Source organism: Physella acuta, unplaced genomic scaffold, assembly GCF_028476545.2.
Source record: "Physella acuta isolate Inbredline_101_S28 unplaced genomic scaffold, ASM2847654v3 ptg000641l, whole genome shotgun sequence".
NCBI classification, from domain to species: domain Eukaryota; kingdom Metazoa; phylum Mollusca; class Gastropoda; family Physidae; genus Physella; species Physella acuta.
This window is the reverse complement of record NW_026732160.1, coordinates 1-117862: the sequence shown is the minus strand read 5'-3', so window position 1 is coordinate 117862 and position 117862 is coordinate 1. Positions and strand designations below refer to the sequence as shown.

Below are 117862 nucleotides of genomic sequence, written 5' to 3'. Positions count from 1 at the left end.
AATAGAAAGACAATTTCATTTTTAAAATACGAATTAGAATAGAGGTGTAAAGCTGTTGTGTGAGATCATGGGGGGGGGGTATACATGTATTGTGAAGATGCGTAACTGGGTCGGTATATTGATGATATTGGGACGATGCATAACTGGGAGTGGTATATTGTGACCATGTATACCGCGGGTGGCATATTGTGACGATGTATAACTGAGGGATTATGGTAATTATTGACAGGGGCGGAACTACAGTGCCGCCAGACCCCGCAATGCGGGGGGGGGGGGCACGCCATTTAGGGGCCCGCAGTTGACCATAATGAAAAATTTTATAGTTAAAAAATAATTAATTTTCTTGCATTTTTGACTTGATGGTTGTTTTGTAAAACAGCTGCGGTTGGATTATCTTTATTCTATAGACACCACCAGACGCTCTTGTATATTCTTTTTCCCTTTGTTTTGAAACCACTGTGAAAGCCGAGTCCTCTTTTTTTTTTCTTTTTTTTTTTTTTTTTTTTTTTTGCGGGGTGGCCCTTTTTTTCTAGTTCCGCCACTGATTATTGATAAGAATAAGGCAACGTCGGCTGGGCATAGTGCTGACCTTACTATCCATTCAAATGCCGAGGTCACAGAAACGTGAGCTCTACTTCACTTTCGCTATAGACCGTCAGATTTGGAAGGGGAACTTTACTTTTTATCATAGAAACTACAGACCATTCCTTTTACAATGATATATTTTATATAAAACATCAATTTGTGGTTCTTAAACAAAAATAGTTATTGAATAATACCTAAAACATGCAAGTAATGAAAAAATATTACGTACACCTAATTACTAATTAAAGTGGATTTCCATAATATTGGCTTGGTCGTAAGTAAGATTTTCTAATAAAAGATCTAGCTTGGCCTAATAGTTCATCCAATTATCATTCTTAACTCAAAAGTATTAATTAAGATACGCATTTTTCTCCTTGCCCTACAAAGCACAATCGACTCATTCTTAACTAATTCACTAGGCATACACTTGACACTAACATCCAAGGCTATCAGAAAATAGTAAATTGACGGAAATAACCGATGCTTACCGAACGCTGGAGTCGGCAGCGCGCTAATGCTTAAAATAGTCAGCTACCCAAACCTGTTTGACAAGATGAGTGTCGCTTTGGTGGTGCGCAGGTATTCTGCTATTATTATTTACCTGCTTGCGATATTCAATGGCATAGCAAAACCCACAGATCTGGTATTTTTAGAATGCAATAGTTTTCGAATGGGTTGGGCTGTGCTATCGTATCTTGTTATTTTGTGATATAGCCTGGGTCTTGTCTTTCTTCACTCTGACCGGTGTGGATTAAAAAGGGGGGGTATTGGAAGCACCCAAAAAAGTGAGTAGACATAACATTTCACTTGGTCCAAAAAAGTGTATTTGATTAAGGTTTACAATAGTAGAATCTAAATCTAGATATCTAGCTATTATACATACTACAAATAGAATGGTTTGTTAGAGATTTAGCACGGTAATTATGAAATTATTCAGGTTCATAACATGGTAGAGCTTGGCCTCCTAGATCTACTTATTATAATAATAATAATTAATAATTATTATCTTTTAATGTTTGTAGAGCTACATTTTGTTAGCTATATTGATTCTCTAGATCCAGGCCATTCTAGACCTACCTACTATAACTATTAAAATAGAAAAGATCTACCCATATATTAAAACCTAGTATTAATATTAACACATTTACTAATATAATATATTAATTTTAATTAATAAATTTGACAAAGAATTAAAGAAATTAATAGGGCAACCAAGATTTTAAAAAACTATTACAAGAAAGAAAAAACAATTTTAAGAATTTACTTGCAGCTTAACAGTAAACTAAACTAAACAGCATCGATATGGGATTCAATAGTTAAGTTTGAGTTTATAATTATTACTAGGCTTGTTACGTTGCTACCAGATATATTGTAATAGTGAACCAAGACCAAAACCCTTTAAAAAGCAAGTCTGTGAGTCTTAATTGATAATTATGATACTGTAACAACAGCTGTCCTGGGTTTAAAATGTGTGTTTTTGTTTCAGATGTGGCTGCTTCAGACGTTGTGCCTGGCTTTCATTTGCCTGACAGGTGTGGCAAGTCAAAGTCAAACATGTCCAACTACATTTACAACATCAGAATGTTATTTTAATGGGGCAGCAACCAAACAACCAGCATATTCTAACCCTAACCAGTTCTTTATTGTTGGTGGTCTTTTTGATGTACACAACAAAGGGGATGGGGATAGCACTGATCTATGTTCTACTGCACTGTCTGATACAGGGATCTTTAATGCTCTGGTGAGATTTTTATTTGGCAGTTTACTTTATGGCTTTCAAACATTTTTAGGACCCAACATATTCAGAGCAAGACATATCTTCTTTGATTACCATTTTTGATTAGCATACACTAAATGGTCACACTGTTGTCAGTTTGACTCATTCAATATCTAATTTTAATCTTTTCTAGGAAATGTTTTCTTAAGGACTAACATGTTTTATATTTTTTACAGGCTTTTTTCTGGGCTATTGATAGATATAGTGCCCAGATTATTGATACCAACCGTAGCAGTGTAGGTGCTGTGGCGTTTGACAACTGTATGAGACCAGAGTTGGTAGGTAGATTCATTGACTGTTAGAGAATTTTTGTTACATCTAGCTATCTGTTCCTGAAAAAAAGATTCTGTGTAAAGCAAATAAATATTTAAAATATGTTTTTTTTTTTAATTTATTGTGATTGAAGTTAATGTGTTCCTTTAGTTTGCTTATTAGAATGGTTTTATTTTTTAAACTTCAATAAAAATGTATGTCTAAATAAGGAATATTGATAACTTAATTTCAGACTATAGAGCACATTCTGAGTTACTCACAATGTGACATACACATACAAAACTTACCTGCAAGCAATTTGGTGGCGTTTGTGGGTCCTTACACTAATGAGGATGCAACAAGGGCAGGCAGCATTGCTGGTGATCTGAAGATTACTCTTGTTAGTCCTACAGCTAATGCTCTGGGTGAGAATTTCTGGTACAACATGTGTGTGAAATAATATATGGTCATTCCCACTGATAAGTACAAGTGTTCATATCTACTTAAATATTTTCACAGATCAAAATATCAGCAAGCAGAAAACTTTACTGAGGTTGAGCCCATCATTTCTAAATGATCTGAAGGCAATAGTTGAATTTCTGAAACTAGTGAAGTCTGGATATGTCATCATCATCTATGCTGGTAGTGACAGCTTTTGGAAGGCAGCTTTTGATGAACTAAAGAATCAAATGGATCAAAGCATTTGCATCCAATACACTGCAGATTTTAAATCTATGCCAGTAAGTAGGCCTACTAAAATACTTGTCTTTGTAGTCTCTTGAAATAAAGAAAGATGATGTAAATTAAAAAACAAAAATGTGGAGAATTTGTCCCAGAAAAGATGTGTAAAACAGAAAAAAACAGGCCACAAAAACAATGTTTTTATGAGCAAACCTTGAAAGTTTATCAATTTAGAATTCAAGATTTAAAGAAAATATCCATTTATAGCATGGTCTTGCAAAAGAAAAAAAGAATCCGAAGGCAGCTGAAGTTGAGTTCGCGTTCCTTTTATCTTGGTACATCAAGAAATTGTGTTGACAGCATACTGCCCAGCTGCATTTACTTTCCGTTTCGTGAGTCAGGTACCAATCAGAGCTGGGTGGACTCAGAGAAGTCCTACAGACCCTGATTCTGAGAGAGTATATCAACAGTTTAAAATTTTGAAACTGATGTTGTATATTCTTGAAACTCTAAATTTCTAGTGGGTTCTGTTGATTTGTAACTTTAAACATAATTTATTAAGGGTAGGCAATATAAATTCCCAAAATTTATAAAGTTGTAATATTGATTATGAAAATGCTAACTCATTTACTTTCTCAGCTAATTTAAGAATTAGTGTGTTCAGATATAAATAATCAAAACTGTTCAACAGATAAATGATTTATTGGATGCCCTGAAATCGAGAATAAAAGCAAAGTATATTGTCCCACTCATGTCCAAAGCAGACCTGGATACACTGTTTAACAATATAAATCTTAGAACAGAAATTGCTGATAAGTTTAACTATATACTAACATCTGCAATTGGACAAGACAGGTGAGTTGATTTTTTGGTTCAGCTTACTTTATCTAAATATATACAAAAACTTGCACGTATAAGCACTATTAATTATTTTTTCTAGTTACGTTATTATGAGTGACCCTCACTTTTATTCAGGATACAATGTTCATTTAACATGTTGAGCATTTTTCTTACTGTGCTTCTAATAAATAATCCATGTTTCTTTTCATCAGCAACTTTCTTACATTATATGGTAAAACAACCAATAACACAGTTGTTATAGATCAAGTCGACAAAATGCCAATATCATCACAAGACTGGAGTGCTTTCACAACATATTTGACCTCAGTGCAAAACAATATTACACTTGCTAAGTACATTCCAGCTGATTGGTTAACATCATTTAGCAGCAAGTAAGAGTAATTTTAATTTTAACTATCTGATTTGTTGTACTATACGACAACGGCAGAAAATTATCCTCCATCATTGAAATTTTTCTTCACTTACCCACTGCTTGGTTAAATGCTAGTCTATTATTATTTTCTACTGCTTTAATTCAATTTTCCGCCTATGCTAATCCACTCCTAGATCAATTTTTTGTTTCATTTGTTAATTGATTTCTTTAAAGGTTACCATCTGACTGGCAAAGAGCACCAACACCTTTAATACACAGCATTGTTAAAACATTGACAAGTGTATATAGTGTAATTAAGGTATACAAACATTGCTTATATGCTTATATAACTCAGCTGCATTATTCTTACCTACAACTTTGGTGTTACACATTTCCTAATGTAAATGTGATGCTACTTATCTATATACTACTAAAACTCAACTTTGTTTATAGAATGAACGTGTATATGTCTATATTGCTAGATCAGAAGATGTACAATATGTGTAAAATTTTGAAATACGTAAATATGTAGAAGAATAAAAATAATTATTTTTAAAATGTATGTAAACAAAAATTTCTTTTAGGACTTTTATAAAATGATTGATGCATTCACTTTAAAAAAACACATTTAATTATGCAAACGAAATATAGTGACTAATTTCAACAAGAAAAAAGTACCTAGCTTTTTGTCAGAGGGTGCTGAGCTTCTAAGTAAAAAAGCCATCGAAGAGAGACAAATAATTGTTCCGTATGGCCTGAGCGAGAGGTCAGGTCTAAGAAGAGGGATTGTTTTTGGGGTGAGAAACCATTATAGGATGGGTGTAGTGTGAAATTGGTTTGTGTCAGACCTTTTTTCCCAACGGGTAACTGGGTCATCTAGTGTCATCTATAACTAGTGGGCTAATTAGCATTAAAACTAGTGAATAGCAATTATTTTCTGCCTAAATTAGATTTTTAAAAACCAGGAATACCATAGAAGACTTGAAATTTTTCATTATATTAAATATTGAAATTTTTTTGGTCATGTTTAAGTTGAAATTGGAAGAAGTATTAGCCATCAGAATTCATGTTTTAACAAGCTGAAATTGTTTAAATTTATATGCTATATTTCACATTTTGTACAGGGCATTGACAAAATAATGAGAGATGGCTGTGCCTCAGGGGCGAATTACCAATTTTGTGATCGATTCCGCAATCAACCAAACAGCAAACAAGACTACCTATACAGTGGCATCTTAGACTCTTCTCAATCTTTTATAGGAAACCAGTACAAATATTCATTGTTCTATGTTGGCAATTCAATTGGAAGTTTTAAAGATGTGAGCGCTTGGTATAGTTTTAGCAAGTTTGATATTTACTTTTAAAAAATTGAAACATTACATGTTTAGTCTTTATAAATTACACTTATGAAAAAATCCCATCCATCACTGTTTTTAAGTTGACTGTTTGGTTTTAATTATACATACTGCATGTAAATTTTTAAGAGGATACTAGTTTCAAAAACAAAAGGGCCTTCTGTTATCAGTATGCCCTATCTTGATGCTGGATTTAATCTTGTTTTAGATTCCTAGTCTAGACTTTCTGTAAATAAAAACTTTCTTTTCTAAATGTTTAGATTGGAACAGTCACTGTCAGCAGCTCTAGTTTAACAGTCAAATTTGATGTCAATGTGATGGATGTAAACCAGTATGGTTATCAGTTTAGCGAGCCAGTTTGTCCTATATCTGGCCAGTGCTGTGAACCTCCTACAACTGTTGCCCCTACCACAATCAGCATGACCACACAACAACCAGTTATCTCTAGTACTGGTTCACTGTCAACTGTGTAGGTTGATTTGTACTTTCACTTTCGGTACTAACTTTTGTATAAAGAGACCTAACAAAATATACTTGTTTTATGATTTTAAGAGAAATTATACAAGCCTTAAAAACAAAATGAAAATTTAAAACTATGTTAAAATCTATATATAAATAGTTAAAGGACTAATTTATGTACTTTAAAAAATTAACATAATCTTAATAGAATTGCATCTTTAACCATTAATGTCCCATTCATTCTACCAAAACTCCACCCATGACGGCCCAATGTAAGGAGCATAACTCTGTATGATCAAGTGAATAGTTTCACAAAATATTTGTTTTTGTCTAAATGAAATTGAAAATTAAGATAAAAAGTACTGCTTAATGTTGGGAATAAACCTGGCTTTCCAACAGTATTAAATAGAATATATTATATTCGGTAAAAGTACAGTATAAAAATAAAAAATGTCTGAGAAAATTCAAAACAGGTCATTTTCGGTAGTCAACTTTATTTATTTTTGTCGTAACAACTATGCATCGAATTTAACAGTTAAATATCAATTTGGTTATGTTTAACATATATAATTCATAAAATACATGCCTAGATACGTTTAGAGGCATTAATTTTTTTTATTTTTAATATTAAATCTACTAAAAATACGACAGATGAGTCGAAAATTTCGAGATAGAAAGAAACTATTATTTTTTATCTTTCAAAAGCGCCATTGAAATTACAAGACCGGAAAAGGATGCTGAAACCATCCGACTTCCTGTTTAGTTAAAAATTTGGATTTGTAGGCCAAATTTTAATGAAACAAATTTAATTTTTTTATGCTTATTGTAAGCGGGCGGCAGCGGGCGTTACGGGACATTAACGGTGTCGGGCGGCAGCGGGCGTTACGGGACATTAATGGTTAAACACGATATGTAACTATCATGCTCAATTCTGTTATCTGAACATGGCCAGTGCGGGGAATACATTTAATATAAAAAATATCTTAGTTTTCGTGTATCTTGAGTTAATCTCAGTCATAAAATCATTCCCTTAATCAGCATTGTGTAGTGTTTTTCTTTATTTTTGTCTACTCCAGATATAATTTAAAAATTTTGGCCCATTTTGTTTATATGTAACATCACACATTTTCGTAAGCCTTGGTATCAAAATATAACAATTTTAAATTTTTTAAAATCAGTATTTTACTATTTTGATTGTTAAACCTCTTCAATTTCAGTCCCGTACAATATCCACTAGGCCAAGTCATTACTGGTGCCTATCAAAATGTATATCGTGCCAATGAAGAATATGGCACTCGCTTTGACCTTGGTCACAAATGGATCATTGCACTTGGTGTTCTTGCAGGTAATTTTATGTCTCCGTGTTCTTTTATTTGTATGAAGATAAATCACTTTTAAAAGCCTTTCTCCAGTATCATTGTTTCCATATTAGAAAATCATGTTACAAACAATATGTTTTCTAAGTTAAAATAAATGTAAGCCTTTCATCTATATATATTAAAAATCACATCTTACTCGACATCTTTAAAATAAATTTTACCTAGAACATTCTAGACTAAAAGTTAATTGATCTAATTTTCTTGTAATATTTAAATGTAAATTCCTTTTTATCTCACTTCCTGTTTGCTTGTTGTGTATCCTTGCAGGGCTGGGTATTCTATGTGTCATTATCTTTGAGATCTACATCCTGTACAAGCTACTTGGAACTCGCATGGGAAAGCAGTGGCGCACCATGTGGCTGGGACAACTGCTGCTGTTTGGAATCTTCCTCTGCTACCTAGTCCTGTTTGCTTATCTCCCTATTCCAACCAAGGTTTGTCAGAAACATCATTTTCTTCTTATAAAATAATTCCCTTGGCAGTGTCATGTAGTCCTTGAACTCTGAGGACTAGACAAGTCCCCAAAGAGTATCAAATAATACTGAATCTTGTCAAATTGATTTGTGATGTTGTGGCCAGTTGTAGCTTGTTATTATAAAAGTTTCTTTTATATTTTTTTCCCCACTAGCTAGGCCCTGCTGGGGAACCCCATTTCACACCACTGTCCCTTAAATTATTTTGTAAAACATTTTAAAATAATTTCAAATTTTTTTTTCATTCAGGCAACTTGTGGCATCACTAGATTTGGAGTTGGTGTCTCCTATGCTTTTTGCTTTGCTGTTCTGCTTGTCAAGTTGATGGTCATCTTGACATCAAAAACTTCAGAGGTTTTGTTTACTGGAGAACTGGAATCTCCTAACTACCTGAAGGGGATTTACCAATTTCTTCTTTTCATTTTTGCTGTTGGTGTCCAGGTATAGTTTTTTGTTATTTAAAAAAAAAGAATCACTTAGTCTTCAGTATTTTTGTTTAAAAATTGAGAATTGCTAACTAATATCATTTAGTCCATCAAACTAGTCATGTTGCTTTATTTATTCATATATTATGTATTCATACAAATTATTTACATTTATGATACTCAATGTATTCTCTTTTATCAAAATGCTGTTTAACACTAAATCTTAATGTTTTTGTATATTTTAATTCTGTTACTACTGTTGAATTTAATGATTTGATTAAAAAGGAATGATGATAAAATAAATGCAGTGATTCTAAGTTGTAGTTTTAATTTAATGTTCAACAGGCAAATAAGATTAAACTTATGAAAGAATTCATGAGAGCTATTTGTTTTAAATTATCATGGGAGCTATTTAGTGCAAAGTTGGTTTAAAATGTGATTTATAATGTGAAATATAATTGTTTCAGATTGTCATAGACATACAGTGGCTTACAATTGTTTCAGAATGTCATAGATATTCAGTGATTTATAATTGTTTCAGATTGTCAAAGATATACAGTGATTTATAATTTTTCAGATTATCATAGATATACAGTGATTTATAATTGTTTCAGATTGTCATAGATATACAGTGATTTATAATTGTTTCAGATTGTCATAGATATTCAGTGGCTCATCATAGTCCCACCTGAGGCTGTCAAGGTAACGACAAACAATGGAGACAAGGTGTGGGTATGCAACCATTACACCTGGGAGGTGGGAAATTCACAGGAGGACGTGAGCAAGTTTACACGCACCAACTTTGAGAACCACCTGATGTCTCTGATCTACATCATGGTCATGATCCTCATCACCACCATACTGTCCCTCAGAGCTCACGGCATCATCACCAACCACAGGGAGAGCATCTTCATTGGATTAGCGGCTGGATTTAGGTAGGTTTTATCTCACAATATTTTAGTCTAGATTTCTGTTTTGCTTAGCCTTGTTAGATTTTTCTCTCTGATCATACTTTTGTCTGTTTCTATCCAATGTAATTTGGTATACAGCTGATATAAAATAATAGATTGTATATAGTGTTGGCTGCCATGGCAAACCTAAAAGTTCAGAGTTGAGAAAACTCTTTCCCATGTTTCATCATTCAATGTACTCCCGGTTGCATTGTAGGAAGCCAAGTTTGTCTGGATTTTTACAGGCAGATGAGGAATTTAACCCAATACTTTATTTCGCCTGCTGACATCTAATTTCAACAAAATTTATGGTTTCATATTTCTTTAAATTTAGCATTCCCATTTGGTTGGCTTGGGGTCTGATTGGAGGCCTAAATAAGAATCATGCATACTCTGAAGAATTTGGTGACGGATGTGTTGCTTTTGGCCTTCTTATCACAGCCAGCCTTATTCTCTTTGTCATGTTTTTGCCAAAGGTAATGAAAATCAGTATCAAGCAAAGTGTAGAATACAACTTGAATATTTACACATATTTTAAGTTATACAATACATTGTAAATATTGCTAATGAAATGCCTTGAATTATTTCAAAGGTTCGTCAATTGGTGAACATGGGTGTGGAGGGTATTTACCTGGAAGATGACCGTGAAACTATCTACGGTGGCTCAGTTATCATTCCACCGTCCTACAAAAGCAAAGGACCTTCTTCTGTTATATTTGTCAATAACCAGGGAATTTACTCCGAGCCAGTGATCATTGGAAATGGTGATCCTAGTAAGGCTGGGGGTCTGTGTTCAAACTTTCTACTTTCTCATTTCTTTTGCTGTGCTTCAGACAACATATAGAGGGTTGAATAACGCAAGTATTTTTAGGCGTTTGCTTTTTTTTTAAAAAACTTATGTATACAAGAATCTAGACTTTGTTTTTATCTTAAATATTACATTTTGATAAGCTGTTAATAGCTACAATGCTTACATTGATATATTCCATTAATTGCTCTAAAAAAAGATAAACGTGCATACAGTATAATAATTTGCTTATCTGTTTTGCTTTTTCTGACATTGAAATCTAAACCTGTTAATAAAGGTTATCATATAATTATTATTGATAAAAAAAAGACTTAATTTACAACATTTTTACATCTCATTAATAAAATTCGATTATTTTTTATTTTAGCAGTAAGGATAATTTTATGTAGCGAAAATGTATTGGCTATACATTTTTTTAATTGCTTAAATATATCCTCTGCTTTTTCTATTTACATTTTCAGTTTACACAATTACACAATTATATATATATATATATATATATATATATATATATATATATAGGCCCTATATATATATATATATATATATATATATATATATATATATATATATATATATATGCATATATATATATGCATATATATATATGCATATATATATATGCATATATATATATGCATATATATATATGCATATATATATATATATATATATATATATATATATATATATATATGCATATATATTATATATATATATATATATATATATATATATATATATATGCATATGTATAAATTTTAAATATAATTTGTTAAAAAAAATGACAAGCTACATTCTGTACAAGTAAGGTTTGTAGATCTTTTCTTGTCTCTTACAGTGGGATAAATTGTGTGCTAAGGTATAAAGAATGCATTTTTTCCCCTTTGTAGTGGCTACCCACTTAAAACACCCTGGAAGTAGCCTGTACAGTGCACCCCCTACATACCTGAAGAAAGCTGAATCTGCTTACGGAGGAAGTACGCGAGTGCTGCGTATGACAGATGACCTTAAAGGACGCCATCCACAGAAGCGTCCACAATCTGAAATAGCCTTTGGTTCTTCTGGCAGACCAAGATCAAACAAAGGGACACTACCAAGTAAGTTCTAAGGGCTGATGAGCAGTTTTCTTCAATTTTAAAATGACAATGTAGCATAAGGTAGACATTTTACAACTACATAAAATTTAATTTTAAAATATATGAAAAAATTAAAAGTTGTAAATACTTTACATGGCACATTTATCTATTGTTTTCTTCATTGTATTTTCTCAGGGTCAAGATCTCACACCAATCTTGGAGCTTTATAAAAGATTTCAAACTTGCCTTATTAATGGAGCTCTGAGTTTAAAGATACAATTTTTTTCCCATTGAATTAATTGTTGGAATATTTCTAGCTCATTGAATATACATGAAATTGTTCCAGGTAAAGTGTTTAAATTATATTTTTTGTATCGTTTTAAAATCCCAACCAGAGAGGTGTGGGTTATGGTGATAGTTATGAATAGCCATACAAATTTAGAAATATTCTTCTAGTGAATAGAATGTAATGATTGTTTTAAACTGGATTGAAGAAATTCTGATGCAAGATCAATTCTAATAAATTGCCATGTTGAAAATTACTTCAATTATTTTAAGAAGTGGTTTAAGGCTCAAATTTTGATTACATTAATTATATTTATTTCTATTTATTTTAAAACACTATTTTAAAATATGCTATAAAACAAAAATTTCACACTCTTTAAGTAAATAAGATTATACATTTTATTAGTACATAGTGAAAGTTAATGTCCTATTTACATAAATTAATGATTGTTTTGTTTGACATATTTGCTGATGTTCAATGATAAATGTAGATTCCCGATGCTAACTTTTTAAAACATAAGCTTCATATATTGAGCAAAATTGTATTCCCTTTTATTTGCAAGTTTTTTTGTTTTGAATGTATCTTTCTCATATACATATTTTGATATGTACATACTTTTATATTAAATCATCAGCACTGTTTGTAACATTACAGGTGTTATAGAGTCTAATGTCACCCTCACTTTAAGATTTCAAAAATATTCTTTTAGTTAATAAACTAAAAATATTTTAAAAATAAAAGTATCTTATAAAAGCAGTTAATATTAGTGTAGGGAAAATAACGTCCTTATTTAGTAAATATGTTAGAATTTTTTTACCTAGATCTCAAACAACTGATTGTTCTTAAGTTTGTTACATTAGTTTTTTTATGATTTGGATTGATGAAATTTTTCTTGAATAAATTATTAATAGAATTCTAGCAATATGAGTGAACTTGTGTAGAATGTTCCTGTAATTGTGTGATGAGATTTGTATTGGTCACACACCTCCATGATTGAACTTTTGCTGATGAGAAATCTGTGTTACTTCATCTGTTTTTATTTATCCAATTCAAGCTGTGTTTATGAAATTATTCAAGTAAAATTGACTATATCTTCGTGTGCATTAAAATATTTTAAAAAGTATATATAAACCCTACCTACATTTTAAAAAATTAAATTATCTTTGGTCATGTTAAGTAAGTAAGCTTGTCGCTCTCCTGGGATATGCTGACAAGAGCTTTCAGGCATATGTCCATGGCTAGTCTCTCCTACTTTCCCCAGGTGTACCCACTCTTCTTGTCATTTTACCAAAACTAAATCATATAGTGGGGTTCAGGTGGAAAAATTTCTGATTTGTTATTTGGACAAAAAGTAATGGGTGAAATCAATATGTTTGTGTTGTAAATCATGAATAGCATGTTTGTATGTAAAGCATGGGAGTGATACATCTGATTGTATGCAGGCAGTTAAAAAAAGATAAATCTCATTTTCAGGATTTTATCTTGTATACATGCACACACCCAGCTCATTTTGTGCTCACACTATGTAAAAATAGGTTCTTGCCCACTCTGTAGCAAGTATAGTGCATGTAGTGATCTCATTTGACCATAAAATTGGATTAGACTTAAGTAAACTACACCATAAAAATGATGGAAAATTCTGACACACTTTTACCTAACTAAACTGGTGATACAAATTCGGTTTTATTTTGTGATATGTAGATCTTTAGCCCTCTGTTATGTAAACATACGATGGTGTTTGGTAATTTTTTGCTGACATGAATGTCACTTTGCAACTAGATCCATAGTTTTGGTTGATCTTGTATTTTGGAATCCAAATAGTTGTCAGAAAATGGATAATTGTATTAATAATCTTTGTTAGGTTTAAAACGATAATTTTTAGTTTTAATTTACCTGTTGATGTATATTTATATCATGGTTGTCACAACTTTTACTGCTACATAATCTCAATATTGGTTTTCATTCATGTTTTATTTATCAGTATACTTGTGGACTTAAAAAAAAAATCAATGCTTAAGGTTATAGCATTTTAGTTAATGCTCTTTTTTCACCTACATTTACTAACAAGTGTATCTGTTATCTCAATGTATAAAGTTACATAACCTTATTTTGTATACAATTTTACATTGTAGTGTTTTGTTCTTCAGTCTACTCTGAAAGCTGTCATTTCAATTATAAGAAGGAATTATTAAACATATATTTTATACTTGTATGTATCATTTTGTTTTTTGGAAGCTAGCCTAGTATAAATATGAAAGGGCCAATATTATATTATTTGTGATGTTTTTCAATGCAAAGCAATTAAATGCAATTTTTAAAAGGACAAGTTAGTTCTATAGTAAAAAAAACTCCTGACAACACTACTACTTACAAATAAATAAAACTATAAAAATGCAACCTACTCCCCCCCCCCCCATAAATATAAAAATAAAGTACCCTTTCAAAACTTTAGTGACCTCAGCATATGGAGGGATAGCGTAGCACTATGCCCAGCCACCTGCCTTATTGTTTATCAGCTACCCTTTTAGAGCTAGGTGGACTCAAGAATGTCTTACAAACTTGATCCCAGGATCTGAATTCTAGACTTTTGGGTTAGCGGTCTAACACCCCATATGTATGGATCAGGCTAAAAATTCAATTTAATAATTATGTATACAGTGCATTTCTTACTGCAAACTAAAAATTTTTAGAACACAGACTAAAAATGGTAGAACACAACCAATGAAATCTTTTCTTCCAATAATCATGAAAGACATTTATTCAATGATAAAAAAATACTGAAAGTCCTAGTAAATGCATTGAAACAATGTGGTATTTCACTCAGTCAATTCGCTGCCTGGTCAGTTATAAATATAATGGCACTTACAATTTATACAACACAATATACAAAAAAAAGACAGTCGCATCTTGATTAATAATAAAATAAGCCCTAAAATCTTTTTCTACTAGTATAATTTGTGACTAGACAAAGATAGCTAGTTCTATATTACTGCATCAATTGTAATGAAAATATATTTATGACAACTTGTCCCATAGTTTTGGAAACAAGGGGGAAAGGTGTGGGAGCTGGTGTTGGGACTGAATTAGCAATGTTAAATTCTAAGAATATTGATTATTACCAAAAATTCAAATAAAAAGAGAAAATCTTTATTGTGGGTAAAGAAGGGAAAAAATCATAACCCTACACAGCACTACTTAATGGTTCTGTGAAAAGTATTTCTTTTTTAAGAGTATTCAAACAATTCAATAAAAAAAATTATTGAAAGCACACATGTAAACAGTTAATTTAAAAAAATACTTGTGGTTGTTTTCTAGATGACTAAAACTGAGCATCAAATTTCTAAGAAAAATCTTGTAGCCCTCTCATTAGCAAACTGAGATAATTCACTCCAACAAATCGTAAAAAAAAAAGTTATTCCGGATTCACCAAGTACTAATGTATGAAAATGTGTCCAGCACTTGTTTCAACAGTGCAAGAAAAGTTATTCAGAATTCACCAAGTACTAATAAAAGAAAACAATCACTTCACTCCAGATTCATCTAAAACAAGTTCTTCTAAACTGTCTTGTGGTAAGAAAATGTTATCCTTGTGGTCCATTGTAACAATATAGCTGCCAGCCATTGCTGCAGATATATCCAGACATTCTTCTCCATCTTTTGTGTTCTGCGACATGTTAGCATCTGGAGAAAATTATGATTTCCCTTTTTTACTAAATTATCAAATACAATTGTTCATGTTTATCTACTGACACCATCAGATATTCTGTAAACATTTGGTACAGGTGATAATGAGTTGAGGCAGTTCACTTACCTCAAATCTGGATTCTTAATGTTTACAAAATAAAACTTACCAAAAGACTACTTTAAAAACTGTTGACTAGGGCAAATAAAGAATAACAATCTATATATTTTAACTTTTTAATACAAGTGAAGTAAAATGGCTAAATATCTTTAGACTCACAAAAAAAAAGAAAAGTTAAATCTTACCTTTAATATCTTCTATCTTTGTCTCTGATCCCGACTCGCTCTCACTCTGTGAGGCACACCTTGTGGCCATAAACATGCCCAGCGTTTTATACAGATCTGGAGTGGTCAACACAACAGGTGAGCTGGGGCCTCCGCTGGAATTACTCGATGATGGAAGCTCTGCTACTGTTGACACAAAAATAGCTTATTAGTAATCTAGCAGGGAATGAAAGAAAGTTCATATATATATATATCTGATTATGGGACTGCATGGTTGAATAGGAGAGCATACTATGGGCATAGTGTTGACTACTCATGGACCGTCAATTTAGAAAGGAAACTTTACTAATTCAATTACTCAGAAAATGTTTCTTTCATGTCTGGGGTGTTGAATTTGACTTTGAAGTGGAAGAGCTCAAAACACTGGGATAATATGTTTATTTAATAAAAGTTTGATAACAAAGTCAAGACAGAATGCAACTGTATGAGAGGAATGAGGTCTTAAAATTCAGTCAATTGTATTCTCACATCTGGTATTGTGAATTTATTTGGACCTACCTCTACCAGGGGAACACAAACTGAGAACAGTCTTGGAACTCAGTGATGCTAGTGCTATTGTCACATCAGGTACTGTGAATTTACTTGGACTTACCTCTACCAGGGGAACACAAACTGAGAACAGTCTTGGAACTAAGTGATGCTAGTGCTATTGTCACATCAGGTACTGTGAATTTACTTGGACTTACCTCTACCAGGGGAACACAAACTGAGAACAGTCTTGGAACTCAGTGATGCTAGTGCTATTGTCACATCAGGTACTGTGAATTTACTTGGACTTACCTCTACCAGGGGAACACAAACTGAGAACAGTCTTGGAACTAAGTGATGCTAGTGCTATTGTCACATCAGGTACTGTGAATTTATTTGGACCTACCTCTACCAGGGGAACACAAACTGAGAACAGTCTTGGAACTCAGTGATGCTAGTGCTATTGTCACATCAGGTACTGTGAATTTATTGGTTGTGACACGACCCAGGAAGTCATCCACTTGATGGAAGGTCAAGTTGTTGTGCAGGGTCTCCAGAGGATGCAGCAGAGGGACATTGTTAAATCCTTCCAAGGCTATAAAAGTGTATAAAAAAAACAAGCCAGCTTTAATGACAAGCTAAAGCACAACATTGAAATTGAAATTTTTTAAAAGTAACACATCTAAAACAATATTCCAAAACAAAATTCCCCAATAAAGTAAAAACAAAGTTCCCATCATTAAATAATAAAATGGTTAGCCTGTAAACAGAAAAAAATAAAAATACCATAAACACAGATAACACTTACAAAATGCTATTGGATCAAATTATTTAGTGGACTAAATAAAATATATTTTTTTACTTCTTCAATAGGACCTCAATGATAAACAGAACATACATACATACATAAAACTATTTCGGGAAGAGAATTTCTAGTAGTTTCATTGTAGCCTTTAATAATTGAAACCTTTAAAGGTGTTTTAATTGGATGATTATTTAAATTACACGGTGGGAAAAATTATCACGTAGTATTAAAATAGGGGAATTATTTAAAAAAAAATATATTCATTAATTCAACTTAAAAAGGAGTGAGCAGTAATCAAAGATGTCTATCTACTGAAGAATTAATTCTGTGATACCAGATATTTGTCAATGCTGCCTTCAATAAATACATAGATTTTTATTTGAATGACAGTGATAGCCAGTATTTTGTGCAGATTAATAAAAAGCCAAAGCAGTCAAAATGAAAAGGATAAAATTAAGAACAGCAAAACAATATAAAAGCAAAGAAGCCAAAGGAAAAGAAATTGCTTAAAAAAATATGTGGGTGTAAACTAAAAGAGGTGTTTTCTTATTTTGGTTATTAACTTCTTTAAATTTTATTTTGTTTTTAAATATAAATTTTCAAAATTTATAGCTACATAAACCTACATGATTCAATGCTGATGGTACAAAATATTTTAGTTAAAAATGTTACCAAACCCAATATCAATCTAAGAATATGCGACAGTCAAGCATCCCATTTTTTTTCCAATGAAGATTAATTTATCATTACTTTTGCATTTTCCTTTTAAAATAATATGCTGTGGGAAAATTCTGTTCCCATGGCAACTAAGTTTTTTCTAATAATGAAAAATTTGTTTTTGATAACACTTTGTTGATTAAATTTTTTAAATAAAGATACTATTTTTTAAATCTAAAAAATTAATCAGAATGTACAAAACAAAGGCATACAATTGGAGGACTTGAATTTTTTTTAAAAATATTTTTTAATAAATTTCATTGTTATTTAAGAATTGGGACAAAAATGTTATCTGGCAATGAAATAAAATGCAACCAAAAAATTTCAAGCAGCAAGTTTACAAAACAATTATTTTTTTTTCTAAAAAAAAAGGTGCCAATAATCTAAATCTACATTCTATAGGGATCAAACTATATTTCTTATTTGTAAAAAAAAAAGAAAAAGGCAAATTAAATTATTTAACCATGCACACACAAAAAGTCTGGCTGACCTTCAAAGTTTGGGAGCATAAGAAAACATTTTCAAAAAAATGTTATAACCCTGGGATGTTTAAGAGAAAAGACACATGTCCAGAAATATAGGGTGTATTTAACGGGGATAGAGACACTTCAAATATCAATGATGGTGATCAAGATAGACAAAGAACAGAGCTGTCGAGATAGTGTTAATACTTGGTGCTTCTAAACCATTCCAATTAGATCATCCAAAAGAGAATTAATCAAATGGCCATAATAGTAACAGAAATGTAAACAAAAAATTTTTTTTTTTTTCGCTGGATGCTTTAATATTCATAATGTTTTAATAAAAATAAAACATTTTGTTGTAATATTATTTGGACCTATTTTTTTAAAAAAAACTCGATTGAATAACATTTATGAAAGGTTGTTCAGTAAATAGACAAATGAAAAGAAAAACTTGTTTATATATTTTTTTGAGGGGAAGGTAATTACACTGAAATGAACAAAGATGGATAAAAATATTTGGTGTATGTGCCCTAACTCAAAATATTTAAGTACTGCAGTATGGATGTGTTGCCACATCTTATTGCAAGTACATTTCTCAATATTTGAGAAAATAAATTATTTTCTAGCCAGAAATAAAAACAACTTTTAAACAGATTTTTCAAAAGAATAAATTTTAAAATACTCATGCTTTCATAAAATTGCATCAAGCAGGTACAAGTTGTGGGAATAAAAAAATGATGAGCCATGATCACAGGACCCAGCTACTTTTACTTCAAGTTTTCGTGTGTTTTTTTTTAAATAATTTTTTTATTACAATTGGTAACATTAGGCGATAGTTAAAAACAAACAATTATACTATTTCATAACTTTTAACTGTCCACAATTTGTGGTTGAAAATCTGAGTATATAAGGAAACAGCTGTCCAGTGCAGAAGGTGAAACACTTAAATAAAACTAACAGTGCACTAAAGTAGTCACATGAATTTAAAAAAAAATTATCAAAGATTGTAAAACAACTTTTTTGTAAACAAAATCTATTTAAAAAAAAAATCTATGTAAAATGTTACAGCTTAATTAGAAACACAAAGTGCTACAGTCTTGTGTTCCCTTGTAACATATGATGTATTGCGCAGATACAAATATTCCTGATATTTTGAGATAGCTGTTGTTGTGGGGTGTGTGACATTCTGTTTCAGCATTTGAAACTAAGTAAGAAAACTCAAAATATTTTTTCAGTATTTGAACAACCGAACAAGTGTAGGGCCATTATAAAAGTAAGCTAAAATAACTATACTTTTTTTCCAGCCCTTTTTTAAAAAAAATCTGATTTGTCTGATGACAATTTTTTACTTACGAAGAATCATATTTATCAAAGCATTACATTAAGTTTTACTAAACTCATAAAACAAAAAGATACTTGTTTTAATATACTAAAAAAGGTATCTTTTCACCAACTGCACATAAAATCAACTTTAAAAAAATTCTCAGAGAAAAATAAAATTTCTTAAATTAGTAATAACACAAAGTAAATTAAAAAAATATCACTTGGCTGTATATTTCCCGTGTTAAAAAAAATGTATAAATTTATTGAATTATCCCTGTTTAAAAATCCCGAAGCAAGAGAATGCTGATTGGATTATTCCTGCAAAAAAAATGTGCTGAGCAGCCTGTTATAGTTGGGTCCTTGAAACCATGAAAATATGAAGGGTTGGACAACAACCAGACACCAGTAGAGGCCTGGGTGATAGAGCATGATCACTACCTACCCATCTCTCCGTGCACGCCAAGACGAGAAAAGTCTGGAGAGCTGGCGGAGCCAATCAGGCTGAGCCCCCCCAATGGGAGTGGACCACCTGAGAGAGGACAGAAGCAAACAAACTTGCGGACTTGCAACAGGGGCAAAAGATTTAACTCCCCTGTTCTGTATTTGTTTTACATTTTTTTTTTACCTGTTACTTGTTTTTGGGAATTTAAAATTCAGCACACCATAAGAAAAATTATTACCATATCAAATTTTTCAAAATGAAATTTTTTTATTTATTTTTTAAAATTATTCAAGTTAGGCGTCCAATCTTTTTAAAACAAAAAGTAACAATGAATTATCCAAGTTTATTTCTGTTTATCTACAGTAGATGACTTCATTAAAAAAAAAATCCAATGAATATTGTTGTTCATTAAAAATGATCTGAACAAAGAGAAATTTATGAAAAAATACAAACATGTTTTGATGTAAATTATTTAATACTTTTGTTTGTGGTGCATGCTGAATAAAAAAATAATACATGCAACACTTAATGTCCTCATTCACTTGAACTAGGCAGGACAATATATTATTAGTTATTTCTTAACCTCGCAGACAGATATTGAAATATCCTTCTCGATATTGTGCTATTTAAAAATTTACTTACACAGAATAACAAGAGTTAAAAAAATGTTTATTATATTTTGCATGTTTTTAAAAATTAAAGTATAATGATTCTAAAAGCATGGTTAGTTCTAGTCTAAGAATTTATCTACTTAAAATTTTGGCAGTTTTTGTTTTTTATTATATTAGATTTTATTACAGAGATAATGTTAGCAGTTCAGTTCCTTTTAGATTTATTTGGCATACACAACTATTGTAATCATTAGACTGTTGAAGATATGACTTCCTATTATGATTGTGTAAAACCTGCATACGATCATAAAAAAATGTTACAGTTACGACAAAAACAACACAAATCAGCTACTCAAGTCTCCTTTGATCAAAATCTCCCTACTTTGGTATACAATACATTTTTTTTTACAACACTAGACAATAACTATAAAAACTAGATTCGGAAGTTAAAATGAATAACCCGGAGTACCAAAAATAAAAAGGTCAAAATAAATTTGTTTAAATTATAGGGTTGAGATTTTAAGCAATTAATGTTGTTACTATGGCATTTCAATAAAATTCGCATCACATTAAAAAAAAATCATTAATTGGTCTTAAAAAAAATCACAAAGCAAAAATCAGATAGTAAATCTTTATGAATAAAATTGTAAGTATGAATAAATTGATATTAACTAAGTGAATAGGGTGTGTAATTATTAAGGGTGTGTAATTAATCCTGTAATTATTTAATATCAGCTTACTAAATTTTTTTCTAGATGTTCAGCAGCTAACCCAATAAACTGTGGTTTTAAATTATATAAAGTTTCAACAGGTAGTCTAGTTAAGTGGGTATACGTGTGTCTGTCTCTAAATGTAACAAAAAATAACAGACAGACATGTCAACATGCACTGATCACTGATCCAACTATCTATTCTAGATCGCAAGAGATTGTCAGTCTCAACTTATTTTAAGGGGGACGGGGACATCAACTAAATCAGTTGTCCTCTAACTGTATGCATGACGCATGCAGTTTTTAAAATAAATTTATACTTTATTTACTAAATCATTATGTTTTCTGAGTAAGTGTCGGAAAAAAATCAATAAGTGCCTTTTAGCATTTAATCAATACCAAATTTAGCTGATTTTTCTGCTACTTGTTTTTTTTTAAATATAAAGTTTCAGCAATAATAAATGTCAAAGCTTATTAATAGCTGTATTCCTAACAGTTTCAAATTTCAAAAACCCAACCTGAAGCTAAAATTATTGTTCTTGAACCTAAGTAAACAATTGTATGCCAACAAGACTTTTAAAAATAGAACCAAATTAAAATAAATTAACAAAAACAAAATGTTTCTAGAAAACAAAATATTTCTAGGAAAAAAAAAATTAACGGTTTTGAAAAATGTATAAGAATTGAACTTGAAATAAATAAAAAAGCATTCAGAAAAATGAAGCACAGAAATCAGTCAGACATCTCACCACATTTTTCACACTGCCATCTCTCCCACCAACCTTGGTTAAACACAAAAAATTGTTCCTTTAACATTAAGTTCTGCTCGTGATTTGAATTCCTTGTTTTTTGTGTGCACAAAACCCACAAACAATAGCATATCATTGTCTGAAAGTCTTTACCTAAAGGAATATTAGGTGTCATATTCGAATGACATGTAATATGGACTTGGAATTAAATAAATAACACTAAATGCTTTCTATAATGTTTTAAAAATCTGCCTCAACTTTTTTTAATAACAGCTAAAGCGAATTAAAACTAAGACAAGCAAAAAATATTTTTTTAAAAAAGATTACAGAAATAAAACTTGAAGATAGTCAATGCTACAATCAAAAGAAACATAAAGTTGACACTGAAGAGGACATCTACAACAAAGAAGAGTTCAGTCCCTGCTTAATGTCATGCTGGTTTACTTCATATTTTTGTTTATGTATAGGCCTACATAGATAATTTTAGTCATTCAATGTAGACACATTAAAAATAATGAAGTCAGGCATGCATATAACTAGGAAAAATTTAATATTTAGTCTCATTTGGAAAAAAAAATAAAGCTACTAAAAGCAACCACTGACACTAAGGATGGACAACTCTTTAGTATGCTACAATATTAAACTGATACACTGAAAATTTCAATACATTTTAATATCTTAATATTTAACATAGTAAAATATCCCTATTAATAATTTGAATAATTAAACAAATTGTGTACCTTAAAAAAAAAAACTTACTGTTATTACCCCTCCCATTTCAAAGACAAATTTCCAAACATTTATTTCAAATAATTATCTAATAACCTGGTGCTTACTGTGATCAATTTCAAGCATAAATATAAAAAGCATTAATTAAATATTAATGCATATGTAAACTGATGTAATTATGTACATACCCTACCCCTGTTAAACTTTTTAGTTAAAAATTTAGTTAGAACTACAAATAAACTAAAATCTTTACTTCTAGACATAACAACTGTAAAATATTAAAAAGACTTACCTCGTGGTGCCTGGTTGTAGAAGAAGAAATGTGAGAGAGGCTTCACAACAACGTCACTACCAAGTGGCAGATGGATTGTGCGATAATTTCTTTGATAAGCTGAAGGTGAATGAAAAATTATCAAACAGTTATTCTAGCATCATACAATGTGCAACAATAAAATTCCAGTGCGTATACATGTAAATTAATATATGTAAATTTACATATATATGATTATATGTTTATATACATCATATTTTTAGTGTGTGTGTGTGTGTTATTTATCTAACGACACTTAAAATTTTCTGAAAAGCTGTAAATGATTTAAAAATACAAATTTTGGGTTGACCATTATTTTGTTAAAAAATAAATAAAAATAAAAAGCCAAGCTGAAATAAATGAACCTCTGTATACACTTTATTTGTGGGGTGACAAAAAAATTAGCATACATGAAAAAGCTGCCCAAAAGTCGTGCACAGAAAGCCACCAGTTGTGTACAGGAAACTGGGAAAAACTTAATCGTATCTATGTAAACATACAGTATTTGGCTTATATTTACATACACAGATAAAACAATAAACAGATTACTGTTTATAAAAAAATATGAATATTCAAATAAAAACAGGACATTGTTACAATTTAAATAAAGTAGCAACGTTGACTTTTACATGATTTTGCTCACATTGTGATATTCATTTACTGTGTTAAAAATAGGTTTTTGTGATTAAAAGACAATATTTTCCCCTATATGTTTGTTGCTTATATATGTATACAAGGAGCTTTTTGTGCACACAATTTGTATGCGCTTTACATTTTATTCTTAAATTAGTCAAGTTCCAATCATGTCAAAATTAAGACGTATGTATATTTAGTAATTAGAAAATATATACAGCTTTTGAGACAAAATGTTTTTATTATTAGTTGGTTTAACATAAATACATATGGTTTCATATGTCCAATTCTATGGCACATATGAAACCAGAAAAATATTTTCTGCCCGGGTTCCTCAGATTTAAAACAAAAGTGTAAGTAGTTAGGATAAGAGTTCTGTAACTATTTTTTTTAATTCCTTGTAAAACAAAGCTGAAAAATGAGGTTAAGATATTAGCAATTGAATCAATTAAAATTAGAACATAGCCAATGAATTTGGTAACTAATAGTTTTAAATTTAGTTATTTCATGATTACTCCTTAATTTGCATACATTTCCCAAAAAGTGTGGCAGCCTGCCAATCAAAATTGTTAAAAGAAACAACTGATAATTAGTGAATAATAGAGATATAATGCAATTTTAAGATCTATATAATATCTACGATATTCAAAAGAAAAAAAATTCAACATGCATTTATGAGATTACATTACACATAAATGTCAAAATCAATTTCATATCCCACTTGAAAACATAATCTGATGTCATCAATCCTTGTTGTATGATTAAGTAGGCAGACATTGGAAATGAGAAGGGTGTAGTTTGTTTAGAAAAAAACAACTTGTGTCTAAGCTATATTACTTATTTACAATTATTTCTATTGTTTAATTACATAAACATACATACATTCATATACAGGGTGTTTCTTGCCTTATACCTAGGAAAATGTGTCCCTGGAAAAAAGACCAAGCCTTTCTAGTTTACTAACAAGTTTTGAGGTCATTTTCAAGGCCTACTGTTATAACTGTTTTAATTTTACAACTAAACTTATCTGTATGAAATAATGGATGTGATTTTTTATTTCATTTTAACACTAACCAATGTAACATCTCCCAGCCATGAAAATAACATTGAAAGAGAACAATAGACACTGACATGCCATAGCGGTGTCCCCATCCCCCCTGAAAATATATACAATTACACAAGTTCGCCCTCCCCCCCTCTCCTGGAGAAAACAAAAGTCTGAAAGAAACACTTGTAGTGAGTACTTTAGTTGACTTCAAGTTAAAAGAGGATCAATCTGAATTTTGTAGAAGTATGTTGATGGCATAAAAGGACTTATTATAACAATGATTAGCAGTCATATTTTGTCTTAAGGACAAAAGCTGTCTTTAATTCAATAAAATAATGATGTCTTATTTGAATATATTTATTTACATAGTTATAGGTTCTCTCTATATTTATTACTAAAAATTACAAGGCAGATTATTATTATTACTTGTGTGACGTATTAATAATGGACATCAGAAGCAAATTAGACATCGCAACTTTTAATATAAATAATTAGTCCTTGAAAGACAGCAGCCTTTGGAGACATAACAAATCATTATATAAAACAATATCAAACAAAGAAAAATGTTAACTAGGGATATGAAACAATCTGGTTAAATATTTGGTACAAAACCACTTACATGATACAAGTACACCCTGGGTCAGTTCTCTTGTATTAGATCTATATTGTTTAAATAGTAGGTTAATTACAGTTGTAACAGAAAACCAAATGTTAGTTTCAACTTTTACAACAACATGGTCCTGCTACTCCATTGGGTCACACACTTATAGTGAAGGAGTTGATGCTGTTCTACAAAGGGACAGGTTGGAGGAAGTGTTAAAGAAATGTTTGTAGCTTACTTTTTGTATTTCTTAAGGGCAAACATTATTTTAAAAAAAGGCATGTTAATTATTCAGAGAACTGTTATTTAGAGGAGGGAGGGTGGAACTTAATGACTTAATTTTAAGTGGGGATGGGAGGGGGAAGGTCAGTTCAGCCTTTTCACAAACTTCTAATCATAAAAATAAGGGTGGGGGGAGGGGGGGGGGCTATTGAACTTTATGGCTCACCAGCTACTACCTCATCTTCTGAGATACAATTTCAATTAGTGAGAGTATAAACAAACTTTTAAAATCAGCCTGCAAGAAATTTAAACCTCTCAGATCCAAATAAAATCAGCATCCCTGCCCCTTTAAATTGATTGCACTAAATCCAATAATACATCTTAAGAGCAAAAAAAATATATAAACAAGCTTCGTGCAGCAAATAGATCAGCATCTCTGAAAAAAATATCAATGACCCTGTTTCACTGATAAAACATAGAGTTTCTGGTGAAGGAAAGTAGCTATGTTGAGATTCATGCCCAAAGCTCTAACACTAAGCCTTATTTTCTCCAGCTAGGCCTGAAATAAGAAAGTCACTAAAAATATAAATGAAAGCAGTCCTGTGTTTGATATAAAGTTTGACAGGACTACTCAATGCCTTCATAAGATCTAAGAAGAGTATAAGTTATCCTGATTATACATTAGCTACGCGACTAATTATATAATGGGTGAAAACATGTTATTAACAGCTAATTTTATTTCCGGTAAATTAGAGGATTTAGACGTCTGATTAAATGGGTTAGGTAGAAGTTCCATATGTTCCTACACAAAAAAAGTATATGTTGAAACTTTACCACCAAGGTGTGCACGTATGTTTTCAAGAAAATGGAATCGTCTTCTGTCATTTCTGGCACCTTGTTTAACAAATTCCAAAAAAAGAAAGTAATTGAATAGACATTCATTTTAATACTTAGAGTTAGGGTTAGAATAATCAAAACCTTTTCACCAAAATTAGAAAAACATTTGCATATGTTAAATAATTAAAAAACAAATTTCAGTCGTGTTTTTGTTTTCTGATGAAAACCTTAGGGTTGAAACATCTTTTTTTAAACCTCATGATTTTTTCCATTTGTGAATTTAGATTATCCAGTGCAGTACAGATTTCACACCATCAACTTCCTGTTTTGTTCCCAGTACAAAAATTGATGCTCACTCCTAAGTACTGTCCAAAACTGGACGTACATACTTTATAGTGCTGAGTGTTGTTTTTGACAACCAAGATTATTATTTATATACTAAACTGTGCTAGCACAGCTAATATTTTTACGTCTATGTGCTGTGTTGACACACAGCTAACATTTTTACGGCTATGTGCTGTGTATATTGACAACCAAGATTACAAACTAAACTCTGCTAATATTTTTACAGACTATGTTTTGAGTATTTTGACAACCAAGATTACAAGTTGCTGATACTGAACAATGCTTCACAACAACAATAAGAACTGGTGACATCTACTTGAAAACTAGTAGACACACAAAGTATCAGCTAGTAGAATAATGGTCAATGGTAAAGAATGGTAAATTATGAAAATTGTTTCATTGTTTCAACTTTTAAATGTTATTTCATCCTTCATGGATCAAACTCAACAAATGTTACTGCATTCTACATAACAAATTCATTTTTTGTTTTTTATTTTCTCTAGTGTAACTCTCCTGTATATAAAAACTCATTTGTTTCCTATAATTATGATTTTGGAACCCTACATGATACATTTGTACAAATATAATTTACAGCACAACATCAAAATTCAGACGATTGATATAGTCTACAAATGTAGAGTAAATCTTTATTATTCTCTCATCAAACTGCTTTTATTTTGAAAGCTGTAAATAATTTTTAAAAATTTTGAATGTTTAAAATTTTAAACACTTTAATCTTTGTCTTACATCTAAACCTAGAGACATTTTTTCTCCTGTATAGGTGAACGGGTAAGCAAAAGTAGTGCTATAGATGTATAAAACATAAAAAAGTATAAGAAGAAATAAAAGCAGAGCAAAGTAATCTAGAATAGATAAAAAAAAAACAAAGGCAATATGTGTAGCGGAGCGGTAAAATCTTACTTGACGTCCTGAAGACAGGGAACTCTGGGAGGCTGTCTTCCTTCATTTCGCGTGGGTCTAGAGATTGGTTTTAAATCTATTACAGATGATATCTAGTGTGTAGACAATGTCTGTCTTCATACAGTGAGTGTGTTTTGAGATTGGTTTGAAATCTATTACTCATGAAATCTATTGTTTAGACAGATTGGTTTGAAATCTATTACTCATGAAATCTATTGTTTAGACAGTGTCTGTCTTCATACAATGAGTGCTTTGAGATTGATTTTAAATCTATTACTAAGAAATTTATTGTTTAGACAGTGTCTATTTACATTGAGTCTTAATGATCTAATAACAAATCCTTTGTTCTGGCATTCTCATCATTATACACCGACGAGGGAATTGATTTATGAAATCTATTATCATCAAAACTATTATTTAGATCATGTCTGTTTACATTGAGAAAGTAGAGATTGATTTTAAATCTATTTCTGTCTGTCTAATGACACTGCGTGAGTAGTGATTAATTTTAAAACTTGTTTCTTGTGTAATTTGTTGTTAAGTCAATGTCTGCCTTCTTCAATGCTGAGAAATAGATTTCTATCTACAGCAGGATGATCCTGGTTCTAGAACTGCCTGGTTCTAGAACTGTCACTGTAACTCAATTACCTTACCAACAAAACTGGCATCATTTCAAATGCTCAAGCTGTTAATTAGGCAACCAAACAAAAAGGCAAAAAAAAAAAAACGTTAAAGAAATGATTAAAGTGAGAAAATTGTTGGCATCGACCTGATCATCAAAAGGTTAACAAAGATATGCAAGTGTAATAGTAGAGCAGGTTTAGCTGTGCAGTTGCCTCCCCTTCACACAGACAGACTTACCATCCATATCCTGGTCCCGAAGCTTGGTCACAGCATCACAGCTGTCCTCCAGGCTTCGACTGCGCTTGTCCTCATTGCCGTTTTTAGAATCTGCACATAAAAAGTGTGAATTATTAGACCTAAGCTAATGGTATTATACAACCTAGATCTGTTCATAAAAAGTGTGAATTATTAGATCTAAGCTAATGGTATTATACTACCTAGGCCTGTACATCTGAACTGATACAGAGTGAGTTTAATAATAGTCACTATGATAAGTATATGAAGTAAAAGGTGAACGGATAGATGCGCAAATGAAAACTGCGCACATAAGCGTGCAAGGGGATTTTTGTTTTCTAAAATGTAACCTTTATAGACACTAGCAAAGAATGACTAAGTTATGTACCCATCAGAGTTGGGTGGACTCAGGGACAGTCTACTGACTTGAAAACGGATTTGAACTCGAGACTTACGGGTTAGCAGTCCAGCTCTCTACCGCTAGACCACTTTGTCCCATAAAGAAAGACTATGTTTACATTATTGCATAATAAACGCTTCTACACCAAATATGACAAAATTAAAATGTATTAATATAATTGGTTTGCGCTTTTTGCACAGTTTTTGTTTGCACATTTTGCTGGGAAGCGAAGTAAAAACACATATATATATATATATATATATATATTTAATTTTTTACATAAGAGAATTTAAAAAAAAATAAGTGAACAAACCTGTTGAAGGAATAACATTGATCTGTATGGGATCCGTTTTTTTAAAAGAGAGTTTTGTCAAGGAATCCTTCTCTTCCTCTAGCATTTCTTTTTCATATTTACTTTCTTGCCTTCGCAGCACCATGACAACAGACTTGGGCAGACTGAAGCTTTGGTCATCAGCTGAGTCTGGGCTGGTTTCTGCTTGCTTGCTGATCGGGTACGACTTGTGTCTTGTAAGCTCCTCCTTGATTGGGTAGGACTTGTGTTGTGAGAGATCGTCTTTGATTGGATAGGACTTGACTTGTGTCAGCTCAAAATCTTTTTTATTTTCCTTCGCCACCTGTGTAATTGTAAGCTATAATTAAATTTACAATCTCTTGACAGTGAATTAACCCTTTTGAACACAACAGTCCATGGGGGCAGGTGAAGTAGAGTTTGTTTCTGTGACCTCTGCGTATGAAAAGATAATGCATCAGTGCTATGCACAACAGCCTTTACTTTGCCTAACGTGAGTCAGGTACCCATCAGAGCTGAGTGGACTCAGGGACATCCTATGGGCTCAAGCCTGGGATCCAAACTTGAGACTTGCAGGTTAACAGTTGTAGGCTCTACCATTCAACTGCACAGTCCCGCAAAAAGTTAAATGATGGGATCCAAACTTGAGACTTGCAGGTTAACAGTTGTAGGCTCTACCATTCAACTGTACAATCCCGCAAAAAGTTAAATGAAAATATTGTTACATTCTTGTCTATATCTGCATAACTACACTGAACAAACTATAACACTTTTAAAATCTCAGTTAATTTTTAAATTAATAGCGGAAATTTTTTTTTTAATTAATATCTAATGAACATTAACGCTCCTAAAGGGACTTGACTGGCCAATAAAAAAAAAAATTGGTGAGATCATCTTAACCTCAACTGGATGAACTCAATCAGGTGTTACCTCATCTCTCCATCCCCACTAATGTTAATGAAAATTAGTCAAATTTATTTTCCTCTCACCTCCACATTTCTCTTCTCATCCTTAGTGTTTATTTTGACGGCCACCCTGTCGTTGTCATCATCGTCATCCCCCCAGTCCCACTCTGGAGTGTTGGGATCTGGTGAGTGGGGCTGGAACTTGAACTTTGGTTTTTGTTTGTTACAGACGGTCGTCTGAAATGAAATCAACAGATTCTTCTAGGTAAAGATTTTTTAAAATATTTCAGAGTAACTATTTATATGAGTAGGCAATCTAAAATCAAATCAACTAACTCTTCTAAGTCAATATTACAAAAAAAATATTCCTGAGAAACTATAAGAGTGGGTTGTCTAAAATCAAATCAACCAACTCTTCTGTCAATATTAGAAACATTTTTTCTAAGAAAATACATATAAGAGTGGGTTGTCAAAAATCAAATAAATAAATTCTTCTAATACAAAACAATATTTCTGATAAACTATCTATAAGATTAGATTTTTATAATTTATAAGTTATTGTTTCATATTATTTGTAAGTAGGAAAAAAATAAGTATAAATAACAAGTAACAAAATGTTTCTATTTTCTCTTACATCAGACTGGCTCTCCTTATTGTGAACAGCTTGCTGGGCGTGAGCAAAGAGGTCAGCCTCCACCAGGTCACCCAGGTCCTCATGCTGGACGTTGTCCGGCACTGACGAGCACTGTCTCAGGCAGGGGGTCACATCCAGGGTCTGGGAGGTTTCAATAATTGTCGACTCCTCCAGGGTCTCTGGGATGTTAGTGGGCGTGGTGGAGTCCTGGGGAGAAGATGTGAGACCTCATTGAGAAACATATCTGCAAACTTGGCCATGTTCAACAGCACAGTTCTGTAACTCCAACAGCAACTTTTTTACTACCCCAATCCCAATAATAATCATAATCTTAATAATCATCTCATCATCTTTTTCCCGCTTGTGCCCAAGACACATAGGACAGATGAAGTAGAGTTTATGTTTCAATTACTTCGGCATATGAGCAGAGTTTCTTCCAGGCATCCCCCCCCCCCCCCCCGAAGAAAGTCTACCACCCCCTGAACAAAATGGAATTTATATAGAAACTACATATTTTTAACAATGTCCGACCCCCGAAAATTTTAGTCACACCCCCCCCCCCCCCCCCATAGAAAAAGTCTGGAAGAAACACTGCGTATGAAGGATAGTATGTTCACCAAAATGACTAGCCGCGCTCTTTACTATAGCTTAAATATAGGCGAGGATTTAAAATACCAAGAAGTAATAAAGATGCTGTGTTGATGTACAATGTGCCATAGCAACTTACACTAAAGTTGTCACGATTTGACTTGGGCCTGAAACCCATGCCTTTGGGCTCTGATGCCATTTCATCACATGACGTGTAGGCGCCGGGACTGAAGTGGAGCTCAATGTGAAACCTGTCATCTGATCGTTCATCCTGAAGTCATGTGATTTAAACATTGTTGTTAAAAATGTGTATGATTGCTTTTAGTACAATAATCACAAGTTTACAATATTAGCAAAAGGACATTAAGAATAAAAACATATACAACTATATAACGTCAGAGTGGTATACATTTTAGGAACAATACGTGGCTGTTAATTGAATTTATTACAACTTGTTGATTATTGTGGCTCCAATCAAAATTTACATTACAACAACCTAAATTCTAAAGAAGTGCAACACAGCTTACAATGATTTCACATTATTTTATAAAATTTAAAACTTATTTTCCACATAATATATAATTGACATAATTAATCAAGTACCTTGTCTTTCCTACTTGTTAAAGAAACTTCTGTCATTTTAGATTAGCTTATAACAAAACAATTGGCTTTTGCTTACAACAAAACAATTGGCTTTTGCTTACAACAAAACTATTGGCTTTTGCTTACAACTAGACTACTGGCTTTTGCTTACAACCAAAAATGGCCTTCACCTTAGCAGGGTCCTCAAACATCATGAGCACTATCTGGGACATGTAGTTCAGCTCAGCGCACGCACCAATGAAATCCATTGATCTTTTCCATTGCTCATCTTTGTCTTCCTGAAAACACATATTTTCCTAAAGAATACACACACACCTCAACAATTTTAAATAAATAAATGAGAGCAGATAAAACTTAATTTAATGATGGAATATTGACTTTACTAAACAAAAGATAACTGATTATCAAAATTTAAACTCTGTAGAAAGGAGACTTACATCCAAGAAATCTCCATAGCGCAGCATGTTCATGAACGAGTGTATGTGACTTTCACTTGTAAAATAAAGACGTGTGCGAACAAATCTCTCTGGAGAGGCAACACCATTTGAATATCTATAAATCAAGAGAGAAAAAATTGAAAAATATGTAAAGAGTCAGAGAATTTAGAACTGAATTTTAAATTAATTTGAAATCAAAGTTTAATTTAGAATTTTGAAAGTTTACTGAAGTTAAATTTAAAAATTGTGTAAATACTGAAAAAAAGATTTATAAATATATATATTGATTGTATCTGGGAAGACAAACATGCAATGTCCACTAATTGAAAAATATTATGTGTAACTGAATATACTGAATATACATGCATCTTAATACATTTTAAACAATATTGAATGGTGAACATGGAGAGATGCAAATGGGCAAAGGGAGAGCACTATAAATCAAATTTGTGGGGCATTGAACACAGCAACATTAAAACACCCTTATTTTTTCAGATCTGTAAAACTAATTTCAACCAATCATCTAACAGTTAATCTGTAGCAAAACACATGACTTGTCTACACGTAAGTTGATGTTGCTTCAATGCAGCACAAATAATTAACAAACATAGAAAAAATCTGGTTAGCTTCAAGAAATGAACATAAGAGGTTCCAAGTTTGATGGGCATTGGCAAACTGAGAACTCTCTTAGCTTAAAAAAATATTATCAGACACAAAAAAAAAAAAAGTTTCACCATCAATTTAAAAAAAAAATGAGCGAAAACAAATTCCTGAAACTGTCTACCTAGCTGGAAAAAACCCAACCAAAATGATTAAAGAGTGAACAACATACCATTAATAAAACAATCAATTCAATATACACATTTCATCAGAGGATTCTGGACAAAAAAAAACATGTAACCTATTGTAAAAGTTTCAAGTTTTTTTAAAAACATGACAAGAAACTTAAAATAAGAATTAGTAGCAGGAACTAAACCAATGAAACAATTTATATTATTTCCCTAATGCTAGTTTTTATTACATTTATTTTAATGTTTTTACCTTTTATTACATTCATATATCTTTTTTAAAAGCACCTGATTTTTTAAAAAGTTTAAATGATTGAAATTTTTTTTGTTTTAAACATATGTCCAGATTTTACCAAGAGGCTGATAAATGACTGTATAATGAACTAACTGTTGTGATGTTTTTAATATAAAATCTGAATCATTGACTAGGTTAGGTAAGCCAGGGGTTACAGAATGTAGTTGCCACCATCTGTTTCAGTCACTGTCTACATTTATTTAGTATCCTCTACAAAATACTTTCATTATTAGGAGAAACTACAAAATACTTTCATTGTTAGGAGAAACTCTACAAAATAGTTTCATTATAAGGAGAAACTCTACAAAATAGTTTCATTATTAGGAGAAACTCTACAAAATACTTTCATTATAAGGAGAAAACTTATTAAGTAACTGTCTGAAGATACAACACGATGCTTGAAATAAAATTGACACTAATGTTTTTAAATCAGATGTATACACACACACACACACCAGATATAGCTATTTCATCCTTCTGCAAACAAATAAACATGCACACAGACATACATTTTATAAGTATGAGTTAAAACCTTGTTTAATAACCTGTTTCAAACAACGGATTACTCTTGTAAATAAACTATACATGTATACGTACAAATAATTAATTAATAACTTGGCAGTGTAGATAGAAATTTTTTTGTTGAATCTCAACAGCAAACTTAAAAGAGTGCAGAAGAAATATGAGTTCTTTTTATCAGACTAGCGTGAAATCTTGACATCACATAGATACAAAGTGGGTTCTTACAAAGCAAACTCAAATCACGAGAGTGTAAAAATAAATTGGCTTTGCTATCTCTTTCAAAAATGAGGTCATATCTAAACAAGAAAATCCTGGTCCTGCGCTACAACAAACAAAAAGAAGAAACTCAGTGTTGATACTAACTGGTCTCTAGACTACCTGAACATGTTAAACAAACTGATACTAATCTTCCATTTCAAACCTTCGCTACTAATATCTTTAGTTGTTATTTATATTTGTTGACAGTTATTGTAGCACAAATCACACGCCATATGCAATATCATAGAAATTATATAAAATTATACATCTAGATTTGAATTTGTTATTATGTATTAAAAAAACAACTGAGGAACTGTAAATATATGGTGGCAACTGATGAATTCAATGTGCAAGTTGATGATGACTGGATTTCTAATCACCTATTTAAAATGTCGATATCGTTTGTTTCGTGCAGAATGAACTGAATATGCCTGAAACAAAAAGGAACGTTTTGTCAAAGCAGTGCTAATGACCAAAGCAGAGGCAACATGCACATTTTATCAAGCTTATCAAGGAACTGCAAAAATATTTTAGTTTTGGTTCCGATTACATTTTTAAAGATTCCGTTCATAAGTCAGCAATTTATTGAAAAAACAAAATTGCTTGAATGTGCCATCTACTTTAGACATTATGTGCTCATAATTTTTCTTTCATACAAACAAAGCCTGAAACATTTTAAAGGAAACAAAGCTTTACACAACAATATTGGATTTTTAAAAATTATTATTAAAGTTGCATCAATGTTGACAAAATGGCATGTTAGCGCTCTATCTATGTGTGTTATGAATGCTACTATTCCCTTAATAATACATTCTCTATCTTTCTTATGCTAACACCTTTGTAAACACCATGTTTTTTTTTATTATCAATTTTACACCGAAAAAAAACAATTTTTTTTTCTCTATATAACTAGATATTGAGTTTGAGCAAATGTTGTTTCCTAGAGATATTAACTTTATTTATCTAAAAGTTAACTCAAGCTTGCAGATCCTTTACGTAGGATTGGGTTGAAATTAATGAGAAGTTAAAAATACTCCAAAAGTGTTCAAGTTTTTGACCCTCTAATATAGTTTGAGTCATTTTGCACCTATTGCTGGCTGTTAATTATTTTGTTAGTATTAAAGCACTGATTATGTTGATTTCAATGGCGAAAAACCATTCCAGGGCTATAAGGGGTTATACTGTAGACCATCTGAAATATAAGTCTTAGAAAAATCTTCATTTTTAATTTAAAAATTTAAAAACATTAACTATGTTACTTATATAAAAGACATTATAATTACATTGGATTAAGTTATAACAAAAATACCCACCTTAGGTGTTAAACTCATTAAAAAAAGCTAATATTTTAAAATTGATATCCTATGTCCCTTTATGTTTTTGGCTTCACCTAAAAAAATCTGAGGTGCAAAACTACTCAAACCACACAGGAGAGTCATTGAAATAACCTCTAACACCACAGACAAGTAGTGATAAACTTTAGAGTGTGGACAATTTTGTATTCTCTAACAACAGGACAAGTAGTGACTGACTTCATAATGCAGACAATTAGGCTGGTAGAGAAGTACAAGTCAGAAATGTACTTAGTATTATAATATCTTGGGGGGGGGGGGGGGGGGGGGGGGGGGGGGGGGGGTGGGGGGGGGGTGGAGAGAAACAGTATTGGGAGATAAAAGTTTAAAAAAATTATATAATTTGTAAATGCAGAGTTTGAAAATAATTTTATTTAAATAGAGGGCAAATGTTTTTGAACCAAAATAATCCATTGCATGGCATTATGAATTTTTAATTTTAAGTTCATTACTTCTGAGATTTTCATAGAAGCATTTATATTTGATGCATGTTTCTTTTTTCTTTAAAAAGCTGCTTAGTTTCTAAATTATTACAAACATTGCCTACAGCAATATTATAAACAGGAGATCCAAATAATGCAGATTTTTGTGGTTGCATCACAAAGAATTTTTTTAAATTTGTAAAATTCTTAAGCCCATTATGAGACTACCAGTACGATGAAATCAAGCCCATTGTAAACTTTTGCTTTCAAGAGGCCAAAAGAGATGAGATCTACCAGGCTAAGGTGTTTGCATCCTCGACAGTTTTTTACGAATGAGCAAGACACAGGGAAGATGAAGAAAACCCAAACTAACTGCTATATAAAACATGTTACACATATCTTTTAGAAACACATCTCATTCAGTTTAATAATATTATAATACAGAGAAGAAAAAAAAATTTGTATAAAGTTTTATAAAAACTTTAAACCCCTTAGCTCTGGTAGATCAATTTCAAAAAAAATTTCAACAAAAAATGTATAAGCTGTTGTTTCAGTCTACTTCAAACGAGTCAGATAAAATACTTTCTATTCACAAAACACCTGAGAAAAATTATAACCAGTAAATATTTTGAAAATTAATATTTGTGTAACAATGCTTGAAGCAAAGTGACCACACAAAACAAAAAAAAAGTGTTTGTTTTCTGAATAAAAATGTCACACAAAAAAAAAGACAAAACTTTACAAAATTTACTTCCAAATCAACAAAATAGTTTCTTTTGTCAAAACATACGTGGATCTGAAGTCCCTCATCCCTGGTTTTTTGCCCAATTACTTTAATAAGTAAAAAAAGTTAATATGAAATTTTGTAAAGTTTGTCAAAAACAAAACAAGAATAACAGAACACAGTGACTACACAACAGGCCATACTTTGAGTCTAGTCGTGTGGTGCTGTCCTCTGTGCTTGGCTCATTAATACACTGGAGCAAATCACAGCGAATCTTGCGCAACAACGGGGTGCAGTAGCTCTGCCCAATGTGGAGTCTTTCTTCTTTGGTAATGCCATATTCCTTTGACAAATAGACAGTTTGTAAGAAAAAGCCTTTGTTGTATTCACAGTTACTAATTCCCATACACACTCCCATATACACATTCCCATGAACCCTGATAAATACTGCTGTATGTGAAATAACAATTGTTAAAATTTACCTGTGGAATGATTATGTCTGCTAAAGCTTTTGAACACATAAATAGTTCTTGCGCTCTCTTGAATTGAAGAGTTTTCTGGTTGTGCTGCAGGTCATATTTGATACAATCATAAATGTCAGGAATCTTGCTGATGTCAAAGCGGCCATTCTTTAGCCTGAAGTCTTTCTCTAGTTTAGCCCATCTTCTGATAAGAAGCTCCCAAGACTCTCCATTAAACAAAGCAAGATCTGAATCATAATGGGATAAACAGAAACATCAAAATTAAGGGCAGATCTTCAAGAATCCAGGGAGTGACAGGGGGAACTAAATCACTTTCTGACCTTGTCACACAATAAAGGTCACAATGACAGGGGGAACTAAATCACTTTCTGACCTTGGCACACAATAAAGGTCACAATGACAGTTGATAACTAAATCACATTCTGACCTGTGCACACAAAAAAGGTCACAATGACAGTGGATAACTAAATCACTTTATGACCTGTGCACACAATAAAGGTCACACAATAAAGGTCAAAATGACAGTGGATAACTAAATCACATTCTGACTTGTGCACACAATAAAGGTCACAATGACAATGGATAACTAAATCACATTCTGACCTGTGCACATAATAAAGGTCACACAATAAAGGTCACAATGACAGTGGATAACTAAATCACATTCTGACATGTGCACACAATTAAGGTCACAATGACAATGGATAACTAAATCACATTCTGACCTGTGCACACAATAAAGGTCAAAATGACAGTGGATAACTAAATCACATTCTGACTTGTGCACACAATAAAGGTCACAATGATAGGGGAACTAAATCACAGTCTGACCTGAGAAAATAACCAACACAGAACTACAGGAAAAAAACTAGGCTATACCCAGAGGCAAAGAAATACAGAAGTGCTAATGGGGATGGATGGGACACACCAAGCAAGAACTAACCAGCTATATCACCAGACAGGCATTAGTTTGGAATACCCTAGGTAAGGGTAAAGTGGGTAGGCCAAAACTAACATGGAAAAGATTAGTTTTCAATGAAGCTCAAGCAGCTGGAATGTCATGGTTCGACTTGGGAGAATTTCTCAAAAATGTGTAGAATGGAGATGTGGTTGCAACCCTAGGCTTCACAAGCGTTCCACAGGAATGATGATGATTAAATCACCTCTTTCTAGGCTATCATTCCACAGGAATGATGATGATTAAATCACCTCTATCTAGACTATCCGTAGCTCTGGGTCTTACAGGATAAATGTTTTTGATATTAATATTTCTCTAGAGCAGGGGTTGGCAACCTTTTGAAGCGGAAGAGCCAAAAGTTACAAGTTTCAAAATTTCCCTGGTTTTAAAGAGCCACTAACATTTTTTTTGTTTCAAATATTTTATTTTTTTATTAAGATTATTAGTATTTGTTCAAGGAGCTGGAGAGCCGCATCTTGATATCAAAAGAGCCGCATGCGGCTCGCGAGCCGCAGGTTGCCGACCCCTGCTCTAGAGTAATCTAGTGGTGTGGAGTGTAGAGCTATCATTACAACTCAGTGACTTGCTGGCTGACTGGAGTGACTGACCTCGAGATTTGAGCTCCATTTTCAGACATCTGATCCTGGCAGTGATTTCATTGATCATCTCATGCACTCTGATACACATCTGGAAGGGGTTTTTCACAAACTGCATGGCATTCACAAGGGATATGCTGTTTGTAGCTGCCAACTACTCATCAAAAACAAAACATTTTTACATTTAACAACAGTTAACACACTCTGAAGAATGACTACTAATAGCTAAGAATTGGTAACTTGAAATATAATTAAAAACATCACAGACGCTTGGGTTGATAAATATAATAATTTAATGGTGATACATTGGTTGATCTAATAATGGTCAAATCACCTTATGCAATATTATTCAATTTTAAAAAAATTGTTTTAAAAGCAACTGTTATCTATTAAGTATAAATGGGGCATAACTCACCTTTAAAAAGTCATCCTCAGTAAATTCCCTGTCTTGGTTGAAGATATCTTTTAATTTTTCTTTAACTCTGTTGTTAAAAAAACAGATTACACTTTTAAAAGTGAACTTTGAATACTTTTGATTTAAAATGCCTATATTTAAAAACAAAATTGTAACTATTTAAAACATTTTTATTTTTACGCTCTTTGATGTGTTAGATTACCCATCAATATGCCATTACAGGATGGCATATTACAAAGTTGTGAAAATTTAATAAAAGAAATGTTTTTTTTTATATATTTTTACGCATAAAATGTGTTACTTTGATGTGTTCGATTAATATGCCATTATTTAAAAACAAAGTTGTGACTATTTGAAAAAGAATTGTGACTTTTCCTTACACAATCTGGTACTTGGATGTGTTTGACTCCCCATCAAGTAGACCATTGGTGTTGGCACTTTTCACCATCTGTACAACAATAGGTGTCAGCTCTCCTTCTAGGGCCAACAAACCCTACCACAACAAAACATTTCTTTTAAATACATCAGCATTAGTCAACAGTAAACAAACCTAAACAATATTTGTATAATTATTAATTACGAGAAAAATGGCCCGTTGAGGAAGGGTACAACGGGCGCTAGGCTGATAGTGCTGGCTCTTTTCTCTAAACTAAAACCAACCCACCCCCCCACACACCACCCCCACCCCCCCACCACACACCACCCCCCACCCCCACCCCCTCTCCACCCCCCCCCCCCCCCCCCCCCCCAAAAAAAAAAACATGTCTACCGTCCCATTCAACGAAATATAATTATATACTTTTTCCAGTGTCCGCTCCCTCCCAGAAAATTCTACCCCCCGCCCCCGAAAATTGCAAGTACCCCCACCCCTCTCCGGGGAGGAAAAAGTCTGAAAGAAACACTGAAACCAACACCCCCCCACACCACCCCCCACCATCCCCCCCACACCCCCCCCCCCCCACCCCCCAAAAAAAAAAACATGTCTAGCGTCCCATTGCAAGAAAACCACTTTTTAGATTAGACACATTAATTAGGCGGTAATTTTATTATACAGTATCGATGAGGAAATTTCTTTTGAGTTGGGGAGGGGGGGGGGCTCAGACGTTCTTACGCGGGGGTGGGGCTTCGCCCCTACCCGAAGAATTGTATGAAAGAAACTCTTCACGCAAACCACTTAGATTAGACCAAATTGCCTTTGTATTGAATGTTTACTCGATAATCAATGACGTCATATTAATGTGTGCACTATCCGGCTTGAGATTATTTTCTACTCTGTGCTAAATGTGTCGACGTCATACTTCGTTTTTCGAATTACTATGCATGTTTTTATTTTCCTTGTGTTTTCTCTAGAGCGTTCTTGTCAGATAGATACATAGACAGACAGCGAAACTATTAGTATTAATATTTTAAAAAATTATTTAAAAGGAATATATTTTTTTTAAAAAAAGAGAAGGTTGAATTAAGGTTTAAACATCAACAAATAAGAAAAGCGAAGAATTATACTGAAAAGATAAGAAACAAAATTAAAAACTGTTTTATAAAAATCATTAAGTAGCAAAAAAAATGTTAAAAGATTGTGTTTTAGAATATTCTCTAAAAAAAAAAAAAAATTTTAAAATGCTATCCTTTTTTTAAAAACAAATATTATAGCAAAACTTAAAAAAAACGACAGATAGAAATTCAATGGGTGTAAGACCTTAGTAAAAGCTGCAGCTGTCATCTGCACCCTGCCCTCATCTGATGCATAGATCTTCAAGTCATGTCTGAAAGTGCTGTGCAGCCTCAGGAAGCCCAGACCAGGAGCCTCAAACTGACCTATAAGAGTGAGGTCAAGCTTGACATAATTTTTTTATCACTTTAAAAGGAAAAGTTTTTTTTTTACACTAAACATTGAGAATCAAACCTTGACCTCCTGGGTATAAGGTCCGAAAAGCTTTCCCCAGGTTTTCGGCTTGAATCCTGCCTGCAGGAGTCAGCTCCCCTCCCCATTTTAAAATGAGGACAAGTGAAGGATCGCGTGGTGAATCATCTGTAAATAATAAAAATATAGTACATAGAAACTTGTTTCAGTGCGTAATAATAAAACTATATAATCCTACCTTTAAAGAAAACTATACAATTTATATATTTAAGATTTTTTTTTTCTTTATTCTTTTTTATTCCTAGGTATATCAAGCTTCCAGCTGAACATTTGATAAAATATTTTAGAAGCCTAGATCTTTATCTTATTCTTTCTTTAAAGAACTAAATAACCAACAAACAATAAATGAACCCCTTAAAATTTCAGGAAAAAAGTTGTGTTTTTTTAGAACATCAATGACAATATGATAAAATGTTTTCACATTTAATAAATTTTTTAACTGCTCTTCTAAAGAACTTTAAAACACAAAGGTTAGTGATTTCTCACAATGAAATTAGTTGAAAGCATTCTCAGCATTACACTCAACTTTCTAGTGTTTTTAAAATTCTAGTTTTTAAAAAAAAAATCCTAATTTTTTAATAGCCAAGCATTATTAACAACAAAACAAGGAAGAAGAGAGAGAGGAGCACACATCAACTACTTTAGCAAACAAAAAATGTTTTATTATTGATGGGTATGGGAGGGAGGAATATAATGACAAAGGTAAAGGTGAGCACAGATAGTGTAGGACGTAAGGATCGACCATTAGCTATAGCGGAATTGTGGAGGTTTTCTGGTATGGGCAGGAAGCAGATTTGGTTCATACAAACAGCAGCTGAGCTGAACAAAACAGGACTACAGTTTCTTCTAGACAGCTTAGCAGAACAAATACAAAATCAAATTTCTTTCATCCTAATCACATTTTTTGCTAAACAAACAAAACGAAATGAAAAGGTTTAAGGAAATTAGCAAAAATCAACTAGTTATTATAAGAAATTAAGCATTTAAAACACAAAAACAAATACAGAGAAATTTCGCACATGTGACTAGTCTAAAAAATAATTATAGAGAAAAGCACATAAACACTGACGGCTGTTTTAAAAATTGTTTGGATTCTTAATGTTTCAATCATCTCCTGGTGATCAGACTGCTATTTCAACAATTTTTCTTCAAACAGGTGACAATTTATTACCTCCATCCAAGTATCGAATAAGGGAATTAATTTTTTAAATCACTAGAGAAAAATCGGACATTAACTGTAAACATAAACTTAATCAAAAGCTTCAAGTTACTTTTAAAATGTTCAGGTAAACAAATTATTGCTTGTCTTTTTTAATCTGACTGCCGACCCAGAGGATTAAATGGAAAATAATCTATTGTAGAATATAATTCTGATTAGCTCTTTTCTTATTAGCAGCCACAATTTCTTGTCAAAAAAACCTTTATAATTCCTAACATCATATTGTGTTTATCAGGCATTTAAGACATATAAATACAGGCTCTTTACAACAAAAAACCCAGAAATTAAACAAAATAAAATATAGCTTAAATAAAAAGTTCACAACTTTTGAAGAAAGCAACTAATCCATTTTTTTTTTGTTTAGCTAGATAATATTTAGTGTGATTATTACACAAACTGGTTGAGTAAAAGCAATACGGAAAAAAGGAGAGGATCTATTCATGTCTACTCAGCAATTCAAAATGGACAAGAAAACTACTGGACAAAAAAAATGTCAATGTAAACAAGTTTTTTTTATCCATTAAAGGTTGAGCTGGTGGACTTCAGGAGGGGACAGAACATCCAGTTAATCAGGTGGGATGTGTGGGTACAGATGCTCAGATTAAAAAAAGTTTTTATTTAGCTAATTTAAGTATTACGTGTACATAAGTGTGTGGTTGGTAGCTTTCAAAATGCTAGCTGTGCGTTTTCTATATTCATTAATGTAACATGTCACCCTTTGCATGATCTAAAATACAATGCTTTGAAAAAAATCTCATTGGAAAATCATCATCTATAACTTAGAATAAAAAAAGGCTCTTGCTTTAACATACTATATAACCTGGTGCTTTATACTTGTCACATATAAATATACAGAACCCATCACAAATCAAAATTATGCCTATCATTTGTCACATAAAATACACAGCATCTATCACAAAACAAAACATAGACACCTAGCATTTTGTCACGTAAAAATATATACACAACCCATTACTAAACAATAAAACAATGATGCCTATCACATTGTCACATAAAAATGTATAGACCCCCAGTACAGAACAAAAGACAGTGACACCTATCATCTAAATTAACACAGATAACCCTATGTCATAACCTAGCAAGTCAGAATAAATTTTAATTTGTTAATGACAACATCTATTTAACTATAAAACCCATTTAATTTTTTTTAATTAAACAAAGTGGTGAGTAAAAATAACGGACTGATTAAACAAAAAATAAACGAAAAAAAGCTTTATTAATTTCACCTAAAAACAAAATCTTGGCTATAAAAAAGAAACCAAATTGACATTTAAGAGCTAAAAGTTATCAGCAGCGTGCTGTTAACTGCAAGGTAGTGATGACACGCTCACACATGAACACACTCAGACACAAGCACGCTCAGATGTGTACCTGCTAAATCTAAGGTCACCTGGTCTTCCCAAAATGAGCCTGCAGAAACAGAAACTGGGTTTTAAACAACAACACCTGCACCACTGGACAAGCTAACACCTCCTCCCTCCACTTCCTAAACCATTAGGTTTTTTTTTTCTCAAAATATAAAGCAGTAAAACTAAGAGAATTTTTTTTTTCAAAATATAAAGCAGTAAAACTTAGAGAATTTTTTTTTCAAAATATAAAGCAGTAAAACTAAGAGAAATTTTTTCAAAATTTAAGCAGTAAAACTAACAGAAATCAACCTTAAGTCTACATCATCCACCTCCTCTCTTTACCTTTTAAGACAAAATATCGTAAAAACAAAAAGTTAAACAACGCATGCATGAAAATTTGAAAAAAAAATTATTGATAACTAATGGGATACACAATTATTTTTTTTAAATGTTATGAATGGTAACTTATGGGATATACAATATTTTTTTTTGCATGCAGATATTTTTTTTCTACCACTGTATACAAGGTGCAATCATCAATACTGTTATACTAAGGTTTAGATACAGATATTTTTTCTTTTTATTGAGAAGAGACGGATTTTTACTGCTATTTAACTTCCTTTTTCAAAAAATAGAAAATCTTTTCGGGTGTTAAGTAACATTTGAAAATATCAACCAGCAGCCTAGCTTTCTATAGATTTTATTTTAGAAGTTTAAACACTTAACTAAGGTTTTTATGAGTTCTTATAAAATAATATGCATATAATTTAACCAAGCTTATCAAATTAGTTTGTTGTGGTATCTTAAACAACCAGCACTTTAGGATATTGATATGGGTCAACTACCGACAAAAACATGACTTGTAATTTTAGATTTTGAAAACTGATTATAGGAAAAAAGGAATGCACTGGTGTTTAAGATACCACTGAGGTCAAAGGTCATATATTGTATCATCTGGTTGGGCTGGAAGGTTAAAAAGTTAATAGGTCAATAAATATTCAACATTTCAAACAATTCATCTCATACTGTAAAACTTTTGAAAAGTTAATAGGTCAATAAATATTCAACATTTAAAAGAACTCAATCTCATACTGTAAAACTTATCAAAACTGTCCATTAGTTAATTTCAATATTTAGTTACTGTAAGACACGTAAAAAAGAAATTTGATCTGGCAGCCAGTATGGTAAGTCATACAAATGGTTGGTAGGAGCAGACTAAGGTGGTATATAGGATGTGTCAGTGGAGGGGTGGGGGTAAGTGGGAGGAAAAATCATAAACAAATTTCTCATATATCCTTATTTTTATTTAGGTAAGATTTTAGATGTTATTATTTGTGAACGTCAGCAACTGAATTTTCAATAAACTTTTAATTGAAAAATTAAAAATATAACAATATTTTGTAAGCTAGCGTCAAAGGACATGATACACCAAATGTAAAGGGCATTCAAACATTGTGGGTACGAGCGGCAACAACAAAGTGGCCAAAACAAAATAAAAAATTAAGATAGACATGCCAGCTAGTACAGCCAGAGCAAGAAGCAAAGTACTAGAAAAAATATCAGACAATTTGATGACCAGGTTGGTAGTGAAAGTCTGATGCCAAACTAGACAATGAAAGTCTGATGTTGCACTTGACAATGAAAGGCTGATATTACATTTGATAATGAAAGTCTGATGTCAAACAAGAATGATGTCCCACTTGAAAACGAGCATTATATGTCATGCTTACAATTAAAGTCTGATGTCACGCTTGACAATGAAAGTCTGATATCACATTTGATAATGATGTCAAACTAGTTAATGAAAGTCTGATGTCAAATATATACAGAATAGTTTGATGTCAAAAATAGTAAATTATTATTTCGTTAATTGCTGAGCTGCAGAGCTGCTAATAAAATTTTCTATACTTAGGAAACATAAAGCCGTATCCCTTTATTACTTTTTCCGTTTTAAATTTTTAACAAGTCCTGAAACTGAGACTTCAAAGCTAAATATAGGTATTATAAATTATTTAGATAAGGAAATTAGTGAAATATTGTAGGGAAAGGTGGTGGGGAAAGAAATGGAAATAAAACAATAACTGAAAGTCTGTTTCTATTTGGATTTAAAAAAAGCTGATCTTTCACTTTAAAAAAGAGGTTTGATTAGAGAAATGTTAGATGTGCACCAGGAGTGCACACAAGCACTCATGCACACATTACAAACCCTCGCTGGAGGAGGCGTGAGGGCGACCAGAAGGCTGGTGCTTCAGCTGTATCTTGCGGTTTATTCCAGAAAATTCATACCTAGGAATTACACAATTGTAAGTGGGAACTTTTTTTTTATTAATGATGAAAACCAACTATTGGTTTTTTTTTGTGTGTGTTTAAAATGAATTACTTTTTATATCTGGTACTTGCACACCTAAAAAAGTTCTGAAAACATCAGATTAAAATAAACTGTTTTCTGGAACTTGAACCTAGTTGTTAAAAATAAAATCAGTACAAAAAAACAAACAAAAGTATTTTCATAACAACCCCAATTGGGATACGGCATTACTCCCAATTTTTTTCATTGGCCGGGATAAAGAGTTTACATACTTTGGTTGTTTTTTTTTAATGTTCTTTTTTAAATTAAAAGATATAGACAACTCTGAAAATCAATGGGAGTTAAAAATTTGGATTAAAAAGTTTAACAGAAAAAAAATAAGACATAAATATAAAAAAAAGTTGCAATCCTCTTTGGATGTTTCTGAAAATCAGAAAGAAATGTCTTAAGTCAACAAACTGCCAGACCAGATGACACATTAAATGCTCTGAAAGATAAAGAAATGTCAAGGTCAGCCTTCTGCCAAACAAGATGATACATATGATGCTTGGTGATCAACTATTTAAATACAATTTTGGGGATTTTCATTGAACTCTTTTTCTTAAACTTAGTTGTTTCCCAAAGGAAATGTAAGACAGAAATATATTTCAATTCACTGATTGCACATTAATCAAATATTGATAACACTGGGGTTTTATTTCAACAACTAGCAGCTATCCTATGAGGCATCTAACACAAACTAATTTTAAAGCATGCTGGCTTAAAAATAAAGTTCTCTTTAATAGTAAGCATATCTGGTGAATACTTAGATGAGGTGTTGTGTGCAGTTTTGACTATTCTGATTATTATTTTAATATATCTGTAACTTTGCTTTAAAGGTTGCTTTTATTCTTTTTAACCATTAATGTCCCGTAACGCCCGCTGCCGCCCGACACCGTTAATGTCCCGTAACGCCCGCTGCCGCCAGCTTACAATACGCATAGAAAAATTAAATTTGTTTTATTAAAATTTGGCCTACAAATCCTAATTTTTAACTAAACAGGAAGTCGGATAGTTTCAGCATCCTTTTCCGGTCTTCTAATTTCAATGGCGCTTTTGAAAGATAAAAAATTATAGTTTCTTTCCATCTCGAAATTTTAGACTCATCTGTCCAATTTTTAGTTGATTTAATATTAAAAATAAAATAAAATAATTCCTCTAAACATATCTAGGCATGTATTTTATGAATTATATATCTTAAAGATAATCAAATTGATATTTAACTGTTAAATTCGATGCATAGTTGTTTAGACAAAAATAAATAAAGTTGACTACCGAAAATGACCTGTTTTGAATTTTCTCCGACATTTTTTATTTTTATTCTGTACTTGTACCGAATATAATATATTCTATTTAATACTGTTGGAAAGCCAGGTTTATTCCCAACATTAAGCAGTAGTTTTTATCTTAATTTTCAATTTCATTTAGACAAAAACAAATATTTTGTGAAACTATTCACTTGATCATACAGAGTTATGCTCCTTACATTGGGCCGTCATGGGTGGAGTTTTGGTAGAATGAATGGGACATTAATGGTTAAGCAATATTTTGTCTTTATAGAAAATAATACAAATAGATCGCAGAAAGAATATATATGCAGTAAAGTTAAGCAATTATGTATATGATGTTTCATTTTCTGAAGTCTTTATACTCTTAAAATATCTGTTGGTGCAAAGTTATTGCTTACTTAGCTTTCAGAAATAGAAATTGATTATAAAAAAGAAGTTGCAACAAAATAAACAGTGGCAGTTAGTAACGAAGCAGTGTAACAAAAAAAACTTACAGCCCTGTGCTATTTGACTTTTACTATATTTGCAGGCCAAATTATATTCTAGATTTATTTGCAGGCCAAATAATATTCACTATTCTGGCTATATTTGCAGGCCAAATGATATTCACTATTCTGACCACATTTGCAGGCATAATGATATTCACTATTCTAGATATATTTGCAGGCCAAATGATATTCACTATTCTGGCCATTTTTACAAGCCAAATGATATTCTCTTTTCTAACATATAAGCTGCCTCCCTCACCAACAGATTTTTTCCCTAACAAGATAAGTTTAATTTATTGTAAGCTTTGTAAACATGCATAAAAAATGAATTATTAATTTGCAAAACTTTAGGGTTTATTAAAAAACCAAATTCATATTTTTTTTCTTCAATTTTCTTTTATTCTACTCCCACCTATGGAATCTAATGATACCAAGGTGGGGAAGGATTCACTGAGTGTCATCCCAATATCTACACTAGCAGCCACCACCATCTGCTTCTGTGTGGATTAACTACATCATGCAACAGTCCAATACCAGGATCATAGAAACAATGTGGATAACTAATGAAACCCCGGATACATCCATGTTAGCTTGCACATACACACCTGACCAGATAGAAGCTGCAACAGAACTCACACACGCACACACTACATTCAGAGAAACTAGCTGAACTTTAAACATAAGAAAATGAGTGACACAGAAAAAAAAGAAACATCAACAAAACACCACATGAAAATGTTGAACTGAATGAGAAAGACAATGAATGCAAAAGGCTACTACAGTAGTGAGATATATTAACCTCCACCATGTTATTTAAAGCCAGAAAAAAATGCAGTTACAAAAACAAACTGAAACATGATACTTATCAGAAAATTAATACTAAGATTACACCAAAAAAAAATTAAAATATTAAATTTCTAAACATAAACCCATCAATATTTTAGGTGTTTTTTTTTAAATTAAGAAATTTATATGAATAACCTGTAACTGCTTATTTTGTAAATTTAATTACAAAAAGAAACAATGGAGAAAGCAATACAATGCGGTGTAAAACAGAAATATATAATGCACAAAGGTTGTTAATGGATTCTATGTGAACAAACCTATTTCATCAGGGGAGGCCACCCCTTGTTCTGATGAATCGCTGACATCTATAGAGAGTGTAGTGAAGAAATAGAAGAGATTAATAAGCTACTCTAGAGAGAAATGCTGAATACAATTACTGAACACATCACAAAACATCTCAGGTGGGAATAACTGTCTGGCAACCAGTCTTTGCTAACTAAAATTAGTATCAAATTTTGCCATGATTAAAACATTTTAAATGTTAAACTAATGCAAAGCATTTATAATTTAAAACTCAGTTTGAAACTTTACATATGAAAAACTGCAACATTAACAAAAAAAAAGTACAAATATGTGTATAAAAATGTAACCAAGAATAAAAATGTTTAGTTAAATACTAGTTTAACTAGACTATACCCTTCCATTAATATCCAATGACCATAAGCTTTTAATTTGATTACGATTTTTGTGTGTGTTAAATATATGATTGGTGGCCATCTCCTGAATATTTCCTTTAGATTTCTTATTTATATTATATAATTTTCCGTGCATTATGTTTGGTGAATAAAAATTCAATAATATTTGACTTTATGTATTATTTTGTGCATTATATCAGGAACTTAAAAACCACTGAATGCTTATTGTTTTTGTCTTTCAGCTATTATGATTTTATTCTTATTAACAGTTACACTAATGGCTTTTTAAATATCTATTCTACCATCAGCTGGTATTAACTGATGAAATTATTATTTACAATAAAATACAAAATCATGCAAGTATACAAGCTTTATAAAAACTGGATGGACGTGGTACTTTATTAATATCAATAGTTTCTTCTACCCCAACTACTATTTAAAATACTTTATAAAATTCTTTATACCAATCAATATCTATACTTTATTATTGATCATGCTGTCAACAATTGTTAGCATATTTTTTTATCATGCAGTAAAAACAACAAAAACTTAAAAATCACCTGGAAATTATTGAAACAATAAAAAAGTAGTGTTGATAGGAAGTTAAAGTGTTGATGTGTTTTTACCATTTATAAAATAGTACAATAGTAAAAAAAAACAGCCATCAAATAACTAAGTGTTATACAAAAAAGAGGACAATAGTAGTATATAAATTTGAAACAGAACAATTAAAAACAAAAATGGTTTAGCCACAGGACATACAATAACAAGTAGAAACATTGTAACATGCACCAGAGATTATGTTTTATCAGTTGATAATCAAGATAATATTCAAGCAAACGTGCTGCGAAAAATTATTTATTTAGGCCTACTTGTGCATATGTTTTTGTTTATGTTATAGCATTCATATTAGCATTAAAATGCAGTAGGGCCTATATGTATTACACACTTTCAAGACAAATTTAGTTAATGAAGACGAATATAGTGTTGTGTTAAAAAAAATTCAAAGTGTTGATTAAATTTTTAAATGAAAAGCAAAAAATACTGAATACTTGAAAGTAATTACACCTGGGCCTGAATTAAAAAGCTCAAGATATTAAAAAATTTTAAAAATAAAAATGAAATAAATTTCTACAAACAGTACACACCCTCCTCGCTAGATGATTTCTTTGGCCGACCCATGGGCTGGTACTTTAACTGGACTTTGCGGTTAATGCCAGAAAAATGGCCATACCTGCATTACAATATTCAGTTAAAAAGATAAAATGAAGGTTTATATAATGGAAGGGAATGAAGGCTGCCCTGTACAGTACAAACCTGTATGGATAAAAAATCAAATGAAAACATTCCATCTTCTACTCACCAATTACAATTTTAGATAATGGTAGGATAATTGAGGTTAGTTTTTGTATAGTTTGAAACTTGCATGCAGAAGTACATAATGTACCTATTTAGTACTTTAAGGATTAAAGAAATTTGTATTTAACAGGTATGTATCTTTGACGTAATAATTCATACACAATAACCCTTGTTTTAATGTTATTTAAATATATAGATTCATTTTTAACAGAATTTTTTATTTCTGCTTCATTTTACCCTTTGGTTTAGATCTTTATAAAAGTTTTAAATTTTTGTAGAAAAATTAATCTCTTGTTTTTTTTTTGTTTAACATAAAGGCATTCTCAATTCATTTAAGACAGTCTCTTTCTTCAAAAAATTCTAGGCTATTAGGCTGTCAAGTTAAAAATATATATGTTATCAGGTAAATAAGCCAATAGTAGACATATGCAGCAGATCATGGAAGCAAATAGAGGTGCGGAAGGGTGACTTACATTTCTAACACAAGCTTCAGCTGGTTTAATTTTGCTTTCTTTTCTGCCACTTCTGGGTCTGCATTGTATTGACCTTCAGCAAGCAAATCTCTGACAATGTCAAGGACTTCTTGTAACTGTTTTGGTTTCTTTAGCTTCAAGTGACCAGTTTTATAGCCACCGTATTTCTCAAACAGATCAAAAAACCTGTGGTTACAAGGAAATCAATAAAATCTTTAATGAGATCACAAATTAAAACAAAAATTACATTCTTTATATAGGCTTTTTTTAAATATTAAAATTAAATGAACGTGAATACCAAGCTTTTTGCAAGAAAAGCCCAATTTAAAAAAAAAAAAATTTCATGCTATATTCTTTGCTAACAGCAAATATTATATAATCTAATTACCTCCCTTAAACAAAAAAGTATGTAATCATAATTTGACAAAGCTATATGCACATAGAAACATTGGGTTTTTTTTTACATACTTTCTATTTTTAACCTCCATTTTCATTTTCTGTTTAGGTGTTCTGTCTCCGTGTCTAATGACAGCAATAACACATCTCAATTCCATCCTGAAGATTGCAATCATGAAGTTATATTTGATGTTAAATGGTTACAGAAAAAGCAGTTTTTAATAAACAGAAACAAAACTAAAAGTATATAATATAGTATATGGCTAGTAAGAGTTCATTCAATTCAAGTAACTTAAACACATGTCCATATTGATTAAAATGGATTCAGCAATGTGAAGAATATAAATATAATAAAAAACCCATATTCATTTGTTTAGGAACTATTTAACAAAAAAAGGTTTCTTTCACGGCCTGTCAGTCATAATGACCTACTCAACTACTTGGCAATAGCATCCTTCTGAGCATTCTCAATCAATTAAGGTGAATTATTTGAATTAAAAAATTAAATGATAGTTTTACGACTCACATAGACCCGGATGTTGTCTGAACAACTGGAATGTCTTCTGGGGCTGTACACATTGGATAAGGTATATGTAGTTGGGGGCAGCATGCTCTCATCACTAAGGTTCTAAGGAAATAAAGTTCATGTTAAATAAAAAAATTCAAAAGTATTTTATTTTAAAACATGATTTAGCTAATAATATACAGATACCATTTTAACCAATTTACTTGGCTAGGCATGGTGCTGACCATACAATTCCTTCTTTTACAAAAAGGTAAACTACTTAATTTGCTCCTAGAAATCATCATGTCTAAAAGCACATTTTACTTTGATACAATTAAAGTACAGATAAACATGGCCAAGTATTTTTTCCTAGCATCAAATGTGGATTAAACAATTTATTGTTGTGTTAATTGCTTGGGATGTTAACTTATATATTTCTTACAAATAATTATTTTTGTAAACTTACCCTAAAATTTTAGCACAGTCGTCATAATATTTGCTGGACGTTTTTACAAAACTAAACCCATTCACATCACAAACATAATGTTGTGTATTCGCCCTCAACAAGTCGAAGCCACATACATTTTGCTGGGAGGAAAAGTAATTTTTAATTTAATTTTATCCATAGTTTGATATATTTAGTTTGTACAAAAAATGATTGAAAGAAAAAAAGTTACCTTGAAAACTTTACACACATTACGAGCAATCATTTTTTCCCGGTTACTTAATAAAACTGGGTATCGAATTTCTTTCCCATCTTGGTCCCGTTCAACTTTCCCATCAAGTGCTGGAGACTTTCTTGCCTCAGCATGCTGATAGTCAGGACCGACAGTATACACCTGTAAAATGAACACGGAACAATGAATAAGCTATTCCTGAGATTGTAAAACAAACCCTGCGCAATAAGATACATTGCCATAGGTTTTAGTGTAAACATGCTTTAAAAAGTTAAAAAATAAGACTTAAATTATTTAACTACCTTTACATCTGTGCCATCAGTTGGCATAAAATCTTCATACAGATAGGAACCTTTGCTGCGCACACGGCAGAATCTAGAATAAACACTGCTGCGATCTTTCACCTGGAAATTGAGATTTAATCCTCATGTATTTCCTTAAACAAGCAATCAATAATTTATAGATTACACCAGAGAGTCTGGTAACTGCTGTCTTTCACATACTCAGAAGTATTTACCTTACGAAATAGCCTAGTACTTCCACCCCCTGCCTGAACAGGAAAATATATATAGATGTTGTGGTCTTCAGCATCAACTGGCTTCTCAACAAAAGGTTTCATAAATAAATTGCCATTGACTTCAATAGAATCTTCTGTCTCCAGGACATGACCTAGGGTAACGCAAACAAGCATTGAAGAAAGCTAATAATAACATGTAAATAACACACAAAGATCTATTTAGACAATAGTTTTTAAATAGGTTAATAGAAATCTGTTGTAATCTATTTTGACTAATATCACATAAGTAAGTTAATTAGACCTAATGTATTGCCAATGAAAGCTTACAATCAGGATCATTCTCTCTGTCTAGGACGGCATATCTTGGATGTGGGATGTTATTTTCCTTCATCATTGCATAAACTTTGCGTCTAAATAGAATATAATTTTACTGAACAACAAAATAAGAACACAGCATATAACAACTAAAAATGCATACAAATTCAGAATATCAATAAATCTTGCAAATTTTTAATTTTATTTTCAGAGTATGCCCAATTCTAACACTATGAACTAATGTCATACTCTCAAATACTTTAAAAAAATAGAACTATTTAAGTTTTCTCAATTTTAAAAACAAACTAGAAGTTGTTTGACCACAATGTGGGTGGTTTATTTGTTTATTAATTAAAAAAAAATACCAACTTAAAATTAATACTTTAATCACTTGCCTGTCTTGCAGAGTATACTGCATTTCAAGGTCATTTACAATAAAAGGGTTACGGAGATTCTTGTAAGCAATGGCTTTTTCTAAAGGAAAGCCATGAGAAAAAAAAGAAACAAATCCATTGACTATGGGCCACTCTTCAATTGGCTTGTTCAGAATTGTGTCCTCATCAAACACAATCACCTGCAATTCAAGAAAACAAAAACAAATAACATTAAGTTTTATTAGGTAGCACTAACAACAGTTTAAAAACAAATACAAACAAGTTACAATAACTAGTAAATTTGTAAGAGAAATTTTTGAGCTACGGTAAATGTAACAGCCGCAGTGAGCTTACCTCGAGCCTCTCAAAATTGTCCACTAGCCGTCGTATGATCTCATTCATTGGTTTGGAATGTGATTTCTTAGCCATGGCACAGATGCCAAGGACAACTTTGCGATTCTAGAACAAAATCATTGAGAACATGTAATATAGACAATCTTGAGTTAAACATTGTGAACATGTAATATAGAAAATCTAGAGTTAAAAAATGACTATTAAAGTAGAACAAATGTATCATAACAGCAAAAATGTTGGTGATTATTAAGAGATTATGTTTTTAAGTCTGATTGCATGCATTAACTGACATTAATGACTACAGTATCATAATTTGTAAATGCAAGTATTTAAAATAGCAAGTATGTGTTCTGAATAGAATAGTTTAAAAACAAGAATCAACAAGGATGGCAGATTATAATAACAATTAATGCACCTCTATTTTATTTTTCTATACTAGACAGAATTTTTACTCAGATTCATAATAGATAATAAAAAGATTCCAAACTGATTGTAAAAACTATTTTAATACTTACACTGTCCTCTTCTTCGAAGTCCATTGCTCCTAAAATCCTCTGCTGTAAAGGCAGATTGAGACATTTTGCTGGAGGTAAACTTTTAAACTCACTAGCTGATACTTGAAAGCGCCCCCGTCCCTAAAAAGAAATAAGAAAATTTAAAATAAAACAAAAACAGAACATAAAGTTCAATTTTTTTAAAAATCTAATCACCTCAACTTTTTTTTCCATTATGAAACTTGAAGTTTTTCTCTCTGTGTTAAGCCCACTCTAGTGTCCCTTCTTTTACACATCCCATTTCTTTCACCTAAACCAGTTCTCAGGTACTACTTTTGTTAATACTTTGATTACAGCCTGACCTTCTCATTTACAACTTGACACTACTTCCCTTCTGTAGTTACAAGTAAGGGGAGGGAATAAATTAGAGTGACAGCAGCAGCATCACCTCCCCTCCCCTACAGCTGCTTATTGTAATTTGTCATTTTCAGTAACAAAGCCTTTTAAGAGGGTTTTAAAAATCTTTACACACTTGAATTTTAGAAGTTTACAGAATTGCAAACAAAAATGACTGAGCTTTAATAGGTTATAAAATGTAACATTTGAAATAAGATTATTTTTACACAGCTCCTAAAATAAAATTTGCCTAAATAGAAACAAAATTACAAATAAAATTTTGCTTTATTACATGAATGCCTTAGTAAAGAATGTCACAAAAGGACAAATTATTTCCTTGTTAGGAAAAGTAAGGCAATAAACTGCTCCACTTAGTCTAGGGAAATACTTTTAACACTAGTGTAAACAAAAGAAGTTTATTTGTTAAAATAGAGAGAGAGAAAAAATTGTTTTTTTATAACAACAAATTTTTTTTTAATGAGCTTATTACAATAAAAAAAAAACAGTTTAAAATAGATAATACACCATAATAAAAATGTCATAAAGCAAGTACAGAGCAGATATGAATACACTCATACATATATAGCTAACTAAAATCTAATGCACAGGTAAGTAACAAATACTGAAATGAATCTCCAAAAATGTTTGTAGAGTTAAAAAAACAACATACAAAACATACATAACATAACTGACTTAATAATCCTCACCTGCATCTTTGGTAAAAAAGATGGAAAAGGAAACCAAGTTTTCTTTTCACTATCTTTCTTCGCCCCAAAAGAAAAAAATTGGGAGCCTTTCTTGGATTTCTTGTCTTTGTCAGGCCGTAAATTACCACTGCTTGCCATGGGTACTATGTAGGTAAAGACACAAGGATGCCTCTACTAGCATTTGATAACTGCTTTAGCAATTACAAAGTTATGACTCGTTTTTATGTCCGCATAAAGATGAAGTCAGATTTAAACAGTCATTGTGTGTTTGTTAAAACTCTCTATAACACATTCAACTGAAGGCATACAAGATTGCATTCTCATCTTTGCCTGTTAAACAAAAGAAGAAAACCAAACTGTAACTGTGATAAAAGAAGTAATTAAAAAAAAATGCATGCATCACATTTTATTTTGAGCGCCATATAAAAATATTGTTTTCTAGTGATCTATGATTACAAGATATAGTACAGTATATTTTATCAAAAAAATAGTTTTTAAATAATTAAACTGTATCAATTATTTTATGTATATTTTAAGATGGAGTTTAACATGGAGTTTCAAATTATATTATAATCATATAGCAGCCTGTGAACACGATGACAAACAGCAACAAAACATGCAAGATGAAATAGCCTTGTTAATACTGGCACTAAATATGCATCATAAAATTTCTTCTATGAACCGATGAGAGCAGACACTGGTTTATAACATGGGAAATGTAAGTACTCAGACAGAATTCTTTGTGAAGGCTTTTTCTTTCTATTCTAAATGTCACAATGTATTCACATTTTATAATAACTTGAGCCCTTGACTTGATGTTTTAAAAAAAAAACTAAAATATTCCAGAGTGTTGGTAGTGTATCAATTCATATGGCTAATATCACTCAACCAAAGCTTAAGACCAAGACGCCTAGTAATAATTTAAATTATTATTTTCTTTGACTTGAAAAGAAGGAAATAAATTGTGAGTTAAATCTTTGGACATCCGACCTATTTTTAAAAATGATTAGTTTGTAACATACATTCTGTCTACAAATTACATAACTTTAGTAATGTTTCTTTTAAAATAATTGCTAATTTTCTTGTAATAATTTCAATGAACTATCATCTGTAAAATAAAAATGTAAACCTAATTTTTAAACATCATAAAAAGGCAGATTTGAACAATGCTACACAATAAGTGCCTGCATTAGGTGGTGAAAATAATGTCAATATAAAATAGTGAAAATACTAAGAGGATTTAGATCACAGGATTTTTTAAAAACTTTCTTGATATTCAAAGTAAATACACTAAGGACCATGTCCAGGCAAGATGGTTAATGAGGCAGATGAAGTACAGTTAAAGCAGTTTCTCTAACCTCAGTACTATACATGTCCAGCAGCATATAATCATAATACCCCTTTAAAAATATCTTACTTCTATGTAAAATTTACAATTACTAATTGTAAATCAATATTTGTGTTGAAACATGCAATGGAAAGATTGATAACAGGTAGATAAACCAAGTAGATAATACTAAAGAAAGTAGGGTATGTTGAAATGGTGGAAAGGAAGTTTCAAACTACGCTATTAAACTCAATTTACAGAGCTGATGATCTACAAATTCAATTTTTTTCTTCATCTATATCAAGTTTTCAGGTTAAAATTAGATTCAATTAGGTTAATTAATAATTAGGTTAAAAATTTATATTCTTGTGTTTAATGATATTAGTAAGTTAAAAAAACAAATGTAAAATTATTAATATTATTAATATGTATTTTTAGGGGGAAAAAGATAATTATAATAACTTTTAATAGACTTATCTCTTAAACCAACTGAATGGATGATTATGATACAGAAACTTGTGACTATTTTTTAGATGGACTAGAATTTTCATTACATAATACATTTGGTTGACAAAGTTACAGTTTTTTTTTAAATCTTGGAGTTAGAAGCTTTCTACTGAACAGAACAGTAATATTGCTGGTACCCTGTACTACTTTTTACTTTCTCGTATATACGAAGTATAGAGAAAGTATTGTAATCGTGCAAAAAAAAATCGAGATTTTTACAAATCTCGACGTTTTACACCTCACTGATACGGAAAAACATAATTTTGCAATCTTGTCCGTATGTCTGTGTGTGTGTCTGTGTGTGTGTGTAAACACGATAACTTGAGTACCGTTACAGCTAGGTTGATGAAATTTCATATATAAGTATTTTATCAAAATCGTAGATCCGTATCAACTTTTGAGCGAATTTCGATAACCGGAAGTGGTACTTTTTCTACTTTGAATTTTTCAAAAGCCTATAACTTGAGCACTATTTCAGATAGATAAATGAAATTTGATATATAAGTAAAAGATCTAATTCTCTACCTTCTGTCAAATTTTGAGTAATTTCCGTTGACCGGAAGTACTTATTTACGCTATTTCCGATTTCTCAAAAAACGCATGTAAATTTATAAAGTACTAATAATATTGCGCACTATTATGCACATCTTTATTTAGCGTTCACTTGGTGTGCATTTCTTTTTTCTACGAGATTATATTTTATTTTTAAAAATTTGAGTATTTAAAATGGATTAAAAATCATGTCTAGAAGTCTTAATCCCGAGTTGCCATCCCCCGTAGTGTTATATTTGAATATTCGAGAAAGTTTAGGGGAGATCACTCCCGGTTTATTTGATGTTAAATTCCAGACATCGTTCATACTAAAATTTCAATACATCTAAAAATGAACTAATAATTTGCCTATAGTTGTCTCTCTTAGTTTCAACTGAAGTGATAAAATACTAGCAAATAATTTTTATGAAAAAAATCATAAGGAACATACATCTAGTTATAATATCCTGTAAATGTATAAAGATAATAACTTTAATAGCTGAATTAGCCTAGATTTATTTTAATGGAGCAGAAATGGGCCAAAACACAGCCATCTTTTAAAGAAGATATTCTCAAAAGGATATTTTATGACATGTTTCAATGTAAACAACAGTTTATCATCAGTTTATGTCAACATATGTCAAACTACATAAATACACTAATACACATTTTCAACGTACTCAATCATGCAGAGGGATTTTGAAACTTTCTGTTCAACTAAATAAGTACTATATATTATAATATATTACACATATTTCTGGCAAATCTTCAAGTATTAGTAGTTACAGGACTATTATAAAAAAACTGTTATAAGGATTTATAAGGAGCCCGTGAACTCAATGTTTTAAGTGTCAATTTCAATAGTTATATGTAATCTGAGCAAGACAAGAATTGCATAGCTCAGCAATTGTATGATGATAGACAAAACTAGCATCATTTGTTAAATTTGACAACACCAGTCCTCAACCTTTACTTTCATTACTGCCTCGTTCCCTACATCCACCAACAACATATAAGGCCAATACCACAATGGATTTTTTTCCCCCCACCACTCAGAATACTGCATTTCTTAAAATGTACTAATAGGGTTAAAAGTTTAACTTTTAGATCAAGAAGGGATGATGGTATTGAAACAATGAAGCTGTTTCTTTAATAGTAAAAATAAATCATTTAAAAATGTATAATGCTATAGCATCTTATAGGAAATGTGTAATATCATTACATGATTGTCTCTAATGATCATGATAATTATTAATTTTTTTTCAGGCACAACACTATGTATCTATATGGCCTGACCTATTTAAATGAGATTGTTTATATTATTGTTTTCAGTTTATTTTTAACTCAATGCAACAAGGCCACCACTGTCTGAGGCCATACAAAGTATAAGTAACTGTCACAAAATATTAAAATAATAGCCTATTCTAGCCAGCACAAACTAAGCATGCGGAAGTAGGGAAAAATTTTTCTCTCTTCATTGCAATGTTTTCGATGTACTACAGTTCGCAGTAAATCCTCCCTAACCCTAAAAACCCACCTTAATGCCTCAACCTAACCCTATAAAACTCAACAAAGCTTTTATTTACAAAGAAGAATAGGAAAAAAGCTAAATAAAAAATCTGAGCCAATAGTATAGGATTGGAACCCATGCCACAAAAACAACCTGCCTGATGCACAACCACTTCAACCACACGAACAGAAAGTCATCACAACAGAAAAGTTGAATGTGATGTGCGAAGAATGATTGCGTATGGCCCATGCCCATACATATTTGTTCTGCCTAGCCCAGGGCCTTGAGGAGGCGTGGTGGTATGCAGTTTGCTCTGCAAAGCCACTTAATTAAATAATTAACTTCAGAGACAGACAAGACAGGAGCACACAACATTGCAGATAAAGAGGAAATTCCTGGAAATGGTGCTGGGTTAGGCACAGATTGCAAAAGGCACATGAAAACCCACAGGGAATGCAAAACAGGGTTACAAAGATGGAAATGGAGTCTTTTCCTAACTAAAGAAGACTGTGGTGACTGCAAAATACACATCTAGGGACTGGACAAAGAGGAAGATTGACAATTAAAGTCACTAAAATTATTTTATTATTTTTTAACGTACATGTATTGTTAAGCTACACTATAACCACAGAAAACTAAATCTAGAATAATCTAGATTATTCTAGATTAAAATCTAGATTTCTAGATTATCTAGATCTAGAAATCTAGTTATAATTAATTTTAAATTAGGCCTGGGATTAGGCCATATACTGCCAATAATCTATATATATAATTCTCTTCTTGGAGACGTTAGAAAACAAGCTGTAAACGCGCCTTGCAGTCCTCTCTCTTCCTCTCTAGGAAGTCTGGTGAGCTGTGGTTCACGCTAAATGTTTACAATCGTAGAGCCGGGTTTAGTGACGGCTATTAGGGGCAGATAATTTAGTTTGAAACGATTTTAAACTTAGGGGAGGTAGCTAAGAGGGGTTTGCTTTCACGGGGGGGGGGGGGGGTGTTAGGGGTTGGGGGAAAGGAGGAGGGGGGGGGGGGTTATCATCCTTAACGACTTACTGATAGTGTTTTAAAGTAAATATTAAATATTTCGAAGTGACCTATGGCTAGGGTTAGGGCTAGAATGAGGGTTAGGGGTAGGATTAGGGATAGCGGGTTAGGGATAGGATTAGGGCTATGGTTAGGGATAGGATTAGGCTTAGGGTTAGTGTTAGGGTTCTGCGGTTGTATACACACGCATGCGCAGTACCATCGACAACATCGGCGCGAAGGCAAGTCGTAGTTTCTCTCCATTGCGCATGCGTACCTTATTCCGGCTAGCATCGGCCTAAATATTTTCAGTGACAGCAGTGGTACTGTAGAATTCACAAATTATGAATAACTGAAAAGTAGAAAATAAAACAACTAAATAGCGGCGTATGATACGCCACGGGTGACTGACAGTTCTGATACAGAATCAGACATCACTTCAATGATCAATCAAACAAAATCATTTTATTTCATTTTAATTAGGGTTGTCGGCATCCGCCGAGTTCGCGGTAAAAACATGACCCGAAATCGCCCATTACTTTCTGATACCGGACCCACGAGATTTGGTTTTGCATACTAATAAGTTTTTAATTTATGGTAATTAATTAAGTTTAAAAGGTCATTTCCTAAGGTTAATTAAAAAGTAGAGTGGTTGTCCCTTAGTTTTAATGGCTTTGCGACCTGATTGAATGCTGTCTCTGCTTTGGTCTTCCCTCTGTATCAAGGTTAGTTTCAGATACGTTGGAATCTCGATTTTTTAAAAGATTCCTCTAGATGAGAGTAGATTACTGATCAGACATATCTTAAGTAATTGGAAATGAAATTTGTTTTTGGATATTTTGACTCCGACATTAGTTATACCCCTCCGAACGTAGTCACTGTATGTAGGTCACGCTGCCACCATTGTTATATTTTTTCATCCCCATCTTCCTGCCTTTAAGTTTGATCAACTAATAACAGCATTCTTATGGCATGTGCAAACAAATCTAATTTTTTATTTCAAAATATATTTACATACCCATCTTTAATTTTTTCAGCTCTAGTTCTAGTTTTGCAGAATATGTTTTTCCTAAAAATCCAATTTTGTCAGACTAGACTCTAGACTGACAAGAGTCAGACCTAGATCTAGGTTACCTGTCTGTTGCTATACACTAGCATTGTGCTAACTGTAATTTTAAGTATTCAAGTTCTACTTACCCTTAGATATAGTTATATGCTGAAAATCAGAATCCATACACAATTCACACATAAAAACATTGATCTGATAACTTCATTTCACTTATTACAAAATGGCTTTTATATGGACTCTACTTCACCTGCCCAAAATAACAAGGCAGTTATAGACACATTACAGTGTTCAAGTCATTTACTTTAGATTTCTGACTATGTAGTTCTTTCATTCACTGTATATATATAAAATATTGCTTTAGAAACATTTTCATATTTGCGCAGCAGTTTTATAACAAAATGGCTTAAAGATGGACTCTACTTCACCTGCTCAAAATAATGAGGCAATTATATGCACATAACAGTGTTCAAGTCATTTACTTTAGATTTCTAACTTTGTAGTTCTTTCATTTGCTGTATTTGTATAAAATATGGCTTTAGAAACATTTTCATATTTGCGCAGCACAGTTTTTTGGGGTTATGGGGGGAAGCCAACACAAAAATATAAGTTCTGTATTATTTTTATTAATTTCAACAGCATTTACAAGTTCTATATATCATTCTAGTTAAACTCTGCAAATATGAACAAAATACAACTGCAAGTAAAATAACTATGCTCAATTTATTCAGGTATATTATTAGCGTGTATTACGGCATCGTAATTTCTAAGGGCAACCATTTTGGAAATGGCGCTGACTTCCCTTTTCGCTTTTTGTCCCAGGCTTCCGTCACCGCCGCGCGTGAGTCTAAAAATAGACTAACGGCTTGTTCCAACCGGCATTTCGTTGACGCTCTCTGCCTTTCGGGTTTACTTGACATATTGGAAAATTTTTTGGCGGACGATATTTATTAATTTAGTTTTTCTTTCTTCGGAATATTGCTGTCAAAAATAGAGGTAATTTCATCACTTTTTTTCTATTTGAATTAGATTCCAGTTCTTTTTAAAATTTTGGTAGTTCGACAGAGTTTTGCAAATTTTCTTTAAATTAAGTCTGAAAACGGCTAATTTCCCACCAACAAGTCGTTTAAATGTACCTGCAAAGTCTGAATCGATAGCTTTGTAGCCGCCATTATTTTAAAAAGATTTTTAAAATATTGTATATTTAATAAGTTTTTTAAAAATAGCATTATTAAAAAAAACTATTTTACGAAAAAAAGTAATAAGGTTTAATAGTGTCATTAGGACTCATTAGGTAGATTTAGAATCTAGATCTAGTCTAGATCTAGAGATCTAGCTAGACTAGACCTAGAATTTCTAGAAATTTTAGATCCAGATTAGATCCAGATGATCGTCAAGCTAGACTCTAGACTAGATCTAGATTACTAGGAGAGGCTAGATCACTATCACTAGATCAAGAATCTAGATCTAGATCAATTTATGAAACCTAGAATCTCTAGATTTAATAATAGATCTAGATGATGTAGATTCTTTATTCTATACATATTCTATAGTATAGTACAATTAAGTATAATTTTATAAGCCTAATCTAAATTATTTTAGAAGATCTAGATCTAGATCTCTATTAAAAAATTAATCTAATTTTCTAGATATAGACTCTAGAATCTCTAATCTACTTTTTTTTTTCAGTCTGTGGTCTTGCAGCTCTTTGATAGAAATCTGAGTGAGAAATCATTCAGCCATCGGAATCACGGTTAGATCTTTCTGATAAGTGACAGTACTTTAAGTGATCATAATTATTTACCTAATTATTAATTATAGACTACTTTTGGTAATCCCTTAGTTTAGCGTCGGTTATTATTCCGGAATCGTATAGCAGTAAAAAACAGTAAAACAATGTCAAAGTCTGTCACACACTTCCGGAATTCACCGGAAGTACTGTAAACCATACTTTATTTGGCGTCATCTTTTATTTTTATACAGAATATTTAAAATTTGGATAGATTTATTTTTGTAAGCATTTTTACATTTTGTAATCATTTTTACTATTTTCGTAATCTAGATTTTTTAACTTGGCCTAGCAGCTAGATATCTAGCTAGATCTAGATCTAATTAATTAATGGTCGCAAATCCGCTGCAAGCCAAAAACATTAAATTTTTATTTATATTTATATTAATATATTTTTTTTTAGATCTACTAATTTAAATCTACTATTAGATCTATATTTATTCTTGTTTCCTTTTGTCGATTAAACTTAAAAAATTAAAACATTAATTTACTACAATCGACAGTCAATTTATTTATATTTCAATGGTCAAATAAACCATGGTTTACCGTAACTCTAGTTACCGAGACTCAACAAACATTACCCGATAATTTCCGACGCTAAACTAAGGGATTACCCTACTTTTAATTATAGATCTACCTATTTAGTGTTAAGTAATTAAATCTAGATCTAGTTCTAACTTACCTCTACTCTAAACTCTAAACAATAGTAACTTTTTACTAGACTCACAATTTTAAAAACAAATGGTTTTTTTGTGTGTGAAATAAACCTAGTAGGCCTAGTCTATTTATTTTAAAATAAACCTTATGCCTAGATATCTATATCTAAATTTTCCAAATGCATTTTCAGAAGTTCGAATGAGGAGATGGAGATGGCTGGGCCATGTCCTACGCATGAGCAAAATATGACTCCCCCAACATGGCACTGGAAAATGAAAGAGGGGAAGACCACTGGGAACATGGAGGAGAGAGATGGAAGAAGAAGTGCAAGCTGCTGGCAAGACTTGACATGAACTAAAGTGGCTCGCCCAGGACAGAGTGGAATGGCAGGGATTTGTTGCTGCCCTATACTCCACAGGGAGTGATGAGGATTAAGTAAGTAATTTGTAATAGACTACTAATGTAACAGACTTTTTTCTAACACTAATTGTTTATTTTAGTATACTAAGTCATGACTTGATTCATCAACTTACAGCTATAAAATACAGTTGCACAGAACTTCCTTTATAATTCATATTTTTCTACAATAAGTAAACTAAGAAAAGATACTAAATCATTGCAGAGAAAGCAGACACAGATCCAGTGTTGGAAGAGGAAGTATTTTATATAAAAGAAAAAAAAAAAAAACAGATGTCAAAGCAGGTGTTGGCTGGTGCAGAAACAGCATGAAAGGGTAAGTTATTGATGATTTCAAACATAAAATATGCTAAATTGCAGGTTAGGTTTCAAAGAACAACTGGACATCTTCAGCAAGAGAATTGAGAACCAAGATTGATAGTGTTAAATGGGAGATGGATTTGCTGACAATGACAGAGTATTGAAGGAGATAGATGATGCTTTAAGAGGAGAAAGGGTCAAGATCTCAGTAAAGAATGACATTGTTCATGCAGAGAATCTCAAACTGATTGAGGAGTTTGACTGGGTCATCGACACAAACCAGTTACAGCACAAAATAGACACAGACATTCAATCTCGAATAAAGCAGATGAAGAAAAAGTTGGAAGCTATGGAACGCAGAGATACTGAAAATTCCATCTATGATGTGTTGTCTGGATCGAATGTCTCAGTAAACCATCCCCTATTTTGTGGTGTTGACAGAAGCAGAAACCCTCTTTGTCAAGAATAGTGGGTGGTAAAGACCTGGTTGGTGTCCAGCTGACTGACAAGTGGGAGCTAGATGATCAGAAAGTGCATCGCTATTATGTGAGGATTATTAACAGAGTACTAGCTAAAAAGAACAAGTCTGTTGTCTACACTGTATGCTACTGGGCACCGGATGAGGATGAAGCTGAGGACTTTTGCCTACCTGCTGAATCACTAATAGCTGACTAGATTAGTAGTATCTCTGCTTTACATCCTAATCTGCTGTTAATCCTTGGACAGCATGATTATTAAAAATTTGAGCTTTAAAAAATAATTAATGTTTCATTTTAAATTTGCTTTGTTCCTTTGTTATATATTTTTATGTTTACAGTTACATGCAATGATTGCAATATTTATGTCTTTACAATATGTATATAATTTCTATTTTTTCAAAAGTGCACTAAATTTTTTGTTAAAAAATAAAGGTTGGTATGTAATGACATGGTATTATGTTTTTAATCTTTTTTTTTTTATATTTTACTTATGGTATTCTAATTTGATACACAGTATAGTGTAAACAAATCAAATAACTTTTTTTTTCTTTGCAGATTTTTGTATCTTTCCTGGACTGATGACTTTCATTCAACCTGATCATTTTTTAATTTGCATCAACTAAAACATGTTATATAAATCACTTTGTTGTACTCACACCTTAAACTTAAACCCATTATTACTTTGTTCTTTTCATTGATAATTGAAATTTATATGATTGCATCTAAATCTAATAAATAAATATTTTTTGGAAAGCAAACCATTTTGGTTCTTTTTATTTTTATCTTTTGTTTTAATTTGAAACCAGGTCTTGTATAAGAAATTATACTGGTGGATCTGTCAGAGTAACACCATGTTTGCACTTACCACATGAATACTATACATGTCTAGAAAAAAACAACTTGCAATGAGTAAGCCTTCATATACATGTTCTGATAAAATAAGCTTATGCTGAAGTTTTTTCTCTAGACTTGCGCAATTCACAGTGCAACAACAGTTATTGGAAGTAAGCAGTCAATAAATAAATATATTTATTAGACACCAAATTACATATTAAATGTTTAGAATGGATAAATAATCATAGTGAGAGATAATGGTTCCATTAATTAGTATCACTAGCTTAACTGATGAATTTTTATAACTTACTATAATGTGTTCAAGCAAGGTTAATAATATTGATAATCTATAGGCCTAACTATAAGAAGCAGCTGAATACCTTTGTAGAGGGCCTATATAAACTATATTATAACATTTTCACTATTTTAGACAATGGTATTGGTATGAAATTGTTGGTCATGTAGGGCCTTACACAAATGTTAAAATCTAATAATAAAAAAAAAATATTTTGCTACTACTACATGGTGGTAATTCAAGTTTTCAGTAGGCCTATGCCTAATAATTTATTCAAATATTAATAGGCCTAGCTGTGTATAGTAAATATAATTTTGATGTCTAACTCATAATAAAATACTACATTAACAATTTATAGTAAAATGACGAAAAGTCCGAAAATATAATTTGACGCGTATGACGTCATCAAGTTGTGTACTACCAATATCGGATACACTTTTTTTTTTAATGTAAGAGGAAAAATAATGGTGGCAGGTTAATCCAAATTTTTTATAAACACAAAAATTTTAAAATCGAAATAGGCTAAATAAACTTTTGCTAGACACACACAGAGTATAAAAAGTAGTTTCAGTAAAAAATTACGCGTCGATCGGTATCTTTTCCTCCCGAAAATAACGAATTTTTCAATTTTCGAAATACACGCTAATATTATGACTTGTCACAATTGGCCAATGCTAAAGCAAGGGGATTCCACCCCTCACAAAAAAATTCGCTAAAAAAAAACTATTTGAGCTAGACAAAAAATCTTTTTTGTTTTGTTTTCATATAGTTGAGCTCTACAAGAATATGTAACTTTTATTTTTATATGATGATTAGTGTTTTTTTACCTAAATCCCTATTTTAATCAATCAGATCTCTTCTTCATCTTTTACTTTTTTAGAACTTCAGGGCTCAGAGTGTTCAAATGGACTAAATTCTAGAATATTCTAAATCTATACGAGCATAGAATAAAAAGTAGATAGTTTATAACAGATCATGCAATCAGTAAAATACTATAGGATTAGTATGATTAGTAAGATATAGACCTAAAATGTGTAGTACATCAAGGTTACCCGAATAAATGACTCCATTTTGCATTGTTTATGTGTAAAGATTACAGCTGCCAGATAAAATTGACAAGAAGGCTGATAAATTATTTGGAGCGTTTTGTGCATGTAGCTGTTTGGGTTTCCACGAAATTTCGGTGATAAATGTTCGATTTTATGTATGCATTTTACTGCTACCGCAATATCTCAAAACACGTTTCTAATTTCAAAAGCGTGTAAAATTGTTAGGCCCTAATAAAAAAGCAACAAATAAAATTGCGATGAAAGTGGGGTGAAGGGAGGGTGGGGGGATGAGGGCTTAAATAATTAAGTATGATTAGTATGAATACAGAATAGCCTGATATTTTGCTTACATTATATTAAAATATTAGAGTAGAGATCTACTTGTTTTCTTTTTAATTAAAAGTTATGCGAGGTTTAATTAAACAATAAAATAATACATAATAAAACGGTGTTAACTCTTCATCTTACCTCGACTATATTCTAATATATATGCAATCGTTAATAGATAGCCTAATAAATATTAATAAATAGCTTAAAAGTAAAAGATCTATCCTGATAAAAGAGACATAAGATGTGACTACTTCGAAAAGAGTCGATTAATATATTCAACTACTAGGATAATGTTAACAACGACAAAAAAAATATGTTTTAAAATCAGAAATTCAACATTTAACTGGCAAATAAACTTTCTAACTTCAGAAAACAAAAAGCTTATCTGTAACCTTTGAACCATAACATATTATTATTCGCCTCGATTCTAGTACTGTGGTGTTCACATTACAACCCGAATCTACAGTACACACTACACACACACGTTTTAATTGTTATTTTATATTTTTGGATTAGCTTTGTAAAAATTGTAAATGCCACTTCGCTACTATTTCGATCTTCTATCGCAGCCGTCCAGAGCAGTTTATATGTTTTTGCGTATGAACAATGTCCCATTTGAGAGTAAACCTGTTGCGCTCAGAAAAGGTACACACTACACACACAGTACACTCAACTGTACACAGTGCACACACCACTGTAGTCTGTAGACCACACCCACACTCAGTGTAACAGTAACACTAACAGTCAAACAGTGTTACGAGTGTACTGTGTGCACTCAGTACACACTCGTTACTAAGTACTAACTTACTAGATCTATTACTAGTACAATTTATACTACTATCTAATATCTATATATATAAATCTATATATATAATTCTCTTCTGGGAGCCGTTAGAAAACAAGCGCCTCATTGCAGTCCCCTCTCTTTCTCTCTATCACTATCACCCCCACCCCACCCCCACATTGTCTGGTGAGCTGTAGTCAAACCAAATCTTTACAAAGCTAAATGTTTACAAATCGTAGAGCCGGGTTTCTATTAGGGGCAGATAATTTAGTTCGATTTTAAACTTACAGGAGGTAACTAAGAAATAACTAAGAGGAGGCTGCTTTCACGGGGGGGGGGGGGGGGGGGGTCGGGGTTAGGGGAAAGGGGGGGGTTAGTGTTTTAAAGCAAATATTTTCAGTGGCAGCATTGGTACTGTCGAATTCACAAATTATGAATTAGTGAAAAGTAGAGAATAAAACAACTAAATAGCGGCGTATGATACGCTGCGGGTCGGCTCGTTATATATAATTCTCTTCTGGGAGACACTAGAAAACAAGCTGTAAACGCGCTCCCTACCACCCCCACCCCTACATGGTCTGGTGAGCTGTGGTTCACTCTAAATGTTTACAAACAGATCCGGGTTTAGTGACAACTAATTAGGGGCAGATAATTTAGTTTGAAATGATTTTAAGTGTAGGGGGGGTAACTAAGTGGAGTTTACTTAAACGGGGGGGGGGGGGGGGGAGGAGGGGGGGTTATCGTCCTTAACAAGCTACTTATGGTGTTTTAAAGAAATATTTTCAGTTGCAGCGTTGGTAGTGTCGAATTCACAAACTATGAATAACTGAAAAGTAGAAAAAACAACAACTAAATAGAGGCGTATGATATGCCGCGGGTCGGCTCGTATACTATAATACAACTATATAGCATTATATAATATATAATAATATTATAATTATATATATATTAATATAGTAATTTATTATATAGGCCCTATTTATTATTTATATATTATATATACATATATTATATAATATTTAATAAAGTATAGGCCTACTCACTCTTCTTAGATCAAAGCAATTCATATAATACTCTATGATTAATTTTAAATTTAATAATGATTATTAAATTAACATATAGGCCCCCCCTCACTAGGCCTAATTAATTAGGCCTAATTATAATATTATTTAAATAAACTATAAAAAAATGAAATAACTGTAAATTAAAAAGAATGAGGTTAATGCAAAAAAATAAATAAAAATAACAGTTATTTTTATAAAAAAATCTTATTTAAATCGTTGACACATATTTATTATTATATATTATATAGCCTATAGATTATAGATCTATTATTCAAATACAATTCTGTTATTATCAATCTAATTATAATTTATGCAGGTGAACATTACAGTGATGAATATAAGAAGATGAACCCATTTTCTTTAGTGCCTGCTGTTGATGATGATGGATTTCGATTAACAGAAAGGTTGTAATTATATAATCAAAGTAAAAACACTAAATCAATTGATAAAGTAATGTTATAGGCCTAATGAATTTTTTTTCTAAATAATTTGAGCTAATATGAGTTATCATATTCTTAGTCATTAGTACTAGGATGTAAATAAAATAAACTAGTGATTCGGACCTCATGATCCCTGGAGCAAAGTGAATCTATTTCATGTAATTTGAAATACAATTCACTAGGCTGGTAAATATTTAAAATCCTGAATATGATTGTCATAGCTGGAATTTTAAAATGCTTCTAAACTAGAATCTACAATGGTCATATGTTTTGATGAATTCATTTCAGTATTGCTATTTTGAAGTATGTGATTCGCAAATATGATCTTGGTGATCATTGGTTCCCTCAGTATAATTTAAAAAAACAAGCAAGAGTTGAAGAGTACCTTCACTGGCAGCATTTCAACACTAGAGGTCTATGTGCACAACTCTTTCAACAATTGGTATTCTTTTTTTTTTTTACAATTCTGTAAGGCTATACTGTTTTTGAAACAGGTTCTCATAACGTTTAAGTTTCTTATAAAGACTGAATAATAATAGAAATATTGTATAAAATATTATGAAATATTTATATACAGACATTCAGTCATCTCTATACATATAAACATAATTATATATATATATATATATATATATATATATATATATATATATATATATATATATATATATATATATATATATATATATATATATATATATATATATATATATATATATATACATTTTATTTTTTAATTTAAAACAAATATTTACTTTAAAAATATTGTGTTTCATGTCCGCAGCTTATTATACCTAAAGCCACTGGAAAACCAATTAATCAGCAGGAAGTTGAAAAATACAGGGATAAAATAAAAGTTATGGTTTCACAGTTGGAGTCTTATTTTTTGAAAAATCAATCTTATTTAGGTGGTGGAAGTGATTTATCTATTGCTGATCTTTTTGGTGTTTGCGAGTTAATGCAATTGTATGCCTGTCATGAGCACCATTTGTATGAAGAATCCCCAATTGTAAAATCTTGGATGGAAAAAGTAAAAAAAGAAACAAATCCATACTTTGATGAAGCACATAAAATGGTTTATAGGACTCATGATGTTTATAAGCAAGTTACTTCAAAGCTCTAATTTATCGAAAGTTTTGTAATATATTTTTTTTGCAAATAAAGGCAGGGCGTTTGTTCTACATTTGAGGAGATTATAGTGGGTGTATAAACTACTTCTATTTTCTATTGGTTTAGTTTTTATCAATGCTAGTCATTTGCATTAACTGATCTGGTGAATAAAATGTTTGTTTCACACCACAACTATTTTTCATTGTAATTACACTACATATACTAAATTTTTGTTATAAAATTCCTATAAAAATATTTATTTAAGAATAATTACCTCAAGTAGTGCTAGTTATTTTTTTAAAATTTAAACATTTATTAATTTTTTTTGTTGGATCAATCTCATTTTCTTGCTCTGCTAGCTTGAACTGATTCAGCCACTGATGAGGGTTAGGGTTCAAAACCTTTTCCGTTGTTACGATTTGTGATTTTATAATGTTAATTTATATAAATGTTTTTACATTGTTCTTAAAGTTGTAGTTTGTTAGTGTTGCCAATGACTATTTTACTCAGATTTGCTTGTGTTTTTATGATCTTACATTTTAATCTTCAATTTTGTATCACACTACTATACAGAAAAAGAATTGTATATTCCTATTACTGAATAATAAATCATGATGTTTTGTCGTTTGTATTTCTAGTGTTTTGATAGTTGCTAATTATTATTGTACTTTTTTTTATGTTACTCAAAAAAATAATTTAAAAAACCAACCAAAGTACCAATTAGGCAAAATATAAAAGATTTTATTGGGTGTTTTAATTTTTTTTTACTTCTGTAAATGATGATGAAGGGAAATTTATTTAATAATTTTAAAACTATATTTAACGTTTGGGATGTATATTATATTGTTAGAGCCTAAAAACTGTGCCCCTGAATTTACCAAGGACTTAATACATTACATTGCTAAGTAGGCTTTTAAATTTTGTGAACTTAAAATTTGTGGGACTATTTTAACCAATCTGTCTTACAGTAACCTCTTAGTAAAGCAAATACTGAACACAAAGTGTAGAAATTTTATTATGCATAGTTTATTTTCACATGTAAAATGTGTAGAGTATACAAATAAACAAATTAATAAAGTTTCATTAATTAATGTAGAAATGAAAAGCATAAATTGGAATGAACAAAGTTAAAATTCTTATCACATTAAATTGTATGTACAGTAATAGTAGACACAAAAATCACAAAAAGTGTGTATATGTATTACCTAATAATCTAATATACAATTAGTTATTTTGTAAAATTAGTTTAGCAGGTCTCAAAATAAATGAAAATGTGAAATCATTATGCTGTACTCTTTAAACCATAAAATCAAAAAAGTTACCAATATAAAGTTAAAACAAAATCATACATCTTCCTTTAGATGTGCCTCATACTTCATAAAAGCACTACATGGTGCATTTTTAAAAATGTGAATGCCTTCACTTAGGCATCTGATCATTTTTACTGATCATTACCACAGAACATATATGTGTATTTCAGAATACACTATGATAATTTAATTGTTATCGTTAAAACATAGATACAACAAACCTACAAATCCAATGGCAACAATTCACATTATCTTATGCAGACCAGCTTTTGATAATATTGTATCATAGGTAATATATAATTGTAGTTTGGTCTCTTTATATTCTTATATTAATTTGATAAAGCTTGTACTATATTAGATTTTATTACATACACAGTTTCTTTAGCATTGCATTGAAAACAAGTAAATACCTCCAAATCTGCTGTAAACAGACTGAAAAACTTTCTTCTTCTTTTCAATTCAAAGTACTGTAGCAGCTCCACACACTGTAAATATAATTTGAAATGCAAGTATTATGATCTCATAACTAAATCTTTTAATAGAAGTACACCTTGTTATATTTACAGCAAGACAGCTATCTATATAAAGTATAAATATTACTTATTAAAATAAAAATAGTGCTTATACTTTGTAATATTCACAGTAATATACACATACATATAAATATATATATATATATATATATATATATAATTATTCTTGACTATAATTAACCTACAAGAACTTAAACACTCTAATAAACAAACCCAGCTTTGATGGATATGGTTTTTAATTATTGCAAGACTCAAGTGTAAAACCTAACATTGTGACAACAGAATGTGCTAATATAGAAGAAAATTGACTAGAAAAAGTTACCATTCTGTATATTCTTTATCATTTTCATGTTTACTGATAATATCTTTAACTTCAGTGGGAGGGTTCAGGCCATGTCTTTCAGCTCTTTTCCATCTTTCCATTCGACTTATACCTTAATGAAAAACATTCAACAGGACGTATTAAAAAGCTGAATAACCTTCTAAAATGAATATTTAAATTTCAAAAGTATTGTTAACATAATGAATTGCCTTAAAGCAGCTAAAAGTTTGCATACATCCAGTGTTTTAGAATCAAAAGGAAACAAAATGTTGCTTTACTCCTGCTTGTGGGGAAAAAAGTATCAGCCATCCATTGGGTAGATAGAGTTCATATGTTTCTTATGAAGGGATAATGTGGTCAACACTAAGCCCAGTCACGTTTACTTTCCCTAACATGAGTTAGGTATCAATCAGAGCTTGGTGGACTCAAGGCCTTTCCACTGACTTGAACTCAGATTTGAACTTGAGACTTTTGTGTTAACAGTCTAGTGCCCTACTGCTAAACCACTTGGTCCCATGTATGAACTATGATACTGATAGATTAAATAGGATTATCTGGTGCTTTGACTTCTCCAGAAGGGATTGTTTGCCGCTGTAGTAGTTGTGTTCTCTCACTCGAGGATAACATCTCATTGTTATAATTTTTAAATATTTCATCTTATTTTGACAGACAAATTAGAATTACCAATGCAAGGACCATATTCCCAAGTCATATCAAACTTTTTAAGAACTTCAACATTTTTTAAAGCAGGTTTGTTTTTAAGACTTTTACTGGTGCTTGGTTTTTCTCCAAGTTCTGAAACAATAGATTAGGATATATTTAATTTAATGTGTTAAAACTGTCTATACTTTATTTTTCTGTTTAAATATCATTAGAAAAAAAGGCTAGCTAAAACTTTTCAAGTTGCCCAAATTGTCTCGTGTCATAATGTCCAGGGATATATGTTTTACACACAAAAGGCCCCCTTCAGAATTCAATACATTAGCTTAGTAAACCACCTTTTTCATTAGGCATTTCACAAAAGTACCCATGAAAAAGACCCCCAGAAAAAAGCTTTATACAGAATGACTATAACAAGAGCACTAACCTATCTTTATACATTAATCTCCCATCACACATAAAGCCCTCATTGTTTATGAAGTTTAAGCTGCTGTCATTCATAAAGCAGATGAAACTCATGGCTATGTTAAGCACTAGTTTTACATTAGGGGTCATCCTTAAATAACATCACACTCGTAGGGGAGAGGGGATCCTTAATTTTGTGACGGTGTGAGATGAGGGGCAGGGGGTGTTCAGATGGTGTGACGTCACACTTTTGCATTATAAAAAAAGCATTGCGGCAATGTGTGATGGAGGGGAGATAAAAAAATCATCCAAAAAAAAAGCATCATTTATGGATGACCCCTTAAGCTCCAGCCAGAAAGCGTGCACCAGAGACACATGCTTTTTCTTCTTAATAAGTTATCTTTGGCCAGGTGCTTATTGGGTCTGCAGCCTACATTGTCATGGTTCAATTTATAATGAGATAATTTTGTCTTGGGCTAGTTGAAAGGATCCATGATTTGGGGTGTTATTGTCATGGTTTCTTTTGATTGTTGCCCTTTTATTAGGATATTTTTTAACAAGTCAGGTCGTTTTGACTAGGTACCAGAGACTAAAATAAATATAGCCTCAGATACATCAAGCTATCAGATAAATATTTTTTAAAATAAGTAAAATAGGCAAATTTTTATGAGACATTATATAAGCCAATATTTTTTTATTTTGTTGGAAAAAATATATTATATAAATTAAACATAAGATATAAATTCTGTTCACTATTGCAATGAAAAATACTTACCCTTTTTAAATCCATGTGTTCTTTTTTTTAGCTTATACAAGTCAGTAACTCTAGAATTATTTGCAGCCATAAATAATGTTTTATCTTATAAAAAAGGAGGTAAGAGTCTAATAATGAAAATGATGACTGATGATCAATTAAGATTATTTTGGTTGCTGTTAGCAATAAAATTATCAGTCACTGCATTCATTATATGCATATATAATAATATATATACATATACTTATGTATCTTAGGTCTCAGTAGGCCTATATATATATATATATATATATATATATATATATATATATATATATATATATATATATATATACACGTGTATATACATATATATTTATATATACATGTATATATATATATATATATATATATATATATATATATAATATAACGCTGCTGGTAGTGTGTCAGTCAGTCATTCCGTCATCGCTATAGACTTTGGAAGTTTCTCCCTGGGTGCGGACGCCTGGGTAAACGTGTTGTTTGGCGGCGTTTTAAATGACGCCTTGGGTTTGGGGAGGAGAGATTTCTGGGCGGACGTTCATGAGAGCGTCGGCTCTCAATTTTTTATTTCCCGTAATTTAATTTTGTGAATATCCATATTTGCACCAAAGTGCTACCGGCACCCGCGCCAGCACGGTGCGCTGAAGGAATATCCGCCCCAATGCGGGGACCCCAATCTGTGCACAGCACAGTAAACTCTGAGGATACCAACACCCGTGAGCTAAAAAATATCCGCCCCAAAGCGGGGACCCCAATCCGCGTACAGCGCAGTAAACTCTGAGGTAATATTCATATCCACACTGTGGCGAAGCACGGGTATAAGCTGAAGGAATATTCGGCCTAATGCAGGGACCCACGCGCAGCGCTGTAAACTCTGAGGTAATATCCACATCAGCACCGTAGAACGGGTCGGGTATAAGCATTTGTGTTTAGTTTTGTTCTGTTCCCAAGCTGGTACATTTAAAAAAGATTCACCGTGGCAGAGCATGGGTATGCAGCTAGTATGTATATATATATATATATATATATATATATATATATAGCCTATACATATATATGTATGTATGTATATATATATATATATATATATATATATATATATATATATATATATATATTCATATGTATATATAACTCAAGATCTATATTTAATATTAAGTATATTTAATTATTTATTATATATAATTTATAGGCCTATGGTATAGGCCCCTCTCGTCTAAAATAGTACTCTATACTTATTACTTATACCATACTAATAAACTAATATACTTTATTACTTAATATACTAATAGTTAAATACTAGTTAAATAGTAATAATATTATAATAGTCATAATCTATATATATAATTCTCTTCTGGGATCAGTTAGAAAACAAGCTGCAAGCGCGCCTTTGCAGTCCCCTCTCTTCCTCTCTATTCTCTATCACTATCACTACCACCCCCACATGATCTGGTGAGCGGTGTTCACTCTGCTTACATTTTACAATCACAGAGACGGGTTTGGTGACGGCTATTAGGGGCAGATAATTTAGTTTGAAACGATTTCAAACTTAGAGGAGGTAACTAAGAGGAGGCTGCTTTCACGTGGGGGGGGGGGGTAGTGTTTTTAAGCAAATATTTTCAATGGCATCATTGGTACTATCGAATTCACAAATTATACATTACTGAAAAGTAGAAAAAAAACAACTAAATAGCGGCGTATGATACGCAGCGTGTCGGCTCGTTATTATTAATACTAATAGTAGTAATAGTTATAGTAATAGGCCTACTCTTAATTTTTTTTTTTTTTAATACTGCTTTTCCCAGTCGACTGGGAGTAGACCCTTCGATTTATAATTATTAATTATACGCCCTACTTAAATCTAGTCTAGATATTACTATTAACCACTCACTAAGATCAGAAAACTATAGGATCTTGTGTTAATATAGAATTCTAGATCATCAGAGATCTAATAACAGCCCTAATCAAACGATTTTAGAACAGTCCAAATGTTTTTCCCAAAAAATCTATTTATAGACTTCTAAAGGTTATAAATAGGTGACACGCTCTTTAATCTAAAAGGAAACTTTTTCAGCTGGGCCCCCGTGCTCAATGTCCATGTGAACCCCGTGGTCTTCCTATTTGCAATACAAGATCAAGCCTTTTACTAAATTTCAACATGGCACCCAAGACGAAAAAACCAGCAACCAGTGCGTATTATATTTTTTATCTAGTAAATATCTCATGAAATATTAAATTTTGGTCTAGAATGACAATACTATTATATCCTTATTAAACCTTAATTTATTACGAATTAAATTCAATCGACTTTCTCGTACTTTAGTATCGATGTTATTGGAAAAATACGGAATGACGTATTTTCGATAACAAGTTGAGAGCTGTTGATAGGCCAAATTGCTGTCTTGGCTATAGAATCTAGATAGAGAAATCTATTACTTTATTAGCTTATCAGTATTAATGTACACCAAAACAGACTATGATTTTAAAAAGTGTGAATTTTAAAAAACCTTATTTTAATGAACATAGTACTGCCACTTAGAATGCCATTCTTTTAGTTAGCAGTTAGATTATGTTGAAAAAATGAATGCAGATATTTGGGTGCTGGATCCTCATTAGGCATTAGGTTTTGACTGTCACAATCACTGTGTGGAGTACTGATGCTTGTGGTTTCCTGTGTTTGAATGTATATCATATAGTAACACAACAACACAATACAAAAGCTGAGCTGGACATCAGGCAGTAATGGCTGCATTTGGCAACATCCGGATTATTATATAAAAAATTATAGGCCTAGATCTAGAGTAAAGTGCCGTATGCGGACAGTTTCCCCATGTGGACACCTTGCTGTTTTTCGCTTAAATAATAATTGTATGTATGTTTTATACAACACTACGCATGTCCATTTTTAAACACATCTGGCTCAACTTCTTCTATTTCACTCTATAGGAAGATTAATTGGAATTTTACTCTAGAGTATGTAGGTAACCTCAACCGGATGAGGAGCACTAGGCCCCAGATTAGAGGAATAAATAATGCTTTTAGGTTTTAAAACTATTTTAGATCATCAAACGTGTCTACTAAGCAAAAAGTGAAATGAAATCTCAACCGTGTCCTGAGTTTCTTTCAGGCATCACTTCAGCAACCCGTCCCCCTTCCCCTCTTGACTTCAGCCTGCTTTTCTTGTTGAATTTGCTGGGATTTTTATATATTTTTATACCAGTGTCTGATAATAGAATCTTTATAAAAGGGGGTGTTCAGTTATTGGTAATTAACTAAAATACTCACATGGTTTGCTAATGCTAATCCCAACTCTAGTCCTACCCTAATTTCTAACCATAAAAGTAGAATACAAAACTACTCACTGCCTTACGCACTTATTTTGGAATAGTTTATTATCAGACATCTGTATCAATTGTCAGCATTTGTCCATTCAAGAACAATCTGCAAAACAATTATTTGATTTTAACTTTGTATTTCATACATGTGTTGCTGTCCCCAGCTTATGTGTCCTCACTATCATGCTGCACATTCTCTCTATGCATGTTTTAATAACTAAGACTTTCCCTGAATTTAATTCAGGTTCCTTTAGAAATTGTCCTAAGATTTGTATATATTTTTAACAGAACCAGCCTCAGCTCCAGCACCTAAGGCTAAGGAAGTTAAAAAAGAGGAGAAAAAGACTGCACCACCTCCCAAAGTTGATGCAGGAGTAGTGAAAGCTAAAGAAAAAGCACTTAAAGCAAAGAAGACAGTTGTTCGCGGTAAACATGACAAAAGAAACCGCAAAATAAGGACATCTGTACATTTCCGTCGTCCAAAAACCCTTAAGCTGCCCAGGGCTCCCAAATATCCACGCAAGAGTGTGAACAAGAGTAACAAGTGAGTACTCTTTTATTTAAGTCCTTTTTTTTCTGGTTGCTCTTACTTTCAGTTAGTAGATCTAAATCTTTAACTCTAATTTTCACAGACTTGATCAGTATGCATTGATTAAGTACCCCCTGACCACTGAGTCTGCCATGAAAAAAATTGAAGACAACAATACTCTTGTATTTATTGTCGACAAGCGTGCTAACAAGCCCATGATAAAGATGGCTGTCAAGAAACTGTACGATATTGAAGTATCAAAGGTTAATACATTAATTAGGTAAGTAATTTAGGTTTATTCCATTTTGATGTAACATTGCTTACTTTTTACACTTTTTACTTTTGTAATTGGGCAGTCATATTACGTTTCCCTCATGCTTCGCTATTTAAATCTCCATCAAGCTGGTAGTAACTTTAATAACTAATTTTACCTATTATAATGGGCACATTGAGCCATGAATATTCAAACTAGGTTAAGCTTTTAAGATTGTATCTTAATTTCAAATAGTTGGTGTTGACTCAGTTCCACATAAATTTTACAATGCAGGCTGATCCATAACTTGGGCACTCAGTTTTTAGTAGGAATTTAATACAATGCTTTTTTATTAGGGTTGACACGCCTGATGAATACTTGCTGGATATCGACAATATTTTTACTCCACAAACAACCCAAAATTGCTATGTGTTTGCTTAAAACAATTATTTTAAAATATCCACATGAATTAATCCAAGGGTTGTTAGTTCTCAGGAAGATTGTCTTAGTGGCTCAAACCTAGAAAATGTTACATAACAATACACCTAAATTAATGTATTTAAAGATTATATTTAGCTTAAACTACTTTTGTATTAATATAATATGGTTTAATAAAAACCATTTTTATCAGCATGGGCATTTTAATTTCACCAACTATACTGCCTATTGTGCTGTTAAATTTTTAGAAGTTGATAACTTTAAAACATTGATTGAAAACCTAACATAAATTTTTTCTGGCTTCCGTTTCCTGCAAAGCTTTCATTCCTTTGTGGATATTAATGTATTATACATCAGAAATCTGACAGTACCTTATTAGGTCAAGATATTGTATTTTTAAATCAATTAAACAGCTACAGTTCTTTTTGTGGTCTTGTGCTATTTTTTTCTCCATCCTATTCAATTCCTGTTTTTAAATTTTCTACTGCTTATCATTTGTTCTTAAAAAATCCAAAATTTTTTTATTGATACCATATATTTGGATGCTTAATTACTTCGTTGCGGTAATTTTAAATAAGTAAAGAGTGGTCTAGCGGTAGAGAGCTGGACTGCTAACCTGTAAGTCTCAAGTTCGAATCTGGGTTCAAGTCAGTAGACCGTCCCTGAGTCCACCCAACCCTGATGGGTACCTAACTCACGTTAGGGAAAAGTAAAGGCGGTTGAGCATAGTGCTGGCCACACTATCTCTTCATATGCCGAGGTCACAGAAACAAGTGAACTCCACTTCACTTGCCCTATAGACCGGCAGGTTTGAAAGGGAAACTTTAAAGAGCAAATCAGTTTTAATCTACTTAAATTAGTACTACCTAAATTGCATTGTTTTTAGTTGCTGGTGAAATTCAATAACTTATGTATCACTAATGTTAATTAGGTGTTTTGCCAGTTGTTTGAATTCTTTATTCTTTAAATTCCAGGCCTGATTGTGAAAAGAAAGCCTATGTGCACTTGGCTCCAGATTATGATGCCTTAGATGTTGCCAATAAGGTGGGTGGTTCAAATATTATAGTTGTGCATAAATATAAAAGGTAATGCTTAGGTTTTAGTAGTGTGCATTTTTCTCTCATGTGAATTTTTTAAAAGATTACTTGCATGTATTTATAAAATATAAATTTGTAAATGTCAATCACACATTTTTCTTCTGCAGATTGGAATCATCTAAAGTGGAGTATAACTGCATTAAAATTTGTTCTAACTGTACTCTTGGCTTTGTTATTTTTTTGTTCATCCTCTGTAAATGGTAAATTGATTTGCTCATGTATGGATAAAGATTGAACAAAACCTTATTTGTATTTGGTCTGTTAGTTATTTTCAGCAAATGAGCACTGGCTGTTTTTGAGGTTATTGTGTGTGGTTCTTCCATTCCATTATGTCTAAATTATAATGTGAAAAGATAAAAAACAAATGGTAGCTGCAGTGAGGTTAATGCAATTAGTAATAAAACAGATAGTATTAGTTACCTCACAAGTTAAAGACAGTTACAAGTACTATGGACGTTTCAATCCAAGGTCTTTGTCAGCACACAACAGTGTGGTTACAGATTAGACAAATAAAGTCAAACAGCAACACATTTTTTGACTTAGCTTGCTAGTGAAAACACGTCTTGTCTGCTAGCCGCGGGGGGGGGGGGGGGGGGGTTGGTTAAAAATCACTTCAACTGTGAGTACAGCAACGTAGTTTATGTCATCCAGTGCAAGCGATGCAACATCTTTTATATTGGGGAAACGATTGTCTGACAGGGTTAGCCAACACCTGCGTTCAATCAACAATGAAGACGGTCTTCCTGTGGCTAAATACTTTAACAAGAGTGGGCATGACTTAACAAAAGGACTTTTGTGTAACCGCCGTTCGGTTTTGCCACAATTTTAAAAATCGCCTTAGCACTGAAACGCAACTAATACTTAAATTTGGTACACGGGCACCCGATGGCTTGAACGAATAGATGTCTTTCACCTAACCAACTCCCCCGTGCCCCCACCCCTATATGGTGTCCAAGCGTCCTTCTCACACATCTTTTCTTTTGGATATCGTGGCTAGCAGACAAGACGTGTTTTCACTGGCGAGCTAAGTCAAAAAATGTGTTACTGTTTGTCTTTATTTGTCTAATCTGTAACCACACTGTTGTGTGCTGATGAAGACCTTGGGTCTAGACGTCCATAGTACTTGTAACTGTCTTTAACTTGTGAGGTAACTAATACTATCTGTTTTATTACTAATTATAATGTGATGCAGTTTAAAAACAAAGGGTTAGCAAGATTCCAAACTGCATGAAGTAGTTTATTGTTGCAAAATATTAATTATACAATATATAAAAATATTAAAAAGTGGCTTTTGACAAACTTGTAAGATAAGATGAAAGGGCATTTATATATTTCTACCTTAGTTGATAATGATCATGGTAAAAGTCAAGCAGAATTAAGCACAGTGTATATAGCTTTACAAAAATTAAGGCATTCCTGATGATCCCAGATCAGAATAATAAGCATAGGATTATGAAACACTAACAGTTTGTGCTTCTGTTAGTAACTAAGGAGTAATGTTATGGTGTTAGCCAGGGATTCCATGTCCAGTCTTCAGCTCTGTACAGTCTCCATATATAAAATCCATTTACTGCTACTATTTGAATGAGACGATTGAAGAGAAATTCAGATGTCCACGCCATTTTGGGTAAATACCAAAACAGAGATGCATGATTTCCACTCCATTCTTGAAGTAAATTTCCACACAGCTGAGTAAACATGAAGATAATAGAAACCTTCAACAAAACCGGTGATTTACAAGGTGGTGGTGTTTCTTCTTCACAATCAAAGCTGTCCGTATCATCCTGTCAAAGAAATGTCTACATTAATATGTAAATAGGTAGTAAGACATTTTGAAAAAGAGTATTTGTTAAAAGTTGAACATCTAATTCAATACCATCTTCACCTTCTGAAAAAAGTTCCTGGTCACTTTCTGTACTATGAACAATATGCTGTATAATCTTATGGCTAACATTACAATATACAAAGGGCTGAAAAACCTCTTCAAGAAATCTATTGGTATCTGTGCATAATCTGAGGAAAAGAAAATATTGATTTAAAAGTAGAAGCAAAAGTACTACAATAAATAAAGCCTAATTAGTCATTTGACATGATCTACAATGCTCTACTGATATTAATAAACTTCCCCTCACATTAGCCGTAGTGAACAGAGGGATTATCCATTTATTTATAGAGATGGGGAGGTTTTTAAAGTAGACTTCATATATTTAAGTTTTTATGACTGTTCATGTTTTTAACAAGTACTATCAACTACCCGCTTTAACTGCTTGGAAAATTAAATCTACCTGACATTAGTCATGAAAGTCACATAAATTCTCCATCAGGCTTGTCTTTGTTTACAAAAGCTGTAGCTTGACAAGAGTGGTGGTGAATTCGATCATTATAATTACTGTATTGTTTGTATGAAATCTCTTTACACAAATGGGGGGGGGGGGGTGTATATTTTTTTATTAGGCCTGCCTGCCACACTAAAAATTCGTCAATGATGTACAGCAGTTCCGCTGCTGAAAGAAACTCATGTGGACAAAACAATTATCATTGTCTCTCTCTCACTATTTCCTTTTTAGGTTCAGAGCGGCAGACTTAGAGATTAATAACTGTTTGTTTTTGTTACAGCGGTTTCCTTTTTCAATAAAAAGACAAATATTTTTTTAATATTCCTATAGTTTAGATAATACTGAAAAATAACTTTTACAATTGATGAGTTACTTCCCATGTATAAAAATAAAGGAAAACTGTCAATAATTAAAAACTGTTCACAGTTCACATGTTTGTTAAAATTAAAAACAAATTCAAAAGAAAAAAAATTAAAAAGGAGGTTCATTGTTTATTACTGTAGACACAGTACATGACTCTTTATTTAAAATAGCAGCAATAAATAATCTGTTGACATGTAAAATTTTTGCTGAATCAAATAGTTTTAGTATCCACAGTCAGCAATTTTAGATAAGCATTTACCATAATTTGGGCAATTATAACTTACCTATGTTAATCTGTAAAATAGAGGCCACTATTTGAACAAAACCTGAAGAACTGGTTCCACCTGAGCTGTGATATTGAAAGTAAAAAAATTATATAGAAATATAAATGTAAGAAAAGAATCCTCATTAGACCTAGCGATCCATTTAGTAAATAAAGAAGAGTTCATTTGTTTCCAGACCTCAGTATATATGAAGGGAGGGGTAGTCATTACTTTGCAGAGCCACCTTTACTTTCCCAAACATGAGTTAGGTACCCATCAGAGCTGGGTGAACTTAGAAACGTTCTTTGGACCCAGGTTTGCAGCCTAGCGCTCTACTGCTTAGGCCACTCCATCCCATAGATAGAAATATATAATCTTAAAATTCATCCGTGTAAGTTAGGGTGTTCATGGTTTAGGGGTCATCCATAAATGATGTTGCTTTTTTTGACGACTTACCTACCCCCCTCCTTCACACGTCATCACAAAAAGCCAGACCCCCCCTCAAAATGACGTCAACTAGTTTTATTTTTTAATCTGACAAAAAAACTACAACTACATGGCAAATGTCCAACAAACTTTAGCTATCTTAATTAGAAATTAACCAAATAAAATGACAGATTATTGAAATGAAAACTAAACTTTGTAAATAAATCTTTTGCTGGACATATTTATCAGGATAATTGTATCAAATAAAGTAGGTCCAATGACCTTACTGTAAGTTAGCTTTTGCTTTTTTTTTTGTTTTAGAAAAATGTTAGTACAAAGTACAAATTATTTTTCATACAAATGAGGAAAATCAAGTATGGGTGTTTTAGAGCAGTAGTTCACTTTTATACATACCGTTTCCATAGCAACGGTTCTGGTAAAGGTGAATTTATAAACTGGGTTTCAGTAATCATTGTATACAGGATCAGTACATTTATTAAACAAGTGAAGGCACAATCACTTATGATACCTATGATATTTAAAAAAGAAAGGTCACATGTAAGTTTCATTCTGGAAATGTACCAATAACATATACTATTTTCAACTAAAAACATAGGCTTTAGAAAATAAGTTTTTAGTTCATTACCCTCATGAGCCATCAGCATCATGTTATGATTGGCAACACAAATGCATAAAATCACCACAAGTATTCTGCAAATGAAAGAAAAATTAGTTTTAATTAACAAAAGATCATGGAGTAGTTGCCCCTACCCTTTACAATTTGATTAAGTAAATTACAGTGCTTACACTATTTGGAATGTTGTTGCGTTGCTATAAACACTACTGTAAGCCACTGATGCTGTAAAAGCATAACTGAGTGATGAAAACATTAGAATTGCACCCTGTTCAAGATTAAGGAAACACTGATTTAATAATTATATAAAGACAAAAATTTAAAGCATGAAGATTTAAACTAATACGGAAACAAATTTATCCAACTTTAAAAGTGCTATTGTAAAAATAAATGAGAAATTACATTTTTTACAAAAGAATTGTATTTCAGAATACTAGAAATTAAAAATAAATAAAATCACAATGATTTACCTTGTATAAATGAGCAGATTCTTCATCCTCTTCAATTTTATCAGCAGCCGTCTGACTAATGCGCATTACAAAATTTAGAATTAAGAAAACCTGAAACAGGATAATAAATCAACATTCAGGTGTTAGCAAATAGGCTAAATTATCTCTGTATTCATTAAAAATGGGACTGTTTGGCGTAATGGTAGAACACTAGACTGCTAACCCGAAAGTCTCGAGTTCGAATCCGGGTTGAAGTCCATGAGTCCAGCCAGCTCTGATATGTGCTTAAGTTACATTAGGAAAAGTCAAGGCAGCTGGCCATAATGCTGACCACTTTATCCCTTCATATGCTGAGGTCACAGAAACAGGTGAACACTTGCCCCATGGACAGTCAGGTTAAAAAGAAGAGAGCTTTACTAATTAATTAATGGATCATTGGATGATGTCAAAAAAGTAAACTTTCCAGTTAGATTGGTTGTTTTTTTTTAATAAAAACATGAGAGTATTTAGAGGTCTATATTAAAATAGGACATTAATAAAGAGATAGTTATTCAATAACTGAGAGTCAACAAGTTTGTGTCACCACATTTGTTAGTTACACTACTGAATATGCTTAATGTAATTTCAGAAACACTTCAACTGTTTCAACTGAGATTCTGTACTTTTGTTATGACACAAAACCAAAATATGTACAGGGACTGCACTGTGGATCAAATTAAACTTTTTTATTTACAATACCTTATTTTTTTTAATAATTCTATTTTTGTTTCAGCATGAAGCTCTTCTTCCAGTTATGTACTTATACTGATTCACAAGGGCATCCATAGGGCAACTCAGTGTTGCTTTTTTTTTCTCATATAACTGGAGATTGCATCTTTAGTAATTTAGTCATAAGAGAAGGAAGTACGGAATTAACTGTTCAAACTGTTCCACTGAACAGTTCCCCTATGTTACCACTGGTGGGTAATCCGGTAGTTTTGTCATATCCATGTAGGATATGAGTTTGTATGCTATTCCAGAAAAATGATTGCTCCCACTTTGCTAATATTTACCATAAATTAAGGGCAGTAATTGAAATAATCTTGTCAAATTTCCAACCTGAACTAAGTTGAATGGTCATGATCTGCACATCATTCTCTACCCAATACCTTAGTTAGAGAAGAGAATAAGAAATACAAACTGAATCAAGTAACAAGATAGTTTTATTTTACCTCAGCAATCATAAAAATTGGCTCTGTTATCCATATTGCCATACTGTACAACCAAACCACTGGCCAAGGCATCAGGGACAGAGGTATAACCATCAAAATTCCAAACAGCATTATATTTAAACAGGGTATATAACGGAGCTGTAAAAAATACAATAAATTATATTAGTATCATTACACATGTATGAATAAATGTATCTGCCAGGCAAGACAATACAAAATACTGAATATCTTATCTAAGTACCAGCAGAAGTAACTTTGCCAAGCCAGGAAAAAAAATCACGGGAAAAATGTCACAATATTTTGTACTTAAAATTTACCAATCAAAAAGTTTAAGTACTAGCAGACTGTCAAGTAAAGTAGCTTTCTCAACAGAAAAGAAATTAAAGGAAAATTTAATGATTACCTCATGTTCTAGCCATACAATACTTTCTGCTTATCTATTTTATGGTTGGATTATGTAGTAACTGATGCATATTACATAAGTAATATTAGCACATGATAAATGGAAAAAAATAGTATCAGCAACTTGAGGGTCCTGGAAAATATGAGCACTGTGAAGTAATTTACTGAGACTGGTGTTGAACCCCCACTTCTGTGTCAGGTGTCATTAAAATTAAATTATCACTATGGGTATCAATTTGCACTTTCAGATATTCCTAGAATCCTAGAGATACCAAATTTTTTATTTTCAGTGGATTAGCACTTGAATTAAATGTTAAAATGTTGGCACTATATTTCTTGGATCTTAAATAATTATTAATATTGGGATGTGTGTGTTTGTGAACACTACCGCCTAGACTTCCTAGGGTGGCTCTCTAATTAAAAACATTGTATACAACATCATTGATCACCACCATTACAGTTTACACTCCACACCCACACAGGTCTCTGGACATTCTTGGGAGCTACTCACAGGATTTCAACTTATTAATTATTATTATTATTATTTATTAAATAATATATATATATAGTATTATATTATTATATAGATTATTAATAATTAATAATATTTAATTATTTATATATTATATAAGGTCAAACAACTTACAAGCAAGTGATTGAATAATGAACTTGAATTGATTGCTAACAACTTACAACTACTAACTAGTCTAGTAGTACTAACAAACAACTAACTGTTACTGTGTTAAGTAATAAGTAGTAAGTAAGTAGTATACACTAGTAGTAATACTAGGGTTGTCGGCATCCGCCGAGTTCGCGGTAAAAACATGACCCGAAATCGCCCATTACTTTCTGATACCGGACCCACGAGATTTGGTTTTGCATACTAATAAGTTTTTAATTTATGGTAATTAATTAAGTTTAAAAGGTCATTTCCTAAGGTTAATTAAAAAGTAGAGTGGTTGTCCCTTAGTTTTAATGGCTTTGCGACCTGATTGCATGCTGTCTCTGCTTTGGTCTTCCCCCTGTATCAAGGTTAGTTTCAAATACGTTGGAATCTCGATTTTTTAAAAGATTCCTCTAGATGAGAGTAGATTACTGATCAGACATATCTTAAGTAATTGGAAATGAAATTTGTTTTTGGATATTTTGACTCCGACATTAGTTATACCCCTCCGAACGTAGTCACTGTATGTAGGTCACGATGCCACCATTGTTATATTTTTTCATCCCGATCTTCCTGCCTTTAAGTTTGATCAACTAATAACAGCAATCTTATGGCATGTGCAAACAAATCTAATTTTTTATTTCAAAATATATTTACATACCCATCTTTAATTTTTTCAGCTCTAGTTCTAGTTTTCTAGAATATGTTTTTCCTAAAAATCCAATTTTGTCAGACTAGACTCTACTCTAGACTGACAAGAGTCAGACCTAGATCTAGGTTACCTGTCTGTTGCTATACACTAACATTGTGCTAACTGTAATTTTAAGTATTCAAGTTCTACTTACCCTTAGATATAGTTATATGCTGAAAATCAGAATCCATACACAATTCACACATAAAAACATTGATCTGATAACTTCATTTCACTTATTACAAAATGGCTTTTATATGGACTCTACTTCACCTGCCCAAAATAACAAGGCAGTTATAGACACATTACAGTGTTCATGTCATTTACTTTAGATTTCTGACTATGGAGTTCTTTCATTCACTGTATTTATATAAAATATTGCTTTAGAAACATTTTCATATTTGCGCAGCAGTTTTATAACAAAATGGCTTAAAGATGGACTCTACTTCACCTGCCCAAAATAATGAGGCAATTATATGCACATAACAGTGTTCAAGTCATTTACTTTAGATTTCTAACTTTGTAGTTCTTTCATTTGCTGTATTTATATAAAATATGGCTTTAGAAACATTTTCATATTTGCGCAGCACACAGTTTTTTGGGGTTATGGGAGGAAGCCAACACAAAAATATAAGTTCTGTATTATTTTTATTAATTTCAACAGCATTTACAAGTTCTATATATCATTCTAGTTAAACTCTGCAAATATGAACAAAATACAACTGCAAGTAAAATAACTATGCTCAATTTATTCAGGTATACCATGACTTGTCACAATTGGCCAATGCAAAAGCAAGGGGATTCCACCCCTCACAAAAAAATTCGCCAAAAAAAAACTATTTGAGCTAGACAGAAAATCTTTTTTGTTTTGTTTTCATATTGTTGAGCTCTACAAGAATATGTAATTTTTATTTTTATATGATGATTAGTGTTTTTTTACCTAAATCCCTACTAGTAGTATAGTAGTAGTAGATTCTAGTAAGTATTGAAGTATTGAGTATTCACCCCAGTATTAGTATTGTACATCACTGAACTGACTTGACTGGAGTTATGGAGTACTCAGCACTCACCATTTGTTCTGGAATGTATTCAATAATCACACTGTGGCCTATTAATAAAATTGATGTGCGATATATTGAATCGGAACCATAAAAAGAGCCTATAAGTGGTAAAATTACAAGGCATAAGTATGGTAAAATCTCGATTATAAGCCAACAGCAGCAATAAACTCCGACACCGCAACACATTTTCTCAGTTGGTTTGTTGACAATTTGAAACAGGTATTTGCTGATTGCATGCCCTAGTATGCTTGATTTCAGAAGAAATGTTTTTATTTTTTTAAGTCCAATGGAAAGAAAACACGGACATAGGCTAACCTAGTTCTAAAAGTGACATGGGTTCAGCTGTTAATTTAAAAGCTTACTATTAGATTATTTATTTGAAAAATATAATTTTTTTTTTAAATTTTAGTTTGTAGATTTTCGTAGACAGTTAGAATCTAGATCTAGATCTAGACTCTCTAGATCTAGTGGTAGATATCTGATCTAGAGAACCTACTGTGCAAACTTTGTATAAAGTAAAGTATACATTTTGTATGTAACAAAATTTTATACCGCTAGGGCTAGAGTCAAATGAGTTTCATCACCTTCGTACCCTCATGTTGAATACATTCTTTTGTAAGTGTACTAGATTCTACATAAGTTCTAGAAATCTACACCTAGATCTAGACTCTATAACTATAACCCACATTTTTTTAGAAATAAATGCTAACCTATAATTAAATTAGGCTTATTATTATAGGCCTAATATTTTTATTATAGCCTAACAACCACATTGACAAAAAAAAAAAAGAGACAGACTCAAAGTCTGAATCTAGATCTAGATCTAGATCTAGATTCTAGAGTCTAGGAAACTTTATGCATGCTGACAGTAAAAAAAAATCAAGCCAACATCAAGTAAGCGAGGTCTAGATTTAGATCTAATCTAGATCTAGATACATCATAAAATTAAGTAGGCCTATGAAGTATGAAGTTCTTACTTTAATGGACACCAGCGAGTTGACGAGATTCCTTCCATAATGTTGTTGACATGGAATAAAAACGTGCTTTTTAGATTTAGACCGTAAAAAAAAATAAAAACTTAATTTATTTAAGCCTAAAATTAATTTAGAAATTTTAGAATAAATGCTATAAAAGTTGCAAATCCAGAGAACTTGTTAATAATTTGTTGAGTTTAAGGCTACATACAGTTCTATTTATTTTCATCATATTGATTGGTTGTACTGTACAGTAACTTAGTGATCGATAACTATTTGTTTACAAAACTTTGCAGATCAAATTTTTAAATAACAATGCAAATTTAAACCCCATGACCTAGCTTTTCTATTTTTAGCTTACAAAGTGTGCAATAAAATTTATTGTTTATGTCGCCATAACACGTGAAAACCAAATTGTTTTTGCTTTTTTTTTTAATTTTTATTATTATTTTTTTATTATTTATTGAGTTACCGAAAATATTAAAAACATCAAATACATCCAATCTTTAGTAAAGTCTGAAAAAAACCAGACAGACAGGATTTTATAACCATATTAATTGTAACTACACTGTGCATGATTTTTAAATTAATTTATGGACCTCTCAAATACCTTTGAGACTTTTCTCGCTGGCGTCCATTAATTACTTTACTTAACTTGATTAATAATTAATTAACTGACTTATTTATTTGACTTAACTTGATATACTTGATAAGATCATATAAAAAAATTACTAGATTCTAGATCTAACTAGATTAGTAACTTATGTAGTCAGTGTAGGCTAAATTTATTTTTTAATTTGGCTAAAACTGGACTAACAATAATTCAACTCACACTCATTGACAACCCCCCCCCCCCTCCCAAGTTAGGTTAGTTATAGTTAAGACATAGATTTACTAAACTATGACTCCAGTGCACTTTTAAATGTTTATGTTTAGGGCTATATTAAAGATGTTACATTATGTCTAAAATCTTCTTGCATTTTTTTAATTTGCAGAAAATGGAAACATCACAGTTATACCATACAGCCCTAAGGAGCACAAAGTTTTGTTTAAAATATTTCTCCAGTGTGTCTTCATGTAAGCAAATTGCCTCATACAAAAAACTGAACGCAAGATTTTGTTCTGTTGCCAGTAAAGTTAGCACATCTTCAAAAGTGCCAACATATCAGTTACAACAGACTAATAGGCATCAGCATTTCCTAAGACAGGCAGTTTCTCTGTATAAACCAGTGTCATCAGCCTGGTGTATTTTTAACCAGCCATCATGCTGCTATTCCAGCAGTACAGCAGTTAATTCAGCTATTTTGATGGATAAATCTGCTCTCCAGGTTAAGAGACCTGCTAGGAAAAAAGTCCCTACCTTGCCAGAAGAAGCAAAGGTAATTTGAGTTTAATTTTGGTTTAAACCTTGGGTTTTTTTTAAATCTTTTACCAAGGCTTTTTTTTTTTTTGAAGCAGCAGAATCAAACAATTACTTTATGTTATTCACACTTCATCTGCATTTTAAAATTGGTAATTTTGTATAAATAGGCAACTTTCTAAACACATTAAGTAAAATGTTCAGATTGTTGACCCTGTTAGATTATATATATATATATATATATATATATATATATATATATATATATATATATATAGGCCTATATATATATATATATATGTTATGTCTTATGTTCCTTTATATATATATAGGAACATAAGACATTTCACACTCTATTCACATTTTGAATTTCAACATATACCAAATTAAAATTGATTATTTCATAATGAAGATCTATATTTTATTTATTTAATTATATTTCTGGCTACACTGTCTAAATTTGACTTTATTTCAGACTGTACAAATTGACAATGTTGTAGCATATGCAGTAGCAGAAGAGATTAGGCTCCCACAGTTACAGAGTTACCTCATCAAGCAAGGTCTTTACACTCTAGGGAAACTTCCTGCAGGTACTCATTAAGAATAACATTCTTCTGCTCATCTCTTCGTCTCCAAAAAATTATTTTTATTCTTAGGTGTTACTCTAACACTATTCTTATTCTTAGATGTTAAACTAACACTATTCTTAGGTGTTAATCTAACACTATTCATTGTTAAAAGCTTTTTCTCTACTGTCTCACCTGTTTCTAAGTTTATTTTAACAATTTTAACAGATCAATTTTTTTTAAATTCTGCTTCTCAAAGTTAAGTTTTATATTTACATATTCCATGAAGACTATGAGATTTCAGTTTTCTTTCTTTTTAGATGTTACTCATGCACTTCATGTGAGAGGAAAATACAATGTGGATCACAAACCAAAGGAAATTTTTGTTTTTGAGTAGGATTTCTTCTTATTTTTACTTTTGTAATATTTTTGCCATACTTAGCCATATAGTTTTGTATTGTTTGTTTTGTATTTTACGTTTTCTTGAATAGCACAGCTGTTTTAACTTTTAAATTGTGATTTACAGGGATGGTACTATTGTATTCTGGTGTGTCCCTGAAGTTGAAGTTAGTATTTTCCTTTTCTGTTTGTTAATTTTTATTGAAATTATATTTGACAGTATCATATATTGTCAATACATTTATTTTTCAGCGGGGAGCATTTTTAAATATTTTGGCTAAGTACTCTGATGGACCTTACATATCTTCCTTGGTTTTGTTTGAAAGAGAAGAAATGGATTTTACTTATGTCAGGTACAATACTATCCCAATATACAGTAATATTAGCAATGGAATTGACTGCTTAGCCCATAAAGAAGTCACCCTGGTATGGTTGATAATTAATCCTTACTTATAAGTAATAGGATGATCTCTCTTTCAGCGGGAAAACATGTCTTACAAATGACATTATACAATTAAAAGACAACGATCCAGGAAGTCCTGAGAGATTGCTTGAACTCTATTCATTTTCCAACGCATTGGCCCAGTCTGTTAAGCTTTCGATATGGGAGGGTTCTCTCAATAAATTTGTTACATCTATTGAGACCGTTACTGAGGTATGAACATTTTTATTTCATATTTTACACTAAAAAATTTCTCGAAAAATACTGTGTTGATTTGCGGTTATGAATTACTGGGTAGTACAATCTTTAGTCACTATTAATTACCCCTAAACCCAACTAATATGGCTATATTCTATTAAACCCCTTCTATAAACCATAGATATACATTGCTTCAGTTATAATAAATTACAAATAAAAATACCAGCTACTCCATTTAATTTATATTTATTTAAATATATTTTCTTTGTTAAAAAAAAATAAAATTATAATCTGTTTAATCTCATAATGATGTTGTATCCTATAAATTAAGCTTAATCAAGTTGTCTTTCATAAAGGGATCTATGTTATCTTAATGCTTTGCTTTCAATATTACATTCTACAGGAATTAAGACACGGTAAAAAAATATCTATGTCTCGCAAACAAATCCAAATGAAGATCGGTGAATTGTTTTCATTGAGGTAACTAAAATATTATATTCATTTTTTTTAAATTCAAAGAATGTATAAAAACATAAGCATTGCACTTAAGTAATTGTTGAATTATTTTTTCGCCAGACATTTAATAAATTTAAGTTCTGAACTGCTGGATACACCAGATTTTTACTGGGACAGGGAAGCTCTTGAACCATTGTACTTATCTTTATATCATTACCTGAACATTGCAAGGAGGATCAGGGTATGTTTTACTTGTTACTATATAATCAATTGAATTATTTTAGAATGAATTTATTTCAAAATGTGAAGTTTCAACTTCAACTATTATTTTAGGTGATAAATGAAAAAATGAACCACTGTAGTGAGCTTACTGAGTTGGTTAACTCCCAGTTAAATGACAGACATCATACAAGGCTGGAAGTTATGATTATTGTTCTCATTATGGTAGAGGTAAGTTGAATTTTGTGACAATACTTTTATTATAAACTCCTTGATGTTTGTTATTGTATGTACAATGAGATTAATATTTATCTGAATATATTTCTCTTGTAAACCTGAACTTTATTTTTTGCAGGTTGTATTCGAATGTATTCATTATGCCGAACGCTACTTTAATAACAGAGAGATACAAAAGTAATACATTTTTTGTGATATGTAAACATAACTATACTTTAGTTTGCTGTAAAATTAAAGTTAATGCTTTGATAATCTTTTTTTTTTTAAATATTTACAAATTGTGACCAAAAAAATAGTATATTTTATTGTCAGACAACTGTGTTGTTTGCTTTTAAGTTTTGCTTATTTTTATTATGGGGTAAAATTTGGTGACAGCACCAAACTTCAAAAATTATAAAAACTAAAGTACAGGAAGTAATATGTTTATTATTTCCATCAAACAGGTATGTTGCTTGAGTCTATCTCTACAACACTTATACATGATTCTAATGAGCTTGTATACACAAAAATTTAAGTGTGCAATACACAAAAATAAAGGGATGGTGCTACTTTAACATAAATATTTTTCAAACTTATTGACTTTTTTCGAACATATTTTCAATAAATGTACAGATTTATTTTCTTACAATTACCTAAAATAAAACTTAGTTTAAAATAATGCATGCAAACTGAGGGACTTGCCTTCTGTAATTATGGATTTTGTAAAGGTATCCATGTATTACATAAACACATTCTGGCTATATATATGAAGTACAGATTGTTGATTAAATCATTTTAATGGAATGACCATTAAACACTAGTTTAAATAATTTACTGAATTAATAAAAAGTCATCTAATTGTGAAGGATGGTATCAAAAGCTTGTTGAATAAATGGGTAGATATCCATCACTCTTGACTTCAGTGACAACTGAAAGAGATTGAAAACAGTATTTTAATAACCAGCCTGAAATGCACAGCATGGAATAAGTACTGAAAAGTATTTAAATTAAGCAAAACAATTTTACCTCAAATAAAATGAATTGTTAAATAAAAACAAAATTACAAACATGCAATCTACTTGGTATATTGTTATTATTATGACTGCATGCAGTTTTAACAGTTAGGGGTTTATGAAAAGGGTCCTTAGGAGACTGGAACTAATTTTGAAAAAATTAAACACTTCAACTACAAATAAAAGGCTTGTACAATTCAATTGTATCTACAGCCTATAACATTAAGTGAGGAAAAAACAGTTTCCCTCTAGACATTTTTTAGCTAAGGACCTTTTTCAGTATGAATCAATGCCCAGTCATTCCAGTTTAGTTGTGCAGAATGGTGTCAAAAGATTGTTGAATGAATGGACAGATGTCCTCAACACGAGACTTCAATGACAGCTGGAATGAAAAAAATGTTTGTAACACATGCATTGTGCCCCAACATCCAAATGTTGATGACAAGAACTATGCAACATTATTAGTGTTGTCCGTCCAGTTAAAACAACCAGATCAAGTATAAAAAAAATTAAATATCAATCTACCAAAGAATCTTTCTACTTACAGTAAAGTTTGACATTCCTGGTTGAATCTTCAGTTCTGCTAGCACTCTGATGCCATTAGTCAGTGAAAGAGACTGATACAGCATGTCCTGGCCTTCTACATTACGTTTGGCGATTGTAAAGATGTTGTTGTTGCCAAGCTTCTGAGATACCGTATCTAATGACAACAAAAGATGGTAGTGGTAAAACAAAAACACAAATATACACAGCAGCTGTACATGTATTTGTTAAACAAATTATAGTGCTCAGCTACGTGCAAGCATTGCATTTATACCTGCATTATGTTGAACATTCATAATGGTAGACTGCACTTCATTCTGTGAAGGGATCTCCTTCCATGATGACAAGAAATCTTTTTTATCCATCTCACCCTCTTCAGTGAATAGCACATGCATTGGAATTTGACAACTAAAGTAGAAAACACTAATATTGTTCTTAATAGCCACCTGCAGGGAAAAAAATGTCCAACATTAACAATTTTTTAAACTGGTTAAGTATAAACAGTATAAGTCCCTCAAGTATTATACAGCCAAAGGGACAATTAACTATGTATATCTTTCAAATTAACTCTTTTAAAGTGTCACTAGGCCTCAATGAATGTAATAATTAGTATTAAAATGTACACATTTTAAAAGTATAAAACTGTTAATATTTACATAAATAAAAATCTTCATTTAGAAATTATAACTTGAAGATTCTAACATCCAAATATGATAAAACAATACACAAATAGGCTTTACATCAAAGATGTTGATAGTAAAATTGTGGCACCATGATAAATCAGATTTTTAATTTGCTCTAGTAATGAAATTTTAAATACATGGATATCATAAGTGGGAAAAAACATAAATAAAATTTTATTTTAATTTATACCTGAAGATTTGTCAGTGGCTCCATTTTTTGTACTTGGCCTTGGGTATTCAAAGGTAAAGATGTGCTAGCACTTTGGTTTGGAGGGAGTGGGGACTGCAGCTGGAGTGGACTAGCAGGCTGAAGGCCAAAACTAAACAAAAACAATACTGTCAACAAACATGTTAAGCTAACCATATCAGAATATCAATCCTTATAATTTTAGTTAATAATAGTTGACTTCTCAATAGAAACTAATAGCCAATTTGTGAAAATATTGGCAATTTTAAAAAATGGAAACATTTGTCATTTTAACCACTAACCTATTTTTGTTGAACTGAATTGCAAAGCCTAACATGGGCTGCATGGCTTTGTTAGTAAATGTAAGCTCCATGTAAATCTGTTTGTTCCTTCTAGCAAAAGTGCCTGTTATCTCCATACCTTTACCTTTGGCTGCTGTTAACCAGACCTATTCATGATGACCAACCCAAACATATTAACATGTATAACAATGTAATCAATAGACTGTGTTCACACATATTTAGTAATTATTAAACACAGAAATATTTCAATAATTAATGAAAATATATGTGACAGGTTTACATGTATACATATTTAAATGATATATATAAAATTTCAATTTAAAAATAAACAGTATTGAATAGTTACATATAAAAGCTTGTCTATTAAGAGATATTTTAACTGATTAACACAACACTTACTTCCTGGGGTGGAATGTAGAAAGAAGATTGTATTGATATTCCAAATATATCATTTAAACCACCCAATGCATCCATTCCTCCACCTCCTCCGCCCAGCTGTTAAAATAAAAGATAGTTTAGATTGAAATACTATAATAGCATTAAATGGATTTTGCCATTATGTCTAAAATTTCTAGTTTAAATAATTAAAAATATCAAAGAAAAGATGAAGTTACCAGATTATCTAAGCCCTCCCCTAGTAAGTCAACAGCTCCAGCAGGAGTTGCAGCTGTTGGTGGTATCTGACTCATCATTTGCTGTTGTTGATACGGTGTGGGACCACCGAGGTCCATATCAAGTAGGTCTCCAATCAGGGAATCTACACCAGGGATGACTGTGGGCTGCTGAACTGGAGGAGATTGGGTGTCACTGGAGGACTCGCCGACAGTTGCATCACCACTAAAAATAAAATAGTGTTAGAATCATGAAGAAAAATACAATAGGGCATAAGTAACGCGGGACGGAGTTGTCTAGCGGTAGAGAGCTGGACTGCTAACCTCTTAGTCTCGAGTTCAAATCAGTAGATCGTCCCTGAGTCCACCCAACTCTGATGGGCACCTAACTCACGTTAGGGAAAATAAGGGCGGCTGGGCATAATGCTTACCACACTATCTCTTTATATGCAGAGGTCACAGAAACAAGTGAACTCGACTTCACTTGCCCTATAAACCGTAAGGTTTGGAAAGGGAACTTTAAGTAACGCAGTTCCTAAAATAAACATTTAAAAGCTTTAAAATGCCAAGGGTAAATCATATGATAAAATGAAGTTTTTACAGAATATACTGAATAAAAAAATGAACTTACGACTGATTTCTTGGAAGAGAGCGTCTAGCCACTCCACGACCCTCAACAAAAGCATTGGGTGGCTTGTGATAAACAGAAGCCAAACTGGCAATGTGACAAATTAATTCATCCAGAAGAGTTGGTTCAATCAAATCAGTCTCCTCCGAGATAAGAGGTTTCTCTGCAAGCACAACTTCTTTAGCTGCAGCTGGATCAGTGGACAAAAGGCGCCAGTAGATATAGCCACGATCTCGAAGATCTGGATTATCACTATCCTGTCAACAAAAAATAGAGCAAGTATATTTGAGTTGTTTACAAATGAAAGCAAAATAAATTTGCAGTAAATAAAGGGACAAAACTCTCTTTTTTTGTTGTTCATAAAATAACTTACCTGAGTGGCCAGTGACAAAACTTGCTGAACTAACTCCTGGGTATCTGTTGGTCTCTTTAAGAACAGCTTTACAATTGCTGTTAAAAGTTGCAGTTGAACCTAACCACACAAAAATATATCAGTTAATTATAATTAAAAGCTAATAAGCTTTCAAGAAGCTGAAAAGGAGTTTCTCATACTTGGGTATTCTCATCTTGAAATCCCTCTAAGAAACTTTCCAACAATTCATCAGCATTATCTATCCTCTCAGCATACTCGCCAATGATCCATATCATTGATGCCCTGTCAGAATACAATTACTTCCATAAGCTCTCTACTATAGTAATTATGAGTTAAAATAATAAATAAACATATGGTCTATTAACAAATATTTAATAATGAAACTTCTAAAGGACAAAGTTAAGTTCAAGTTTTGACTTGATTTCATATATCAATATATTCTTATAACCAGTGATCACAGAAACAGCAAACTATTGTGCTATTTTGCAGGTAATTGCAATAAACCTAATCTGTTTTAATTGGCGACAATGCAAATACACCACATACTCTATTTTTGAAACTTTTAATGATGACAGGTAAAAAGAAACATTTTTGTGCAATAAACAATAGTTGAATTTAGTAAACAGCAAAAATGTGTTAAAGATTTATTCAGAAAAACTATTAACCTGGCTTCAGGTTCATCAAGTGTATCCAGGTTTTCACACAATGTAGCAATAATGCTCTCATATTTATTAGGGTATTTCCTGAAGATATCCTGATAAAGAAATACAATGCAGAATAGATAAAATTCCATGAAATATATTACAACTTTACTTTGAAACTATTTTAACTCATTCCCGCCGGATGCGACTAAATGCGTCCTCCCGGGGTTCAGCCTGATGCGTCTAAATGCGTCTGGCCACACCCCCCTACTTTTCTTTTCAACTAGATAATGAAATCGCGCATGCCCGAGATTAGAACAGGTAACCACGTAGTAGCGAGAATCCACGAGATTTCAATTTAAAAAACCGGAAGTTTTTATCTTGTTTGGTTCACTTTCAAAACGTGGTTCACACTGTGATTTTTGGGTTGAATAAATGTTACATGTACAATTTTTGTTGAGTTTCTTTGTTTTTTATGCTGTTGTTTTATGTTGTAATGCCAGTATTGTTATGTTTATCTAAAAGTTTGTCCATTTCTGAGTGCAATCGTCTTTATAATATTGAATTGATTAATGATTAGAAAGTAAAAAATTTTTATTTAAAAATACATGTTATAAAAAACGAAGTTGCTTCCCTTTGGTCAGGAAAGGGTTTGTAAACTGGAAGTGGGGGCTTAGGAGGGAATGAGTTAATAAATATACTTAAACATTTTAAGAAAAATAATTTTAAAAAAGTAACCACAAAAATTGTATACCTTAATAACAACAATAGCCTCTTGCACCACATAGTTGACTTTAGTCTGAATCAAGTCAAGAAGAGTGCTGACACATCTTTCAGCTGCTTGTTCAACTTTGATGGCACATCTTCCAATGGCACGCACAGACTTACGAACAAAGTCCACATCAACTTCGGTTGCATATCTAAAATCAGATTTATCATTCTCATTTATCTTATATTTTAATTTGAAATTTAAATAGTCTTAAGATTGTCTGATAATGGCATTACACACTTCTTGCTGGCCAAAAAAAATTATTCTGTGAATTACCATGAAACAAAGAGAGTGAGGTTGTCACAAAGATACTATCTTTACTCACTTTACCAGACACAGCCCAAATTTTCAGTACAACGTATTTTTAGGTCTATAAAGAACCCAGTTATGTATATATATTTTAACAACTTTCTTGGCAAAGAAAGATCACACACAAAAAAACTTACTCTTTCAGTTCAGCCAAAACTTGAGCAATATTTGCCTGGTTTGTAAGACGTATCATAATGTCCAGTTTCTCTAGTTTAACATAAATTGGATCATTGTACTTGACAAAAAATACTTTCATTTCTGTCTTTAAGATGTCAGACCTGCAAGAAAATAAATGGTGTTAAAATATTTTAAAAGTTATACATGCCACTCAAAAGAATATAGTTAGAGATAGTAATATTTACTTTAAAAATGTAACTTAAAATAATTTGCAGGTATTTCTGATTATGTTTTTCTTTTTTAACAAACCTTTTTTGTACAATGAGGTTAATATTCCTGAGAGCAACATATTGAATCTCAGGTTCAGCTGACAAAAGGGTAACCAAAGGTGGGGACAATTTCTTGACAAGCATGGTTACATAATCACTGTGTATGTCCAGGATTTCCATGTATTTCATTATCACCTAATGAGAACAAAGTAAATTGTTGTAGCTTTATGTACATTATCCATCTGATTTTCATTAGAAAAAATGTATGATCATGATAATAATATTTAGATCAACATAACGTGATATAGTTTCAAGTTGTTTTAAAATTTTAAGCACCATACTACATCTCCGCTGATGACTTTAGCCTTGTCACTTACTTTTACAGCTGACAGTACAACAGCAGCATTAGCATGGGCCAGCCTTGGAGTTACTCTTTCACAGATACTGGGGGAATAAAAGTCACAAAAGTGAATGCAAGTTTATAATAGCAGGTTGAAAGATTTTACATTGTCTTTCACTTTTAATTTTTTTAACAACATGAACAAACTGAAAGAAATTTTTTTAAAAATACCTTTGAGCTTCTTTTTCATCTTTGGGTGCGTAGTTAGAAATAGAATCCAAAATGAAGACTTGACCCCATCTGCAAAAAAAAAAAAAGAATGAAAATTTAACATTATTGAAAATAAAAAAAGTATATCTTACACAATTTATTTAATACAAGACATAATTTACTCACTCTGTACACTCATTAAGAGCAGTCAATAATTTGTTGATAGTACCAGAATTCATCTCTAAGCTTGGCTGTGCATTAGATGAAGTTTCCAGTATCTCAGATATTGCAGCAACTGCATTAGCTACAACCTTTATATTTTTTAAAAGTCAAAAATGTTATAAAAATAAATAAATGTGATCATGGTAATTTTCGTGAAATAAAGGTTTTAAATTTTATTTATAGTCTTATGCTTGCTATTATATGAATAGTATTTAAATGTCTACAAATTCTCACATTAAAATTATTAATGCTTAATATAAAAATATTAAATTACATACAATATTTCTCTAGCAAATAATATATAACACTAATAAATTAAAATACCATAGGGTTTGAGTCTGAGAGCAGGTCCTTCAAAGCATCTAAGAAACCTTGATCTTCTACAAGTTGGGCATTAATATCATGCAGCTTGGCTACACAAACTGCAGCCGTTTTCCTGACATAAGGATCTTCATCTTTCAAGCATTTACGCAGTGGTTCACACAAATACTCTGTGATTTTGTCAACTCTAATACAGCCCATGGTGCGAACAGCTAGTGCTCTAATAAGTGGATTAGGGTCTTCACAGTCCTAAAATTTAGTAATCACATTTAAAGGAAAAGGCAGTACATATTTTTTTTAAACTGACAATCTTTTTAGATGTTATAAGAATTTCTAAGAAACAACTATAATAGCTGAAACAATACAATTTTTAAAGACTTACTCTGACAAAAGTGTTAACAGATATAATTGCAACATCTGGCTGAGTTTTAGCATAATTCATCAAGTACAGGTAAACCAACTTCTTGAGCTCAAGATTATCTGTCTGCATACAGTTGACTACATCAGCAAACAATGCACTAAAATAAATGGAAAGCAGCATTACTTAAAATTGCAAATATGTATGAAATATATATGAAATAAGCAGGAACAAAAATAATAATGAAAGCACATAAAAAGGAAAACTTGACAGAGCTTTTACCTGACATCTTTACCAACAGTCATGCTAGCGATCACCTTCTTAACAGCTTCCTTCTTTTTCTCCTTCTTGTCACTGTTAAGTTCAGCTTTAAGTTCAAATATTTCACCTGCAAGCAAAAAGATTTAATACTTGCAAATAATCCCTAGTTAAACTTTGGTATTCAAGCCCACTAAAATTCACTAATTCAGTGAGAGAAAAATACATCCATTTACAGAGGTCTAAAGATGAATAGTGTTTAAGATATTAATAGGTGGAAATAAGTACTTTTACATTCATATTGGATTAAGCACATTAGTTTTGGTTTATTTTCACATATTAGTTCTCGTGATAATACTTTGGTACTAATATAATATACAAAAATTCAACATACGTACAAGAATTGCTTAAAATGTTCTTAGAAAATTCAGTGAACAAACCTTTTTTGGTGGTGGTGAAATATTTAGAATCCGTCATGGTGAAGCTTTATGTCAACAGTAACAACTGAAAATTAAAGAGCATAACACTGTTTGAACTATTGCAATAGTTACACTCAAACTGCTAGTAAAGTAAGTAATGAACCTTGTGTCTAAAACTTTATCTTAGTCTTATTTATAGTTAATTATAGTATAGTTCATCTGTGCCCCCCCCCCCCCCCCCCCCCCATTGGGTTTAAATGATTATCCAAATATGTATTGTTTACTACTATACTACTTTATTATTTCCTTGGTAGGAGAAAAATCAATGATTTGATTTTGATACCGCCGATAATATTTGATAGTATGTTGATAATAGATAATAATAGGCCCTAAATACTTTAAATAAATACTGACGACACACAAAGTGACCAAGGCGTCCAAGACACGCCCCTTTTCTCCCGTGACATTTTTAATATTTTAAATTGTGTTTTTCTTTATAATATTTATCATATACTCAGTTAACAGAAAGTTAACGTATATTTCTTTAGGCTGATTTTAGCCGAGTTAATTTGGTTAACTTAGTAGAAACTCGATATTACCAGTTTTAGTTCAGAGTTATCATTGACGTGACGACCAGGAAAATCGATCGGTACCGGAAGCGGCAAATTGTTTAGTTAAATAAATTATGTAGAATAGATCTAATCTAGATCTAGATTAGTTATGCTTTAACAATTTTTCTACAGAAAATAACAGTATGCTTTACTTTAACGGTTACTTATATAAAATCAACAATGATAACTTATATTGAAATCTAGCTTATATGATAATTTACAAACCTATTATTGTTTCAGAACTTATTTATTTATTTTATGGTCATGTAATAATTATTGTACCTTTAGCGGATCTAAAGCCAGATACCTTTTTTAACTGGTTAGATTGTTGGCTAAAAAATTAACTAAACATTATCGTCATTTATGAGGTTCAGATAATAAACATCGCCCTTATTGCATGGTTACAAATATATACATATTTTTTTTTTATTTGCACTCTTATTTCATGCGGTCTTTACTTAGCAATTCTAAAATACTTTGTTGACAAAAATTAAACGTACAAAATGGCAAGTTCAGTGGGAATTAATCATCTTCGGTGTTAGCATGCAATATATCTACCTAACTTTTATCCTACAAACCGATCAAGGCTTACCCTACATTTCATTTTAAATAATGCGCTTGCTATTGAAGTTTAACTCAATATACACTCAGAATAATTTAGTTTTATGCTAAAATAACATCACAGAGTTGAAAAAAAACCTTCACTCGAAAAAGTACATTATTTACAAATATCTAATATAACACGTTTTAAAAATCAACTATCTCATTTTATTTTATATTTAAAAATACGTTTTCTTTTAATATTATTAAAAAATATCTAGTGTGGCCGGAATGTGGTCGGAATGCTGATCCGAAAGTCTTGGCTTCGGATCTCTGTTCGTAGCCCGTAGGACATCCCAGATCCACCAAACTCTGATGGGTTACCGACTCACGTTTGGGTCGCAAAGGCGACCAGGCATAGTGTTGACAACATTATCCTCTTGTATGCTGAGGTTACTGAAATATTTGCTCCATGTGTCTTGGGCACGAAAGTGTGGTTCTTATTTTAAAGACGAACCACACCTTTTATCACGCAAATTTAATTTTGACCTAGATCTAGATGTAAAATTTACATAATTTGTACATCCGATTTATATTATACTTCACATTGACTATAGTCTGCTTAAAAACAATAAGATGTATTAGTGCTATTACTACTGACTAGGCTTATTTGTTGTAAAAAAATTGTCTTATTTATTTGAACTGCATGGGAGGAAATAACAAGTATATTACATTTTGTTGACACCGGAATTATAGCTCCTAACAATTTTCACTGATAGGGTAGTTGTCTACTTAAATTTTCGGAAAATTATTTTTCTCTTCTTTCTTGAAACATATCACGCGATTGATTTGGTAATTTTTTAAAAATTACTTAGATTTAATAAATTAAAAAATGAAATATGATACACTTTCATTGTATGAACAGAGGAAATGAGTGGGAAAAACATTTCTTCATACACTTTGACTTGTCATTTGGTGAGTGTCATCTCGCACTTGTTCTGTCAGTCTAAAAATTACTTTACCATGGTTTTGTTTACTCATGTCTTCACTCTTATAATTGATAATAACTGATTAATCTAGCTAGATTCTAGATCCAGTTCTAAACAAAATAAACAGTTAACAATTGCATTATAATTTATAAAGCAAATTTTATTTTGGAAATTAGTCCTAAATCTGTAAACTGTAGTTTAGTGTTACTACTACTAGATCTACTACTGACTGTACTTTGCAGTACTACTGTAGAGTTAGAGTGTAGGTAGACTGTAGTGTTTAGGCCAAAGTAGTAAGTTTTTATTTTGGAAAAAGGTTATATCAGATTTAGATCTCTGATCTAGATCTTCGATTGTCCTAGATATAGCAACGCTGCAACTCATTTCTACTTCTAGATTTAGGCTACTTTAATCTAGGTTTAGATCTAGAATCTAAAATTAAAGTACTAAGGGGGGGGGGGGGGGGATTTTTTATACCAGTGTAAGATAATAGAATATTCTTAGAAAGGGGTGCTAGGTTACTGTATTTAACTATAATACAGACATTGTTTGAAATGTCAATGTTATCCCTAACCAAAACCCTAGTCCTACCATATGCCTAACCCTGATTTCTAACCATAAAACTATTGGACTATTGGAGATTAAAATACTGCTAACAGCCTAACATACCTATTTTTGGATGAGTATTATCAGATATCAGTATCTTCAATCATCCAGTGAAGTAGAGTTCACATGTTTCTGTGATCTCAGCATATAGACAGTGTGGTTAGCACAATGACCAGCCCCCTTACTTTCCCTAACATGAGTTAGGTACCCATCAGAGCAAGGTAGGCTCAGGGACGTTCTACTGACTTGAACCCGGTTTCGAACTCGACGTTAAGATTAGCAGTCTAGAGCTCTACCAATTGGCCATGCCACTTCCAGATCTAATCTCTAAAGTACTCTAGATTTATGACTTTTTACTAAGGTGGAATGAGTGAGAGGAATAGACTAATTGGACTTCAATAGATAGAGGAAGCTTTAAATTTTAAAATATCCTACTCGTGTACAACCCATACGTATAGTAGAAGTCAGTATCTGAGTTAAGATATATCTATTAACTAGTTGAGTATACTGATACTCAAACATTAGATTTGATTGGTGCCAATGCTTTGTTTGCAATTTTTTTTTTAAATTGAAAAATAGTCATTTGATGGTATTTTTCATTTTATTGACTAAAAATTCCATAGACCTAGTATTCTGTCATAAGCTAATATTTTTAAAAAAGTCAGTTTGATCAATTTCTTTTATAGCACAGCAGTTTAATTATATTTTTTATAGACAATACATTTAGTCAAAGGCTTGGCTATTCAAGCAAGTGGTCTTACCAGTGAAGTAAGACCCAAATATAACAGAGTGATTTCTTTGACTGTTATATAATTTTCCACTAGATTACTTTGTGTACGTTAATAACTCATAAGCTATAATTATTCTAGAAACAATGCCTGCACTACATATTTTGTGTTAACTTCTTTTGCAGTTCTTTCATATGACTAATTTCTAAAAATGATTATGAGCCATGTCGACAGAGACGGATAATCTTAGTAGAATAAGGGGTGTTGGCCAGGGTGATGGATCTCCTGGCAGACCCCCTGGGCGCCCAATGCGCCAGTTGGAGTTTAATCAAGTAGGTTGAATAAAACTTTATATTATTTCAATTTAAATAGGCAATTAGTTACTTTTAGAAATTGCTGCTCCTAAAAAGTTTTCATCTAAAACCAGGCTGTCAATAAAATAGATAGTATTTGTAAAGCATAAATTGTTCAAACAGAATGTTTTAATTTGTTGACACCAACCTGATGTAGTTCATCAGTTTCTGTAACCTATGCATAATAAATTAGAGTATGCCCAGCTGCCTATATTTTCCCCAGCTTCAATCAGGTACCTATCAGAACTGGATAGATGCAGGGGCATCCTACAGACTCTAGTCCAGATTCCTAACTAGCGTTCTGATTAAGCAGTCCCATGCTGTCCCAAAAAAACAATTATTTATATGTAATTTGTTTTGTTCAAATGCAGTATGTTAAAATAACTGTTTTGAAACAGTTTTAGTCGTCAAACACTTAGTACCTATCAGCACATTTAATTTAAATATTTAAAATATAATATTCAACAGAAATAAGATTAAATTTATGATCATCTTCTTCTTATTTGTTCTTAACTGTAATGTTGGATGGCATATTGGCCGTTAACTCTTATTTCAGCCTGCTTTTCTTTTTTTGGATTTGCACCCATAGCCTTTGTCCATCCAAGAACAAACTACAAGGCAGCAATTGATTTTGCAGTAATCTCTCCTAATGGGCTTCTGTTCCCTGCTATAGAGCTGGTCAAGGGGTTAAAACTTGGGACTTATAGGTTTAGCAGCCATAATCTTTTACTTTTCCTACCAGACCATGCTGACCCTTTTATCAACTTTTTTTATTTCAAAATGTAGAAAACACTTTGTTTTTATGTTCAGTATTCATGCATAAAAATGTTCTGCAGTCTTGACATTTTTAATTTCAATTTTTTTTTATATAATTTAGGCTATGTCTGACTTTCGACATATGTTTCCTGAAACGGATGAAGAGGTAATTGAAGCTGTCTTGAGGGCCAACAATGGAATGGTAGATGCCACTATAGACCAATTACTGACTATGAACATCGATTCTGATGTAGCTGGCGATGATGATGATTTATCTGATCATATTTTAATGTCAGTAGAGCGAGATGTTCAACAACAGCAATCCCAATTTTCACTTTCTGGTTCCAGGAGATCTGGTAGAGAGTCGAAATCAACCAAGGTTGTTTATTTTTTAATTTCATTTATTTTAATATTTATTTAGTCTTTTATGATATATATAAAAGAATTTTAAAGTTTAAGCTGTTTCAAGTTATTACTATTTTTTTTATAATAAGCTTAGTCACATTTAGTTTAGTCTTAGTATTTTAAAACATTTTTACTTATTGTTTTGTTTTTCTGGTTTAGAAGCCTCCTATATCAGAATCATTGGAAAAAAGTTCCAAAGATGGAGAAGATTGTCCGCCATCCTATACAGAAGCTGTGCAATCTCATCTTACCACTCATCATCACCGTAGCAACAATGGTCGCAGTAGGCATCGCAATTCTCCCACTTTGGCAGTAAATAATGGAGGGGGCCATCATCTTCGCCATTCACTAGGCACCATGCAACATTTACTGGATTTGGGACCAGACACAGCACCAGCCGGTGTACCTGGAACAACAAGCTCCACACCCAAAACGCACGGCCATCATCATTCTGCTCATCATCATGGCTATCACCACGCCCCAAGATCTTCCAACCACCATCGTCGACGAGGTGAGACCCTTGATGGTTCGCCCCACAAGCCTCGCCCAGGAAGGAACCTTCTTGCACCCATGGGAAGTTACAGCCCAAATCAAGATCTAGTCAATGATGATTCATGCTTTCGTCCCCAAAGAAAAGGATCTCTGGACAGTAGTGACTTTTCATCAGATACTCCACCAGGTTTTGGAAGGGAAAAAAGTCCCCATCGGTGGAGGTCTTCCCATAAAGAGGTAAGGTAATTTTGTTTGGTTGAATAATCCTCATAATTGTGCATATTGTTACTAAATTTAATTAATGATATAATAAACTGCCTTTCGTGAGGGAATACTAATTAGCATTGCTTTAAGCTGTACATTTGCTTTGTTTATAACTGTTGCAGTCTACCAGTGTCAAAAGACCAGTCTATAGAAATTGGAACCCTCCTCTGTTGGGAACTTTGCCTGATGACTTTCTTAGGATAAACCACCCACCAGCTATACCACAAAGACCAGTTAAATCAGGAGTTCAGCTGCATAGGTAAGTTTAGTTAAAAACAGAAAATTAGGTGGAAGAAACTATACTGAATAAGTTTTTATCAAGTAGTTATTAATCCAACTTACTAAGCATTAGATATTTAACATTTAAATAATATGCTCTTGTATTTTATGAGTAATTTATTTCTATTGTTTGTTTACAGAGCAGCGTCAGCTGTTGGACCAGAGAGGCCACGCTTCTACCCCACCTCTCCAACTATATTATCAACAGACTCAAATGCCCGCCACAGTACTAGTCATATGAAACAGCGACCTTCTCAGAAACCACACCGCTCTTTATCTTTTGCTGGTCACACAAATCAGAACAAGAGGCCCCAAAATATACACTCTTCTGTAAGTTTTATTTTTATTTTGGAAGAACCTTTACTAAACCTTGGTTAACAAAATTGACATTTAAATTTTAGCTAGACAGTTTTCTATAGTTGAAAATCTAAAGAGTAAATAAAGTTTGTAGGTCATTGTTTTTTGTGCTTATCAACTATTTTGTCCTATTACAGGGGTTGGCTCAACATGAATTTAGTTCAGACATTTTACATGAAAGAATGAAAGAAAATGAACGCAGACGAAAGCTGACTTCAATTGATGTTGATCCTGATTTGACCCAGTATTTAGAAGATGAGAGACTAGCTATTATGCTACAGAATAGTGAATTTTTACAAGAATTACGAGGAGATAGAATGTTTATGATGACTCTGGAAAAAGGTAACTATCATTACAATCATTTATTTAAAATTTAGCTTTACAGAAGTCATATAGGGGTCAGTGTGGTTGATTCGGTAAAGTACATCGTTGCTAAACCGAAAAGTCTCGAGTTCGAACCCTCGGGCAGATGAGGCTCAGCTGGGGACAGCCACTCTTCTAGGAGAGACAACTCCAAATCAAACAACTGCTGCCTTGTAGTTTGTTCTTGGTTGGACAAAGGCTATTGAAGCAAATCAAAAAAGAAAAGCACACTGAAATCAGAGTCAATGGCCTCAATGGTGCATAACCAATTGACACTACTTAATTGTGTTGGAGGGGATCCCTTCCAACATAAAATTAAGAACGAAGAAGAAGTCATATTAACATATTTTTAATAATTCTCTAAAATGTACACTTAGTTATTTGAAAAATACTTAAAAGTATAACGCTTATCCCTTTCAGACCAAAGAATGACAGAAAGTGAAAAGACTAAGCCAGAAGTACCAGCAGATCCTTTAACACCACCTGATTTAGATAACAGAGATTTTATAGGCAAGTTCTTAAAGATTCGTTGTCACCTAATACAGTCAATTGAATTCGTAAATTCACTTTCATCAAATAGACCTATTGTACATTTATTACATACAGCTTACTAACCTAGTATACTTTTTCTAGAGGGCTATGGAGATGATCGTAGTGATGCCTTGGAATTACCTTTTACGCCAACTGTACCACATCATGCCAATGAAGATGTAGAGCTAAGAAAAAAGTTGTCAAATATGGGCAAAGGTGAGTAAACACCACCATAGTTGTTCCAGATTTCTCAATTGTATACTTGTGTGTGACATCAATTGTATTAGGAAATTAATATCTATTTAATTCTTTATTTCATTTTTTGTATTAATTAATTGTATTACCTAAGATTACCTCCCTTCAGAGTTATTTAATTTTTTACAATTCTGTTGATTAAAAAAATGTTTACAGCCTCCAGGAAGCAATTTGCTGCCTTGGCAAGACGATTCTTTTTGAAGCGAAAGAAAAAGTCTGCACAGCAAATGTAAGCTTTCCATTTCTTGTTTGTAACAAAATTGATACATTATTTCTGATTACCCTATCTTGCTGTTTATTTTTACCTTTACCTAGTTATAAACAGAGAAATATTTCTTCTAGCTTAAAGGAATCTCAGGCACCTTCGATGATGAATTTGTTAGATGAGGATGAAGATGAGGCTGAAGATGATAGTTTTGATAATGGGGAACACAACACAGGCTCAGAAAGTTTAAATAGTTCAACTCATAACGAGGTATGTAAAAGCTTGGTAGTGTTCTGTCTGTCTGCTAGAGATTGATTATTTCAAGATGCTAAAAATTAAACGATATGTTAAGTATGGTCCACATAGTCTCTCCAAAAAATCTAAAATACTGTGCTCATCCAAATATTTTTTTTAAGCTATAAATGTTACATTTGTCCAAAACAAAATGCTTGATAAAAGAACAATTTTTAAAGTAACCTAATAAATTATGCAAAATAGTTTCAAACATAAAATGATACCTATTTTAAAAAAACAACTAAAACAAATTATGAGAATGTTACTATATTACAACAGAATCATTCAGTGTCTACACAGTCTTGGAGCAGTGTGCAACCAAGACAACACTTTGATGTTGTTTAAACTCTCAAGCTGAACAGCTCAGAAACTGGCTCCTTTTCTGTAACATGAAAAACTGATGTTATCAATATTATTTTAGTAGTTACACAAAAGATAGATTTTTTTGTGAATTGTGATGTACATTAAATTATACAAAACTTGTACATGTCTTTACTCTTAAAATATATTAATCAGTTAAAGTTGATTGTATAAAAAGATATGTTGAATTGGTGTTTGTTTATAAACTGTAATCTATATTTTCTTCAGTATTTAAGTCTGATTATTGTATATATGATTTATTTTTTTTGTCATATAAATTTTAAACAATTATTGTTTTCCATAGATACATTTTTCTTAAATCAAAACTTTTAGCTACCAGATTACAATACTCAATTTATTGTTTTGTAAATAATAATTTTAAAAAGTTTCTTAAAATTATTTGTTGTTTTGCAGCCCATAGAGCTTATATTTCCTCATTTTTATACAAATCTATATTTGACCTTGTATAGTTTTTAATACTTATAAAATAGTTTGATAAGCATAAATTAATAAGTTTTTAAGTTATTTTTCACTTAATTAAAATTGAATTTACTCTATCATTTTAACTATATCACTGTACCAAATAACTTAGACTTAGTTCTCGATATGATGTAAACTAAACAAGTTTTACATTGCAGTTCAAAGTACTAAAAATCTCCATAACTACTGCATTTGTAGGTGTATTTTAACCAAAGATAGTTAATGCTTTTCTTTGTTGTACATAATGTTTATATCTCTGATTAGAAAAGTTGATCCTGAACCTCTGCTGTGAAATGGCAAACGAAAATAGATACTAAACTAGCAAGCCGATTCTTGCTGTTTACTTGTTAATTTATGGCATGATTGGGTAGTGAATGTTTAATATCATGGGATATTAATGTCCATCATTTTATGGTTGTGTGGATCGTATGGAATATTCATCGAGATAAACTCATTACACAAGTTAGTACTGTCATCATCCTTATGTGGTTTAAATCTGACAATTTTTCGTTAATTTTTTTTCTTAAATCTCACTAGTATTTTTTTAAAAATCAAATTGTGTCAGCTAAATAACTCTAGACCAATTCTCATTTTGTTTTTGTTACATAACTCTGATATTAACACAGTGGTGATTTGTGTCATTTTTACCTCAGTTAATTGTACAGTAGACAACACTCTGCTGCATTTTATTCCATATTTTGTTGTATTTATATACAAGTGATTGGAGCCCATATCAGGAAAGGCTGTAAGCTCATATAGTCAAGTATATTGTCTTGTATATTTGAAGTTTGACAGCTCATATTGTCTTGTATATTTGGTAAAGTTTGACAGCTCATATTGTCTTGTATATTTGGTAAAGTTTGACAGCTCATATTGTCTTGTATATTTGAAGTTTGACAGCTCATATTGTCTTGTATATTTGGTGAAGATTGACAGCCCATTTTATATTTATTTTGAACCAAAATAAGGCATGTTTTCAGTTGTATATTTTCTACACTAAATGCTGTAGATATTGACATGTATATGCTTGAGAACTGCACTGATTTCAAAGGTGCCTATTGTATCATACATGTTTTTTATTAGAAGAACTCCCTAAATGGGAATCAATCTCTATTTAATAATTTATTTTATTTTTTAAACAATTGTTTTTTTTTAACTTAGGGACAATCCTACCCGTCTTGAGACTAACACAATTTTGGTAAAGTTTTAATAATCTCTATATTGTATAGGTTTATTTCGCAAGTATTTTTTAATATATTTTTAGACATTGAAAAGATGTTCTCCCACCAATTACTGCAATAAAATGTTTGTTAAATAGGTCTCCATGACATATGTTAAAGTTTTTTAATTTATACTTACATGTTATAATTTGTATACAATGTTGATAGGGTATATGAAAGGACTCAATTGTTGCAATATTTCAACTGGACCATAAAGTATTGGTCATCAGCATTATTCTTGTACTGACACAAGTTCTGTGGGATTTGGTTGAACTGTGGTTCACTCCTTCAATGCATGCTTGTTTTTGTTTTTTTTAAATATGGAACATTTATTTATTGTACATTTTAGCTAACTTGTTATGTTAATACCAGCAACACATCGTAACCCATCCCTGCACCAAAACTAACCTCTCCAAAAAAAAACTACCAGTCACTTTATATTTTCATGTCAGTGTGAACCCTTGTCCTTTAGTTTTATTCAACTCACACATCCAGATTTAAGACATCACTCTCAAATAATTTTTTGCCAACCTTGTAAATAATTATGTTAATGGTTTTCCTCTTACATATAAGAAGGCCACATGGGTTGGCAACTTTTTTTTTATTATTAAAATACCATTGTTATAAAAATGAATCTGCTAAAAAATATATAAATAGTCCTACTGAAAATTATATATTCCGATACTTAAACCTGCAGAAAGTACATTAAAAGAAAGTTATCTTATTTTTTTTAGTAAGTTTATAAACCAGATGAATAGCGCTGCATTATATATTCAAGACATGCTGCCAGTGAGAAGCAGATTGCAGACCTCTGTGATTTTAGAATTTACCAAAAGTGAGACGTCTGTGATGGTTGAGGAATTGTTGATTAGCTGATGTCAAATTAAAAGCTGGGGACTTGCACGTTAAATATCTAAAAGACTGATTAAATATTTAAGTGTAGTAAAAATTATAATTTAAAGTTTTAAAGTTTATTTTTCACCTTAAACTTTTTATAAGGACTATTAGTAAGAGGTCTGAGCTTCCAAATCAGCTCTACATCTGTTAGATTCTGCTATTGTACTTAAACCAAAGTTATTAAAACTTTTCAGCTAACACTGCCTGAGTTCTATTTATTTAAAAAATGTACTGAATGTAAAGTGTCATTTATCCCAGACGATTATATTTTGTGGTCACATGACTGTTCAAGGGTAAAGCTTTCTCCAACCTGGTTGTAATGGTGTACAGGACCATTTGTCTGTAACTTTTTTGTGTGTACATAAACACTTCATGGGTTGAAAAAAAAAATTGTGTTTGTTTTTTGTTGTAAGTTGATGTTGGTGTATCAGATTAAACTTCAATTACTTTGACATCTTTTGGATGAGGAATTAGGCATGGGGAGCTAGTGAATTCATCTGGTGCTATTAATTTTTGTAAATGTTACCATGTTAATTGGTCATGGATGGCTATTGAACTCCTCTTTTGTAAACTGTTATTCTTGTCATCATTACATATCTACATGTATTCATGTTATAACTTGAAACATGAGAAACCAATCAATATTTTGATACACAGCACAGTATGGCTTACAGCAGAATTTAGAATTACCGAACCCCATTTGTTTTAATATGCTCATTCAACAAACCCTTATTAATAGTTCTATCGTCCGCACTGACAAAATCTGATCGTGAATCATACAAGTCGGGTGTGTGTCTTGACCTCGGCCGAACCCCTGAGACTGACTCCTTGATCCCCTGGGGTTCCATTGAACCCAGGTTAAGAACCACTGTCTTTCAGTTATATTAAGAATCGTTGGTGCACTCTGAAGGCTGACGTAGCATGTGGTGTGCTAATCACATCATTAAGGCTCTGATTTGCGCATTACGACATAGCAAGGTTTATAAGGACGGCGTGGTCGGGTAGTAGAGCGTACGACTGCTTACCCGAAAATCTGGGCTTGAGTCTGTTGGATATCTCTGAATCCACCAAGCTCTGATGGGTACCTGACTCGCGTTAGGGAAAGGGGGCTGGCTCGTGCTGACCCCGCTATCCCTTCATATGCCGAGGTCACTGAAATATGAACTCTACTTCAACTGGGGGTTTAAAAAAAAATACTATGTAACCTATTTACTGAAAAACAGCTGCTGAATTGTTGTTTTTTTTATAATTTACAATGTTACATTGGCAGACATTGTGGAGGTGTGGGGTAAACCCACCTACCCCCACTACGTCACCGACAGCTGTTTTTAAAGAAAACATAACCAGTGCAACAACCTCCGTTATTTGCAAAGAATTAAAAATAATACTTAGAATTTATGTCGTAGTTACATTATTTAGGCCTGCATTTTTTTTCTTCTCTCCTTTCGTTGCTTTAAATACCTGAATACGAGATTTAATTTTTGTGTTTTTGTGACGCGTCATGCTCTAAATGTTTTAATTTGAGTTCTGAAAAGAAATATTTCAGGAATAAAAAATGCCTGGATGCCTTTCAGACTTTGACATCGTCTAACGGTAAATGTAACGGTTGTCACAACAACCTATTTAATCGTCGCGTGGGGATTTTTTTTTTTACGATTCTGTTATGGTCTGTTGGGCAAATAACGGTAAATATATGACCTGAAGTCCTTGGACATTGTACGTTTTTTTTTCTTTGCTACCGGTAGTTAGAATTTCTTTTTAACCTCCACCTCCTTCATTTTGGGGAAATCCTAGGTGTAACAGTTAACCTTTGACTTTACTAGGCAAAAAATCTGGCCAATCACACTCGTTATTTATTTTATTTTTTTAGGCCTACACATTATACAATACATAAGGCCTCATTGTAATTTAATTTTTATGGCATAAATGTTTCGATGTTTCAAAAGCAGATCGGGTTCCAAAAGTGCTCACTTTAACCAAAAAAAAAAAAAAAAAAAAGAACAAAAAAAAAACCAACTCGTCTTTAACATACTTATTATAACATGCAGGCTTTTTAAAATTGTAATTGGAAAATGTACCATATCATGAGTTTTTCCTCGTGAAGTCCCATTTTTATTTAGGTATATAACAAACAAAAAAAACCGGCTAAAAAGGAAAAAAACTAGGCTATAGGTCCATATAACATACAAAAAGTTTTATTACATATCTGCACTTTGGTGTTGCTGTGCATAATTAGACACTATCATCAACCTGGGATGTTTGTGGGGGGGGGGGGGGGGGGGAGAGAAAGAGAGCTTGTATTGTGGGTGACCTTTAGTAGTAACGGGTGGACGTGACGGACCTAACTGTACGGATCAGTCACGTAGATCTGGCTAGTAATGCCGTCACGAGGACGTCAAGGCCCGGTGCGTGTCTAACGGTTAACGGTGCAAATCGGAGTATCAAGTTAGCGTGTCTTGTTGTGGAGGGGGGGGGGGAGATGCTACAGATACCCCTGGTCTAAGGTACAATAAAGACGTTATCCTAAATATCCCATATCTCCCCCCCCCCCTTTTCCCCATCTCGACACGAAAACACCTGCCGATTGGGGGTATTCAAAGTTGGTTTTTCAGGCAAGTTGGGGGGGGGGGGGTCGACATTAATTGTAGGACATTTTCACGGGGTCATCTCAGCAGGATTAAGATGACAGAAGCCCCAGATATATTAATGTGTATTTATTTTTAAAATTAGTTCTCCTAGGGTCAATAGATTTATAATGTTAGTGAGTGGAATATTTATTTGAACAAGTTGCATGGTTTCAATTTAGATTTGATTAGGATTTATAGCTGCCTCTAAACGCAATGATGCGATTAAAATGTTTACACTATGGCCCACTATTATCTCAAAAATGTAGTTCAGTGGGGGGGGGGGGGGGGGGGGGCAGCACGCTAGATTTACTTCGTAATACAACTTAGTAAATTAGACCCCCCCCCCCATGCAAGAGGATCCTTGCAATAGAGCTCAGTAAGTTTGACCACCCCCCCCCCCCCCCCCACCCTGCAAGATGGACCTTGCAATACAACTTAGTAAGTTTGAGTCCCATGCAAGATAGACCTTGCAATCAGTGTTCCCTCTAAGCTGCGCGTTTGCGCGGCCGCGCAGTAGTTTTGAACCTGCTGCACAGTCCTTTTGTAAAATATATCTCTCCTTGTATGAGACTTTTAGCACCGCGCACATAAAATACAAGTTGCACACTAGCCTTTTCCCTTTAGAGGGAATGCTGCTTGCAATACAACTAAGTAAGTTTGACTCCCATGCAGAGGCGTAGCGACCCTTCCCGGCGCCCGGGGACAAACTTTCAATTTGGCGCCCCCCTTGGGAGAAAATTTCCAATTTGCACCCCTCTCCCTCAACTTTTTGATTTGCAACCCCCCCCCCCCCCCCAAACCCTCAAACTTTCGATTTGCACCCCCACCCCTCCGTCAAACTGAAAAAATGCAGCTAAAATGACATTTTAATTTGTTTTTACAACCCATTTTGGCGCCCCCTAAGGTCGGCGCCCGGGGGACATATGTCCCCCCCCTCCCCCCCCCCCCCCCATCGCTACGCCTCTGCTCCCATGCAAGATAAACCTTGCAATACAAGTAAATAAGTTTGACTTCCATGCAAATGGACCTTGCAATACATCTTAGAACTCAGAGTAAGCGTGACCCCCCGTATAAAGTGGGCCTAGCACTACGCCACAGTAAGTTGGACCCCCATGAAATATTATCCTAACAATATAGCTCAGTAAGTCTGACCCCCATGCATGAAATATCGTCCTAACAATATAGCTCAGTAAGTTTGAACCCCGTGTAAGATGGACCCTGCAATACATCTCAGAGTAAGTGTCATACGCGTGCAAGATGAGCTTA

The 117862-nt window shown here is 32.1% G+C and overlaps 9 protein-coding genes across 14 annotated transcripts; 5 read left to right on the top strand and 4 right to left on the bottom strand.

Annotated features, from left to right (window-relative positions):
• Positions 1-1187: 1187 nt before the first annotated feature.
• On the top strand, positions 1188-13928 carry LOC131948352 (metabotropic glutamate receptor 3). Of its 2 annotated transcripts, none has more exons than XM_059309935.1 (18): positions 1188-1370; positions 2072-2326; positions 2539-2640; positions 2868-3039; positions 3134-3354; positions 3987-4150; positions 4348-4527; positions 4743-4827; positions 5633-5827; positions 6124-6332; positions 7540-7667; positions 7969-8135; positions 8424-8615; positions 9251-9534; positions 9884-10025; positions 10142-10322; positions 11251-11457; positions 11632-13928. In XM_059309935.1, the coding sequence occupies exons 2-18, from the start codon at positions 2072-2074 to the stop codon at positions 11664-11666; spliced, it is 2919 nt and encodes a 972-aa protein (XP_059165918.1). In that variant the 5' UTR covers positions 1188-1370; the 3' UTR covers positions 11667-13928. The 2 variants fall into 2 exon arrangements, with proteins under 2 accessions (XP_059165918.1, XP_059165917.1); XM_059309934.1 differs by having other exon boundaries at positions 1189-1370; positions 10142-10334.
• Positions 13929-14446: 518 nt separating this feature from the next.
• Positions 14447-67741, bottom strand: LOC131948364 (inositol hexakisphosphate and diphosphoinositol-pentakisphosphate kinase 2). Its single transcript, XM_059309961.1, has 40 exons — positions 67697-67741; positions 55913-56242; positions 54831-54950; positions 54316-54420; positions 53983-54161; positions 53600-53682; positions 53273-53424; positions 53058-53159; positions 52756-52917; positions 52545-52666; positions 52100-52201; positions 51646-51732; positions 51178-51363; positions 50494-50579; positions 48968-49015; positions 43763-43801; positions 41134-41259; positions 40927-41045; positions 39611-39723; positions 39231-39297; positions 38828-38969; positions 37262-37488; positions 36983-37122; positions 34662-34712; positions 32419-32533; positions 32152-32259; positions 31518-31649; positions 30791-30997; positions 30241-30393; positions 29255-29576; positions 28545-28634; positions 27684-27740; positions 26415-26474; positions 23059-23157; positions 19968-20054; positions 16623-16811; positions 16435-16530; positions 16247-16342; positions 15710-15874; positions 14447-15403 (listed from the first exon to the last, which is right to left on the bottom strand). The coding sequence occupies exons 2-40, from the start codon at positions 56048-56050 to the stop codon at positions 15243-15245; spliced, it is 4833 nt and encodes a 1610-aa protein (XP_059165944.1). The 5' UTR covers positions 56051-56242; positions 67697-67741; the 3' UTR covers positions 14447-15242.
• A 701-nt stretch (positions 67742-68442) lies between these two features.
• Positions 68443-72044, top strand: LOC131948343 (glutathione S-transferase theta-3-like). Its single transcript, XM_059309920.1, has 4 exons — positions 68443-68668; positions 70188-70275; positions 70600-70753; positions 71096-72044. The coding sequence occupies exons 1-4, from the start codon at positions 68557-68559 to the stop codon at positions 71432-71434; spliced, it is 693 nt and encodes a 230-aa protein (XP_059165903.1). The 5' UTR covers positions 68443-68556; the 3' UTR covers positions 71435-72044.
• Positions 72045-73155: 1111 nt separating this feature from the next.
• Positions 73156-77438, bottom strand: LOC131948358 (DNA polymerase delta subunit 4-like). Of its 2 annotated transcripts, XM_059309948.1 has the most exons (5): positions 77322-77438; positions 75427-75512; positions 74271-74381; positions 73587-73698; positions 73156-73216 (listed from the first exon to the last, which is right to left on the bottom strand). In XM_059309948.1, exons 2-5 carry the CDS (start codon positions 75494-75496, stop codon positions 73186-73188), a joined length of 324 nt encoding a protein of 107 aa, XP_059165931.1. In that variant the 5' UTR covers positions 75497-75512; positions 77322-77438; the 3' UTR covers positions 73156-73185. The 2 variants fall into 2 exon arrangements, with proteins under 2 accessions (XP_059165931.1, XP_059165932.1); XM_059309949.1 differs by lacking the exon at positions 77322-77438 and having other exon boundaries at positions 75427-75533.
• Positions 77037-81237, top strand: LOC131948357 (large ribosomal subunit protein uL23). Its single transcript, XM_059309947.1, has 6 exons — positions 77037-77063; positions 77504-77618; positions 79053-79308; positions 79397-79573; positions 80959-81028; positions 81189-81237. The coding sequence occupies exons 1-6, from the start codon at positions 77052-77054 to the stop codon at positions 81201-81203; spliced, it is 645 nt and encodes a 214-aa protein (XP_059165930.1). The 5' UTR covers positions 77037-77051; the 3' UTR covers positions 81204-81237.
• Positions 81238-82253: 1016 nt separating this feature from the next.
• Positions 82254-89982, bottom strand: LOC131948347 (uncharacterized). The gene is made up of 9 exons (XM_059309926.1): positions 89591-89982; positions 86764-86901; positions 85574-85663; positions 85277-85371; positions 85116-85180; positions 84884-84998; positions 84065-84129; positions 82967-83094; positions 82254-82865 (listed from the first exon to the last, which is right to left on the bottom strand). Exons 1-9 carry the CDS (start codon positions 89765-89767, stop codon positions 82581-82583), a joined length of 1158 nt encoding a protein of 385 aa, XP_059165909.1. The 5' UTR covers positions 89768-89982; the 3' UTR covers positions 82254-82580.
• A 103-nt stretch (positions 89983-90085) lies between these two features.
• Positions 90086-94770, top strand: LOC131948346 (required for meiotic nuclear division protein 1 homolog). 2 transcript variants are annotated; one of them, XM_059309925.1, is made up of 11 exons: positions 90086-90196; positions 91551-91934; positions 92391-92505; positions 92802-92874; positions 93008-93047; positions 93133-93233; positions 93361-93535; positions 93924-94000; positions 94097-94217; positions 94310-94426; positions 94551-94770. In XM_059309925.1, the coding sequence occupies exons 2-11, from the start codon at positions 91554-91556 to the stop codon at positions 94611-94613; spliced, it is 1263 nt and encodes a 420-aa protein (XP_059165908.1). In that variant the 5' UTR covers positions 90086-90196; positions 91551-91553; the 3' UTR covers positions 94614-94770. The 2 variants fall into 2 exon arrangements, with proteins under 2 accessions (XP_059165908.1, XP_059165907.1); XM_059309924.1 differs by lacking the exon at positions 90086-90196 and adding an exon at positions 90266-90475.
• Positions 94771-94838: 68 nt separating this feature from the next.
• LOC131948344 (AP-1 complex subunit beta-1) lies at positions 94839-103887 on the bottom strand. Of its 3 annotated transcripts, none has more exons than XM_059309923.1 (23): positions 103821-103887; positions 103006-103069; positions 102590-102695; positions 102332-102467; positions 101953-102198; positions 101593-101717; positions 101428-101496; positions 101234-101300; positions 100897-101051; positions 100608-100748; positions 100147-100312; positions 99417-99505; positions 98931-99033; positions 98752-98850; positions 98382-98635; positions 97754-97976; positions 97539-97634; positions 97140-97285; positions 96841-96970; positions 96242-96413; positions 95970-96124; positions 95696-95806; positions 94839-95340 (listed from the first exon to the last, which is right to left on the bottom strand). In XM_059309923.1, the coding sequence occupies exons 2-22, from the start codon at positions 103040-103042 to the stop codon at positions 95732-95734; spliced, it is 2790 nt and encodes a 929-aa protein (XP_059165906.1). In that variant the 5' UTR covers positions 103043-103069; positions 103821-103887; the 3' UTR covers positions 94839-95340; positions 95696-95731. The 3 variants fall into 3 exon arrangements, with proteins under 3 accessions (XP_059165906.1, XP_059165904.1, XP_059165905.1); XM_059309921.1 differs by lacking the exon at positions 103821-103887 and adding an exon at positions 103584-103697; XM_059309922.1 differs by lacking the exons at positions 95696-95806; positions 103821-103887 and adding an exon at positions 103584-103697.
• A 1017-nt stretch (positions 103888-104904) lies between these two features.
• LOC131948354 (uncharacterized) lies at positions 104905-114167 on the top strand. Its single transcript, XM_059309936.1, has 12 exons — positions 104905-105110; positions 106644-106790; positions 107689-107946; positions 108132-108701; positions 108851-108987; positions 109148-109337; positions 109502-109706; positions 110148-110237; positions 110361-110474; positions 110670-110742; positions 110856-110988; positions 111292-114167. The coding sequence occupies exons 2-12, from the start codon at positions 106683-106685 to the stop codon at positions 111355-111357; spliced, it is 1944 nt and encodes a 647-aa protein (XP_059165919.1). The 5' UTR covers positions 104905-105110; positions 106644-106682; the 3' UTR covers positions 111358-114167.
• The last annotated feature ends 3695 nt before the right edge of the window (positions 114168-117862 follow it).

Bases quoted from the DNA above. Each gene is read 5' to 3' on its own strand.
- LOC131948346 (XM_059309924.1), top strand. From the start codon at position 90,437: ATGCATGCTGACAGTAAAAAAAAATCAAGCCAACATCAA. The intron at 92,506-92,801 runs GTACTCATTAAG...CTTTCTTTTTAG, and splicing joins TCTAGGGAAACTTCCTGCAG to ATGTTACTCATGCACTTCAT. The intron at 93,234-93,360 runs GTACAATACTAT...TCTCTCTTTCAG, and splicing joins ATGGATTTTACTTATGTCAG to CGGGAAAACATGTCTTACAA.
- LOC131948343 (XM_059309920.1), top strand. From the start codon at position 68,557: ATGCCACTTCGCTACTATTTCGATCTTCTATCGCAGCCGTCCAGAGCA. The intron at 70,276-70,599 runs GTTGTAATTATA...AATTCATTTCAG, and splicing joins GGATTTCGATTAACAGAAAG to TATTGCTATTTTGAAGTATG. The intron at 70,754-71,095 runs GTATTCTTTTTT...TCATGTCCGCAG, and splicing joins CACAACTCTTTCAACAATTG to CTTATTATACCTAAAGCCAC.
- LOC131948354 (XM_059309936.1), top strand. From the start codon at position 106,683: ATGTCGACAGAGACGGATAATCTTAGTAGAATAAGGGGTGTTGGCCAG. The intron at 109,338-109,501 runs GTAAGTTTTATT...GTCCTATTACAG, and splicing joins CCCAAAATATACACTCTTCT to GGGTTGGCTCAACATGAATT. The intron at 109,707-110,147 runs GTAACTATCATT...TATCCCTTTCAG, and splicing joins TATGATGACTCTGGAAAAAG to ACCAAAGAATGACAGAAAGT.
- LOC131948352 (XM_059309934.1), top strand. From the start codon at position 2,072: ATGTGGCTGCTTCAGACGTTGTGCCTGGCTTTCATTTGCCTGACAGGT. The intron at 3,355-3,986 runs GTAAGTAGGCCT...ACTGTTCAACAG, and splicing joins CAGATTTTAAATCTATGCCA to ATAAATGATTTATTGGATGC. The intron at 10,335-11,250 runs GTCTGTGTTCAA...TCCCCTTTGTAG, and splicing joins TGATCCTAGTAAGGCTGGGG to TGGCTACCCACTTAAAACAC.
- LOC131948358 (XM_059309948.1), bottom strand. From the start codon at position 75,496: ATGGCTGCAAATAATTCTAGAGTTACTGACTTGTATAAGCTAAAAAAA. The intron at 74,382-75,426 runs GTAAGTATTTTT...CTATTGTTTCAG, and splicing joins AACACATGGATTTAAAAAGG to AACTTGGAGAAAAACCAAGC. The intron at 73,699-74,270 runs GTAATTCTAATT...TTTTTCATTAAG, and splicing joins GGAATATGGTCCTTGCATTG to GTATAAGTCGAATGGAAAGA.
- LOC131948357 (XM_059309947.1), top strand. The intron at 77,619-79,052 runs GTGCGTATTATA...TATTTTTAACAG, and splicing joins GACGAAAAAACCAGCAACCA to AACCAGCCTCAGCTCCAGCA. The intron at 79,574-80,958 runs GTAAGTAATTTA...TTTAAATTCCAG, and splicing joins AAGGTTAATACATTAATTAG to GCCTGATTGTGAAAAGAAAG.
- LOC131948364 (XM_059309961.1), bottom strand. From the start codon at position 56,050: ATGGCAAGCAGTGGTAATTTACGGCCTGACAAAGACAAGAAATCCAAG. The intron at 54,951-55,912 runs GTGAGGATTATT...ATTTCTTTTTAG, and splicing joins CTTTTTTACCAAAGATGCAG to GGACGGGGGCGCTTTCAAGT. The intron at 43,802-48,967 runs GTTTGTTCACAT...CTGTTTCTGCAG, and splicing joins GGCCTCCCCTGATGAAATAG to GCTCATTTTGGGAAGACCAG.
- LOC131948344 (XM_059309923.1), bottom strand. From the start codon at position 103,042: ATGACGGATTCTAAATATTTCACCACCACCAAAAAAG. The intron at 101,497-101,592 runs GTGAGTAAATTA...TTTTTTTTGCAG, and splicing joins GCTCTTAATGAGTGTACAGA to ATGGGGTCAAGTCTTCATTT. The intron at 97,635-97,753 runs GTAACTTCATCT...TTATTTTAACAG, and splicing joins GGGAGGGCTTAGATAATCTG to CTGGGCGGAGGAGGTGGAGG.
- LOC131948347 (XM_059309926.1), bottom strand. From the start codon at position 89,767: ATGTGTTGCGGTGTCGGAGTTTATTGCTGCTGTTGGCTTATAATCGAG. The intron at 85,181-85,276 runs GTAAGCACTGTA...TTTCATTTGCAG, and splicing joins GCAACAACATTCCAAATAGT to AATACTTGTGGTGATTTTAT. The intron at 82,866-82,966 runs GTGAAGATGGTA...TTTCTTTGACAG, and splicing joins CCAGGAACTTTTTTCAGAAG to GATGATACGGACAGCTTTGA.